Source organism: Aulostomus chinensis, chromosome 12 (genome assembly GCF_037954235.1).
Source record: "Aulostomus chinensis isolate RoL2024-O1b breed Wild chromosome 12, RoL_Achi_v1.0, whole genome shotgun sequence".
NCBI classification, from domain to species: Eukaryota; Metazoa; Chordata; class Actinopteri; order Syngnathiformes; family Aulostomidae; genus Aulostomus; species Aulostomus chinensis.
Window position 1 is genome coordinate 11,511,046 of NC_141331.1, and position 144,179 is coordinate 11,655,224.

At 42.5% G+C, this 144,179-nt stretch overlaps 2 protein-coding genes across 6 annotated transcripts in view; one reads left to right on the forward strand and one right to left on the reverse strand.

Annotated features, from left to right (window-relative positions):
* Positions 1–3,373: 3,373 nt before the first annotated feature.
* plcl1 (phospholipase C like 1) lies at positions 3,374–78,432 on the forward strand. Of its 3 annotated transcripts, none has more exons than XM_086220134.1 (12): positions 3,374–4,244; positions 55,267–55,341; positions 55,416–55,703; positions 55,862–56,146; positions 57,686–58,077; positions 59,394–60,513; positions 60,610–60,786; positions 70,923–71,285; positions 72,206–72,409; positions 74,874–74,949; positions 75,576–75,685; positions 76,621–78,432. In XM_086220134.1, exons 1-12 carry the CDS (start codon positions 4,059–4,061, stop codon positions 76,816–76,818), a joined length of 3,474 nt encoding a protein of 1,157 aa, XP_086076260.1. In that variant the 5' UTR covers positions 3,374–4,058; the 3' UTR covers positions 76,819–78,432. The 3 variants fall into 3 exon arrangements, with proteins under 3 accessions (XP_086076260.1, XP_086076261.1, XP_086076262.1); XM_086220135.1 differs by lacking the exon at positions 3,374–4,244 and adding an exon at positions 49,510–49,645; XM_086220136.1 differs by lacking the exon at positions 3,374–4,244 and adding an exon at positions 49,579–49,709.
* Positions 78,433–133,578: 55,146 nt separating this feature from the next.
* Positions 133,579–144,179, reverse strand: part of satb2 (SATB homeobox 2) — a 46,081-nt gene continuing 35,480 nt past the window's right edge. For 2 of the 3 annotated variants that reach the window (XM_086220139.1, XM_086220137.1), the window contains exons 13-14: positions 134,549–134,755; positions 133,579–134,466 (exon numbers count right to left, since the gene is read on the reverse strand). In XM_086220139.1, coding sequence (XP_086076265.1) covers positions 133,981–134,466; positions 134,549–134,755 — 693 coding nt within the window. In that variant the 3' untranslated portion in view covers positions 133,579–133,980. The remainder of the gene's footprint in view (positions 134,467–134,548; positions 134,756–144,179) is intronic. The other variant, XM_086220138.1, reaches the window with a different exon arrangement.

Consider the following 144,179-nt stretch of genomic DNA (forward strand, 5'->3'; position numbering starts at 1 on the left):
CTGAATTATTGAAAAAAGTATCTTTTTTTATCATTCAGCAGTATAGATTTATGGCAGACTGAAATCTCTATATCATGAAGAAACTTGCAGCTATGTATATATTTGATAAACTCTTTTTGCTCATAATATTCAAACATTTTTTAAGGATTGCATATCATATAGTTAGTATATCACTAGAAATTCATGCGGGTATGTGTATATTCATATTTGTGATCATGTATGTGCTATTATGCACGCATGTTTTTTTAACATTTTGATGTAGACTTTATGGAGGCTATACCCATTTGTTTTTATAGCCTTTTACTGTTTTATTGCCACTTGGTCATCGATAGTCCTTTAGTTATCTTTATTATTCAATCTTCATTTAATTGTCATTTTATTGTGAACAGTTATTAACTTCTGTTTTGAAAAGTCCCATGTAAAAGAATAATCATAGAGAAATAAGAATAATACATTTCTCCAGAGGATTCATTTTAAACGACCACCTGACGTTCCAGGTTTTTACTTCTCTGAATGAATAATGGCTGAGGCTGAATCCCTCTGCTGACCCTCTCACCAGGTCTCCATCCATTAGCATGTACCTGCTAAACGTCAGTGTGTCAGTGTTTTCCACTGGAAGCATCTTAGCATGTCGATGTTTGCATCTGCGGGGCCAAATTTAGGCTTCACAAAGTCTTTGGCATCAGTTTAGTTATGGCATAGTGGTCTGGGGTTTGACTTTAGTTCACAAATTGTTTATTGCGCACATTAAAAAGCCAAATAAATGAATTGTTGGATAAGAATGTTGAATTGAAGAAGAGGCCAGAAAAACCCTGAAGGGGCTTGACAGGAAGAAGTCTGAGTATAAACATGACAGGAGATTTGGTTCTGATTGGTTCCACAAAAATGCACAAAAAGTTCACAAACACCGTCATACAGTCGAAGTCAAAGTCAAATGTAATCGTCCCACAAGGGGAAACTAAGTCGCAGCGAGGTATTTAAGAAACACACAACCGACATAGCACACCAGATGATAAACAGCATAGAGACAACAATCGCAACACAGACAGACAAGGACCAGAATATAAAATAAAATAAAACACAGAGCAAGATCGCTACAGGAGGTCCAAAAGACCAGCGTGCCAAGAAGCAGAAAGTACAAAGGTGACATCATTTGAACAAATTCAGTACGTTGTTGGCAGCACATACAAAGGAGTGTTGGTACCGTTTGGTGGGTGGGAGCTCTGTACCTTCTACCTGAGGGCAGAAGCTCAAACTCTCTATAGAGGGGACAGAAGCTGTATTGGACAATCAATACGAGAGGCCTCTTAAAAAAGACATTTTCCCTCATTGTCACCATTGTTGTATCAATTTATTCATCCGAGCAGCCCAAAAACCCTGAAAGTGTCCCTGAGCGTGATTCACCACGAGTCTGCTGACAATCAAACCAACTCGTGCTGGTTTGTGTAAGAATCCTCCCTGTGGCGTCCCTGAGCAGGACACTAAATCCTGGCCAGCTTCAGGGGTGCTGCTGTCTCCCTGACCCTGACCTCTGACCTCCCCGGAAACAGAGAGAAATACAATTTTGTTATAGCAATGAATAATATACACTGGTCTTTCAATGCGTACTGGTCAGAAGGTCACTGTGAACCAGCTTCAACTGGAGGATAATAACAGGTCAGAGGTCAGGGGATAAATCAAATCATATCACAGCAATTAAACATTTGTTTTTTTACTTCAACACTTTCTGGTCTGTGTGGTGGCGCTGAATGTTTGTGATTTTAATGCAAGAAATACTACATGGAATGAGGCTGAAACTAGCAAAAGATTTCTACCCTCCTGAGTGTTTTCCTCCTTTTTTCTTTTTTTTTGGACAGTATCATGATTTAGCAGGTGTGACACGCAGCAACAGGTCGACTCGACCCTGAAACCACCTGAGCCTGGCTGTTGATAAGAGAAGTGAGCTCAAATTTCAGTCTTTAAAAGTCTTGATACTTCATCCAAGAGTTTTTCGCCTTTCAAGTAATCAAGAATACTTGAGCTCATGAGGACATTTATTTCCGCTGCTGCGTCACTTCTTTGTTGCTCCAGAATAAAGAGAGAGCCAGCCACGTAAAATTCTCCCAAAAAAAGAAAAAGTCTTTTTTACTGTCACATGAACAGCAATTATATTTGTCCTCTGCATTTATCATATCTTCTACAGAGCAGAGAGAAGCTGTGTGCAGCACTCAGGGGTCCAATCTAGATCTTCTGCCAGTACCTTAGTCAGGAGCAATGAACCTGAGGTGCGTGTTTGTCATGGTTCGGGGAAATCGGAGCAAACCCACGCAGAAGAAGAAGAGTCAAACCCAGGACCTAAAATTCATCAGCCAAAACAATTCACGTCTTCTTTAACCAACTGTACGCTCAGTAATCCACCAACTCTTTGATTTGACTTTCAAAAACTAAAAAGAAAACTACAAGCCTTCCACTTTGTAGTTACCTTGAGTAGGTGCGGGAGGAGAGCCAGTGAGTTGGCTCAGCTGGATGCTCCAGCTGGTCACGCCACTACTGTGAAGGAGCAATGAACTGGGGGGGCTACAGTTTGTTTTTAGCTCCCTTTGTGAGCTCATGACAACTATTTGTAGCAACTATAAAGCCAAAGAAACCCCACTTTTTTTTAAAACAACAGGGAAAGCAGAGGGACTAAACCATCATGCGTGCCAAAAATATGAAAGGATTGAACTTAACACATTAATAAGATATGGCCATTTATGTGGTCAGGGTTTTGGGGATAGTAACCCCCCCAAAAAGAAAACTCGGTGATTATTTAGTCCAGGTAATTCAGACGGAGGTTTGTGTGCAGTTTTTTAATGCGTAAAACACAAATGGACAGCAATCTCCTAAACAACTAAGGTGAATGGAGACAAGTTTTCACAGGTTATTTAACCCTAATACTGCCATAAAAGGCCTATCTACTACAATCCGGAGACATTTTACAGTAAAACTCTTTAGGGAAGTACGTAATGAGACAATTATGATTGAAGACTAAATAAAAGGCAGAAACAATAAAGACTTATCCCTGATTATGTCTAATATATCTTATTATGCTATCAATATGTTTGCTGCTGTTGTGCCACATCATCTCAGCGTTGATGAACCAGAGCACAGCGCCGCTCCGGAGTCGTTCATCTGTCTACCAGTGCTCCTTCTGTCTGGCTTTTCGCTCGTTAAGAGTAATGAGGAGCCAGTTTTTGGACATTGGGACCGGACCATTGAACCAATCACAATCTCTAAAAACTCCCAAATCTTCAAACGGACACGCTCATTGGTCGTCTCGACACGTCACTCAAGATTGGGACATCGTTAAGGCGGAGCCTGGTGGAGGAACGAAGGGAGGAGTGGCGGGTTAGAGGCGGCGCGACTGTCAATTGTGTTGTGTGTTCTCGTCAAAAGTCGTCTGTTGTAGCTGAGAGTAGAAGCCCGACCACCACAGTCGCGGGGCTCAGTCCCGGCTATGCGCCCCACAGCCTCAGACGCGCGCCTCTTCCGTCTAGTTGACGCCAACTGCAGCCCAAGTTGTTCCTCGGCACTTTGACATCGATGTGTGTTTGGGAAGAGAGGAACAGCTTCAGTTTCTGTCAGCTTTGTATCCAACGCTGGATTCTTCTCTCACCTTTTATTCAGCTCGTTTTCACGATTCCTCGTCATGCAGCGGGGCTTTTGGCTGCAGGTGCTGTGTATGGAGACCCTCGAGGACACGCAGGACTGTGAGCCTTGAAGACTTGTTGCGCGTCCCCGGGGAGCGCACCAGTCCGGTTTTTCCTCCAGTGGACGCTTTACCTGCGTGTGAGACTTTGATTCAGACGTTTCAGGGGGTAGGGGGAGGGGGGTGGGGGAGTGTGGACAGGACACGGATAAGCTCGGTGCTCTCTAACACCCAGGACTCGCTCATGTTTTAGGACATTTGGAGATTTCAGTAAACGTGAGAACATCCGCCCCCCCCCCCCCCAAAAAAAAAGAAGTCAAACTTTCGGACACGACGAGTTATTTCATTTCTGTCCACTCGTGTTTGCACTCGACCCCTCCCTCACATCGACATGTCTGAGCGCGATGGTTATGGAGACGGACTGTGCAGTGATGGAGCGCCGGACTTCATCCCACCGAGAGTGTCCCGCGGCCGACGGAGTGGTGTCATCCTTCCCGGTGGCGGTGGCGGCCAGGACTCCGAAACCATCCTCCTGGAGTCCGTGAAGGCAGCACCTCGCCGGAGCAGCATCATCAAGGTAAACAAACTACCTTCACTTCGTTTAGAACGGTGCATCATGGGATCTATTTTGTTGACTAGTGACAGAATGGAGCCGTGACACCATGCCAGTGAATATCGTGACGTGGTCAACTGTTTCAACAAGTGAGTGTGTTGAGGTGGAAGGACTTTCGCCTCTTTACTGTGAGGATTCCTGACGGAGTTTGACGCGCACAAGGCACCAAAGCAGCAGCTCGCAAGCCTCCAATTTGCGTCCTTGACGCGCGTCACACGTGCGCAAATTGACGTGTCTACAATCCTTCACCTTTTGACTGGCTTTCAAAGTTGCCACGCCACATTCTCAGATGATGGCTAGTGAGATGAGAAAGGTTGATGTGACAGGAAATGGTGCTGGGTGATGCACTTCACTATCACCTCCCTACACTCACACTCACACACACACACAGTCACACACACTATCTCTCTCTTTCTCACAGACACGCACTGCAGGGAAACTTCTTTGACTAGTTAGAGCCGTCACCTACTGACCGCCTGGCGTCACGGTGACATCATGCTTTTCCACCCTGGCCTTGTGCTCAGGTTGCAAGTCATGAAGGAGCTGAGTGAGGAGGAGGGATCATGGTTACCCCTCATGTCCCCTCAGTTGAGTCTCAGGTTAGGTGTCACCCTGTCTGCTGAGGTCATGTAGCCCAACAGGATACCTGGGACGAATGAGTGAGTTCACCTGCTACAGATGTTTGTGTGTGTGTGTGTGTGTGTGTGTGTGTGTGTGTGTGTGCGCGCGCGCGCGTGTGTGTGTGTGTGTGACCTTCTCAGCTCGTTTCACATGTGAAGCTGATATCTGGCTCCATATTTCATCTCAGTATATTTGGGCCCGGCGAGCCTCCATCTGGAGGTGCCTTCTGAACAGAGAGTCCTTTGACTGCTGCTGGGGGAGGAAGTGGTGAAAGGATGGACAGATCATGAGAGGAGTGATGTCAGTGACGGGTACGGTCAGCTGTGACAGCCAGCGCTCGGCGTGAAGCCTTTCACTTTTGATTGACATGTGTCAGAATGTCACCAGGTGTCAAGGGAAGTGTTAAGGTTTTCATCTTTGTCATCCTTAGGTCGTGAAATATGGTGATGGTTTAGAGCTTGAAGAGGAAAACACACACACACACATTTAATATAAAGGAGGAAATCTTCTTTTTTGTATTCTTCTCTCCTTCCAAATGTTGTTGCCTTTCACATTTTCATTTTGCTGAAGAGTACTGATGATTGAAGTACATCTTATCATCAGGAAATGTCAAGTCTTTGTGGTTGACTATGAATACAGAACAGAATATTGAAATATACCATATAGATGATTGAATATCAGTGGATGTCACACATTTTAAGAAAGAAAACTCCTAAAGGGTTATAAAAAGATGAATATGCACCAGCCAGCCATAACATTAAGACCACCTGCTGATTGGTGTGTGTATCTTTATATACACACACTCGACTGATCGTACATTTTTGCCTTGACTGAGCTGTAGTCCTCAAGCAGCCGTTTTCCTGATGCAGTGGAGTTCCCTCTGAAGGCAAATCTATGGGAGGGAAGGGAAAGAGCCCAGCCAGCCTCACATTACTATAACAACACACACTCTCATGTGTCTCAGACACCTACACATGCCATGTTACCTATAGGCACACACACACACACACACGCACACACACACACCCTGTTTATTCAGCTCTTCCCCCATCAAAACACACACACATGCAGGCAATTAAGGCAGACCTTGTTTGGTCGGGGACTCTCAACTGTGGTATGGACGCACGTTTAGCTGGAGGTAACCGTATGGCTGCTCTGGTCATTGAATTATCCAAATTACAAAAGGTGAAATTATTTTGACGTTATGATTTTGGGTACTTTGTCCCATTCTTATTTATACCATATCTCAGGAGGGTCTTAAAATTGTTGTTGTTGTTGCTGTTGTCTTCTTGGAGTCGAGGATGAAAATAAAAAGATTTTGAGGGTGAAAGGTCACACTGACTTCACATGAAAGCGGGATGTCAGGAAAGCCTTGAGAAAATGTCTTAGGATTGACACAATTCAGATAAAATTTCACCGAAATATCAAAGAGCGTGAAATGATGTGATGTGGTGATATTTCATATCTCTAAAGGTCAAAGGTCAACCTCAGTAATGGCTCATAATCCGAAAAAAAAAGTTTTTGGGGTGTACTCACATCATCTCGGTAACAACTGTTTTTTTGGTTTGTTTTCTTGGTACTTAAGTTCTTAAAGACTGGACAAACACAAATGCAGGCTGGTTGGTGGCAGTGAACTAATGTGAGGCCTTAATTGTGGTTGATTAAGAAAAATGTGTGGCAGAATGCAAGTATAGATGAGTTGATGCAAAGTCTACAGGTGGAAGGGGCATAGATACCAAGTTTTTGTACTATTGTCAGTGAAAATGAAAGAAAACCTGAAAGTAAGACAACGAGTTTAGACGATCATTCATCGCCGGGTAACAGTTAAATTACTCCTCCTGCTGCGGTTTATTTCCCCGCTCTCCAACGCTCCTTTATTTTATTTTGTTTACCATGATGTCACCACAAGGCTGTAAAAATGATCTTCTTCCATGATGTTCTCACTCATGGTCATCATTCTCACAGCATGTTCCAGTTCCACACTAATATTCTTTTATCGCTGCCTTGTTGAAGTGGAAATCTTCAGGATATCTTTAGCATCAAACTCCCCCTTGTTCGCATCTTTGGAAAAGATCTTCGTTATAATTTATGACCTATTTCTGTGGGTTAGAACAACATTCGTGGTGTGTGTCCGAGTGACTGAGTCGAGGATGATTTCATTATTTGATTTGCAAAATAAATATTCCAACATCTACGATGATGCAAATCCACGCACGCGAGAGCCAGTGTCAACACTACATGCATGCACACGTGTATGTTGTGGTCTGCGTGTTCCAATTCATGTTCATAGCAGATGTGAAGTTAGTGGAGATGTAAAGTGGTGAAGAGGAGCTGCTGTTGGCGTCACTGTGAGCGAGAGTTTGAAAGTTTAACAGTACATCATTGTTCAGTGACAACAAAGACTGGCGATTAATTGTGTATGAGATTCTTTTATGGGTTCTGTTTCTACTTAGGTACAGAAACCAATAAAGAACCCTTTAGATAGGTTCTTTGCTCAATGGAAGCTAATATTTTGGAGATTTATAGGGCTTCTCAAAACTAGTCCGGTGTATTTTAATGCACATTTTTATGTGTCGCATTCAAAACTGTTGATGGAAAAGGCAAAATTGAAATATACATTGTTTCCCTAATATTTTTTTAGACCCACTTGAGTTGAGTTTGCTTTTTTTCAAAAAGGATTGAAAGTCCAACAAAGGAGATGGAAACCTTTACTTTAAATAAGCTCTAACATGGTGGATAGTAAATGCACGTGATTGACCTGCTGGTTCCAACACTGTCTTCACGGATACTCCAAAATTTGTCTTCATCTCTGGAAAGCAGCTACATGTCCAGTAGTTGCTGGTAAGTTACAAAAACTTCAAGGGAACGTAATTCCTCAAGACCCCTCAACCTCTTTACTGATTGACAGCTCTTCTTCTTCTTCTTCTTCTTCTACTACTCTTTTACAGATAGATATGTCATTGGCTATACTTCCATCTTCTGGCGGCATTACTTAACCTATTCACGTTTCCTTTTATGCAACATATCAACATTTCACTTAAAATTTTGCATGACAATTTAATAGAAACACAGTTCCTGACACAGTCGCTTCACTGTTTTAACAATATTCTATAGTTTCCTAATGTTGCAGCATTAAAAACGACTTAGGTTATTTTCTCCTGGTTTGACTCTGCCGTCTGGCAGTAGAAACGACACATAGCTGTGGAGGAGAAGCCTGTCAGATGCATGTCAACTGTAGCCATGGGTAACAAAGCGCTGCTCCATAGACGAGCCCAAAGTCACGACACTTGAGTGTGTTAGCTGCCGGTTATGACAAGTTTGATAGGCACCAAGAAAGACATTGCAAAATTGTCACATGACAAAATGAGAGGCTTGTCTGGACTTTGAAGATACATTGAGACATTAAATAACGTCTTAAATCAGTATTTATGCATCACTGTTCTTGTTAAGGATGCAAAGAACGAGATGTTTTCCAATGCAGTTGCTAATTTGTTTCTGATTCTTCCGTTGTTGAGTTTCATGTCTGTCCGAGCTGTAAAAGTGCTTCGGCAGCAAGCCGCCTCTTGAGTCTTGATGCCAGAAATAACTTTTTTCCACTTAAAACTAATAATGAAATAAAAATAAGAATATTTCCTTGGCTTCTTTCCTCCTTGTGGGGCTATGGAGGGGAGTCAAGTAAAGATGAGTGTGTTACAGAGAGAATGCTTCACATTGACATGCCACGACCATCCTATCATGTAAAAACCCTCGTGGCCTCTGCCAGGGAGGTTATAGTTCCAACCTCATTTGTTGGTTTGCTTGTCTGCCTGTCAGCAGAATTACACACGAAAAAACTACTCAGCTGATTTTAATTAAACTTGGATGGTCCAAGGAGGGACCCATTAAAATTTAGGGCAGATCTGAATATTTTTATTTATTCCTCAGGAAATATTAAATAGACCTCGGTGGAGGTTTATTCTTCGCTCTAGCTCACTCTTATTGAGCTTAGGGTACCTTTTGAAATACATGGTGGTCTCTTCTTGGGGTTTGGGTGACATGTCGACTGTATAAAAGAGGTGGATGTAGTTTCCATGTCTGCTTTCTTTCCAATGACCAGCAGGGGGCCGAAAGAAGTCTGCAAGTCAAAGAGCAAATTGAACTCCTGGTGTTTTACTTCCTAAATAGTTTCCAAATGGTCCAATTTATGGTCTGAACATTCAGGTCTTCTTCAATACAGCATGATGTTCTATTTTCAAATTATGCCTCCACTTACATGATAAGTCAGCATATTCTTAAGGCACAGCTACCTTGTCACATTTTTGGTCCAAACCTGACAGAACTCTGAGATTAGTAACCAAAGCAGACATGAACCTGAACTTCATGGAAGCAAATCAATTTTTTTACTGCCCTGTCAAACAACTGTTGCGTAGCCACACGACAGTTCACTCAGAAATGAGGACAAAACTCAATCCAGTTACCGTTCAATACAAATAATCGCACTTTAACAGCAGAATAAAACTTCAACAAAATTGACAGATGCACAAACAATAAATCTCCACAGTGGCAGCAGATACAAACACACTGGAGCGGAGAGCTGCACAGGTTTTACACACCATTGTGCACAAGGCCTATAGTCATGCATTGTTGCTTAAATGTCAAACCCCACGACAGGATGTAGTAGATTGTTTATTTTTATGAACTAATTAAATGTTTTAACAGTAGTTTGAGAGCACATTGTCAAGTAAGTGCCCCCCCCCCCCCCAACCCACCCACCAGGGATGTCATGGTACCAGAAATCTGATTGTCAGCACACTGAATTTACATGATTCCCGATTACTGTTTGGAACAAATGGAATCTGCAACCGTTTAACATTTCCTCCCGGATCATTCTTCCTCATCTCTGCTCATTTCTGTATTGTTATTCAGACCCTAGTCATCCCCGTACGGACGAGCTGGAACGGCTGCCAGAGCGCCGCTTCATCACGTATTAAGACTAAGTTAAAGGGACATTAATCTCAATCAAGTTAAACACATTAAGCTCAGGCTGTTATATCAGTTTTCCCCAGCAAACATTCAGCAATTAGCTTACAGAATTACTGCCTAACCCGCCAGAAGGCAAACATGCCATAGACATGCCAGTCAGCCCTGGGAGAGTGGCGTGGGATTAACAGTCCAGCGTGCACACGTGATTGAAAGCATACACACACACACACACACACACACACACACAAACACGTAGGTCTTTCCATACATATGAGGACCCCAATAATACACTGCATATTAAGCCCCTTACTCAAAACTATAACAGCTAATGGCTGAACCTCAACTATTAGAACTGAACCGAAATCCAGGTTGAACTGCAACCTTAAGTCCAAACCCTCAGTCCACAGAACCTTTCATTGACTACATGCCTGCCCCTAACCCTCATTTTACCTCAACCCTAAAGCAAGGCTTTAACTTAAAAGTTCCCACAACACAAGCAATACCTTGTACACACACGCAAACTCAGGGGAGGGCATGGTTGAATGTCTTCCTGACAGGCCTGTGTGCTGCCTGACTGCTTGCCGTTAAAGTGCTGAAGGACGCCGTCTCCCTTGTTCTTGTGTTTGGAGCACAGAGCCTTGATGTCCCTGAACTCGACGGCCAGACTGAACTTGGCATCACAGCAGTGTCTCCAGCGCTAATTCAAGTTCTTGAAATTGTATTGATTTTTGAGAAGTGACATGAGAATCAATGTAGGCAGTCTAAGTCCTTCCAATGTTTCATTTGATGAGTAGATATTGATGATTCTAAGGCTGCGCTGGGACTGATTAGTGTTGGGTGGAAGAGAAGCACCTCAGTGGTTTGAGAAGCCCGTTTGTCTCTAATGACACTTTGGAAGGCTGTGATGAAAAAAATGATTTTGTGGCAAGGCGCTGGTTGGGCCGGTCACATTAATGTTGTCATGCTACTCTTGTAAATTCCCATTCTATCAGTAGCCTGTGATCTGATGACATTTTAACTTCATCTGGACTCCCTGAATAGTTTTTAATTGTCTCACGTGAACAACATGCTATCACCCTCTCTGTTTTCATGCACTTGGTCTGAATCCCTACCATCATGATGGCCTACAGCCCTGCTCGTGGTAAGAGACGCAACTTGAGGCCTTCAGTTCTCTGAGACAACATCAATCACTAACGTGCTAGCATGCTTACACGCTCATGTAGGCTGAATTCAGACCGAATCAGTGACCACGTTCAAGGCTTCTCTCATTCATGAGTGGGTTTTAGCTGTGAGAATTGGCGCCACAGCTCGAAACATTTGAATCAAGTTGAGTCACCTTGTGTGGAAACTGCCTGGCTGTTAACATTTGCCCGTGGGCTGCAGTTGCATTTTAGCTATGTAGCTGAAACTCACACATTTACAGAATCGTTGGTGAAAGCACATTTTCCCTGTACAAAAAAGCTAAATAATCTGAAATAAACATAACCTGATGTCACAGTGCAGCGGCCAACCATTTGTGCTGGAAACCAGACTGGAAGACATCGATAGGAAGAATCGCTGTGGTAAAATTGCATGTAGCACCGACCCACATCATTGCAAAACCTCCGCAGCACCTGATTTGGTGTAAAACCAGCCTTGGGACTGTTCCGCCATGCCAGACAGTTTGCTCCTGCCATATTCCTGTTCCTCGTGGGGGAACGTATTCATGCGTCTACTCATTTTTTTACCCATAGATCTGATTATCAAAAGATGGTACTTTACCTCTCAACCAGATGAAAATTCTGGTGGTTACATGAGTCATTTTCATTCTACTTGGGCAGTTGTTGTGATTATAGAACATCTCTTATAGAACATATATGGAACATCTGGGTAAACGGACCTTCTGTTAACCACAATTTCCAGCTTCTGTATGAACACGAAGTACAACAGACAAGTTTTTAGTCATAAACCAAATTATTGCTGAGGAAGATGCTCAGTTTAAGTGATTACAGTTCTCCATGTGCATGGGGGATTTTATTCTTGACCCAGAAATGTGAGTTTGGAAGAGATCTTCACAAAAGGGAAAGGTCCAAAGATGCTGATGGATGATGTTACTGACTGACCATCATCATGGCTGAAATGTTATCTTTCTTTCCAGTGTTGTGGGGCCTGTTTTTCTTTATAAGTCGCCTGAGCTGAGAACCAACAGTAACAAACCATAAAACACATTTACAGCTGGCAAGAGCACAGATGTGCTGCCATTTCATAATGGAAAGTCATGGAATTTCATATCGAGGCCACAGAGGGAGCTCTGTTTATGTTTGATATTGAGAAGCTGAGTTTATTTTTGTCCCTTCTCAGACCGTGTGGGCTTCTTATGCACTCTGCCTCCCTCTCCTTTCTCATCTGCACCCCCCCCTCTCCATCTGAAACTCTCCTCTTGTCTTTTCCCTCCTCTGGTTCTCCTTGCATTTTAAACCAACTTGCTTTGATTTTTTCTTTTGTCTTTCTGTTTCCTTGACATAATTGTTCTCACTTTGTTCTATTCCCTCTAATTCTCAGATCTCCTCATGTGGTGCCAGAAAGTGAACAATGATTTGTTTACTCCTGGAAAACAATCAAGAGTAATGACAATTTATCTCCCTGTGGTGTGTGTGTGTGTGTGTGTGTGTGTGTGTGTGTTTGTGTGTGTGAGCATGCATGCAAAGTAATTGCGGCCACTGAGGGCTCACTGTCTCCCAGTATCATTCTGCCACTGGTGCCACATCTCTCTGAGAGCGCACATCACCTCATCCCAGCTGCTGGTCAGGAGTTCGTTTGAGACAATTGGTCATCTATCCTTGTGGGGACATTAATCTACATAATGAACCTCACCCCTGTACCCATCAGAGGGAAAACACACCAAACTGATGTCAAAGAACGAGCACAAGTGAACAGACTGTAATGTCGCCTTGTGTTACCTGCGTCTGTGCCAAAGTGTTGCACTCACTGGTAAGACTTCAGCCTCAGCATGTGTACCTTTATGTGCCACTGTGAGAGGACGTAAAGGATTTTTTGATATATATAGCTACATCAAATACACATTTGTTTCACGGTTTGTTTCTGAAATCCAAAATGTTAAAATTCCATTGGCTTTTGGTCAAGGGAACCATGGTGATGCTAATGGGTAGCTTAGAAAAGTACGCCATCCCTGCAGCACTCTGTAAACAGAATTTGTGGTGACTTTTTTGAGTATTAAACAAACCCAACATATCTCTGTCGTGCAGCAAAAGAGCAGCTTGTGTGTGAGGTTTGACCACTGGTAGATCAATAGGATCTAAAAGTGATTTATCCATGCAAAAAAAAAAAAGAAGAAAAATATCTCTTATGCGAATCAATTTTAGTGAGAAAATGTAACCGTAACTACGGGACTCCTTTTTAAAATCAAACTAAAATCCTGCAAATATGTTCTTTTATTGCATTTAGTTGTGTAAGTATTTCTTGGAGAGTGTCAGTAAGAAACTGAGGATGACATTGCGTCATACATGTGAGACACTGCTCATGTGTGCTGTTAAGGATAATGCGAATTATGTTGGGATTTAAAAAGTGACCTTGACTCCACATTGCAAAGGATTTCATCGGTGGAATTAAAACACCAAAGCATAAAGAGGATTTTAGATGTGAATAAAACTGAAAACATCAACTAGTTTAAAGTTGAGTGACTGCCAGTTTGAATGTGGCAAGGCTTGAGGAGAGAAGCCCTTTATATCTACAAATCGCTTCCTGTTCAAACCCCCCTGCTCTCTGCACACCCGCACATAAACACATCTCTCCACACAGCTGTCTTTCCTTTCTGTCACTATCAGCCTCTCTGAGTTTTCCCCTCCAACAAGCAAGAAACAAGGAAGTAGGAATTTGGGAGCAGAGAGGGAACATCTCCAGAGCAGGAAGGACATAGTTAGATGAAAACACAAGTGAAGTTGGGAGAAGTGTTGAAAACAGAACAGAGAGACATAAAAGAGTGTTATCCAGGCAGATGCAATTTGGTGGTTATGTGAATGTGTGTGTGTGTGTGTGTGTGTGTGTGTGTGAGAGAGAGAGAGAGAGAGAGAGAGAGAGAGAGAGAAAGCTCAGTAGTGCGTAGTGTTAACCTCAGGGTGGATAGATCGGGGAAACCTCTTGAGACTACATGTTGGCTTGTTTTGCTGTTTTGAGCTTCAGCCTACAGGGCAAAACACACACACACACACACACACACACACACACACACACACACACACACACACACACTCTGTTTTTGCTAGTTTGATTCCTCCACTTTATAACCCTGATGATTTTGTTTCAGGTGTTGCCGGGAAATCACATTGGCATTGTCTGGCCTGATCACACCAGGAAGTAGAAACATTGAGTTTACAAAAATGGCAAAATGCAAATGGAAAATTCCATATCTGGTCTCACATGCCTCCTCTTGAGGCCACTGGAGTGCATGTAGAATGAATTTATACATATTAAATAAACATGCTAACAAATGGGGACACATGCTAGTGGATTCTACATAGTAAACAAAGAGCACTGTCAGCTCTTCACTGAACTTTCCACCAAAGATGACCTCATCATTAAAAAGCCAAATGAACCTGACTTTTATCAGTGAATGCTCATTTGGAGCTAAATTCAACCATTTGCACTGGAGTTACTGGGCTTTTATTTGGTTTAGCATCAAGGGAGGACAAGTGAAAGGATTGTCACATCTATATGAGCTGTGTAGCATCAATGAGTCATTTTATCTTCCATGTCTTCTTTTCCCAGAAGTCACTTGTGATATTATGAATGAATTTTTTTTCCTACCAGCCTCAGTACAGCTGGAACCGATCGCTCATTCAAGTGGACTCGTATAAGGTTTCTCGGAAAAAGTGAGTTCAAATGACCAAACTTTTGGGTGAGGCGTCATTGCATTCGGACCAAACTGCCAGTGTGAAATCAACTTCAGTTTTTCCTAAAGCTTCTGCCTGCTGCAGCGTTTCATCATCACCCTGTCAAATGTTTGTGGACTTAAGCTGATTTTTTGTTTTTGAAGAACTGTGTATGAAACAAAAACAAAAAGTTGAGCTTAGCAACATGTGTGGTTTTCTCTGCAAATGTTTGTTGTTTTTGTCCATTGAAGTTAAAGTGGAGTTAGAAGCTTGCCTCAGTTTGGGTGGGTTTCTTCTCAGTCAGTGTGAGTCATTAAACATACAAGTGTATGCATGTAAGTGTGTGATGGGTATGTTTCAGCTCTTTCAGGGCTGAGGAATGTGGTGTGGCTGCCAGAGTCCGCTGCTGTGACTTCATTGGGACCAGTGGAGATCTCTGGCACCGCACTCACCCGCTGCCATGGCAACCACATACAGGACCCATGACAAAACCCCATAATCCCAACTCCCTCCCCTCCACCTCTCACTACAGCTCTGCCTGAAATCATTCACTTATTGGCTCTCTCCCTGCTCTCTTTAGAGTTGGCTCATCTGCAAAATGAGAAGACTTCTGAAGCTATTTCTCTCCCCCGTAAATTACGCACAATTAAAACGTTCCTTATCAACGCCAGCTGCAGAACGAATGTGTGTTTTCATCCCAAAGCTGCCCAGTGGTATTGCTACGGTCCGGTGCATGAACACACGATAGCAGTAGTGCACTTAAGGTTAGAGAAGCAAGTTTGGGACTCAGTTGCAGGATTTGGCATATAAAACGTGTATCTGTAGGAATTATAATAAAATACTTACTGATTTTAAACTTTTCTCGCCGTATAAGGTGTTTTTTTTTTATATAAACATTTGTTTGTGTTGGATGCTCATCCTAAACATGTTACATCTCTTCTTCCCATTTCACTTATGCAATAAATTGTTGGGCATATTGGGGATGCGAGGATATATCACGAATATGAAAAGCTTATTTTAAATATTGTTTTAAAACTGTGAAGTATAAAATTTGCCTTCAAGGTTGGTGTTAAAGAGCCCCCCCCCCCCAAAAAAAATCAAAACTGTTACTTTTGAGTTACTTACGTGTGTTTTTAGTTTCCCAGGTGCATATTCCCTACTTCATATATTCCTGTAATTTCCACAAAAACCTTCCTTCTCTGGAGTCATTGCTACAGGAAATGTACTTATACTTGGCTGCACGCAGCAAGTCCATTTGCATCAATGTACTACAGATGATAACTATACATAAAAAATCGTTTTGTTTAAAATATTAAAAACCCAGTTTCAGAAACCAGTTCATCCCTCAACCGAAGGAAGATGCCCTGCAACAACAGAAGCACCTAAAAAAAGAATACATGTGAACCATTCGACATGTGTAGAGGACATGAAGACACCTGCATGTATCCTAGCGACACAAATATTGACGTTAAATGGAAATTCACATTGTTGATATGTAAGTCATGCAACACGCTAATGTCAAACGTTTTACTATCGATCTTAAGAATAAAAACAAAAAACAAAAAACCTGAACTGAACACCAGGGCAGTCTCCCTCATTTTGCCCTTTTGGTTGGTTTCTCCATCGCCAGCTTTATTCAGTCTAGCAGAACAAATTGTTGAAGAGCAGGAGAAGAGAGAAAAATGATAATGACATGGAGGGTGGTGGATTCACACAAGTGGAGAAGGACTCTTTGGAATGCACAAATCGGTGTGAATCATCATGTGGAGGTAGAAATAAAAAAAAAAACAGGGCAACAGTGGAGGGAACAGAATATAAAGGTAGACTGGAAATAGTCGGATAAGAGAAGCTCTTGAGGAGCTGTGCATCCTCCCACAGCAATCTACTGATCTCACATTGCTGTTTTGCAGTATAAAAATTACATTCTGCTAATTTTGAAGGGCTGTTTTTTACCCCAAAATAAGATTTCCTCTTTGCAATCTCTTTTTTCCCTGTGTCACTATTTCCCACGCTTGCTTCTCTACCCTGGGGTGTACGTTATGTAACCTCCTCATCCCTCTGTTTTATTCTACTTTCACTCTGTTACTGAAGTCATTCATGGTTTGCTACCTGGTGCACGATATTTCCTCCCATTCATCTTTCTTATTCACCGTGTGATGTCTGTGCCTTATATACTAGCCTCATAAGATGGAAAATAATATTTGGACATCACTTTTTCTGAAAGTCCAATTCTCTACCTCTGATAGACACTGACTCTTATCTTTGTTGGCATCATGCATTTTCCAGCCTTAAGACTAAAAGCTTTAGACCATCAACATTAAGACTGTAACGCACCATCGCCATTTGGTGTATGTCAAAACAGCCTCCCCTAGCTGCTACTGTCCTGCCAACTGAGTTGCACCTGAAACAACACAAGAAGGTCCGTGGGTGTGTGGATGCTGTTGGAAGACAGCTGATGAAGGACTCTTGGCTGTAGGATCGAATACATTAGCAGTCACCTGTGAATGGGTGGCCAATTGGTAAATTTGAACATACTGGAAATATCCATCCATCGTCTTCCGCTTATTCCTATTAAGGGTGGGGGGGGGGGGGCTGGAGCCTATTCCAGTAGCTTCGGGCGAGAGGTGGGGTTCACCCTGGACAGGTCACCAGTCCATCACAGGGCCAACACATAGAGACACTCAAATACGCTACGTTTTCTTGGCCCTGGCATGGTTGGTAGATGGGGTTTCAGCATACTGCACAGTCATCCATCCATTGTCATCTTCCGCTTATTCCTTACTAGTAAGGGTCGTGGGGGGGCTGGAGCCTATTCCAGTAGCTTCGGGCGAGAGGTGGGGTTCACCCTGGACAGGTCACCAGTCCATCACAGGGCCAACACATAGAGACAGACAACCATTCACACTCACATTCACACCTACGGTCAATTTAGAGTATCAATCAGCCTCGTCCTCTCTTGATGTCTTTGGACTGTGGGAGGAAGCTGGAGTACCAGAGAGAACCCACACAGGAACAGGGAGAACATGGAAACTCACACGATGGTGCACTGTGGCCTCACAGCAAGAAGGTTCCGGGTTGGAGTCCCGGCTTGGGCACGGGATCTTTCTGTGTGGAGTTTGCATGTTCTCCCCGTGCTTGCGTGGGTTCTCTCCGGGTACTCCGGCTTCCTCTCACCGTCCAAAGACATGCAATTTGGGGACTAGGCTAATTGGATACTCTAAATTGACCGTAGGTATGAATGTGAGTGTGAATGGCTGTTCGTCTCTGTGCGTTGGCCCTGCGATGGACTGGCGACCTGTCCAGAGTGTGCCCCGCCTCTCGCCCGTAGATGCTGGGATAGGCTCCAGCCCCCCCACGACCCTTACTAGTAAGGAATAAGCGGAAGATGACGATGGATGGATGACTGTGCAGTATGCTGAAACCCCATCTACCAACCATGCCAGGGCCAAGAAAACGTAGCATATTTGAGTGTGATAAAGAGCGATCATGTAAGTAAACCAATGCGCCATTGTTCGGATCAGCCAGCATGATTGTGTCTTAACTTCAACCCTAAACTGACACTGAACCTAATTTGTGGCAAATGCACTGATTACTCCTCTTTGATGGGAGGTGCAAGTTTAGTAGTAATGAAACATGTATTTCTGCAGTTTGTAGTGGATTTGACAAATAACCTGTGGTTAAAGGTTGGCTCCGGTTCACCAACAGGCCAGGCAGTGGCACGTTCTGCTGCCACATCAACCATACTGTATGTAACACCTTGTACAAGAATTCCCCATTTCTGCCCAAGCTTATGCTGCATGATTTATCATTTCTATAAAAAACCGTCTCTGCTGAATGCATTACGAAACCCGTCCACATGGTCCTTGCTGGGTGACAGCATGCACAGTTTGTAGAATGCTTTGAGTGCAGAGAAAGGTGACATCATGGATGTGAAAAGCCCAGCTGCTGCATGCACCTCACAAACAAACTCTTTCTGACTTGTGCTTATTTACCCAGAATGCTTTGGGAAATTGGGCGGGGAGGGGGGGTCATGTGAACAGCAGCAATATTGTACTTGATGTTCGAAGTGGATCTGAGGTTTGTTCCCTCATGACGTAATGAGATTCCTGAGAGTCCTGTGTGAGAGTATAAACAATCAGTAAAAGTAGCTACAGACACACACACACACACACACACACAGATTCATCTAACAGCTGATTCATGGCAAGCAAGGAGTTTTAGTCAGAGACGGAATGAGCTTTCAGTTTCTGATTACATGAGACTGAATGGACTCTGAGACACGGGGGTGAGTAAGTAGCAGCCCACTGGATGATGAGAGAACTGATCATGTTTAAACTAAAAATACCCACCATCTCCTACTTCTTAAGCAACTACTGTTGCTTCTGGATTGCACGGACCACCGCCACCATGCAGCTCACTCTTCTCTGAGAATGATCACTGGCATTTGAAGTAATAAAATGTTGGTTTGGTTCTGTACTGCACTGCCAGCTATGTGTTAATACACACTTGAACTTAAGCGACTTCTCAGAGATGTTTTGGGTGGATCATTTCAGTCTGAATCATCATCCTGAGGGGAATTCAAACTGTGGGAACAATGGAAATGATTGTCAACAGCTTTCTTTTGGTTCAGTACTTTTAAATTTTCCTTGTACTTTTACTGGCTGTATGAACTACTATTGACCAAACAGAGGAGGCGCTAGTGCAGCAGGACACGTACCCTCACTGGTCTTCCCACCCCCCAACGATTATATCCGTACCGACACCCAACCACTTCGAAGGCAACACTGGGAACCGTATCGGCTGACCCCAGGCTGGCAGCACAACTCCTCAACACACTCTTGCCATCATGTCAAGAATATTCTGGCTCAACCTTCAACAGGTTGCCTGGTGTTTGTTGCCAGGGTTTGACATAAATCTGGACTTTATTATTTGCCGGATTGATTATACCTGAAAAATCTGAACACAGATTATGTCTCTGCTCACCAGCCAATTCTCTGGTTAAAGTTTCAAGAGTTCGAATCACACCTTGTCTTGAGGATTAGATGATGAATATACAGCTTAACCGTCTAGTGTCCCATGAGGAGGCTGATGAGAGCCATAAGCTAAAGTCAGAGTCTTGGATTCTGAATTCATTAATGTACAGAAAATAATAGAGGCAATAAAATAGTATCTCGTAACCCAACTGTGTTCTCTGACATGGTATAATTCTTGGGGGAGGCATGGATCAGAGGTGGAGTGACTGTCTAGCAACTGAAGGGTCGCTGGCTCGATCCTGACTTCCCCCGGTGACCGTGTCCAAGTATCCTTGAGCAAGATACTGAACCCCTAATTGCTCTTGATGGCCCTGCGACAGACTGGCGACCTTTAACCTGGTGACCTTTAACGGATAAACAATATAGAAAATGGAAGGATGGGTAAAATTTCTTTGTGGATGGTGAGACAAAAAAAATCCCTCTGATCCATAAAATTTGACCAACATTCCTTGCCTCCTGTATATCCAGAGGCCCTTGCAGACAGATGTGTGTTTGTATTTAATTAGAATCTGGATTAAAATCAATAACTACATGTCAGCTTCAGTGTGTAGTCAGCTGGAGATGTTTGGTCATTTTACTCTGTCGTATTAGTGTTTTGTTGTGTTGAGCTCCGAAAATCACATATTTGAAATGAAAAATGGTAAAATCAGAATTGGAGTGGAACTGAAAAAAAAAAAAAATCAAACAGAACTCTTTCTGATAAAAAATACTGGACCCAGACAGGAACTAAGAAAAAAATGTTAGCAGAATTGGCTCGGAACTGAAAAAATGTTATTAAAATCAGAAAACAAATCTATCGGAATCCCGTCTGTATCTCTGATTTGAGTGTGCAGCTTTACTACGACCTTTTTTATACGTAGACTTTATACGATTTTTTTTTCTTGATATATTTTAGAGTCCAGTATATGAAGTAAGGATGTCCACTCCAGTTTTGTGTCTTCTGTCTTGTTGACACCAGATAATCGTGATTAATACATCGGATGTGCATTGATGACTTTCTATGACTGATTTTTTTTCTCGGCTATCAGTTCTGGACTAGTTGTTGCGCTGGCAGCAGAACGTTAGATTGTGGTGTTATTTTTGCTTTGGGTGAACTTTGACCTTCTCCTGCTAAGTTGAGTCTGATTTTGAACCCAAAAGGGGTTCATACAGACATATTCGGGTGCTTTTTGCCTGGGTGTTATGACTTGCTCAGTGCCTCTCCTCACTGTCATACGCACGTGTCATCCTGTGAGGTCACTGTGCTCCCAGACATGCTGAGTAGAGTGGACACATCTCACATTAAAGCTATAAAAACCACCTCATTAACAGTGCTCAGCCACTCCTCTGTCTCTTCGTTACACTCCCTTGCGCTTAAATGGTAAAGTCAAATCTGTCTCTATCAGCTTTGCTCTCCTTGAGCAGCTATTTCCTGTACGTCACATGTGACCTGTAACCTTGAATGAGGACATCATTGGTTGGTTTCCTTGACTACTGAGAGGGAAGGGATGGTTGGGGGGTGGGGGTGGGGGGTTACGGGCTTGTCTGGCTCGCTTGTTCACATACATTTTTTTCCCCTTAGCAATTTTTTGAGGGCCTTAGCCAGAGCTGGCTATGGATGTGGGAGGCTGGGAGTTGTGATGGTGACAGAACAGACCATGCAAAAACCACCGCTCCTGTTAGTCCCCCAATAGTGGAAGACATAGGTGACATTTTTACGGTGATGGACAGAGAAGCTGATAAGCTGACATGGGTGTTAATGAGTAGGCAGGGAGACCAAAACCTGGCTGGTGCACTGACAGCAAGGCGTAAACACAATTCTGCTAAGCAGTGATTTCACTAGAGGATTGTAAGACACATGGGATACATCCATCATTGACACAAACACACACACACACACACACACACACACATGTTTGACGAGCCTACGCCTGTGTTGCCAACCCAAGCTTTGGGCCTCTATTCAGATTTAAACAAGGACTAATTAAAATAATTACCTCTTTTCTAGCATGAAGAGATGTTCTCTTCTCCATTTTTTTCTTTTTTTTTTTTGCTGCGGCAGGCATCATTAGGATCTATTCACTCCGGAAATAGTCCCCCCCCCCCCCCCCCCCCGGCAACTGTATGAATATCTCTCTTTTTCCCTCTCTCACTACTTTTCCAGTTTTTCATTTCTCCCATTAAGTCATTAACGGGGCCTTTGTGGTTATTTCTTTTGTCTTCTGTTCTTCTTTTGTTTTGTTATGTAACAAGACATATTTCATCTGCCCTGGGACAGATTCATTTTAATTGAGGATGTCTGTGCACATGACTCCCTTGGAAACATTTTGCTTCGTAATGTTACACCATTTAAAATGACTTGATTGACAGAAACGTGATCAACAAAGCCTTTTGATCATGCATTTAATTGAGGACAAGTTAAGTTTGTTTTTTTCAGACACAAGAAAATGCTTAGTAACATATTTGTGAGGATATGCTGCCTATTTTCTTTCATTTCTTCATGAACTGTATATCTCTGTTGGTGGGCATAAGATAAGCGGCCCGTTTCAACCTGACGCTTCACCCATTTTGTGACGTTTTCTTGAAAAAACTGATGAATTGAAAGCATAACAGCTATATTAGCCATGAATCTGCGACTGTGCAATTATGCACAAATGTAATAACGGATGGTCGCAATCTCAGTTTAGCATATTAGGATGCTAATGCTTGCTCATTATTTCAGACATAATTTTGTAGACCAAACTTAAGGCTACAGAATTTCTACAGTAGATTTTTGACCTTTTTAGAGAATGGGCAAAGACGTTCATGTGTCTTGCTTGTTGTTTTGTACAACGCTAACATTAGGCTATGAACTAACCATACCACAGGAGTATGACTTCAACATCACCACAGTTAGCTTAGCAGTTTTCTGCATGATTAACTTCAACATCTGCTAAAACTTCTGTATTCTTGTTTCTCTTGTAGAGAGAGACAGAGAAAACAACATTTTCAAGGTTGACACATGGCAGATCTCGTGTAGTCCACAGCGACTTAAATTGACAGGACGCCTGCTGCCCAGCGCTGTGCAGGAATGGTCTTCATACATGCAAACATATACAACCTTCAGGTTTTATACCCATGTGTTTGACAGTTATTGATGAATGTGAAGTATGTCACCTGAAGCACCGGTGCTAAAACAGATGGAGCGACTCTTTTATAGTGAAGTGTGTGTACGCACGCCTATGCCAGTGTGTGCTGTGTGATTAACTGGCATTAGCAGTCACCCATCAAACCAAACAAAGCTGGAGATATTGCGATATTTGAGTATCTGGTAACATGAGAACATGAGACTCACTGCTCCATTGTAATAGGCTTTATCGTGAGTGCTTCTATATTTGTTAGCCGTCATGCTATGTTGGTCTTGACAGAAGCTAAATAAGGCAGCAGAAGCAGCGCGTTTCAATCCTATTAGTCTTCTTTGGCCTTGGACCCTTTGACCTGAGGAGTAGTAAGCAGTTTATTGATGAAGAGTCACAGTTTTGCAGCGATTATCTCCTGCTGCTATCTGTGATAGGATTATTGGAGTCAGTTAAATTGATCTAAATCTGTTCTGTTTACACGTGGTGTCTTTTCAGGCAACTAGCAATGGAATGCCTGTCATTTTTAGATTTAGCAATTAACCCGCAGATACTTCCTCTTGTTGTTTTTTGTTATCTAACCTGTATTATGTGACCTGTTCACACAGTTAAAAAAACTTTTACATATTTGCATCACACGTGTTTTAATTATACATCTTTACAAAGAAAACAGTGCTAATAGAAGAAGAGTTGGAGTCCTTTGGTGGTCATGAACACCACAGACAAAAAGACTTCACCCAAATATGATCATTTTTGTGTCACTGACTCACTGTTAGCCATCTTGATTTCTACTGTTTTTGAAATATTTTGGTGTGAGGGAATTTCTTCACATATACTACAAACATGCAGTGGAGCTCCAGTATGGCCTGTGGTTATTTTTTTTGATGTTCAGATGTCACTGTGATAGTCACACATTGCAGAGGCATACAGTCGCAACCTGGTATTTCCAGTTTCCCCCTGCATGAGGTGTTGGTGAATCCAGAATTCAGAAAATGCGAGCCTCATACTTGATTGGGACACTGGCCAAAGAATGAGCAGGGAGAATTTTAACTGAATGCACAAACTGGTGAACCACTATACTACGAATAGTGTAGAACTTTAATGATATTTGACCAAATCAGTGTTTTATTTTTTTGTTTTTTTAGTGTTGATCATTTGACAGGATAGAGAATATGTGGATCATGCCGGATGATGCATTAGGAGTTTGTAAACAGGTTTGTGTTGTTCGCTGATGTTAATCATCGGTCGCCATGAGCCTCCAATCTTGGCAGGGATGGAAAAACTCATTCATGAGTTCAAGACATCTGATGGTGAGTAACTGAGGAACAAATGATCCATCCATTTTCTACCACTTATCTTGGTAAGGGGGGGGGGGGGGCAGGTGAGAGGTGGGGTTCACCCTGGACGTGTCACCAGTCCATCACAGGGCCAACACATAGAGACAGACAACCATTCACACTCACAGTCACACCTACGGTCAATTTAGAGTATCAATCAGCCTCGTCCCCTCTTGATGTCTTTGGACTGTGGGAGGAAGCTGGAGTACCAGAGAGAACCCACACAGGAACAGGGAGAACATGCAGACTCACAGAGGATGATCCTGTGCTGGAGCCGGGGCTGGAACCCGGAACCTTCTTGCTGTGAGGCGATAGTGCTGACCACTGCCCAAATGGTCATTTGGGGGTAAATTATCATTTTAAAGTCAGATTAGGCTTAGCAACTAAAAAACAAATGGTTAAGGTTCAGGTGCCAGGACTGGACTGGACCTGAACACCTTTCTCCGGCTGTAGTCTGGTGTTTGTTGGTATCAGTCACCCCCACAACAGTGTGGTGTGTTTTAACTGTAACCACTGACCTTTGCAAAGTGTTGAACTAGGGAACTTGTGTGCAAACAACAAAACAGGATAATGGATTACCATTGACATGTCACCAAGAGGCGGAGGTTATTTCACATATTTCTGTTTTCATATTTCACCCCAGACTTTTACCCGATGTATCATAAAGTATTCCAAATTAAAAGGTTGATTAAAAAAGGTCACTTTGTCACAGCTCCTAAATTGCTTCTACTAATGGAAAATAAAACGTTAAAAAAGCAGCAAATAGCCTTTAATGAGTCCCTCGAAGTACAAGAGTAATTTATATCTTATAACAGAATTTGACTCATTTTTTTATTATTCAGCAACACCATCTAAATTCAAACAGCCCTGCCTACATACTGTAAACCACCAAGCAGTAAAGTACACACTCAAGCTGTGACACGAACCAACGTGTTGCTCCCGTTTGTCATTTCGTGTGAATTTTGCTAGCGTTTCTGCAGTTTATCACTTTAAATTCTAATGGAAGCATGTAAAAGAAGCAGGGAACAGATTTAAACGTGCTGCAGCTACCGATTACAAGCACTCACACCTGTGAGGTGGCTGCTAGTTGGGAACGTTTTGTGTTCAGCAGGAATGATTGGGAACATTACAGACTAATTGGGATGAATTCAAACCGTGGCAACACACAGAGTCAGGAAGGTCACCAGACTCTGCTTAAACACTGCTAGCACCATGCAGTCACCACTGAGGAGTAATTAGGCGGATCCTTTGTGACAAATCCACCTCATGCTGCATCATAATGTGTAACTGACATTTGTAATGTGGTTGCCGACGCATCGAACAGACAGAAGAATTGGTTGATGGGATTTGGAAATTCTTTGAGTGAACTTAAATGAGTTTCTCTGCTTTTTTAAAGTGTGCCAGTGCAGGGAAATAAAGACAAATTGTCTTTGTTGAGCTCTCCTCCCCTAAAGGTTAATTTACTCCAGAAATGTTGTTGTTGTTTTTTTTTTAAATCACCTGTCATTTGTTACAGACAAAATTCCACCGGATTTATAGCTGCAAGTTAGTGTGGAGGAAGTTTTTTTTTAAGCATGCTTCTATTTTTTTAAGCATATAAATGCCATGTTACAACAATTCATTTACCATACGAGCGCGCAAAAACATTGTCCACGAAGATATGAGGGCATTAAAATGGAAATAAAGCTGTGCTGCTCAGTTATGAAAACTTGACAACCCTGTGTCAGAATCAGCGGCGCTGTAATTTGACAAGTTTTGCTCAGTCGTATTGAGCAAGTAATCAGCTTCATCTTACAATTTTGGGTTGATTTCATTCATTCTATCTTGTTCAGAGCTTCCCCAAGTGAGGCACTGGAGCTCAATTTGACCTGCCAGATGTAAGAAATAATAATGAATAAAAGAATAGATGAATAAAAAGCCTGATTATTAAAAATATATATATAAAAAAAGTTGCCAGTCAGCTCCAGCATTTTTGACAAAATTCACTGATCTTTCAACACCTGCAGACTTAAAAAAAAAAGAATAGATATTAATAAGTAAACTGGAAAAGCATCAAAGGAAAGAATAGAGCTTCTGATATTAATTTTTTTTATGGAGATTCATCCATTTGATTTTACAACATTCTTCATTTTCATCAAATTGATGACTTTTCTGAAAAAAGGCCACTTTCTATTTTGACCTTATGTTGTTATTTGAATTGCTAACCAGGTAATGAGCTAACGTTTTGAACTGTGGCTCGCTCCACTGCTGCTAGCCTAACCCTGCGGCATACTGGTGCTCCTCGGCTTGTCCTGTCTTTTTATCAGATGATCCATGAAAGTACCTCCTGCACCACAGCTGTGAATACAGGGTTGGTAAAGATTCGTATCAGTTGCGGGGAGGGTCTTAAAATAAGAGACAGAAATCTGTATAAACCAAGCGTCCAGCGTACACAGGAGTACAGACACTTCCTTTATTAGCTTCATCAGAGCAAATGCAAACATGTCTTAATGAAAACATTTTGCTAATAAAAATAAGTGTCAGGTATCCTGGTTACTGATATTTGGTTCCTGGTGGTCCACACAGCACCAGCTGCCACCCAGTGGAGAAGCACTGCTGTGCACTCAGAAGGAAAGGCTGAACAGGTGCCTGGTAACTCTGGGCCTGATTTTTAGACCTCAGGCAGGAGGCAAAGCCTGGTGGATGTTTGTAACTCCTCCCTTTCGACATCAACTGTGCTCCTGCTGTAGCTGGCAACTGCTCAGGTTTGCAGAAACTTAAAATATCTTCCTTGGAAGTACTCTTAGAGTACTTTATAAAACACAGTTCTGGCCCTCATGCTGTTTTGCTCTTGGTTTTTCTTGGTTTTTTTTGGTGGGGGGGGCGGGGGGGGGGACTCTCTACTGGCCTGAGTATATTCTGATGAACTGACATGTCATCACATATTGACATCTCCAGAATGCCGGCGTGTTACTGGCTTGACTTGAAATATAATCAGCGTGGGTGGGTTTCGCTAACCTTTTTTTTTAAGACCCACAAAGCGCTTAACTCAGCCAGAATGTTGTTTTCCTCTGCTTCACCTATTAAAGATCCACCTACACCCATTCTTTTCCTTGCTTCTTGTCTCTCTGGGATGACAGGCGGGCGGGCAAACGGGCTTCCCCTTGCTCGCCTCCTCTATCTCTCTCTATCTGTCTCTCCGCCATTCCGACGTATCGTAAACATTTCAGTCACACTTATTTGCAGCGCTGGCTGATTTATTTGGCGCTGCTCCATGTCTGCCCGCACACATATATGTCCTCTCCATCTCTGTCTGGGCCTGTCATCCCGGCTCGCTTAAAAAGCCTTCTAGCGCGCGCGCGCACACACACACACACACACACACACTTCCTGCCCATCTTGACTTCATCTCTGCCTTTTACCATTGTGTCCCACCTCCTTATTTTAGCTCCATGCCTTCATCTTATCAGGGTGTGCGATTCCCCCTCTCTCTGTTCCTTCTCCTGAACAGCTCTGTCCATCATACTCTCAGTTGTATGGACCGACATGACGGATGTTTTGTACCTGATATCGAACCGGGGTTCATTTGTTCATCACTCACTTTTGGGATCTGGAATTGAAAAGGTTTCAATTTTGAATTTGTGTTCCGAAATTGTCGTTCTACTCTGCAGAAAAGTTGTATTTTTACAACATTTTTCGGTGAAGTGGAAAAACTAGTTTGTCAGTGCTTTTTCCTTTCTCGTAGAAATCAGGATTTCACTTGAACAATGTCCGGTCTCCTGTTTGCTGAGGAGCAGCATGCCAGTGAGGATTATAATGGAGTCGTCCCCCTTAGCAACGCCGGCTGTCACCTTGTCACCAGTCCTCCATCAGTGTCTTCACACCCACAGCACAGACGCACGCTCAGCTGCATTTAGGCCCCGCTGTCGCAGTATTTATGGATATCACTGCAACACAATAGACTTCAATACAAAAAACACGGTGCTTTATAAAAGTGTATGAAAAACTTCAGCAAAAGTTAGCGAAATATGTAAGTCAAACACAATTATCCACCAAAAAAAGACCCCAATAACATTTAACTTTACTAATACATCCTGTTTTGAGGGCTTTCCATACAGCAGAAATGTTGTAGGTGTCTGTGTCCATTCTGCCCACAAAGGTCTCATTGGTGGAGATACAAGACGGTAGACCGTTTGAAAACGCAGCATCATCGTCATTATTGCTCTGTGGTCCTGTCTCACATCCTCCTCGTCCTTCTCTTTGCCTGTACGTCTCTCCTGCCATACTGGCCCTCTCTGTCTCTCTGTCCGTCTAGCTGGAGGACGTCTTCGTCTAGACGTCTTATTAAAGCCAATAACATGGAGAGACTGCGTAACAGATATGGCTGGAGGCTATTATTCCCTCGATGACCTCTTTCCCTCAGTGAACCTTGTGCCAGTTTGCCAGGAAACGTGTGAATATGTGAGCTGCCGCCATGTATTCATGTGTTATTTATAAGAACGGGTGTAATTTATTTTGAGTAATTACATTTCCATTGAGAAGAAGTCAGGTCTTATCTGAGAGCTGCATTCGAGAGCTGCTTTGGTCTTGGGCATGCTCGTGAAGCATGAAACTGGGGTGAAGGTAAATACCTGCACACCTGAGATCCCCATGAGGTAGATAGACCTGTTTGTTTGCTCGGCTGCTTTCTCCCTGGATGTAATTGAAATTGGAACAGCGTGACTCCCAATATTGTTGAATTAAAACCAGTAGATGTGCAGTAGTGTGTGTCAGCCTTATATTCTCTCCTTGACTGCAATTTACCTCAGCCAGATAGAAACTCCAACTTTTATTACTCGCTTCAAAATGAGCCCTTAACTCTGACTGTGTATTCCAACCTTCTTACTGTCAAACAAGCACGCTCTTAATTTCAGGGTTTCCATTTGGAGAGCCATCTGTGCCCCCCCCACCCCCACCCCCAACATCTTAATTGCTAAATCATATGAAAAAACAACCTCAAATTGTGTATATTCCCTGCATTGTTTCCCCAGCATAAACAACAGTTGATGAGCAAAGAAGATATTTGAGAAAAATGCCAATTGACCAATTTGGTGATATGCCCAACAAAAACAAAACCAAAACAAAAGAACGACAACATAATAACAATTTATCTGCAGATATAGACAATATCATGATATTGTCACGCATCCCTGACTTGATCTCACGTTCTTTGGTCCACAGCTATGAGTTGCTTGGAAAGTGTTACAGCTATTATGTCCGTGGTGGCCTCCCTGTCAGGGTGGCCTCCCTGTGAGGCCAGGCTGTCCCAGTGGAGTGGAAGGGTGACAAACTGTTAAGACTAAAAATTAAATAATGCATTTGTTGTCTGAGGAGACAAAAGCACCACATCTGTGCTTGTGACAGGATAGTGGTGATTATTTCCATGGTTACGGTGGTCCGGGATGGCCTATGAATGTGCGCCTCCTGCAGATACAGTTGTGTTCACTCATTACTGCCCTGTGTGTGTCCTGTATCCAGCTGAGGAGGGGGACTGAGAGAGGGAGAAGATGATGCATGTATAGAAATATGGTGAAAAGTGGACAACAAGGGAATGAGGGAAGTAGGGGAGATGGGAGTCAGGTGAAATGACCAGCAGCAGACAAGATTGATGCTTAGTTGAAGAAGGAAGCGTAAATAGGCTCGCCAGACGGAGGCTTAGAGAGGATATGGAGAGTAGAGACGAGGAGAAACGATGGAAAACTGAAAACAAAGCTCAAGTTTTGATTAGAAATTTACATATTTAAAGCGCTGGGAACATGGAATATTGGGTGGGAAGCCAGGCTCTTCTCATTATCATGCAGGATTTTGGTTCTCTTAACCTGAAAATAAAACGATTGCCCTCTTCCACACACATTTCTCTGCTTAATCTCTCATTGTTTAGCCAGACAGTGACTTTCAGCTTAGCTGCTATTTGTTTCATATGGTAGTGGACTAAATCCTTTAGTAGTGCTCGGCGCTCTGTCGTAGCAGGCTGAGAATAATGCCACTAAAAGCTGCATATTTTATGAGTCATGTCGAGCTCCCTGGAGATGATTAAATCCTAAATGCACCCAACTCTCTCGTTAACTGAAAACCAGTCTGTTTGAATTAATCTTTCCCCTTTAATGTCAGCGAAATTAGCAGCCACACATGGTAGAGCTCGGCGCTAGTGGCCTGTTGTCACGCCATAGCCAGGGGGCATAAACACAGTATTATTATTAAATCTATATTTTTTTTTATACAACAGATATTTTATGGATTCAGGTGGGTTTTACTGCCCAACCGTCCACCACTTTGAAGGCAAAGAGAATGAATATCACTATATCACGAACAGTATTTTCAGAATGTGTCGGTTTCAGCAACAACAGGTGAAGATGAACTTATAAAAATGGATTGATTCCTCCATTTATTTATTAATTACTGACATGTTAGAGTATCTGCTAATGTTTTAGTAGAGGTTCACTACATTTACAGAGAAAAAAACCACAGCTAAGTAGAAAACCAGTACTCAAAAAAACTCTCAAATGCTGCTGCCTACAACAAATACGAGACCTTCGACCTGCGGTAAATAGAGGATCTTTTGTCTGTGAGTGCTGGTCGTTTGTTTGGATTCCTTTTGAACCGATTTATTCAAAACAGAGTTGTGGGGAGTGATGCGAACAAGTAAGTGTCCGAGCATGAGAGAATACTGGACTCTTTCTTGGATTTCCTTCCTCTTGACATCTGTGTATGACCCCACTTCTTGATCATACAATGTCTGTGTGCAAAATGAAAGAGTTGAAGTATCAAGCCTTTGGTTCAGGGATGCAGGAACAAGCAGCTGGTACGGTCTGGCTCTTGAGCTGACAAGGAATTTAGGGTCACTTGTCATCTAGGAAAGTATCCCAAGTCTTGATAATCAACCCCAAAACAGTTTGATATGATTATATAACTTGTCTTTAAGATGCAGTCGCCTCTGAACATTTTTATATCTTTGTGTTGTTGGATCCATCACAACCAATGTTTTTGTTTCTCCTCTATTTAAGAGTTTCTTCTCATAGAGAGTAAATTAATTTGCTGTTAATAAATCAGATCCATTCAGATATGTTGACTAAAGTGTAAACTGGAGTGAGTACGATGACGAAGCCGTCAGAGACGCTCATGTGGTCTCCATGGAGACGGTTATGTCCCCAGCAGACACACACACACACACACACACACACACACACACACACACACACACACACACACACACACACACAAACACACTCTTGGACTGACAGATGCATGCTGTGAGATAATGACACCTGGCAGCGATGATGGCTATGATCCTGATGATCCCTAAATCGGCTTATTATGAAGGAAGCCGTACAAATGAATTTTTCTGAGCGTGTACACGTGTAGTTCTACGGAAAATCTAAATTTGACACCTTCTTGGGGGCATCCTGTCAGAGTGGACTGTGTTAGAAGAGATGCAATTTATAGCGTTATTCATGAAGGTGTGCCCGTGTGTGTATTTGAGACTAAAAAGAGGCTGAAGGCATTAAAAAAAATGCAAAGCATGTGTTGCGTGCAGTTCTGCGGTTTGTGAGGAAAAATGCAATATGTGGAGCTAATGAGTTTGAGTCCGATGAAAGGTCATTGTGACAAATATCATAGATGTGAGAATGGCTCGTATGTAGGACGCCACGAAAAGGAGCGTGCTTTGTATACACGTGTAATGGACGAGCTACTGGGAAAGAATAATGAGCTACTAGTAACTCTAAACTGAAGCCTCACTGCACCCAGATGTGCAACGACAGGCCGCAATAATTCACTGCATGGAGGCATTTTAATTTTACAGTGAACCAACTTTATTCCAAGTCAGTTGTATCGCAGTATTCAATCGTTCGTGCAGTTAAACAGACTATCAGGTAAAAATAATTATTTTTGTGGTTTCCTTGGCAAAGGATTTTGGTTGTCAAATCTGATTGCTTAAGCCCACACTCGTTTTTCCTCACCAGACAAAAGAACTAACTGGGAGTAAGTGCATGGGTGCCGCTGTCTTTGTTTACATCCCGAGCTTCATCACAAGTAGACTGCTAGCTTGGGCAGCTAACTTCACTTTAGCCCCCCTCAGCTGATCTTTGGGCTCTTGATTAAAACCCTCAAGAACTCCTCCTAGCACCTGACTCCAGCCATCCGTCTCCACCGCCCGCCTTCTCCTCCTCTTCCTTCTCCTTTGCTCTTTGTGCCCCCATCCTTGTGCCTTCTTTCGAACCTCTCGCTGATGCTAAAGCTAAGCGAGCCCCTGGCTGATGTGCAGGTCATCTATCATAGAAATAACTTCACTTTTTTTCTCTTTTGTGTCTCTTAAATTATGTAGCTCTCAAGGTATGGCCACAGGGACTCCTCCAGACAGTCCTCATTTCATCTCCCTCCTCACTCTTCATCATTTTTCCATTGAGGAAACTGAAGCTTATTTCTACTCCCCTGCAGCAGACAGGTTTTTGGATCAGCCCAATGATTAGTCAGTGACTGAGGCTATTCAGAAAGACAAATTACTGGTTTAGTTTGATTACAACGTTGTCTTCCAAAGTCAGACTAACACACCCTAATAATGTGGTTGGAAATTGAATGACTCAGGTGTGTGTGTGTGTGTGGATCAGTCGGCCCAGAACCGACCTTGTGGTTATGTGGTTACTCGTATGTAACGTAGGTTCTGGCAAAAGTACGGCAGCAGCACATGACTGAGGCTAACTGAGGTTATCCACTCTGAAATGAGAAAAGAACATGAGCACAAATTATTCATTGACCTCATAGTCACAAAAGTAAATACCGGACCTACATTTCACAAGCTGCATACCCTCCAAAAATGCTGAAGTGGCATTTTTTATGTGAGGCTAGAGACAGTTGACATCTTGTCATCACGGTGCTGAACTGCTGGTTCGCTGCGGTGCTCGTCGTCAATTTGCAGCAGGATACATTTCTATATGAATACACAACAGCTGATTAAAACATAACCTTTGTGACATAGTGTCTTTGACCTCCGTGAGATCCATGCCTCACTGGATTGTTTCATTGTTTTTGTTTGTGCTTCAGCTTGAGTGTGAGTGTGTGTGTGTGTGTGTGTGTGTGTGTGTGTGTGTGTGTGTGTGTTTGCCTACCTCCTTAAGATTATCAATGGGGTCATTCGTCATCCTTGTAGTAACCGTCTCAAAATGGGGTTAGTGGAGCATGCTAGTTAGAGGAATAGGTGCTATTTTTATTCTCAAAGATGTAAATGCCTCACTTTTCATGTTCCCTCCTGAAATATTTAGGAAATGTTTTCAAGTGACCTCTCTGTACAAAAAATCCACCGACATTGTTAGAATAATCATCTCAATGTTGCACATTTATTTAATTAATTAAGCACATAATTAGTTGCCTCATTAGTTTCATGTAGTTTTACGCTCACGAATGATTTTGTCTTTAATTATCTCCTTGTGTTTGTGTGTGTGGGGTTTCAGTAACTGTGCTTATGTGGACATGTTGTTGGCCAAAACACACAGCCAGTGGGCTGATGCTAATATGATGGGGTCACAAGTGTGTGTGGGTGTTTGTGTGGGTGTTTGTGTGTAAGCTTGTTGCTTCTTGCGTAAATTACATGAATGAATAAACCCAGTTCATGTTTAGGAATGTTTAGAATTGTTTGTGTTCGTGTGTTTTGGCGACTTGGTTTGCGTGTTGGTGTGTTTTCTGTGTTTATCTACGCAGATCTGACCTTGCATCCTGCATTTGTCTCTCCCAGCAATTGTGTGTCTGCGTTTCTGTGCTATGACTTCAATTTGTTACATAAGGAGATTATATTATGTAACGTTTTGTTTTGTTGGTTGTTTTTTTGTATGTGTGTGTGTGTGTGTATGTTTGTGCAGCACTGACTCCTGTAACATCCACCCACAACCCCTGGGTGTTTTGTCCACTGTCTCTGTTTCCCCAAATACACAGTCATACCTACCTGCCCACACACGCACTCACACTCTTGCACTCACTCACACACACACACACACACACACACACACACACACACACACACACACACACACACTTATCCTGCAGTCAGCACATGTGGTGATGTGCACAGCTGGATGCTACTTCTGTCTTTCTCTGCTCTTTTCATTATTACTTTCCCTTTTCTGTTTTCATCGTGCGCGCTCACGCACACACACACACATACACACACACACACACACACACACACTTAGTCTTCAATTCCCCTTGTCAGTCAGCAGGCATACTTATCCTTGTCAATCATAATTTAGCACTTATTGCTTTTTTTAAATGAAAAAATCCCTGCATTTCTTATTTTTATTCCTTTTTCAAAGAAGAATGTGTTCTTTTGTTGAAAATCAAGATGAAATATAAAAAAAATGTATGTAAATTGTGTCTTTAAAAAAACACACTCAAGTAATAAGCAAATTTATATTTGCATGCTGATATACTTGAGTTAATATAACTTTCATGGCTTTCCCAGTGTGAAGACATTATGCACTTAAAGCCTTGTTAAAATGTAGTCTGACAGTGAGTTGTTTGTCTCCATCCACCCGTCACAAAGCTCCCAGCAGCGTTTGACTCAGAAAGTGGTGGGAACATTCGTTTGTCAGTTATTGTCAGTTATACACCTCACAACTCAACCTTTTAAGTCGAAGAACTGGGTGAAAACAGGATGTTTTTATGGAGAAAAAACAGAAGTAACCAGAAGTTCCTTCTGGCTCAGGCCCTAAAAATAAATCTGTAGGTCTCACAGAAACACTTTTACGTTTGAGTTGGAAGGTAGATGTCATACTTCCGTCACGTGATGTTCCGAACTCGTCCTGGTCATCAGAGCTGTGACCACAACTCCTCCTAGAGCTCATCGCCATGATATTAGCTGTTCAAAGCCCAATTCTTTTGTCCCAAAATAAGCTTTATATCTGTCTTGTAGTTTGGTTCCCCTTCATCTGTAGCCGTGTCTGTTTGAGGTTTGACTGGCACTCTTTTCATAACGTTACCTTGCTTCTTCTTCTTCTTCCTCTTCTTCTTCTGCGGTACAACATTAGCAGGCCACCTACTGCTTGCCTTGAGGAACAAGTAATATTGAATAAACAGTGACCAAAACTATCATAATTGGTAAAAAAACAAAACTGACAACACATGGATGGACACCTGACTAACGTTCTACACCGAAGCGGGTCCTCTTTGGGGGGATATTTCGTCTTTGCGTGCAAAGTCGTACACGTTCTTCCCTCTGTTCCACCTGGAAATTGAACAGAACTTCTACTTTGCTCTAATCGGCCCCAAAACCGGCCCGGTTCTGTTCTCCAGGTTGCATTGAGATGCTGACCACTATGATCACATTTCGCCGTGCGTGAACACAAATGTGTCCCAGGCAGCAGTTTGAAAGACCGTCTGATCAGCTAATGTCCTCTGTTACAGTGGAAAGAACAGAGAGGAAACAGAAATTTAAAAACACAATATAACTCTGAGTGAAGTTTACCATCAAAATGAGATTTTCCCAATCTTCCCCTACTTTAAACTTCATCTCCTTGTAGAAATGTCCTTCCTTTTTGTCTCGGTCCAATCCTAATTGGAGAGGCTCTGACTGCACTGATCTTGATTCGTTGGAAATAATTGGCTCTTGAAAGTAACGGTAAGATCCTGAAGGGAAAGTGGATTAACTTCTAAATAAACCCACACACAACATCAGCAGTGTTTCCCTGCGATCGAATTCTCGTCTCAGCTGTGTGTTTGTCCTGCTTCCCTGCGTCCCTGCAGGTGTTCTCAAGCTGGTACAGCATCGTTTGCCTTAGATTGATTTATTCGGTTGCTCTTTATTTCTCTCAGACAAGAGTTTTTAAGATCAGAATCACAATCTCCAAATGATGATTTATTACTGATGAGACAAAGAACTCTCCTCTTGGGAGTGCAAAGATTTCCGATGCTGTCAGAGACTTTGCTCTCAGTATGGTGACGTAGGGTGGTAGTTATGACTGACCCCCGCCGAGGCATCGCAACATGCTGCTGACCAGGCTGTCTGGATCACTCTGACCACAGCGTCTTTGGTCTGACCTGAGTTAGTGTGTCTCTGTGTGTATGTCATGTGTGTCTTGGTATTTTCAGACACACACACACACACACACACACACACAATCACACACTCACTTGTTCTCTCTCTCTCTCTCCCTCTCTCTCTAGCCGACCATCTCCCTCCTCTCTGTCTCGCTCCTTCTTCCACTGTCCCAAATTCTGTTCAGGCAATAATAGAATGACATTTATCATAATATGTCTCTTGCTGGGTGTTTCGCTCTCGCCTGCTCTCTTGTCTGGCTTCCACCACCCATCTATTCTCCACCGTCAGTTTATATCTGGTGTGCCCCTTCACTTCCCCGCTCCATCCATCCATCACTCCATCACAGGATCCGTCCTTACACGCCTCGCCGTGACTCTTCCTTCGAGGTGCCGGTCCCCTCAGCTCTCGCCTGGGGAGATTAAATGAAAAGATGATTAACTCAAATCTGCTTGATTAGCATCGCTTCTCTTTAATCAAATGTGGTTGAGTACAAACGGCAGCGCGTCATCGTGCTTCAAATACTGAGAGGAAAGATTTCATGACCTGGAAGGGACCGATCCCGGAATACGTCTGGTGGTTTGGCCCCGGGGGAGGGTGTTTACTGATATACCAATCATTTTTCCAACTGATTTGGTTGATAGCTGATTTCTGCTGATATTACCATTAATATGGGAATTTTTCAACACAGCGTTGTGTGCCAGGAGTTATTGAAAGACTTAATTCAGAACTGGACTCAACCCATTGAACATTTGCTTTTCAAATTTCCTCACATGTTGCCGAGAAAGTATTTCAGAGAAAAATGAAGGTGCCACGTAATGACTGATGAGGTATTTTACAGGATTTGAACACGTTTTAAAGGCTACATTTCACTGAAACAAATCCTGCTCCTGCCTGTGTAAGATGAGGGTACGGAAGGAGGTGAACACACACTCAGTTGTTGATCTCATTTGTGAAACTCAGGGACTTTTAAACAAAGAATTCTTCATTTAAAAGAATGACAAAAATTAGTTCCTTTTAGTCCACCCCCCCCCCCCACACACACACACACACACACAGGGTTTCTGTGGGATCTATATATTTCTTCCAATCAGGTGTTAAAAGTGTAGGTGTGTGAACGGCAGTGGGCAGTGTGATTTTAAGAGCCACGGTGGAGGTTTGAGCATGTGCTCATATTAATACATTTTATTTAATTTATTAATATTAATGTAGTTTTAAATGTTGAAAGCTTGGGGGCTTCAACTGCATACATGAATATACTCCAGCTCCTGTCCTGATGATTTTATTTTTTTTATCATATTTGAAATATTGGGATCAATGGTTTTGTTTGTCATTTGATTAAAGCAGCATTAAAGACACAATGCAGGTGTGTCTGCTCCTGTACTGGCACGGTTTGTGGCCGGAGCTCAGATCATCTTGATCACTCCAGAAGATGAATTTAAATGTAAGATATTACATTTCAAGCATTTACCCTCCAGCTGGTAGGTCGCCCTCCCACTTGTGGGTGTCGGCTGTGAATATCCTCGGCACAGGGAACCTGCGAGGTTATCTCAAAGCTCCGTCTCCAGTGACCCAAAGTGCAGATTGTGTGTTTGACGAATTTATTTCGATTCAGACAATTTATGGCCAGCTTACTGATGGTACAAAACAAAACATCCCCCCGCCAAAAAACCCCCCGCAAAACAAAACATAAAAGCACACACACAAAAATCCCCCCCAAAAAGATGAAACACATCATCACACAAGTAACTACAAACTGCATTTGGAAAAGAAAAATTCATTGCAGTAAAAATGCACTCAATCTCTAAATCACTTATTAAAACATATTAATGAAATCTAGGCTACAAAAAAAGTTAATCAAAAGATAAAAAAATAAAAACAATCTAAAAACAACAACAAAAAAACCCAAACAAACATATAAAGCTATGCTAGCTTTGCTAACAATGTGGAATAAATGTGTTGGTCTGTCGGCTAAACAATCAAACCTGCACCTACGAGGGTCTCTGCATATCAGCTGATTGTTTGTACTTTTTTGATATTCACCCCGCCCCCTCCGGTCCTGTTCAACCATCCACTTGCTCCCCAGCTCTCCTTCCTCTTCTTCTCATGATTAGCTACAGTAAGGGTCATCCTCCCTCCATCCCTGTTGTCCCTCCTCCCTTTTTTCCTCTAATCTCTCTCCACCCTCCTGTGCCCCCCCCCCCACATTTGTTTTTCTGTTTTAATGCATAGTTGGTGCGTTTGTAGGTTTTTCCCACTCCTCACAGTTTATTTGATATTTGCCGTCCATCACAGAGTATTTATACAGTGCAGCTGGCCTTTATTTCTAATGTTATGAAATCCTGTCGTTTAATGTTAGCCGCTCTGACTTCATGCATCATTTCTCCATCTGTCTCACTTGGATCTCATTCTTTCACTCTTCATTTAAACCCCGCAGGCCCCTGTTTCATTTGGCCTCTTATATAAAGAATAAAAACAGAACAGCAACTATTTTATTTCTTCATAAACAGGACACCCTGGTGTATGATGCCTCGCTTGGTGCTTGCTTATCTCCTCAGTGCACTGGATGAAATAATGAAGAGAAATGTCTTTGTTCAGTCGGTTCCCACTGCCGGATGAAGCAGCATGGTAGTCTGTCGAGAGGGCAGCTGGCGTGGTGTTTGACCTTGTGTTTATTTTTCACTGGTTTCACGTGACCATAAATCCCTGAGCTGTTTGTGTCAGTACCCTGCTGAACTGCACACCTGGCGCCCTGATTATTAGACCTCTGCAATTTGAATGTTTTCTGTCCGCGTCCCAGAGTATGTTTTTTTTTTTTTTTTTTAAATCTCGCTCGCACACAATGAGATGTTATGGAGAGATGAGACTATTTGACATATTTCATACTCACGTCACAGCAGCCTTTTAGCAGCTGTGTGATTGGAGCGGGTGAGGAGTCCGAGTAGAGGGGCTGGGGCTCCATCTCTGCATTGCCCTGCGTGTGTACCTGAGTCAAGCGGAAGTCCAGTCATACAGTAAATACGACCCCTGAAATTCCATCTTTCATTTTTTTGTTTTGTACTTGCTTTGATCATGTTGAAAAAAAAAATAGAACTTTTGCTACAGATAGATTGTGGACACTGCTACATAAATCTAACAGGCTACAAGTGAGCTAAATAGCTATCTTTGAGGAGTCCCATGAGGATATTCCACATGGGTCAAAAAACTAATGCGATTTCCTCTCTCCCAGCCTAACCAACAGTTTTTATCGTGTCCGGGGGACATACTCTATTTATATATGTAAACTAGAGACACCAGACATCTGTGTGTGCTGAGCCACTGCCCACTGTTGAACCACGCGTGTTGAGCAGCAGCAGCGTTGATATTACAAGACTAGCGTGCGAGGAGAAATGATGGAGCACTTTATTGGGATTTTGTTACATTAGTGTTGATAGTATATTAAGAATTTGTTGTTTATTTGTTGGCGATACTATCGCTTTTTTTGTAATTGTCGTGATTATTGATGGATGGGTCACGTGAATATGGGCAGACACTCAGAAGTTTATACAGGCGCTTGTTCACCTGTGTTGTTTTGATAACTTCTAGATTCTTCATGGCTTTGATAATTCATTTCATGCACATTATTTTGAGTTGATTCTTTTCATCAATAAATAATTATCACTTTTTTTTAATCTCAGCACATCTTTTTACTTGGTATATCACTAAGGAACCTGACTTAATCCTCTCAGCAACATTTAGCTTATTCCCTAAAGCTGTTACTAAAGGAGAGTAAGATTATGGAAAAACAAGTACTAGAGTATATGCAGACGATGGTATTCTGTGAGAATGGGAATGAAATATTCGGAACAAAACAACGCAGAAAAATTGCTGGGCAGAATTTCTCTGAATGAGGCTCTCCAATAGAATAAAGGCTAAGATAAATTTCATGTAACTGTCGTAGGAGGTAAATCTGTAAATGTTCCCAACTGTTAGATTTTACCCGTAGAGGGCCTGAGCTCCAGTGAAAGTCAGGGGACTATATATCCAGATCATGTATAGTTTAAACAAGAGAGGAAATCATGACCAAATCTAAGTGAAGATAACATGAAAACAAGAAGAGAAGAAGAGAGTAGCTTGATAGAGGGATTGTAACTATCACTGCAGGATCAAAGACCAGCCACTTCTGCGCTAATTAGCTCAAGCTCAACATACACATACATGTTTGTTTGCGGAAATCCTCCAACTCTCAGGCGTTCACACAGGAAATGGTTGTGTATGGCTTACACACACACACACTAAAACATCCTCCTCTCTCCTCTCTCCTCTCCTCTCCTCTCTTTGTCTCTGTTTGGTCTGGATTTTAAAAAAAGATTCAGACTATTACATTTTCATTATCCCATCTTGTGTCCTTCACCTTTGGTTGCTACTGTAGGTAGCAGCTGAAATCATACTGAAATAAAAGTAATACCAGCAATGTGCAGAGAGGGGGAGAGAGAGAGAGGTGTGTGTGTGTGTGTGTGTGTGTGTGTATACGCAGGCCAGACCAGGCACTGCTGACTTGTCTCCGTGCCTCTGTTGGTTTTTGGAGATGGTTGCATAATTGCTGTCTCAGCAAGTGTTGGTCTTGTCTGACAGGTCCACTGTTTGACTGGCTGCTCTAAAAGACCTCTAGAGACATTTCAGCTGCATTACAGGGATGATTTGCACGTTGTGAACATGCTAACGCCTGTCTGTCTTGTCTTGTAATATAATTTTGTTCCTCAAGAGGCGTTAGTGAGTTACTGTCGTGCAAATAGCAGCATCAGAGGCCAGGAGTAAGGATTTATTTACACAGGGAAACTTTCATGCAAGTAGTTGCAGTCTGCAAACTTTCATGCAACTGTCATGAATGCAGTTAAATGAAGAATTAAAGCACAATCAGTCTCCTTCAAACGATGTAGCTAGCAATTTTCCACATTATTTTCTAAACATTTGTATTGTTTATTTGGTAGGTTGTTGTTTTACTATGAAGTGGAAAGTGTCATTGGATGAAATATTCCAACTTTGGAAGTCGCTTGAAGCTGTGTTGTGAAAGCCAAAAAGTGACGCCCTGTTGAGTCAGACAGTGGAAGACGAGCTCATCGTCACTTGTTCCACCAAGTCTTGTGCCCCCTGCTGTGGACAGCGAGCAGTAGATTTAGGTATGATTTGCCAAGCTTTGCAGCCCTGCCTGCGGCCTTGTCAACTGCTGCTAGTCCACTTGTGTCCACTTGTCCACTAACCCTAACTTGTGACTGTAGTCCAGTGTGAGAATGGAAATCAACCGGTAAATTCAATTTAACTCTCAGCTAATGTGCTAAGGAAGTTAGCATCTCCATGTGTTGATAGGAATGGACCATAGACTGTATATCCAGTTCCTCCTGTAGGAAAATCAAACCAAAGTAACCCGTATACTGGTGATGTCATGAGTCTGTCAAGAGCATCGAATGCCTCTTCATAGAAAAGTGAACTGTTGCACTTCCATCAGCATGATAATAGCGACAGAAACCATCTTTAGGGGAAATTCATGTAACATAATTTCACCGTGAGTGGGTTTTCATTGTTAGCGGGCCAACCACCAGGGGGCAATTGAGGTCATTGGCGCTAACTTGTTCCTCTCCTCCAAATTGTACCTTTAACAGGAAGAACACACAAACATTTATGTTTCCATAGTACCCTACATTATCCAACCCAACACAAGTGAACAGCATAACTAACCTTCTCACCTCAAAACCAAGTCTTAATCCTCAAGCACTCTAAAATTGTGACCATCAGCCAAAATGTCCTCAAACTGCACAACTATCCTCTAGCATGTCCTCACCAGGAGACACATAACTGCACATTTCCATACTTCAGATGTGGCCCACATGTATTGTTCATATCATGATAAACCACTAGAGATGTAGCATCTCCATCTAATTGCCTTACAGTCAATAATTCAGAATGATTTCTTTCCTTCATTTGGTTCCTAGTCATGCTGCTTTCGCTCTCCTCTCCCTTCCTTCCACTCCTCTTAAAGATTCATCAGGCCATTTACTAAACATCTCCTTTTCAGAAATGTTCAAGGCTGCCATCCAACTGTCTCTCCTCCCTCCCTCACTCCCTCTCTTCATCTTTGTTTTCATGAGAGCAGGAATAGAGCATTCCGTTTTTGTTTTTTTTAATCCGAGCTGATTTTTTGGGGATATCTTCCTGACCGCTTCTGCTCCTCTTCCTGTTTCTTTCTTCCTGTTCTCCCGCCATTAATTAATGTTCAAGGCTCTCTTTTCTCTCCTCTCCCACCATCTCCTGCCCCGCCTCATATCGCTTTGCCTTCCTCTCTTTTCTTAATCTATCACTTTGTCCTCCTCCTCCTCTATGCCCCCTCCCCTCTTTTCCCCGTCTGTCACTTCTCCCACTTACTCTGTTCTCTTGATCCCAGTTGCAGCTTAATCTTTTCTCCCCCCCTCTCTCACTCTTTCTCTCTCTCTCTCTCGCTCCAAGTGTGTTTATCTGTGTGTGTGTGTGTGTGTGCACACACACACACATTTGTAGATATCAGCCAAGTCAGAGGCCCACCAGAGAAGTTGGGAAGCTTAAAGCTGTTACATAACAAATGTCCTCTTGACTTGGAAGTGTGTCATCCCTTTGGATAAGGGTCCCTAGTGGCCGCTGCCTAAAGACCCCCTCCAGGCCTCCCTTGACAGCACTAATGCCCACATGGAGGGATGGAGGAGGAGGAGAAAAGAAGGTAAAGGGCAAAGAAAAGACAAAGGGTATAGGGCAAGGAAGTAGAGAAAGAGGAAATGTGAGCAACAGGGAGAGGGAGATAAAAGTCAGAGGAGGGGAGCGACAATTGCTGATTGGATTCTGGAGAGAAAAATGGAAGGGAGGGACACAAGGAGAGAAAAGAAGATGGAGAGCGAGGTACATTAGGAGAAATTGTCTAGACATGAAGGAGAGCTTGCACTCCTCTCTGGCTGGCTGGGTTTGGTATGTCCTCTGGTGTCACAATAGGTTTAATTTATGTGTGGTGTGTTACAGACGGGAGTGGGCTTTATTGGCCGCTGAGACCACCAAATGTGTCTGCACAGGCTGCCGCAGCAGTTATGCATGTTCCAAATTTCCAGGATTTAAGCCTCACATGTTGTTTTGACCATTGATTTTTAGTTGGGTGTGGTATGGTAAGAGTTTCTTTGTGTGTGAGTGTGTGTGTGTGTGTGTGTGGGGGGGGGGGGGTGGTGGTCAAGGTGAAGCCTTGTTGAAATCCATCACAGTTTCTCTTCATTATATGAGGTCAGACGGGCAGACAGCCAGAGAGTCGGCCGAGCTTGTTAATGGTGTGTGTGTGTGTGTGTGTGTGTGTGTGTGTGTGTGTGTGTGTGTGTGTGTGTGTGTGTGTGTGTGTGTGAGCCTGTGGTGCAGAAGGCCATGATTAAAAAGTCCCCAACAACTCTGCTGTCACTCACAATCTTCTCCACAGCAGAAGTTTCAGTGATACTCAAGACCAATATGCTATTAGGGGTTGGCGTATAAATAGAACGCCACTTCTGAGGAGCCCCTCAGCTTTTCAGGTGTCATTTAAAGGCATAGTTCCTACAGCCTTTCCACATGAACAAACCTGGGCTCAGTGATGCAATCAACATTAATAATACTTTTAGCCTCTGTCACCATCCTTCATTCATTATTTTTAAAGGACACACGTTCTTATGTGAAAACGCCCATCCATGTCCAAGCCTTCAGCTACTCTCAATTTAATTTTGTAACTTCAGTGATTATTTCTATCAGGCAAATTGTGTCTTTCGCAAGAACGCCTAGACCCTCCAAGACCACTGATCTCTCTAGACGCTCACTCATTGTGCATGCAAGCTTCAAATACACTGAAAAACGCAGATGAAAGTTGTTGATACTGAATCGATCATTTTGTCTCAGAGAGAGTGATACGTGAACTTGACATTTAGATGATCTCCACTGGTTTGACTCTTTCTATTTATCTGTTTGATATTTTTCATCCACTAAAAACTAAGATATCAATACAAATCAACTCAAACTCCTACGGAATTTCCAACAAACAGTCAACTTTTACATCCGGCTGTATCATGACATTAGTTGATATGGGAATAAGTTTTGGAATCATTGATTTTTACAGAGGTCACAGTACACATGGCTTGATAAAACAGTATCACAACCTCTGAGATATCAGAGAAAATGATCCAAAAGTGTTATGTAACCAGCTTAGATACAGATCTGTCCAACCAGCTGTAGATTATGAAGCAGATCGTGAGACGACATCTGTCAAATTATCTGGAACATCAAAGTCTTACATGAGCCTGATCAAACCTAGTTTGACCGGAAACCCAAACCCAAAGGTTGGTGACGGTTTAACAAAGTAAATGATTCATAAACAGCTTTTTATATCATGAATTTGAAAATGGAACATACAGTGTTTTGGAAGGTTTTTCTGATCTCATTTGTGAAAAACACAGAAATACCATTGTGAAATCTATCAAGCTGATCATTTTCAGGGTAGTTCTCATACGGAGCAGGACAGTTTGCCTGTGAGGAAGGACTCTGACACACTGATGAGGAGAAACTTATGCGGAACCAGAGACACCTGAGATTCGACCAGTGGCCGGAGGGAGCAAGACCTCCATGGGTGTTGTACGTTTCATCACACCCATACTATATTCATGAGTGTTCCACAAGAGAGTAGGAACTTCTAAAGCTGGAGCTGTTTGTTTTGCGTCAGAAATCACAAAATTCTGGAGAGGATTAGTTTTACCAAATGAACTTTTCTCTGAGTATTTGACCTTGAGCAAGCCCATTGTATTTCAAACTCTTGGTCTGAACAGAATGAAAATGCTTGTGACAAGTCTTAACTGGTTAATTATAGGAACAAACAAGGGCATGCAATTGTGAAATTACTGAGGGGAAAATCAATGTCCCATGGAGACCAGTGGGACCAGGTGAATCTATAAAAACCTTCCACATGATCACAAAATAGGCTTAATCCTTCAGTTACAAAGGCTAAAGGGGAATCCACACACTCCCCCTTGGTCTTGTACACTTGTTCTGCTTCAGACGTTTCTGTGCGTTCCATTTGTATTAACCTTTGAGGAAACGTGCACTCTTGCTGTCTTAATCTTTCCCTCGAACCTCTTTGCTGTGTGTTTACAAGGATTTAACTGAGGATTTATTAAAGCTCTAAAGATCCAGACTTTTTACTCCACTTTGACAAAAATCAAGCCAGAGCAGACACATTTATTGTATAAGGTTTTGGCATAGCCTTTCAGAATTGAAGGACAACACTGAAAATCTCCCCCATTAGCTGTGAAAGCAGAGTTTCTTCAAAATGGACCCCAGTGGTTGAAGGTTGAAACGAGTTACTGAAGGGATGAGCTCCAGGAACTTAATTGCAATGTTTGATGTTGCAGTCTTGTGATTAAAAATTATGTTATGTGTGGAAAAACTGCCTGTTTCATGAGACACGGGACAAATTACAAAATAAAGTGACGTTATATCAAAACTATTTTTCAGTTTGACACATTTCCTAAGTGGCTCATGGCAGTTAAAAGACATAGTCTTCTTCTTCTTCAAAATGTTATCTTTCCACTGATTTATTTGATTCCATTTTTGTCTTTCTTAGTACAGTTGGTCAAGAGAAACATTAAGCGTCGTCCACTTCACCTCAGCAACAGTGATGCTCTTGAAGGGTACCCCAGGGCGAAGCATGTCCTTCCCACTTTAGTCTCACACTGTCTGCTTCCTAGCAAACTCTTCTCTAATTAATCACAACAACCGTGTTCCTACTGTAGACAATGGTTTCCCTGGAACCAGACCTTTTGGCTCACAACAAACAACCCAACAGAGTTTACAAATCACACAATCCTAAATTGGAAAGAAAAGGCAAAAAAAAAAAAAAAAAAGAGGAAGAAGAAGCAGGTGTCTGCTTTTCAGAACAGATCAGATTTAAACTCAATGCACCACTGAACAATAACAAAGGAAACATTTACCTCCTCACACTTCCTGTGAGAAAAAAAGTCAGACCCCGTGGCAGGAGAACCCCTGATGTCGTCCTCCAGTGGGGAAGTGAACAGGCCCAATTGTTTCTCTGGGCTAAATGTCTTCAGCCAGAAAAAAACCATCATCAGTAAACATATTGTATGATATGGAATACCGGAACCAATCATCTCACAGATTACTGTATTACCTTAGGAGGATCCAGAACAATAAAACTGCTTTCATCCAATAAAAACATTTTTCAAAATAGTCATGTTATTTATGTTTCACATGGTAGAACAGGGAACTTCTAAGAAACCTTCAAACAAGCAACCAACACATAATGTAACGTAATCACACAAAGCTCTCGCTGTTGGACCTTCGCTGTGAGACTCATCCAACACAATTTGACATTGTTAGAAACAGCTCATGCTACAGTCATGAGGCCAGAGATTTACTTCTGCATCATACAAAGTTCAATTCCTTTCTTCAACTTTCTACTTGAAGCACTTACTTCTGGTTAAACCGTAACTGAAGAGTTACAATGCTTATTATTATTATTATTAGTAGTAGTAGTAGTAGTAGTAGTAGGGCTGCACGGTGGTGCAGTGGTTAGCACTGTGGCCTTACAGGTTCGAGTCCCGGCTCGGGCGCGGGATCTTTCTGTGTGAGTCTGCATGTTCTCCCTGTTCCTGTGTGGGTTCTCTCCAGGTACTCCAGCTTCCTCCCACCGTCCAAAGACATCAAGAGGGGACGAGGCTGATTAATACTCTAAATTGACCGTAGGTATGAATGTGAGTGAATGGTTGTTCGTCTCTGTATGTTGGCCCTGCGATGGACTGGCGACCTGTCCAGGGTGAACCCCGCCTCTTGCCCGTAGATGCTGGGATAGGCTCCAGCCCCCCTGCGACCCTTACTAGTAAGGAATAAGCGGAAGATGACAATGGATTATTAGTAGTAGTAGTAGTAGTAGTAGTAGTAGTAGCAGTAGAGATTAAAGGAACATGCAGACTTCTTGGGAAATATGATCATTGTCATTTTGTCTCCCCTCTCTACTGTATTATGCAGCAACGGACCACCACCAGACAGCTTACTGCTAGTTAGCTTAGCTACAATTTATGCTCGCAGTAGAGGAAGCTGTTTTAAATACACTTTTTCCAAAACCTTTTGCACCTTTATCAATAGACAAAAAACACACCAGGTACAACTTTCCTTGTGTAGTGATAGGACACAACAGCCCAAAGCCCCATTGCCCTTGAGTTTGCATCTTTTATAACACATGAAACTCAGTGCCTACCGAGCAGATGTGAAATAACACCTGGTGTTTAATTTTGGAATCAGTGGAGTTCCACTCGAGGAATTGCTTCAGCGCCGAGTCAGCTAGCTTAACTACTTGTATCCACTAGCAAGGGAATGCAAGCTCAAAGAGGTTTTTGTTTCTTGAAAACATGTTTTACCGTGGTAGCGACACCTGAATATGCACTGTGTTGCTTACACCTGATTAGGTTCCACTTAGGGATCCTCTTAAAAGGTAACAAAAATCCATAGATACTACAGGGATCAAAGTTTTGACACCTTTTTAATAGGTAACTCACCCATATCCAATCAGTGGTATGTAATATCTGCACACACACACTCCCCCACACAGGCTCATACAGCAACACTTGTGTTCACAGATAATAATTAGGCATATCGCTTCCATACAATTCCCTCAAAGTGGGATTTCATCCTCTCACTGCTCCTTCACACTGACTTAATTTCAAGCTCATTACATTCTGTCCATCTCATCTCTCAACAAGCCGTGTCAGTGTGTCTTTGCAGTTTAGCATGAGAATCAGGCTTGAAGAGCCTCACACACTTAATAGGGTCGGGGCAGGTGTGCTGCAGCCTTCTCCACCTGTTATAATACGCTCACTTTTACCACTGTTATTGTGGTTAGAGTTCATATTTCACAACACAACATCAAACCTGTTACATTTACACCTCTAAAACTAGCCGAGGCCGGTGTGAGGGTGTGCTGGTCTGCTGAGGCGGTGTGAGGAAGTTGAGAACCACTGGTCGAGGAATTCATCCAGCAAAAAGTCCTTTTCCTCTGGGGACCATGAATGCTCGTAAAAACAAACAACAACGAGATAGTATGGCAATCCATCCAGTGATAGTAAAATATTCCACTGGCTTATAGAGATGGCTATTGTTGATGTTTTTATCACCACGTTCCTTTTTACCAAGTGTTTAACTCTTTTCATATCGTGCCTGCCTCTCTATGTTAGCGTGTACCGACAGCATGTGTGTGTTCACAGCTGCACAGTTGCGGGCTGTTTTACTGACGGTCGTACACAGAAACCCATCCCTTGCTGCAGATTAGCAGCTGTTAAGACTGTGGATGCCTGCAGCAGGGGCGGTAATCTATTGTGGTAATCTACTGCCAATGTGCTGAGGGATCATTAGCCAGATCATGGCATCAGATCCTGGGATCAGATTTGAGCTAGATTTATGCAACTGCCAGGTGTTTGGTGGGTGTGTCAGCAGTGTGCAGTGAGCTGAATGGAAAGATTGAAGCAGGGGTCAGGGGCAGTATATGGGCTTGTGTGTGTGTGTGTGTGTGTGTGTGTGTGTGTGTGTGTGAGGTTAGTCACTGTAGTAAATGGATTTTCTCATTAATGTTCCATTGCCGCTTTCAGTTCATTTAAGTTTATTGAGTGTGTGTATTGCAGCTGTTGAATGACACTGTGCTGAACTGGGTAACAGCACACAAGCTTCTGTTAGCCTTTACAGTAGAAGTACATTTGAATACTCTGTTTCAATGGCACAAATACATAATAATTGGAGCTCGACTCATGTCAAAGGCACTCCTGTGGAAAACCATGACCACTTTGGTTGCAACACTTTTACATGTTTTGGATGAGACTCCTGCGTCAATAGCCCAGTTTGGTTTAGAGCTAAACTGGTATGCAGAGAGCCTTGACCTCAACACCTCTACTGCTAACTGTCACATTAACTGCATCAAACCTTATTGCTAACGTCAACGCTCAACCTCATAATCTTCTATCCATTTTATATTTTCACCAATTTTAGCAAAAATGCTCTTTTCACTAGGAGTGCTGCACATACATGTATTTAACTATCGTCAGGTGTTCATATCAGCATGGCTCTGTGTAGAGCTAAGCAATTCTGCGATGTATATCGATATTTTGTTTCAGAGAGTATCGATACATTAAGCCGCATTCAATTCCCCCGTGTCCCGCGCTTTGCAGGAAGAGCAATTAGGTCTGCCAGCCACTAGTGTTGCTGTAGAGCATTTCTAGTTATCCAGACGCTGATGCCTTTCTGAGACAGTTAGAGCTGAGAGATTCAGGAGAGTGGCAGCGAGCATTGTTTCCTCTAATTTCTCATGTGGCATACACACAAGCTCCCTGAGCACACTGAGGATCAATGTGAGTAACGTCAGTTGTACACGCTGTGGCCACACACCTGTTCAACACCTGGGAGCATAGCAAGGTACATGGCTTATTAAAAGAATCAAATTACAGCCGCAACTTCTATTAGTTTACTTTTAATATTTTCGGGGTTTACAACTCAACCGCTGAGCTCCCGTCACTGTCTCTTATCTCTGCCGCACTGTTGTTAGCAAGCTAACCTGCACGGTGCCATGGCGCGTATGGCCAGGGCACCTACACAAGCATGTCAATGCTATGATTGGCTGCGTAGCCTAAGTGAACCTTATCGTATCATTGGCTGGACACCTATCACTCATCGAGTTGATACGCAGCATAGATTTTCTTGTGCACTAAGAATGTGTGAGCGGTGTGCGATTGCACAAGCGCGCAGCTTAGAGGGAACCTTGTTGGCGAGTATAAATCCAGCGCCTGCATGCTTAAACGCAGATGTGTGGGAGCATTTTGGTTTCAAAAACAAAAAAGAAAGTGAGGATTTAGACAAAAGTATGGCGGTTTGCAAACTGTGTCACACAAACGTTAAGTACTCTGGAAATACCACCAACCTGCGAGCCCACCTAAAACGTCATCACCTGGACAAGGAAATGCTAACTGAGACCGAGCCAAAGAAGCTGCGGCACGACCCGAAACAAACCACGCTGGACAGTGACGGCGGTGGTTGCCAAAAGTTCCCATCGTCTTCACCGAGGTCGCAGTAAATTACGGAGTCCATTGCCTACTTTATTTGTCAGGATTTGAGACCTTATTCGGCGGTGGAATACACCGGCTTTAGGCGCATGGTGACTACAATGGAGCCCTGCTATGCTATCGTCACCCACGAATTGAATTATTGGTTGCCAGATCACTTTTTCCCTTTAATATCTTTCATAAAATGATATAAGTGTATCGAATTGTATCGTGAGTAGAATATCGTGATATACATCGTACCGTGAGCTGAATATCGTGATATATATCGTATCGTGAGCAGAATATATTGTATCGTATCGTATCGCGAGATTAGTTTATCTCTACAGCCCTAGTTGTGTGTGTAAATGTTGCTAGAAGGCTTCCTCCTCTCGCGCAGAGCCATAACAACAAATAACAGCATACAAATTGTTCCAATCATTACTTTTCATTTTGTTGTGACTGCAATCTTCTAACAGAATAGGTTCTCCATTTTTCTGTGACAAATAAAAACTTGGATATTTACTGTCAGTGGTTGCATTGTTCAAAATATGTAGGCCACACCAAAATGGCTATATTTTCCCTTTATCTGACAAAATGCAAATAAGTAGCTCAAATGAAGGTACAAAACATAATACAACATCGAAAAAAAAATCAAAATCCAGTTAATTAATAGAACAAAAGCCCCCTCCCCCTTTTCCCCCCTTTTCTTCGAACTATAAATGCATGTATTTGTAAGATGGATGGTCTCCTGAATCCACTGACATGTAAATGTCAATACTGACTGATAGAATCAGCTCAGCACTGGCTAAAGTATAAAACTGTGTATTGTTTCACTATGTTCTACCACCTTGTCTTTGGCAGTAAAGCTCGTCTGGCTCTCTTCAGGTCTGTGGAATAATTTATACTGTGTGAAGAGCAGCCAGCTGTTGTAAGCACTTCATCTGCTGTCCAGGCCTGTTCAGCACAATGACCTATTGTCTTCTGTTTATTCTACCTCTGCTCTTTTCTCCTGATCCGTGTGCCCACTCTTTGCATCTCCACGCTCTTTTCATCTCCCTCTTTTATTCAGTTAACTACCCTTTTTCTGTTTTGCGAACAATGATGAGCCATCTTTTTGTTCTCTCTCTGTTCTCCAACTCGTTCTATCTCATTTCATTTTGAACCAAATCTCTTAATTTTTCTTTTTTCCTTCCAGTTTTCCTCCCATTTTTCTTTACCATCTCTCTCCATCTGTACTGCGATTTTTTCCCTGGCAGCAACTCAGCGGCAGAGAGAATGATCAAATTGGAGCTAAAGCGAGCGTCAAAGTACAACAAACTGGAGAGGGAGGGAGACGCAGCTTCATGTAGACGCTGGATTATAACTCATAGATGCCCTTTTAGGCCAAATAGAGCGCAGCATTAAAGGCTTTACTGGGACGGGGCCGTAGTTTCCTGGATGGCATAGTGTGTCATGCACAGAGATATCAAAATGACAGTGGAAACATGTTCATATGGAACACACGCACACACACACACGCTCTGGATTAGTACCATCAGCCACAACATCAATGTTCGCCAATGTCCATGCCCCTCAGCATCACTGACACATGAGTCCATGGCCGCCCCCATCCTGCTCTGTCCACATAAATACCCGCTGACCTGCTTTTACTAAGCCCGTCTGTCCAGCCTCCTCTCACCAACTTAATAAAAAGACATTTTGTGGGACAGTTACGTGAACAAAGACAAACAAGCAAAATAGCCTTTATTGAGAACCCTGACCTTGCTGCCTCTCGCTGAATCTCCCAGCGGCTGGGGTGTGTGGGAGTATTGGAAACGGAAATCAATATATGTTAGTGCAGTGAATGGGACTGGACTCTCGTTCTCTCTTAGGTAATCACTATTGTGTTTAGCTGTTCTCATGCTATCAATTCTAAAATACACCTATTTTCACCCAAAAGTGTTTCGAACACGACACCCATCCAGTGGTTCATGTGGAGGTCTTTCTGAGCGGGTGCATGGGTCGTATGGTCAAGAAGGAACTTTCCAGCCCAAAAACAGTGGCATGACATGACAGTTTGTAATTAAATGCTATAAATTCACAACACTACATATTATTTGCACTCCGTATGGGGCACTTACTGCTCCCCTGTCAGGAGGCAGAGTGCAGGCCATTGAGCAGCACTAGTCGCTCCCCCCTTGATCAGCTGGACTTCATATCCTCATGGTGGTGTCGTCCAGCTAGAGCGATAGGCACATGAATGCGAATACTACCCTGCTACTGTTGTGAGTTACCCACGACGCACGTGTAGAAATCAGCCGACCCATACTAGTCTATTTGGGTTGGCGCATCGTTTTCCTTCGACACAATGAATCTGCTTGTCACATACAAATCGGATCAACAGTAGATTAAATATGAATGAAAACTGAAATCTGCTGAATGAGGCGCTAAGACAGAGCCACAGAGACCGACCGGAGCTCAGGTTGCTGCTGGTGTTTTCATTATTGATGATGATGATGATGGGTTACTGATATGTAGGTCTGGTTGTGACACACTTCTTCACACACACTCAAAAGATCCAATCTTGCCGAAACAATATTTAGTTTCACACGTCCTCTTGACTAATTAGGTGGCTATTTACCTACGTGATACCAGATGAGAGCGCAGGGGAGTGCTGTGTATTTAGGCTTCACTCTCTCTGCTGCACAATAAAAAGTGTTCTAGGTCTTAGGATGCAAAGCAGATGTTGGAAAATCTGCCCACATTTTCATCACATATGTGCTCAATCTGTCTGTCTGTGATTGGTAATGGAGATTTAGCAGGGGCAGATCCTCTCTGTACCTCAGAGGGTATGGATGTTCTCTGCAACCTGTTAGCACAAAAGGAGAACAAGTCATAGAAATTCTGAATGATTCTTCAAATTGTAAAATTTACAAAAGCGACAACGGCTAAAATAAATTGAAAAAAAAAAACAGGCATGGGCAGAAAAAAACAGTTCCAGGATAAAATTGTAAATGCTGAATAATAACATTTTATATTCTTACTCCAGCGTTCATGAGACATTTTTGTAGAAGGGAGAAGGTATGCTGTGATATGTAGGTGATCTTTGTATCATAAATGTATATGTATATGTGTGTGTGCGTGTGTGTGTATATATCTATATCTATCTAGCTCTCTCTCTCTGTCTCTGTATATATATATAAATATAAATGTTGCCATTCATTGTCCCTGTTCAAGGGCCATTTAGCTCTAAAAACATTTCAGCAGTTGGAAAAAAAAGAGCCTTTAGTGCAGCTTTGACTATCGGTCCATTATATGACTTGAAACCGTACAAAGGACTGCTGACTGAAGTGGGTTGATGGAAAAAGGTCTTTAGAGCACAAGTAATTATTTCGGCTGTCTGCTCATTACATATCGGTGAGCAGCTGCTGTCAGGGCAGTTGGTGAAACTACCTCACTATATAGCTAATGAAAGTTATCTTGATTTGACATTTGCTCAGCGAGCAGAGATGAAGCCGCCAATCAATTTGTCACTTGATGGAGATTAACAGAGAAAGGAAACAAGGCTCCTTGCTGGGCAGCTCAATAGGACACGGACCTTTACATTTGAACAGCATTTTGCTTTTCTGTGGATGTTTATTTTATTTTTATTTTTTAAGCTAACTGGAAAACGGAGTGCTGCAGTGCACACATTTTTGTAGGCCAAGCCGCCATGGGTTTCCTCGGCTGCGATCCAATAGGGTTTTTACGTAGGATTTTGGATTATTGCTGAAAATAAACTCTATGAAAAAAAGCAAAGTAATCTTCACAAATTAACAGCACTGTTATGATTTTTCAAACGCAAATACAGACATTAGCAATACAAAACTATTGTAATATGTAGCGTATGACCTTTTTTTGGACTGAGTTCTGACTTGTACCAATCTACCATTCCACTTTAGTGACTCTAGGAACCACAAGTAAGTAGTGGAGGGTTGTAGCTGGATAGTAGGGTAGGGTTCTATGAGTTTTTCAGATATGAAGGCACCACATTATACAGGCTTCAAGCCTGAACCGTCCCTGGTGATTTCTGTGTGGAGTTGGCATGTTTTCCCTATGTCATACGTGTATGTGGACGTATCAGCACTCCTGACCGAGACTCAATGGCTTAAACGCTGCGGATGAATTTTAGTTATAATGTGTCTACTAACGTTGAAGGCTTCTTCTTCATCAAGTTGTACTCTTTTTCCATTATGTGACTGATCTAAAAGATTATTTAATACTAAATTAGCAGTTTAGCATACCTGTTCTAGCTCCATATGTCATCAAAACAACCCCCCCCCCCAAAAAAAAACCTGACCTGTGTTCCTAACACTCTTCTAAAAGCTGCAGATAAAAAAAGACACTTACAGTACGTTCAGTTCTTCCATCCCTGTTTGGAAAAATCCTCTTGTAAGCCAGTTCTCCAGCCTAAATAAGGATTCACTGACAAAGAAGACGGAGAAAAAACAAAAGAGATTCTGTCTAAATTTAGGAAAGAGGATTACTGAGTGGCAGTGAAAGAGGGAAAGGATGAAAGCTGTGAAATACACCTGCAAGCGATGCGTAAACCGCATCCTTCAGGTGCTTCTCTAGCAAGTGCAGTGCTGGTCTAAACAACAGGGCCAAACTCATAAACCTCCCCTTCCTAACTTGTAAGCTTTACGAAGGAGGCCAAGGGCATAGATTAATTGTTACATTTTTTTTTATGTACAGCTCTATTTTTCTAGAAAATGATGCATACTTGCATTTGTGCATTTTTAAACTCTTCTGCCTACTCTGAGCTTTCCACTAGCTCACCTAAAGTATAGTGAGCATGGACTGTGACATTTTTAGATTGAATTTTATTGTGTTTTTTTTTTTCCACATTCAGAAACAATTCTTCTCATTTGACCTTCTGGCTATCTTTTTTTTTTTTTTTTTAATTCTTTTTCAAGGATCCCTCTGTGCAGAAGGTGGGTGGAGGGAGAAAGAAGACTGTCTCTTTCAGCAGCATGCCCTCAGAGAAGAAGGTAAAAAAAAAAAATTGTTCTTAAGAAATAACTTTTGCAATGAAACACAGTGATAAAGCGATACTCTTATTCAGGTAAGCAGTGCAGCAGATTGCTTGGCATTCATGCAAGGCGGATGTGAGCTGAAGAAGATCCGGCCCAACTCCAGGGTCTACTGTCGTTTCTACACCCTGGAGCCTGACCTGAGTTGCTTACGTTGGGAACCGTCTAAGAAGGATGGGGACCGGGCTCGGTTAGACGTCTCCAGCATCCGAGAGGTCCGTACTGGAAAGAGCACCGAGACCTTCCTCCATAACGGCCCCCTCTCCGAACACCTGGCTGAAGAGGCGGCCTTCTCCATCATACACGGGGATGACTACCAGGTAAGAAGAAATTAAACCCTTGGGTTGGAATTTTATCATGAACCAGAAAATCTACATTTATGTGGAAACTTCATTTTTATAATGAAAAAATGATAAGACATCATAAACTCAAACTTCACATTTCTTTCGGATTCACGGTGCTGCGTCTCTTCCTTCAGTCCCTGGACTTGGTTGCATTGTCAGCAGATGTGGCCAACATTTGGGTGACAGGCCTTCGTTACCTGCTGGCCCATCCCTCAATCATTGGAGGGGCAGGTGGAGGTGGAGGAGGACTAGGTGAAGGAGGAGGTGTGTCAGTAGAGGGCAGCCTGGGGAGCAAGATGAGGAGCGAGTGGCTGGCAGCGGAATTCGCCAAGGTGGATGAAGATGGCTACGGCATTGTGTCGGAGGACATTGCGGTCACAACTGTCTGTAAACTGTGTCCTGGCATCAAGGAAGCCAAGGTGAGAGGGTTCTGGATCATCTGAAAAAGTACAGTCATTCCAGGTTAATGCACATAAAAGTTGTAAAATTATGCAGTTGTTAGGTTGATGGTTACATTTGAGTAGACTGTCGTGCATAAGGTCAAGTACAGTTACATTGTCTCATTAGTTCGTCTTTAAAAATGATGAAATTGAAAGACAACATCAACTAAATGTGTGATAATAAATAATAACAATTTAAAGGACTGGTTGGCAGTCTAAACACACTCACTAATTTAAAATACAGTGACATTTCAGAAAAATCTGCCACCACATTGAGTGCAGCTGATCGAGCTAGCACCACAATCCCTCTGCGACCTTTTGAGTTGTACTGTGAACAGACAGACGCTGCTTTCATGGGAGATGTAATGATCGTCACCACCATTCCCTTTTAAAGCGAGGTACAGTTGAACCGTGTCGTATTGTTATTGAAATGGCAAAGTTGGAGGGTTTTTAGGGTTATATTTTCACCAGTGTTTTCACTCTGGTTGTCTTCTGTCTTGACGAGTTTCTTGTTTCTTTGTTTATTTTTGCTTTATTTTTATTTCAATACCCTGAGAATTTGGTTCATTCGTTGAAACATTTACAAGCAACTGAAAGCAGTCTCTTTAATATTTAAAAGGGTTTTGACAGAAAAATAATATGTCGCAAACATTGACACGAAACAATAAAAAAATTGTCTTGTTAACACATTGGAGTATTTTAGTTGTGATCTTTGTGTGTTTTTGCTGTTGTGCAGGTCTTGGTGTAACACACAGACTGTACCTACCTGCCTCTACAGGTCCATCCATACTGTCTGAATAATGTGCTCTAATGCTCGGTGATCTGGTATCCTGTGCCGGTTATAGATCCGATTTTAAACCTCCTGGTCTGGCTCGCCTCGATCATTTCAATCATGTTATGAATGGAACCACAATAACCGAGCGAGAAATAAGTCCCAGAGTGGCTGACAGGGTTGCCTGGCAACAGCCACAGAAAACAAACTCAACATGGTAAAATAACCCTAATCATGACGGCATGCCAAAACAGTAGCTCTCCATTCACCTTATCTACAGTCACTGCAGGAGTTTGATCCCACGGTTTGATACTGTGTTTTCAGCAGCAGAACAAGTAATCAGAGATTTTTGGCTTTTTCTTCCCATGTTGATGTTTTTAGTGCAGCCGTACATGCTATAGGTTGATTAGATGGGAGTAGCAGACAGCCAGCTGTTATTATACTAAACACATGGAGAAGATTGAAAGTTCTATTGGTCTAGACAGAAAGAAGAAGAAACAGACCAAAATGAAGAGATGAGAGAGAGAGAAGGCGGAGAGTGAGTAAGAACATTATTACTACGTTGTATGTGGGTCACTTCAATATCCTCACTGAAACAAGATAACCGAAATTTAATCAAATTTACCAACTCCATTTAATGAACAAGGCATAATGTTTGCCTGCAAATTATCTTCCATCTCACATTCGCACATTTGCCTTCATCGTACCTCTCTTCAATTTAATCGAAATCTTGTCCCTTTCCACAGGTGCGTCTGCGTTTCAAAGAGATTCAGCGTAGCAAGGAGAAGCTGACCTCCCATGTGACACGGGAGGAGTTCCAGGAGGCCTACTGCGAGCTTTGCACACGGCCTGATGTCTACTTCTTATTGGTGCAACTGTCGAAGGACAGAGAGTGTCTGGACCCGCAGGACCTCCGCCTCTTCTTGGAGACGGAGCAGGGTTTGTCTCTGGCCTCAACTGAGGGTTGCTGGGAGCTCTTGAAGCGCTACGAGCCTTCCGCCCAGGGCAGAGAGAGGGGGCTGCTGGGTATAGATGGATTTGCACGATACTTGCAGTCCCCTGAGTGCCAGCTACTCGACCCGGAGCACCTGGGAGTTTGCCAGGACATGAACATGACTCTGTCCCACTACTACATCAGGTGGGTTTGGTGTTCCTGTCTAATAGTGTGTTCATGAGCAACTGGGAATTGAGAAACCTCACTGATAGAAGAACTTACTGAATACCTGCTCAACTCACCAGGAAAATGCAAGGTTTTGAACAAAGGTTTGGCATCACTCAACATGTAATGAAAGGATGGTGAAATGTGCTTGCCCTGCGCACAGACTTGTCACTCTGTTGTTTAAGTCGTACACATGAAGACTAATTCATTTGACATTTGTTGATGGTTTTTTTTTTTAGATTTCCAGGGGTGAACCATGTTTCCTGTATGTATAATACGTGAGCATGCTTAATACTGAATGGGAACACCCCCAATTCCCACCCCCCTGAATGCCACATGACTGACCCTGAAGCACCCTCCCCACAAGTGTTGGCCTACAGCGCTAGGTCTACTTAATGTTCCCATGAGCTTTTTAAATAACATCAACCTTCATATCTGAATCGTCCAACTCAGTGTCTAAACCCATCAGTTACAGCCCCTCTGCAAAGACTTTTCTATGTTACCTTTAAATATACTGGAATATAAGTATATTCTCAGTATTCAGGGTTATCTTTCCAGTAAAGAAAATGTAGGACTCTTTTACAAGGTTGTTAATTTGATAATAGTTGGATAGAAACTGCTGCCTGCTTGTGTTTACTCCTGTGTGAAATGAAGAGCTGTTGGATAATGGTGTTACAATGGGAACCCCACTGGAACAATGCCATATAAATACAGTTTTTCTTTGTTTCCTTTTTTTAATGATCATGTTTACTCATCTGCATGTTGTTTTTGCCTCCCAGAATGCTGGCACATCACCCAAACAAACAGTTGAGGAAAAATACATATTCAATTAGAAATATGGTTCCTGTGTTACATTATACACTCGACAAATACATGCATACAATGCTTTTCTCTCTTATTTTCCACAAGTTCAAGTAAAAGATGAAAGGGTTCTTACGTGCATGAAAAAGATTAAATTCTCACAAGTTGTGTTTACAAATCTGCTTCAACATGACGTGATGGCAGTGGATGAATGGCTCGATGGAGAGCCCCATGATCTTGTCGCGTTACTCTGCGTTCAGAGAAGAAGTCTCGATCTTTTACTGGAGTGAAAACAAGTATTACAGTTATAATTTTTTGTTTGTGTGGTGTTTTCTTATTCTGAACACTCCTTGTTCACTTCCATTGCAGAAATCCGATTGTTTGAATACACGGGGTTAGGCAGTGTTTTCAGACAGACAGTGGTTCATTGTTACATTTTTAGAAGCAGTCATTTTTCTGTATTGCACTGAAAAGTCCTGCTCTTCTTTCCTCAGCACCTCATACCGCTCTTACCTTCTGGATGACCAGGTCCATGGCAGAGCAGACCTAGGGGGGCTGATCAAGGCCCTGCAGTCTGGTTGCCGGTGCCTGGAGCTGGGAGTGACTGATGGCCCAGAGGGGGAGCCTCTCCTTGGAGTCGACTATGGTCCAGATATCCCTTGCCACCATCACCACCACCATCACCACCATCACGCACCTGTCACTATTCGCTCGGCTTTGGAGGTGATCAATAAGTATGCCTTCCTGACGTCTCCGTACCCACTCTTGGTGTACTTGTGCCAGCGTTGCTCCCCCTCCCAGCAGCGTACTATGGCACAACACCTAAAGAGGGTGCTTGGCTCTCGTCTTTACATTCCGGAGGCCCTACCTGTCAGCATGGGTGGACGAGCCACGACCTTACCCTCTCCTGAGCAACTAAAGGGACGCATTCTTCTAGTGGGCAAGAAGCTTCCTCCAGAGCATGAGGCCTCTGATGGGGAGATATCAGAGGAGGAAGAGGAGATAGGAGGAGGAGGGCCTTTGGCAGGGCGGAGAATGACCATCCCTGGTGAAGAGGAGCTGGGTGTGGTTTTGGTGGTACCTCCACCCTCACAACCAAGGAAACTTCGCCTCCACAAAGAACTGTCAGACTTGGTGGCCATTGCTCGGACTGGTAGCCGTAGCTTCTATGCTCAAAGAGCCAGTCAAAAACAGGCTCAGCAGCAGTCACCACCTAGCAGTCCCTCCTCTCCTGGCACGCCCATACCTCCTGAGCAACCATATTGGACACTGTGTTCCCTGGGTGAGGGAGAAGCTGGGCGGCTGACCAGTGAGAGCCCAGAGGACCTTGTTATGTTCACCAAGCGCAACCTAACCAGGGTGCGGCCCAGCTCAGTGCGTCTGGACTCGAGTAACCCCAACCCACAAGGATACTGGAAAGGAGGGGTCCAGCTTGTGGCCTTAAACCAGCAGACACCTGGTGCCATGCTGGACCTTCACAGAGGCCGCTTCTCACAGAATGGGGGGTGTGGTTATGTTCTCCGACCTGCTGTAATGAGGGATGAGGTGTCGTATTTCAGTGCCCACACACAGGGTTGTGTGCCAGGAGTACCGCCTCAGACTCTTCGGATTAAGGTTCTCTACTGAGGCAAAACTATGTGTTCTTATTAATTGTCTCGTGATAGGAATATTGTTATTTTAACACCATCTGCTTTGTGTTTTACTTTGCAGGTTATCAGTGCCCATAACCTGCCTAAGCCTCAGGGATCGGGGGCCAAAGGGGAGGTTATTGACCCGTATGTGGTTCTTGAGCTGCATGGGGTACCGGCTGACTGTGCTGAGCAGCGGACACGCACTGCTGCACAGAACCAGGACGATCCACTATTTGATGAGACCTTTGAGTTTCAAGTAAGAAATTTTGAGACCTTTGACACTTGAGTTTATTTAATAAAGTATGGTGGACTGTCTCCATGCTCTTTTTTTTGTAAGAAGTTTTGTAAGCTGTAGCGCAACTTTTTTTTTCATTTTTACATACATTGTTAAACTGGGCACATCCACCCAGGACTGGAGTTTGGTGGCTCAGACCCAGGTACAGTAGGTGGTGTCTCAACATGCATTGTCTGGCTGTCCCTCGTCACAGATTTGTTGTGTTTTAGATCTTCTTGGACAGAGCCGTGTGATAGATTAGTGATCTCTCCAGGTTGCACCTTTCTCAAAGTCAGCCAGAGCCAACTCAGCATAGACAATGGTTGGATGAATTTTCTTGGATAGGTTTTTAACGCCACAGCCAGAAGTTTCTGCTTTGGGACAGTCAGGATGAGAGTCACAACCTGGAATATGGAGGCTGTGTTTCCCTGATGGAAAGTGGTGGATTGGTATTCCTAGCTCACTCTGGGAGCGAGTTACTGCAGTTACAATGTACCCAAGGATCCTGGTGTCTTGAGAAATAGAGCGAAAGGTTAGGTAAGCGGATTTGTGCGGCGTCAGCAAAAATGCAAGGGCTCATTAAATCTGTTGTGATGAAGAAAGGTGGAGGACAAAATCTCCATTTACCATCTAACTGGTAGTTTTGTTCCAACCCTTACTCATAGTCAGTAATAGAAAAAGGGAGCTCACTGATACAAACAGTTGGTATCAGTCTCTCCACAAGGCTGCTGTGCTTAGCCTCATAGAGCAGGTGGGGGGGCTCTGAGGTGTTTTGGGCAGATCCAACTGTTCAGATCCACAACCTGTGGTCCTGAAGAGGAGCTGGGATGACGTGAACAGACTCAGCATCCTGGTAGAAAATGTATATACGAATGGATGGAGATTATTACAAGACAACATTACAGCAGTAAGCGCACCTCAAAGGGAAATTTCAAAATGTTACACAGGACTGTGCGTATAAAACACTCCAAAGGAAAGTAATTATTGTAACACAGTACAACATTGTTCATAGCGAAAAATTCAGAGAAACCACATATTCCATTTATAACTGCTTGATGGCTCCGCAATCTTATCCCATTTGTATGACAGAAAATAATAATTGGAGCCTTTGTGGAGCTCAGATGACCTTCTTAGTTCCTGATAGACCCTCCATGACCTCCTTCACTGAAAAACAAGTGAGACAAGACAAAATTCCTTGCAGTCTGGTGTCAAATCTGAAGCGTTCTGTTGATGACCTTATCGTTAAGAATGATCAAATAATGTAAGCCAGATGTGTGATTGATTAGATTTAACATTTATATGAGAATCAAAGAGAAAAAATGTCATCTACATAAAAGAAGCTTATGTGGAAAGGTCTGATCTTCTCTCGGAGTATGTAATTGGAGTGTGTGTGAGTGTGTGTGTGTGCGAGCGCGCGCGTGTAATTCAATGACTGTGTGCAGTGAATTCATTATATGACACAGGATATGATGACTTTGGTGTTGTTCATTTGGCTTTAGTTCTCCCTCAGTGACAGAGTCCTGTATCACTACAGCTGAGCTATAATGACAAGCTGTCACAACTGATAAGCCATGTTGTCTGCAGCCACGTCATAAGTGTGTATTCAGCGTCTTGCCTTCCAGCAGACGTACTGTAACTTCACCAACACTGCAAACAACCCCTGTAATACTTCTTATTCAAAGGAAGTGCCGCAAAAGAACTTTCCATTTTGAACTTCCTGCTGTGATCGTATGTTAATTTTACTACCAAAAGAGAGAGTTGAGCCCGTTTTCGTAAATCACCCTGGTAGCCTGCGATGAGGTCACCATGGTCTGGATCTCAATAAATCTTCTTTCCTCTGTGGCTGACATTTTGCATTCGGGTGTGAATGAACAGGAATTTATTATGAGCCCGAAAGTGTTTTGATTTAGTTATACATCCATTAGGCTGATGTTGGAACACTGCCGACACAGAAAATTCAACAAACCTGAGCAAATACTCTGCAGGGTTTATGGATTGGGCCAAATTTTCAGCCTATTAGAGCATCGATAACAAGTGTACCAAGAGTGAGTCTATTAACTAGAGTCTTTGTGAAACCCAAATATAGTCAGTCACCCTTAGTAAATATTAACACAATAAATTTTGTGTGCTTCTATCTGTAGAACTGGTCCGTTCACTTAATGTGAGACAGAAGCGAGTAATGAAAAATAGAGATAACGATGCAGATGAGGAAAAGAATTTGAGACTTGGAGAAATATGTTTTAATCAGTCAGATTATGTCTCTGTTGCATGTAATCCTCTCTTCGGAACAGACTCGGTTTTTTGTGTATACTTTTTAATGTCCTGATACTGATGATAATGGGATACTGATGTGCCAAAAGATGAAAGCACTTCCTTATTTGTGAAAACAAAAGTGAAGAAGAATTTCACAAAACTCTCCACAAGCCTCATTTTAAATTCAATTGTATCAAGTCTTTGATGTGAATTAGGGCCTCCTTTGTTTGGAGTAAACCCTCCTGAAGCACAGAACACTGCAGCTGTTAATGAGCAATGCACATGTGCAGATACTGTTAATTACTATTTCAGTGGTCAGCACTGTCGCCTCACAGCAAGAAGGTTCCGGGTTTGAGTCCTGGCTCCAGCACAGGATCTTTCTGTGTGGAGTCTCCATGTTCTCCCTGTTCCTGTGTGGGTTCTCTCTGGTACTGCAGCTTCCTCCCACAGTCCAAAGACATCAAGAGGGGACGAGGCTGATTGATACTCTAAATTGACTGTAGGTGTGACTGTGAGTGTGAATGGTTGTCTGTCTCTATGTGTTGGCCCTGTGATGGACTGGTGACCTGTCCAGGGTGAACCCCACCTCTTGCTCGAAAGCCGCCGGGATAGGCTCCAGCCCCCCCCCCCCCCCCCCCAAACCCTTAACAGGATAAGCGGTAGAAAATGGATGGATAAATGGATTATTCTGGTCATTTCACACCATACAAATGTGAAGTAGGTTGTTTCTAAAAATACAACATTTTAGTTCTTATCAAAACTTAAAACACTAACTGTATAAGGTGAAATGTTATCAAGTCATTCCTAGATTTCAATAAGAAACAGAGAAGAACATAACACGTTGTTACCAACCTTCTTTACTTCTTGTGCAACAGGGAAAATTACCAGCAACCAAGTGGTGACATAATTGTGTGTTACCATGGTTACCAATTGATTTATAGACACAACCACAGAGTGCTGCCCTGAGAGTTTCCATGAGCACAAGTGTCACGTCTGAAGTCACAAAATTCTGAGGTTGGTCTGCTCTGCGTCACACAACTCAGATTTTCAGCACACTCGAAAAAACTGCCTGGTGTGAAAGTCCTGAGCAGTTGAGATAAGCTTCTTGAATAATAACTTACAACATGCATTTTTATGGGAAGAAACAAAGAAAAAGGAAAGCGAAGTATTAAAAAGGGTCAGTTTTGTCTTCGTTTTGTCTCAGTAGCTTTCTCAGTATTTACCCAAGGCTGAGGGAGACATTAACACACACACATTTGACGTCATGCCGGTTAGTTAAGAGTGTATCTGTATTTTGAGGCGTGTTCTCATATATGTCTTCATCATGTGTCCGCAAGGCTGTGACACAGCAGCCCATCTCTCACACTGGGCACAGCAAAGCAACGCAGGCACACAGATGCACACACACACACGCACACACACACCCACACACACACGCACACACACACACGCACACACACACACACACACACACGCACACCCAAGTTCAAAGAGACACTAGTTATTTTACTGCAGGTACGAAAATGTTAGAAAAAGGATGGAACGAATGCTCAATAATGTTTTCCATCCAACACAGTGTAGAACTATTTTAATCAATAAAGTAGCATTTCTACTTCACACTTAATAATTCAAGTGCATGATGGCACCAGCCTTGGAATAAAAGCAAGACTATCCCAGCACTTTGGCCAGGACAATTTTTGTATCATGCTACAGCAATTTTTGTGATAATAAATATGTTGTGAGACAGTTAGTCTACCATTAATCAGGATATCTGAATGCTGAGGAAAAGATAAACAACTTTTATAGGGAAAAAAATTATTATTCGTTCACTTTAATGGGCTGTCAGTTTCGCAGAAATTAACTATTGAAATGAAAAAATGTGCAGCAGAGTTTTAGCTTAAACCCACGCCTACAACAGGGTGGTGCAAGAGTCCTTAAGGCTGTTTTAAGGAGTGGTTTTAAAAATAGCTTTTGCTAACAAGTGGCTGAACGAGACAGAGGCTGTTGAGGACGTGAAGTCACGCATCCGCTTCTAGCATAACATTAACATTGCTCCGCTACCGATTGCTTTTACATCTCAAACAAATCATTCAAGTGGTGATCATTTGTGAAAATTTAGAATTTATTTTTAGCAGCAGTGCAAAATCCAATGTAAAATTCCACTGGGTTTTGGTCGAAGCAACCCACGGTGATGCTAATTTCCAGGTTGGTTTGAAATTGAATAAAAGCCAATAACAACCGCAAAGCACAGCATCGTGTAAAAACACCAGCTTTCATGTGGGTTTTAAAGTTTTCTCTTCATCATAGGGTGGAGATTTGTTATGCGAGTGAGTATTCACTTCTGTTATTCACATTTGCATAAAACTATTTGAAAAACTTTTTGGTTGAGATTGAGAACAGATTTTTACCTCCACCGAGGAGGTCACAGTTTGTGATTGGTTCTTAGTTTTTGTTTTTTGTCTGTGTGCCAGCAAGATTATGCAAAGAGCGTAGGGCTGATTTGCGTGGAAGGAGCAGATCTGGAGGATTTTTTTTTTTCACACAATATTATATGAAAAAACTTAAGACTATTACTACTGACAATTAATGTGTGGATTTCTATCTGGATTCTCTTGTTCAACATTTAATGCACAAGACAATCAGAATGATTAAAAAGTCCACAGCTGTAACTTGTTTTTATGATGTTGTCAGACAAAAATTTTTTGTAACACCGCAGCGCCAGATGTGAGGATGTTAAATGGGAGAAAAGTGATACAGCCTTGTGTCTCATCATCCTTTAAGAGAATCATTTGTTTTGAATTTTACAGAATTAACAGTCACTGAACTCTTTGGCTTAGCCACAGGCTCGTCTGGGAACATTTGAGAATGAGAGACAAGACAACAGGATTGGAGTGACACACACACACACACACACACACACACACACACACACACACACACTTGCACAGTCTGCTGGAGCTGTCTGTCTGTTCTCCATATCACCTAGAGCTCTCTCTCTCTCTTGCACACACACGCACACACACACACACACAGACACACACACACACGTATTCTTTGGAATAGTTCAGTGTGAGCCAAAGGGGCTTTCCCGTCTCCATTTAGAAAGTATGACAGGTTTGCTTTTCACTCCTCCATCCATCATCAACCTCTCCCTCATCCTAGAATGCACACACAAATCTATCAAACATGAGGGGTTACATGGTCCTGCATCTCAGCGTGTGTTAAAGTATCATTTTTGTATTTGTCTAGATTTTGCTAGTTGTTCTCTACTCATCACGGGTGAAGACGTTGCATTACTGTAGTCGGTCCTAATTATTTCCCTACCCCGTTCATGGCTCTGAGCAACAAGCCTGTTTGTTCACACACGTGGTGTCATTCCCTCAAAGCAGATGAAGAGTGTGTCAGATTTTCAGCTGGGCATCAATACACCCTTAAAGTGCATTTGGCTACCTTTGTCTTGACCCAGGATTTCTGTATCCGTACCCCACCCTGGAGCACTCAACCCCTTTTTTACTATTAGGCTTTTTTTTTTTTGCAACAAGTAGCACAACACACAAGTGATAAGCTGGCTAGCTGGCTACTATTAGCATTCTTGTGTCAAACAGATAAATTAGCTTTGGAATTCTTTGATTTGACTGGAGATTCGATAATCATACTTGGATACTGTGTCTTATTTCCCTGTTTTGTTTAGTCCGCATGTCCATGTTTGTGTTAGTTCCATTTTTCCGCCGTATTTTGCCAAAACCAGCATGCAACTTCCCCTGCGGCTGTATGGGTGTGACAGGTCAACTTGCTGCACGTCGGGGACCGAGGCTGAATCAAAGGGCTGTCAATCAAACTGCGGCACACACAAAGGGTAGGTTGCCTGATTTGATTGACAGCCCTAATCACGGCACTAAAAGCCAGATGTTGGATATGCACCTGCAGGCCTCTAAAAACTACAGCCAATCACAATGCAGGTCATGGTCTCAATTTGCAGGATGTAAATTTGGTTGCTACATAAAGTGGGACATCTGGTCACCCTAGCTTACAGTGATTAGCTCATATTGTGTTGATATACCTGGGGAGCCTAAGTCAGGTCTATTTGTGGGAAACCCTGTTGGTAGAGTTGTGTATTACTGCCACAGGTGCTGCTTATCTAGTATTTTGATATAACTATTAAAATCTTTTGTAATTGTACTTATAGAACTCTGCTATTTCACTTGTACTGGAACTGCGATTTGAGGAAACCTCTCTTAGGCTGAATTCTATTTTTTTTTTTTTATTGCAAGTGAATTACAGTAAGATGTGGTGAGAAAAGCAAGTGCAGAGAATCAGGATTCTGCTGGAGGAAATGATCCATCATCACAACAAACATGTGACCTCCTGCCAGCAGAAGACGAAGGCAAATGTTAACACGCTAAAATGTGACGACAAAAAAGTTTTCACATGACGACAGGAGCGTCAAAATAAAGCTGCCGACCGCAAATTAGTCGATGAGTTCCTCAGGCTCGAATGAAAGGATTTTAGGAAATCAGCAGATTGAAGTTTTCCATGCTTTGCTTGACCTAATATCATACCGCAGGGTCTCAGTGCTCCAGAAAGTAGCTTCATAAGTGCCCTTCAAAGTCAGGATAGAAATCTCGGCTTTTTTGTTCCCCTTACTGACCGTATAACAAGCTCATACCCAGCAAACACAACCGATGTACCACCGATCACGTCTGCTGTCTCCTGAAATTACTGGTATGCAGTTTGTGCCTCGCGTTTCAGAGGAGTTTCTGCATCAGACTGTGTGTAGCAGATGCACAAAGAGGCTTTACTTAACTAATGATAGCGTTAAACAGGGAGTTAAAATAGCTACTATCTCAAATAAGGAAATGTTTTAATATAGTGTGGCAGACAATTCAAATTTGAAGAGAATAAATTGGAAATTTAGGGGTAATTTATATAGCTTCTCATATACTGTACAGGCATTAATGCAAATATTTTGTTTTCTGACCAGCAGAAATACATTCCAACATTTTAAAATTAACGTTCCGATTGCATATGTTTGTGCCTACATCTTCAATATGGATTGTTTTACTGAAGAACAACAGATAAAAATAACAACGCATCTTATGTATAGATCGCTTTTGACAGAAATAAAATACGGTGTGGCATTAATAGTGATGCATTCATGTTAGAGAAAATGAATACCCCCCCCCCTCCAAAAGAGTCCAATTCAGAAGGTAAAATGAAATGAAATATTGTGCTGTGGCCTCATAGAGCCTTCAGTAGCATGTGACGTGGGAATAATCTGTGAATGTGATGGAAGAACGTAAAATACATGGTTAAATGTTGTTTATATAAATTAACCCAATATATCAAGTTCAGGTTTTGTTGATTCCCATTAATTTTCAGACTGTATGGTCATGTTAATTCTTGTACATTACCATTAATACCAATAGAAAGTTTCAAACTCTTTTGCAGAAAAGGAAAAAAGAGGAGATTCCCAAAATTCCCCACTTTTACCTCCCACAGCAAAATTTCCACCATTGGAACCTTGTTTATGTGCCATGCAGGGAAGCAGGGAAGCAGTAATCTGCTCACCTCGGCTGAAAACTCCTCAAATTGCTGCTGGTGGTTGGCGTGAGTGATGTGAGGCAGGTGATCAAATGCAGGTGTAACGTAAATGCGGCACCCTTTGATGCTCGGCAGAGGGGCGTTCGCTTCAGGAATCAGCTTAAGTGCTGCTGCTGCTGACGGTGACGACGACGAGACTTTTACCGATCTGACAGAACAAATTCAGACTCGTGCAAACTCATCACAATATTCATGAGAGAATCAGTGTCTTATCTGTGCTGCTGCTGAGGACTCCATATGGTTTTATTGTTCAGGATCGCGCTCACACACACACACACACACACACACACACACACACACACACACAAAACTGAACTGCAGCAGTTGTATCCTCTGTCTCTGCAGGGAATGATAGAACGATACTCTGTTTTACTCTGTGTGTGTGTGTGTGTGTGTGTCTGTATTTGGATTTATGAAGCGCAAACACAATAAGTTATCATTTTTGTCATTAGGAAATGTGTTCGCTCTTTGTTCCTCTGCTCAATTGGTTATGCAGAGAAACACCGACACAATTTGTGTGTGTGTGTGTGTGTTATAAAGAGAAGGTAGTACATTTAGTACATTTCTGAGTGTCACTCCTAATTAAAGCTGACCTGATGATCCTGAATCAGACGCGTAACGTCTTTGTCGTCCCAGATGATAGACATCAAACTGATAAAAGCCTGAAAAGACTTTCACCAAGACTTTTATAATCAGGAACAAACTCAAGTTGTTTTAAGTAGCACTGAATTCTTAAAATTATAGAGCTACACGCAAACAGTTCTTTTCAGAGGTTAACCATGAATGTGGAATGGAATTTGAATCTGCACGAATCAATAATTATGTATTTTAATAACACACATGCCAAAAAGTAATATCTCTGCTTTTGGGGACTGAAAAAGCTTTTATTTACTTGCATGAGTGGAACAATTAAAGGGAAATTACTCAGAAATCTATTGGTGGAGACCAAAGTAAGGCTTAAAAAAGACAGAAAACTAAAATTCTTTTAAAGTCTTTATCCAATATCCAGAATTCTCTTCAAGTAAACACATATTTGATTCTATTATGCCTGAAATATTGATCTTATAACTGTATTCATATTGCAAAATATACGTGCATTACAGTATGACAGGCAGCTTCATCATATGCATTTTTAGGGTTGATTTACCATCCGTAGATTTTTTTACTACACATTCGTAACATTTTGAATCTGATTTCTCACCTTAGAACCAACTGAAATCAGGTGAAAGGTGATCGCAGACACCAGAGCTTTCTTTTTTTGCTTTTGAATGATAGTGACAATATGATTAACGAGTGCTGCTGCGCTTAAGTGCTGCTAATCATAGTGGTGACAGAATATCGCTGGGCAGAAATAATGTCATGACAAGGGGGGACGTTTTCTTTTCAGAGTGGTTCAAAAATACTACATGTTTGATGTTCCCAGTCGTATTTCATAACGCCCCATAATCTGCTTATATTAGCACATCCGGCTCAATGGAAAAATAAATATATACACACATGGATGTTCCTTCTGTGGAAGCAGCAGTTGATAAAATATTTTCATCGAAGTGTGCTTCACAAAAACTGAACTCACAAAGATGTTTTCTCCTCCTGCAAGACATGATGGTGACTCTAGAAGTCAGAAAATGTTAGCCTCATATTAGCCTGAGGCTGATCGACATGGACTATATAACAACAGCAAAACCGTTCAAAAAGTCTACTTACAAACTCATCGCCCAGTTTAAGCTTCTTCATCCGACAGCAGGCCCAATACTTAGCTATCATTTTGATCTGAGCTAAAAATAAAGAAATAAATAAAAGAAAAATACAGGACTTCTGGTCCAGTGCGACTCTGAAAGATTGCAGTCCTGTTGAACTGGATGCTCCAGCTGGTCACACTAGTTCATAGCACGTATTCGAACGGTAAATTACACCTCTCGGTTTTAAGGTCATGTGACTTTCGTCGACACGTCTAACATTCCGTTAGAAATGTGAAGCTCACAGGTGAAACGGGACTCAATCTCTGGTCTTCAGCTAAGTTCTCTAAATGTGGACTCCTCTCTGGTCGTCATTAATACCGCCCCTTGTGGGCAAAAATGGAGGACTAGGGCACTACTACAAACATTTAATGAGCTGATAGTATCCAACCCTACTGAAACTTTAATGAAACACATTAGCTCAGTTGTAGCTCAAGTAACAGTTGCTGTGAATGCTGTGAAAAAGGTTTGACATGGTTTTATTTTCACGCTGACCTTCACTGAGCCTTCATGGCTGGTGTCCTCCAGGTGAACATGCCGGAGCTGGCCTTGCTGCGGTTCGTGGTACTGGATGATGACTACATTGGAGATGACTTCATCGGTCAGTACAGTGTGGCCTTTGAGTGCCTTCAGTCTGGCTACCGCAATGTGCCCCTGCTGGGCCTCGCAGGAGACCCCTTACCCCATACCAGCCTGTTCGTCCACGTGGCGATCACCAACCGGCGAGGTGGCGGGAAAGCCCAGCGTCGAGGTCTGTCAGTGAGGAGGGTGGGGCGGCGAGGGAGGGAGTACGTCACACTGAGACACACAGGCATCAAAGCGGTGGATGAGACGTTCAAACTGGCTTGTGCCCCCCTCAAGGAGGTGATGGACCTGCGGGAAGATGCTCAGGTGAGACCAAGGACTTTACATTTAAACTGGTCGAGAAAAATATGCTTCTAAATTCTAAATGTGTGTTAAATTGAGCGCCAGGGCTTGACAAATGTGACAGATTCGCTCATCAGTTCATCCACGTCCTAAACAACATGTTTACCCTTGTGATGTTTTGCAACACAGACAGCTTGGTTTCCTGTTCTGAGGGTTTAAAAAGCTTGTGCTCAATTTTTTTTTCACTGAATTAAACAATTTCATGTGAATTACTCAGCAGAAAGTGTGAAATGACATTCTGTCTGCTCTCACTGGATAATCCACAAAGTCTCACTGTCCCTCCGACGCACACCCCCCCCGTCTCTCTGTCTCAGTGCCACAAGTCCAGCTGTGGGCTCATCTGCTTCAGTCCATTATTATCCATCGGGCCTATGATGCTCCATGTCTGTCACACACATGCAGACACACTCACACTCAGGTGGGCGTGATAATCGCTCTGCCAGGTGGCAAATAATGTTGAGGCAGACAGCAGTGTTTCCTATTTTAGTGCCATTTTACCCTCATTCTGAAATGACCCAAAATGGCATGTCAACACGTGAACACATGACTTTTGTTTTTTGTTCCTGTCAGATTTGAATACCAGCCAGTTTTGCATCCTGATGCACCTGCATCTGTTGAAAAATTCCAAGTGTGATTCGCTTCCAGATTCATTTCACAGTCTCGCCAAACTCGATCAAGCGAAGGCTGATTTCAGCTGATTAAAAGTGGCCATATTGATTTAATACACGAGAGAGACAACAGATGAGAAGGAAAGTGTGTGTCACTCTTTCTGACCTTTCCCCCTCTTTCCTGCTCAGTTTTACTGCTGACATGGTCATCTGATTCTGTTTTCCCTCTTGTCCTCTTCCTCCTCTTCTTTGTTTCTTTTTTTGGTCATGTTTCAGGGCTCCACAGCCAGTTTCAAAGAACAGTGTGGGCTCCCCACAGTGGCCAAACTGAAGCAGTGCATCCAGAGCCTGGCCACCAGGCTACAGAGCCCTGAGGGCACTATGGGGGCCGCCATGGTGCTGAAGGAGGGCTACCCGTGTCTGGAGTCGCAGGTCAACCTGTCAGAGCCGACCCGCAAACTGCTCACTGCCTACAACTCGGTGAGTCAGATGGAGGAGGAGGATGAGTGTAGTGGAGAGTAACCCTACTACAGCTCCTGCTTTCACACCTTTTATCAGAACCACCTGTTCATCTATTTTAGCTGGTAATTCAAGTAGATCCACTGAACTGAAGCGCCGTATTGAATGCTTTAAGAACATGAAGCTTGAGATTTGTAACCCATTTTTGCCTCCATATGCTATGTGTTTTTTCTTTGATTATGCAATCACGTGGCCCATTTCCAGGGATACGCGTTGCACCAGGGAAGAGCACATGCAGACTGCCCAGGATCTAGATAAAGATCCAGGAATCTTGGAAGGGATTCTTGAATCTTGTGACATTTTGAGTTCGATATTCACAAACATGTTATGTTGATTACTCCAAAAGTATGTCTCAAGCTGATCAGGGTATCTTTAATGGAACTTATTTATGCAAATGTGGAGCATTTATATACACTTCCAACCACCACAGTTGTGATGATGCATATTAATTTGAGTTGTGACTGATCTGACCAATAGTTATTAATAATAATAGAGCCATATGAAAATGGACCTAAAGGATTCTAACGAAAGATGCGCATAGTATGACATTTTTTCTTGCATGTGAGCTGTCAGACACTCATCATGACTCTTAATAAAGCACAAAAGAAGTGGTTGTCAGTCTGATCCGTGTCAGTTCTGTCGTTGCCTCATTAAAGGTTTTTGGTGAAGGTTTTTCAGTTTGTAGATTCCTGTCGTGAGGAGAAACAAGTAAACATTGTTTGTGTTGGTCTTTTATGAGATTTAAGACCCAGAGTAACAGCTAGAAGAAGAATTATGCCAATGTTACCAGGATTTTTTTTTTTTTTAACAGTGGTTCCCAAACTTTTTTTTTTTAATAAAATGCTGTTCTCTCACAAGGATTCAATTTCCTGCTGTGTACCCCTGCTACCTCAGTCAGTGCTAGCTAGCACCACCAGTGGCTAGGCTAGTTCCGCGAACATTGATGCTAGCTCTGTGAGACACGATACTGGGGGCCCTGCATCAGATGGGTTCAACTGGATCTTTTTGGTCTACCCTCTGATATAACTCCTACCATTGGGGGTATGCATAATCCAACGTGGGAATCAGGGCCTTAGAGATCTTGGGCTTTATTTTTCATGACATAAGTGAAAAAATTGTTCGTATCATTGTTCCTGCTACTACTGCTAACACTACTGGTATAACTGTTTTCGGACTGGGGACTGAGGTGCTTGCTGCTGATTATATTTTGTCAATCGTGTCTTGAGTCGTGGTGTGAAGATGACATACATCTGTCTGATTTTCAGGTCTGAAGACGAACTTTTGGCTTAAAAATGTCACTTAAAATAATGAAACAGCACCTTTTAGGTGTGAAGATCAATTCTTGATTAATGAGACAACTTTTTTGGCCCAGCCCCCTCCAAGAGGTTTACAGATAAAGGATCTGCATGTCTTCTCCTGATTTAAATTCCGTCCAGTTGAGATATTTTAGTTTATATTCGCTGTGGAATTCATAATAAAAACAAGGTTAGTTTAACAACATGCAAATTCATTAGCTACAATGTGAGCAGTTTTTATAATTAAGTTTTAAATTGGGTCAAAGTGAGTTGAGACTGCTTTAACACACGCACACACACAGACACACACACTGCCAGCTGCGTCTCCTCCCACTCGTTGTGCATCAGATCAGGACGTATCTCTCCCACCTGTGTCAGCGCTCTGTTATTACACCTACACACATCTCAGCACAGAGGGTTTTCTTCCAACCAACACTTCATGTTTATGCATATCAGCTGGTTGATGATGTTCAAGTGTGAGCCCGGCAGGTCAGTTTCATGAAGTCATGATTGGCGTGCATGCGCGCGCACACACACACACACACGAAACTCAGTCATCAAACACTCAGACACACTCGCCCTTGTCTCTGTCTCTGCTAGCCTGGAGTCAGTCTTCTGCCCTTTGATTCTTACTCTTCATCTCTTAACACAGACTCGTTACATAAAATACAAAGTTGCGCAGAGTTGCGTCGTCTCTGACTCAGGGAGTTCAGATCATTGCCGCATGTCCTCTTGCACTGCACCACTCATGGTTATTCTGGTTTATTTCAATTCATGTTTCAAAAACCATCACAAGTGGTGGTCATCTGTCAAGATTATCTCACAGAACAAAACATGAACTTTAGTTTTGCAAAATAAAAACATATGGGCTTTTTGGTAAAGGGAACCCTTGGTGGTGCTAACTTCTGGGCCGGCCTACAAAAATACATCATCCCTGGGATGTGCTGTTGTCTGTTTAGTGTGTCCGCTTTGCTCACCCGCACGTTGTGACATGTTCTGTATCGTGGATCAAAACATAGAAGAGAGGGATGAAGCTGAACAAGCCTCTAATATAAAGCATATCCAAATTGGTTGAAACAAAGGCTTTAAAGCGACATTTTATTTTACACTTCTCCCTCCTGTTTGCTCAGATGATCGCCGCCCAGAAGCAGCTGATCGAGAACGCAGATGGCGTTCAGGAGAGGATCGCGCAGGTGCAGAGAGAAGGTAAAAAGCATCGAGCAGTGGCACGGGGATGAGTGGCTGCTCAGGCTGACGTGAGCCGATAATGAACTGAGTGCAAATTGTTTTGAGGATTGCTCATGAATAAAACAATGGCAGTGTGCTGATATTCCCTCAAAAGTATTAAGCTTGATGTGAACATCAAAGAGGCGAACTTCACCAGGCTTACCGAGGCAGTAAACAACATTACTAGTAGAAAGTGGCAGTTTTAATGCTCTCAAATAAATTCATCACCTGTGTTTTTTTTTCCTTTTTTTTCAAGTGGCTCTGCTTGAAATGTTGTTTGAAATAAATCTGCACTTGAAAGTAGTTCTGTGCAACAGTCTGACAGCAGTGGAGCAAACATTTACAGTGATAAGGCCCAACTGCTTTATTATTAGACCCTCTCAAAGCCTCAGACCACATCTGACCTTTAACTGCTGATGTAAATGTAATGAAGGATGACACCTTACTTCTGCGTAAAATATGGAAATCCAGTATGTGTCAAGCCGCGTTCATGACGTTCTCCTCTAAGCGTTTTGTCAGCATCCTGACACGACATGTGACCTGGATTTTGAGTTGTTGAAACCAAAATGTTGTTGAGCTTCTGTCTCGGGTGTCTTGTGTTGAAGGCATGGACTACCATGAAGATCTTTCTCGGCTCGGGGAAAAGGAGGGACTGAAAGGACGCAAGCTAAGTAAAGCGGTGGAGAGTTTCACTTGGAACATCACTGTGCTCAAGGTACTGGAAACCGCACATCCAAACTCTATCCAGACTCATATCCGTTCAGCGAGGGTCCGAGGTAGAAGCGCATTCTCTAGGGTGCACGGTACAAGAAATGCCTTTAAATAGTCCGGTGGAATGTGGTTGTCATTAGGTTCTAAATCAATCAAAAGTGTGTTTTGGATGCAACACAAATGTAACTAATCACGCACCCTGTTTACTCTTGGTTTTAAGATATGTTTTTAGGATTAGATCACAAGTGGTTAGAAAGGCGCATGGCGGTCCACAGCTGTTTCTATCATGCATCTCCAAATATATGCAGTTGATCTGATTTTGTGACTGCCTGCGTCACGGTATGCTAGCTACAAATGTTTGATTTTGCACTGGTGTTGCATTACTGGCCGGTTTTCGTCATCTTCCTGGAAATTCCCTCATCGGCACTCATGCAGTCATCTCATTGAAAGGTCACTGGCAGCTGAGGTCATCCGAGGTCAGCTGACACTCGCAGTGTGCACTGAACTGCCATGTTTGGCTGGTTGTCTTGATAATTTGGTTTAAGATTTCTGGGCTGCACACACACACCAGGTTTACCGTGCTGGTTCACTGGTGACAAGGTTGTTGAACGGTTTAGAAGCAACTTAGCTGTTAATGTCACTCTCTCTTGTTTTTGCAGCCTTTGATGACATCACCCCGATCCTATGTACTACTGCTACGCAAATCTTCAATTTTCATGTTCAGGCGATTTTAGTCTTACTTAAATGTCCTTAATAAAAGGCATAAAATAATATGATCAATGTTAATGTTTTTAAGTTATCCTGGGTAAATAATTGTACTTTGCATTGGTGGCGTTATCACAATATTGCTTATTTTCTGAAGCGTAAACTGTCCAAGTATTCTTACCATCCCATGTATTTTCATGTGTATGTGAGTTTGGCATCTCCTCCGTGCTGCAGGGTCAGATTGATCTGTTGCGGGGAGCCAAGATGGATTCCCTGGATGCTCTGAGGCAGCTGGGTCTGGCCTGCGAAGCCTGCGGACTCACCTCTTCCTCCAACTCGTCCTCCTCCACCTTCTCCGCGGCTGAGCTGCACTATACCTCCCAACCCTTGGCTGTGCGCCGAAGCAGCACACACGGCAACGGACGCATCTGACAACCCCTCGGGTCCAGCACGCTGCCAAAGATTAAAAAGGAGTAATTACAGGGAATAATGGGGAGGAGGAGATATGACAGCGAGGAAGACAGAACAAAGGAGGAATGTGGATGTAGAAAAGCCCCAGATGAGAGAGGATTTTCTCTCTGGCAGGGTGTCTCCCTTAATCCAGTGCAGTGAGTGTCTAGACTAGACTAGACCACAGCAGTATATCTGTTAAAGCCTTATGGTGAGTCCATCAGTTTATCATGGCTCCAGCCTGCAGGGAGGCCTTTCATGAATGTCGTAACTCCAAAACAAAGAAGCAGTTCCGACGGTTCCTACTTTATTTACTGAGGGAACGTGCGGGGAACTCAGCAGGTTTTCCTCATTAGACAGGAAATTATCGACGGCTGAATAATTTGTGACAAGTGTCTGCTGGAGATTCAGTAGAAGGATGAATAAGGAGAATTGAGTTTGTCTGCCGCAAAGGCAAAAAAGTGTGACGTTACCCACAAGTGCAGAAGTGCAGAGTTACTAATACCAGTAGCCTAGAAACTTTTTTTTAACTCACAGAAGTTTTAAGGTACTTATTATTTTGTTTGTAACCGCAGTTAACACCGTCACCCTGAAGTACACACTTATTTTCATCAACTTCTGTTGTGTTTTGGATATTCAGGCAAAAGACAGATGTAGTAGCTTCTTTGGACGACAGTTCTGTCCTTCACGCCACACTGGGCTGTTTGTTTTTACACTGAAGACGAAAGTCTTTATCCGTTTCTTAAAGGATCCCTTATCTTCAACAACAATTATTATTTGTGAGTTTTTGAATAAAAGTCGCATTTATCGTATATCTTCTTTTCTTTTTAATCTAATTGACTGAGCCGGTCCTCATTTAGGATATTTCATGATCCAAATCTCCGAGCAGCTTTTTTTTTTTTCTCTTGCAGTATGAGAAACGATTCCACACACTACATGTTGAAAACTCACAAACCTCTCAGACAGGCGTTCTTATCTGGCTGTTTCTGACTTTAAGCTGAGGTGTACTGTCACGACTTTAGTGCAATTATACACAATCCCACACAGTCCCTCACCCAACGCCGCGCATTATTTCAAATAACCAGCAGGCACAGGCTCTCGTTATCTCCACCCGGAGGGTTGTGGGGTTTACCCGGTGAGGGTGGGGGTGAGGGCGCTGAAACATGAGGTGGAGGTGAAGAGAGCCGCAGTAATTAGAGAAGTGGAGGATGTTTGTGATAGCTTAGATGTACTGTAGTACACGTGTGGATCATGTAACCTCCTGATGCTACCAACATGTGGGCTAACAGATTTATGTGTCGGAAAAGCCGTGTGAAGTGGTTACACTGCATTTTAATGTCCAAGTAATACCAGTAGTGGTGTGATAAATGATATAACTCAACATGTAATGACTGAAGGATTTAAAACCATGTACAGCAGGTGCTACTGATCTTAGTTGTGCTTTCAGTGACTTGGCCTTTTGAGTGTTTATGTGTGTTTCTTCTTAAATACAGGAGAAAAACCTTCTTTTAACTTTTTTTTTTTTTACTGGTATTCTTATATGCCCTTTTTCTGCGTTTCAACCAAACTTGACAGGAGTGAAGCTACAACAGCTAACTAAGCTCATTTGATTCCAAATACCTCCTTGAATTCCCTTTACACAATGCCAAAAATGCATCATCCAACAAAACAGGGTTGTTTCCTTATTTAAAAAAAAAAAAGAACTAAGTAACGCAAGTGTGTTTGACTTTTATTTGAACACATCTATGTAAAACTGCTGCAGCCAACAGTGAAACAGGCATTTGAAGATAGCAGGGATGAAGAGGACTTTTTGAATGTTTCTGCCCTTTGAGAGAGGCAGGAAGGTGAGCCGATGAGAGATTACAGCTGTTACCCACTCACAGCTGACAGGGGTTTTTGAGCTGAAAACGCTGAAACATGAGGATGAGGAGGAGCTTTTCTAACCCGTTAAGCCCCATGAAGTGCTTGTGCAGGACTACTGAATATTGTGAATGATATATCCCTTCTTGCTGTACACTGTTTTGTTGCCTTTCATGACTTCCCCTTCAGCAGTAACATCTTTCACACCTCCTCTTTCCTTCGTCGTCTGGCTCCTGCTGCTCCTCTCAGGGGGGCTGCAGGTTGGGAGTGACAGCACTGGTGCACCATGTGACACACGCACGCACAGACACACACAAACACAAACACAGGAGGAGGTTTGGCCTAATAACATTTTTGTGTGTGTGTGTGTGTGTGTGTGTGTGAGAGAGAGAGAGAGAGAGAGAGAGAAGGAGCTAAAAGTAGAAGCCATGGAGTGGAGACAGATCGTGTGTGTGTGTGAGTTTAGGGGTGTAGAAGGAAAAGATTTGGATTAAGGTTTGCTCTTGTGTGTGTGTGTGAGAGAGGATCATAATTGGCTGTGAGCAATAGACAGAGTGACAGCACCTGCTGTTCTGGTTTAATAATAACACACTAAGGCCTTGAGTTGTGTGTGTTTGTGTGCTTCTGTCTGGCATGATGCCTTTCCTGGCCTCTCCACCACTGTCAATCGTTTTGTTATATTTCCTCTCGACAGTCGCTTCAGGATCTCTGTTGAGGCTCTCTACTGCCCCTAGAGGCATGCTCAGACACCTAAACTACCAGTTGCTTTCTGGAGATCATCTTACTTGCGAGGAGATCCCGTGGCATTAATGATGCATCACCTCCAGTAAAATAAACCGTAGTATTGGCTTCCTGAGTTCAGTTGTACATGCTTGTTTACATGGGGGATACATTTGGGTCAAACAGGCAGTGGGATTTATTTTACCTGTGGAGACACGGGAGTAATATTGAGGTCTTGGGGGTCAGGATTGAGTTTCAGTAATTAGTTACGTTTGACCTCCTTTTCAGAAGAATCCATCGGGTACACACTGTATTTACAAAGAGGATCTTTGCTAGCTTGCACAGAAAGATGGCAGCTTGTTATTTCAGTGACCTTTTTAGAGGGTTGGGACCAAGCACCACCTGAGCTGTAAGATTCAAGACCATACCAGCGTTTTTATACAGTTAGTTATAGCTCCACTTACTTTGAAGCAGCTATATAATGTCTGACTTGTGACAGCCAGCCTGCAGAGACTTATGATCCAGCGAACATCCTGCCAGGGTTTATTTTCATTGGTGTTTTTGTTAAAATGCACGGATCTGCAATACTGCAAAACAGTTCCCTTTCATAAAAGACTTAAATTCAATAACTTGTGATAGTGTGCATTTTTGTTCTGGCTGGTCTTTATTTCTGTCAATAAAGCTCAGCAGTGTGGAGCTAACAAGCATCAGACTATGAAATCAAGGCACACTTTATGGGAAATCCAATTATTGTCCATCCTTCCCAGAGCCAGACAAGAGGATAGGAAGTGTGTGTGTGTGTGTGTGTGTGTGTGTGTGTGTGTGTGTGTGTGTTGCATTAAGAACAGAGAGCTGAGACCATCTATTTGAATGCTAGTTAGCTTAGCGCAATAAATGGCAGTGAGTTGGAGATATTAGTATACATCCTACAAAGTTTATCAAATACTCTGCTTCAAAACATTTTGATTTTTACAGTAAGATACACAGCCAGGACTACTTTCCTGAAAGGGTGGAGTGTTTTGATGCAGCACCTCAAAACTTTTGCCAACAAAAACCTGCTGCCAACTGAAGTTACATAGCACTGAAGGAACTGCAGAGTTTTGAAGCTTAGCTTGCAGGGCCACACAGCCCATTCACTACCATTCACTACTGCTAAGCTAATTAGCACTCAGCAAGTCTCTGTGGGTCTCAGCTCTCTATTGCTCACACAGAAGAGAGAAAGGTATCCATCTTCTTGTTTTGCTCTGGGCAGGAAGACAAACACATACACTTCCAAACAGCTGACGTACCTTTTTAAGAGTTGAGCGTCTCTGTGGTAGACTCCTCAGATTAATCCCATGCTTTCTGTTACATCAGCCCATCATGATTATGTGAGTTCCATTAAAAAAAACAAAAAAACAGCAACAAGTTGATTAGGACAGTGGTGCAGTGGTTAGCACTGTCGCCTCACATCAAGAAGGTTCCGGATTCGAGTCCCAGCTCGGGCGTGGGATCTTTCTGTGTGAGTCTGCATGTTCTCCCTGTGTCTGTGTGGGTTCTCTCTGGTACTCCAGCTTTCTCCCACAGTCCAAAGACATCAAAAGGGGACGAGGCTGACTGATACTCTAAATTGACCGTAGGTGTGACTGTGAGTGTGAATGGTTGTCTGTCTCTATGTGTTGGCCCTGCGATGGACTTGCGACCTGTACAAGGAGAACCCCACCTCTCGCCTGAAAGCTGCTTGGATAGGCTCCAGCCCCCCCGCGACCCTTAACAGGAATAAGTGGAAGAAAATGGATGGATGGATGGATGGAAGTTGATTGGGATATGTCGCTTTATCTCTCATGAAGTCTCTGCAGGCTAGTACGGTTTCGAAAATGGTCATTACACTGCAGAAACACCAGTACGATCCTCTCAACACTTCATCTGTCATGCTCCTTTTGCAATATTGAAAAATGAGCATTTCCCTCTTCAGTCACTGCAATGTTTTCATTAAATGTTTTTTTTCCTTCTCATTCTAAACCCAGTTCCTGCGCACCATTAACAGACAACCAAGTCTATGTAAATCTCTCACTGGTACTTTAGATTGTTGTTTGATTGAGTCTCCTGGCTGAGAATGGTAGACAGAAGCAGGGCGCTGCATCAACATTACCCATGTGTCTTAACCTCGAGCTCTCTGTGCTCTTCAATGTGTGACGCTATCTATTTTTGCAGATGTGTGCTCTAATATTGCTTAAAATTCATTAGAAAAAATAGATGTTTAAAAAAAGGAGAGTTGTTAATACCTGCCATAGTGACGTGGAAAAAGTTGTGTGAAACACTTGGAAAATATGTGATGGTGTTTAGTGGCATCTGCAGTGTCTGTGTTGGCCTGTCGTCTCCACTGCGAACCTTTAATCCAGTATTGTTCCCTAAACTCTTCTTACACTCTCTGTATGTTTTTGTAAAATAGAAAAGAAAGACCAAAAGACGAAAAAATATTTATTGACGTGTATTTAAAAAAAACAAAACTATAAATAAATATGATTAATTAAATGGACATTGCTTTTATTTTGAAAAGCTGTTGTGTTTTCTATCTGACAAGTAATCAACTATAACAGGAGTATGTACCCCGGACTAAATAAAGCTCTCTTTTTCTGACCAATGCTCTTGTTGCCTCCGCTTGCTGGAATGATGACGATTGTTGTACTGCTACACTCACATAATGGAGGCAGTCAGTAGAAATACTTGGTTTTTACTTTAAGAGTATCTGTACTTAATTATTATTGACATACTTACTGAAATGTTACAGTAATCCTATATAGGGATATTTTTGTCTCTATCGTTCAGTCAAATACAACAGGTGCAATCTAAATATAGATTTTAGATGAAATTCACAAGACCCTGCAATAAAAACAGTCTTCTAATCTAAACTTGTGAGATTAAACTTTTCTTTGCCAATCCTAACTGTTCTTTTCAAACTTTTGAGACACCAAAGACGGAAAGGACAGGTATTCTTTATTGCATTAACAATTTTCAGAGCTGAAGGTAAGGTGCCTGAAAGCTGCAATCTTTTTCTCGGCCAGCAGGGGCATACTCCACTGGTAGCAATAGCAACTCTTGTAGTAGAGAAGTGTATGAGCAAATGCTACCTTTCTCAAACCAACCCGTTCTCCCTCTCCACCTTTTACATATCACTTCTATTCCCAAACCAGTGAGTGGGAGTAGGCAAGAGTTACAAAATCCCCCAGAAGTCCACACTATTCATGTAAGATGCGCTAAACTGATGCACATTTCATGCAACTACACCCGAGTATTTCCCACAAGTTGCTCAACCTGAGAATATTTGCATATTGACAGTTATTCTTATTGTCATAACTGCTCATTTCAGTGCCCTACTGGCCCCCCACTACACACACACACACACACACACACACACACACACACACACACACACACACACACACACACACACTCAAATCTGGCCCGTTACCAACTCTAGTAAAATCTGCTGCCTCAATATCCCCACCCGAACTCTGAGGTTTTAGTGACCTGACTTTCTGACCTGACATATTTATTGTTTTATTGGAGAATAAGTTATTTTCAGAATTCTACAACTACTTCCATGCATTATTTTTTGGTATACCACTTATTACTAGTGCTGTCAGGGAATTTAAACAATCTAATCGTTACAAGGGCTGAATTCAATGCTAGTATACAATCCAAGCACATGTTGTTTTTTTAATATATCTGAAACATCTGAAAGTAGATTCTGTATCTCTTTGTATTTTTTTTCTGCTTAAATCAAGATCAAAAGATCAGAAGCCGTTATTGTCATTTAACATAAAATGATCCAAATGACTGGAAATATGAGGCTCCAACAACATTCAGAAAACTGAATTTAGATATGAATCTTATAAATGATAAAATGATTCATCACTCACTTGTCTCAATATACTAGCAACTTTCAGTTTTGCGAGAACACAATGAACGCTCAGTTACTAAGAGGACCATCCACTCATAGAAAGACTCAACTACAAACTGATGTACCTGAGAGGTCCAGCAGATGGAGCCAAACATCAAACTATCTTCTTGGGTCAAGTCTCATAAGTGTCTGATAGATACTGAAGCTGAGTGGCTCAAAACGACCATAGTGACCAGACTGACACGTGCCATCACGGGCTACAAAACACACTATAAACTAGAACAGGAAATCGAATCATCATCATTATTATTTACTTGATCTTTTACTTAAACGGAGAGCCGCTCAGAAGGTCGAGCGTCTCGCAACGAATCAGAATTTCTAGTGACCCGGAGTGGACATGTTTGGGACCGTCTTTCTGTCAACAGAGACATTCATAATGTATGTGAAGACACACGTGACATCATCAAGTAAGAGCTTCCTTAGCCTTGTCAGCTATGACATGCAGTATCTGTTAATCTGCTGATGGATAGCCTACCATTGAGGATGATGGTATCCCCCCCCCCCCTTCTCCCCCAGGAGGTGTCGAGCAGCAGATGGGAGGTGATGGAACTGTGTGGTAGTGTAGGTGGCGACATGACAGGCTGTCAGACTCTAATGCAGGCTAACATCTGGAGGTTGCTGGCCGCGTCAGTTTGTGCCTGTCGGCAGAGTCCTCTAGCCTGGGGCCAGAAGCCACCCTGAGGGACATACACCCAGGGCCAAACCTGGGTCCCTCAGATTGGAAGCAGCATGTGTATGTATGTATGTGTACGGCAGGAGTCACTTTACTTTCTACGTTGTGTTGAGAGGGCCATTGATGTGGGTCTTTAGCAGGAAAATGAAACTACTTTGAAAATAACTGTGGCTCTGCATTTTTGGAGGCCATCATCCATGTCCTTCACAGTACTTATCAAGACACACAGCTGTGACCAACTACAAATAGACAGGTCTGAGACATCCTCGATGAGTGGGAGTGTAGATGCGACTACATGCACAGCAGGGCCAGTTAAAACTGTTAGTGCCATTGATGCACTCTGCTATTAGCGCTTCCTGTGTGCCCTGAGCATCCAAGAAGCAAGTGCCTCTTCTATTTTAATGACAGCCCTCTCCCAGAGGTAATTTCACTGTGATTACAGCGCCACGAAAAAAAACCCCATCTCTTAAAAGTCTCTAAATTGCATCTTCTTTATCTACCTTTTAACTAACTACAAAAGACAGACAGACAATGGCACTGCATGTTTCTACCTCTTCTGCTCAAGGCATTATCTGGTCCTTTGTTACATGAGTATTAAATGTGGCATCCAGGAGATGACAAATGGAAAACATTAAATGAATATAAAAAATTGTTTTCTTTTAAATTCTTTTGGCACAGGCCACATTTAACGCAAATAGGCCTTTTGCCTGTCTGTCTTTAGTGTTTAATGCGTGGAGAGTGAGCTGAGTTTTGACTGCTATGCATACTTTCTAGATGACTCTTTAAAGAGGTCATCCACCAATATCTGTGTCCTTTAGCAAGACACTGAGCCCCAAGTGAGTCTCTAGGGGCAGCTCAGCACCTTGCATAGCAGCTGTGAGCGAGAGACAACATTGTCAATCATTTTGGTTGAGGAGGAAAATCTAATACATACAAAAAAATATGGACTTCTTTTTGAGAAACGCTGACTGTTACACAGTTACTATTGTCTTATTCCAGTTTTGTGCTGATGGTCACGGCGCCTTGAGGACACAGTCGTAGCTAACAAGATGTATGCTGCTATTTTCACACTGCACAGATGTGAGAGGATGATAATCAGAGGTCAGATTATCTAATAAACTGAATTCCTAACTCCAGTTGATGCACTTTTTCTTTCCATGATGTCAAATAGAAACTGATTTTCCTTGTTTCTTTTGGGAATACGAAAGCTATAAATTACTGTACTTTACATGCTAGCAACGCCCCTTGCTACTCACAGCATTTAAGTATCTAAGTATTTCTGCATCATTCCTTTATCTGTCCTCTTGTACTGGTTGCATTTCATTGTGCAACATTTTTAGGAAGATATTGGAAGTCATATCCAGGTGCGTCATATGTGGCTGTGGAAAGGATGACGCTATGTGACTCCGATCAAACAAAACTGGACTCAGTTCATCAGAAGGAGAATTTGACAGGAACAGGCCTGAAGTCGCTCCAGCGATTGGTCCTAATTGGGCGAATCCCCCTCCAAAAGATCTCAGGAAGGAGGTCCTGTCAAGGCAGTATGTCGCTATCAAATCACACTCTATTGTGTGAAGTGGCGGATAGCAGTGTTTGCTGGTAATTACCAGAACTGAGCTCATGCATTCCTGCAGACCTGAGAGCTCCCACCCCCTACCTGAGCAATTGAACGCCATCTTTACAGACATTATATTATAATCACGGCCATTCACAACTCCCTGAAGTTCAAACCCAAGTCTCATGAATCATACTTACTATCTTCATTTTATTTTCTCATTTGATTGCACTTTGGTGCATCAATCAACAGTTATTCAGAGGAAGTCACAAAGTCACACACACGCACACACACACACACACACACACACACACACACACACACACACAGAATAAATGTGACTATCTTTGTCTATGTTTTGACAGCTTCTGGTACCACAAAGCATGTCAAACTCCGCAAGGCTACAGGCTCCTGGTTTTTGGACCACACAAATATAGTAAAATGCCCCCCCCCACACACACACACACACATACACATGTGCTCACACTAACTTACAGTACACACACCTCCTCTCCCTAATGTTGCTAATGTTAATAGCTTCTGCTGCCTTAATTGGTTCTTAGACGCTGTAAGCAAGGTTCCCACTGTGTGTTTAATGAACAGGTAGCACTCCATGATTACAGCAATCTCGACCCACCACCCCGCTGCTACAGCCTGCCTTCACACACACACACACACACACACGCACACGCACACACACACACGCACACGCACACACACACGCGCACACACACACACACACACACACACACACACACACAGGCATGTATATGCATGCACACACACACACACACACACACACACACACACACACACACACACACACACACACAAACACAGTCCCAGCCTTGTGTGTGAAAGGATAAAAGCAATTTGAAAGGCTCCTGTGCACTGCAGGATGCTGGGTAAATTAGAGATGAGGACAAGAGGAAGGGAAGGACCAGGCAACAAAAGAAAATGAGGGGAGATGATCGTCAAAAAAATAATTACTGGTTTATGGAAGGAAGACGAGGAGGAATCATTTCATGGTACGCGGCTGAATTGGGCAGTATAGATGATTTGTTCCAGTGTGATGCTTGAATGTGTCTTTGACTTGTTTTATTGCAATTATATTTGAGCGTCCTTGTTCCTTTTCAATCAAATTATTCAAACACTTCTCAAGAGTCATTTGGGGGAGAAACTTTCTTTCCTTTCCTCTCCTCTTTTCTCCTCCATCTGTTAGTCCTTGTCTTTCCCGAGGCACAGAGTCCGAAGCTGCTCTGATGATTATGCGAGCTGACAGCCACCTCTCTCTCTTTTTTTGACAGAAGTGCTCTTGCTGAATGAGTAGAAACAGAGGTTGGAGGCCTGTATATATGTACGGCTGGGTGGCAAACCTCATGTTGTATACATATTTGTTCAAACATGTGCAAGTTGCTTAGTAATCCTCCCTCCTCTGTTTCCCCCTCCCACACATGTATACAAACAGGCCCAGCTACCATGGGAGGGATGCTGTGGGTGAGCTTAGTAAGAAGGGCCACGCTGAGGGAAGGGTGCAGGCTCACCCTCTGCCAGATGCCCTTTGTAAATAAGCAGCGAGCCCTTAGAGGGGCGCCGCCGGGCCTCTTGACTCACTTGTCCCGACGGATGCAATCAGGATGTTTCCCCCCTACCTTGAGTCAAGGGTAAGGCTGGGTGAGGAAAGGAGAGGGTCTGGTCTGTATGTGCCTGGTGCTGACACAGAGGAGCTGTAGGTCTAATTCATTAAACCAGCCTTCTAATATAAACAGCCATTCATTTCGCTGCCTGACACTGGGCCGTCTGGACAATGTGAAGAGCCCCAATAGAACTGCCATACACTACTGTTTGTGTGCGTGCGTGCGTGCGTGCGTGTGTGTGTGTGTGTGTGTGTGTGTAATAGAGTCATGGAGCCTGCTTGGGTGTATGAAATCTCAGAGAGCCTGTTGTTCCCAGGTAGGTACAGTGAGACAAACCAGAAGTTCTCTTGAGCCTCGACACGCTTCAGAGACACACACTGAAAAAAGATCCAGATAAATGTGAAGTCCAGTTAAATAATGAGGTCTGAAAATGTAATGAAAAAAAAAGGCAGGACATAAAAAGGTGATTAGTTGGATTTTGATGAATATTTTGGTCGGAACATAATAACCAATAACTCCGATTTCATTTATTTATAATCACTATTGCGTGTTTGGTTAGCTTAGAAGGAGCAGGTTCTCTTCAGCTTAGGTCGCCAAGTTGCAATTTCAGTATAGAAGAACCAAAAATATTGCATTTTGGGGATAATTGTTTATTGTATAAATTCATGTAACTTATTGCTGCTGCACCATCTCTAAACAAGCTAGTAGTGGTCTGATAGGGTGCTCTGCCATTTTTTTTCCTTTTTTGCATGTTTGCATTATTTACACCAGGAACCAACTGATCTTGCTGAACTCCCACAGAACGTCGCATGTGTCAACAGTGCAACCCTGCTCCCATTTCCTCACACTGACTGGACACCAGCAGGGTTGTTGTTGTTGCTGTTGTTTACATCGTCCTTTCATTAAACGTCCAGCACTTTCTTCATCGTCTTGATGGAGCTCAGACCAAACAATAATTTCCTTTCTACGATCTGCGCTTAGTGCAAAAATACAGTCTGAAAAGTAGTCTCCCAACAGTTTTGCTTTATTCGGATATTTGATGGTTACTTTTGAGAAGCAATGTAAAAAAATGTATGGTATGAGAGTGTTCCTGCAGGCTACCGTAGGTTCTGCTAAATCAGGGGAGAAATGTACGAACTGGTGCTTCAACGTGGCAGACTTTTCAGTCTGACAGTGATTCATGACAAGATTTGTTTCTGACCGCAAATATGTACATTTGAAGAAAAAAACAACAACAAAAAATCTAAAATGTGGAGCTCAGACCGCCTCACAAGAAGTTATCATATGGAGGAGTGCATATTTAGAGTATGTGTTACTTGTTAAAAAAAAAATGGAGCTTGATAAGAAGAAACCAGAAATAAAGAAAAATTCAACGAAGAAACAGTGGATCTTAAAATAAATGAAAAAAAAAATTGTCTCAAGTTGTTCTCTTGAAGGTCTAGGACTGCAAATATGTGTGTCATTGATAGCTAAACAGTGCTTGAGTTTGCCAAGATTGAAAAAGCTTCAGAGTGAAGGGATCTAAACCTCAGTGTGCATCTTTACGCTTGAAAGAAAAATCATTATCAACGCGAGCAGATACGCTCTTCGAATTCACATCGGAACAGATATTTCCATCGGAACCGATCATTACCTGAAAATGATCAAATGGCTGTAAAACAGGATCCTGATTAAAGTTCTCAACAAGCAGTAAAGCATTGTAAGCTATTGACTGACTGACTCAAAACTTTTGAAAAACCCTTTGAAAACATAAAGAGGACAAACACAAGGAGGGAAAAAGGGAAAAAAAAGCTTTATTTTGTCTGTAATTTTTTTAACTTTTAAAGAAAGAATAGATTAACACAGAACTCCAAGCGCGCGCGCGCACACACACACACACACACACACACACACACACACACACACACACACACACACAGTCACTTTCTAGTTTCCTTTTAGGCCAAATTGGCCAGATAAGACCCCCCGTTGCACACACTTAGCTCAATGTCCTCTCATGTGCTTTGCCTGTAAAGTGGAGCGTTCTCCTTTGTTCATCTGACAGAAAGGAACAACACATCCTGGCTGTTTGTCTGAAAGTAGGACAGTAAACAGTGTAGTTTGAGGTAATAACGGTAAAAGTGTGATGCGTTGTGTGCGTTTGATATGATTTTTCTGAATAATCAGACAGCTGCATCTCTCGGCTGCACAAAATAAGACAAATGTCAAAGGAAAGAATTTCACCAAAAGGGTGAAAGACCGCAAAGCAGTATGTTAAATTAAGTCCAACCTATTACAACAGATAGATTTTCACTGACCGCAAGTCTGAGCGGCAGTTATTTAAAGATACGGTGACAGTAGATACGGTGGTGGACAACAGACGGACACACCCACTGATACTGAATGTGGAATGTGGGTTTTATGGCCTTACAAATGTACACACATATAGTATGCACACACATACACAAATACACACGCCCATCCGTCCAAGCATGCAAGCATCCATCCTCCCACACATGCAAATGCACACAAGCACACACGCACCTCGGAATCTGCGACCACTAATTGTGTCTGGCCAGTGCCGTCCCTCGCCGCCAGGGTCATGAGGGTGCTGCGGTGCAGGACAGGGTAGCCATTGTGGTAGCCTCTTAAACATAGCTTATCCTGAGGCCTGTTATTACCCAGAGAAATTATCATCTTTTTTTTTCCCCCCTCAAAACTGTCCTGCTCAGTCAATTTAATGAAGCGGGCAGAAATGGCGGGAATTGTGCAACAACTCCCACAGTTCCACGCAACACCAGCAATTAATGGTTCTGGTGTAACATCATCCAGGGAGCAGACGATGTTTTTCTTACTGCAAACGGTTTGAGTCAGACAATCACGTTATCAGTTTACTCTGGTGCTGCGGCCCGCGTTGTCCTTCAGCGTCTACGTTAAAGATAGAACAGTGTCACTTTTGGGTATAAAAAGATCGCTAATATTGATTGGATGTGACATTTAATTCTTAAACCACCCATTTTTATGGTTGGTATCAATATGATAGAAGAACTGACATTTTTGATGACATTCTGACAAATCTGATTATTAAATGTTTGGAAGCAACACATGAACGGGAGACAAGGGTTTGGAGCAGGGCTGGAAAGAGGATTCTGCCAAAAGGTTTTGCCCATTAGTTTTAAGAAAATAAAATAGAATCAGTATACATATACAGTAAAAAAGACGCTTTACGTTGTTGTTTTTTTTCTCTTAAGTTTGTCACACATCTGTATCTACTTCAGCAGATATTGAGTTGTTGAAGGATAAACTTTCAAAGTAACCGTAACAGTAAATCTTTAGGAATAAGTAAAATACATCAATTAAGCAAAATACTTCCCAATTCAAATGAACTTCAAATATTTTCAAGCAGCCATAACCAACATTTCCTCTCTTGAAAAGTCTTAAATTAATCAGTGGATACGTAGGCCTCAGTAAAAACTTAAAACCTGTAAATAATTTGATTGAATTATGAAGCTAACATTCAATTTTTCAAAGTTTAATACGTAGTAGCTCAAAAGCAGCAGCAGGACACCAGAACTTTGTGAAAAAGTCAGTTATCAGGCAAATCATTTGCCATTAAAAAGCAAATTAAGGAATGAATTGGCAGACTTAACTGATTATCACAAACTTAAAGAATCCTTAATAGGATTAGAAAACCAACAATCGTTTAAAGCTTTGATACGATGACGGGATGTTCTTCCAAGTCAGTTGCAGGCCTGCACAACATGTCTGGATACATTTGATGTATTTGAAGTGTCAAATATATGATTTATATTCATGGATTTTAAAAGAAAACATAAAAATATAAAAAGCGCTTTCTATTGTCGTAGCACCCTCCTCCACTGTAAGGGTCATTTCACTTTCTAAATCCTGCAGAAACCCTGATGTCAGACTGGAGAGGATCCAACAGAGAAGGACCCTCTGGCTCTGCTCTGACTGTATGTATGATGAACCGCAATCAGCTGATAAAACCTGCTCACTAAACACCAAGCAAAACACTGTCACGTGTTTCTGAAAGAACTTTTTTTTTTCAGCAAGCGAAACTTGCATAACAGTCCGTGAGTTTTATATGAAATAATATCGAAAGTAAAACATCTAGAGAGATTAACCTTGATAAGTGACAGATATCAGCGGCGATCACACTCCCACAGTGTATGATGACATCCTCGGTCCAGTTTTCCTGTTCCAGTTGATTTCCTGTTTCACGTTCAGGATAACATCAGTTGGTACAGAGCTGCAGGTTGAATGACAGGATGGGTTTTTTTTCAGCTTCCAAGGACTCCCCTTCAACTGTTGACTTGAATTAGTCTCCTGCTGCCTTTATTAGCAGCAGCGGTGGAATCAGAGAAGGCTGTCTGCGTGAATCGTGGAGGAAGGAAGGGGGGGGGCGACCACTAAGTGCTTCACTTCTGATCTCTGATGGGGGTCATGGGGTCGCCGCTCAGCCTCACCCTGATGACTTCTGACACCACATGAGCAACCAAAACCACACGTGAGTGCGCGTGCGCGTGTGCGCGCACACACACACACACACACACACACACACACACACACACACACACACACACACACACACATTTACGGAATTCGGACTGAAGAACACACAAAGCCACATCCTCAGGGATTCTTGGAGCACTGATACAATTAACACAACTAGTTGTGCACATGTATACACTTTATAACATTTGTACATACTTGAGTCAAAGGCTGACATCTAAACAAAACTCTGGCACACTCACTTCATGATGTCACATTAAGAACCAAATCCTGATGCTCTTAAAAAATATAACGTTTGAATTGATAACTATTTTTGAGTTGTATACAATTAATGGCTCAGCATCAGACTTGTGTTTACAGGAAGGTTGCTCTCTAATCATATCACCAAATTAGCCCTAATTTGGGGTTCTGAATGAGACGGGTCTCATTTTACTCACTAGTTTAGTCTGAACGTACCAGCCAAGACAAGATGTAATTAAAAATGAAATGTAATCATGGTATAATACATGCTTTACTCATTACGCCAGACTTTTTGAAAAGTGTGATACATATAGTGGCGAAACATGTAGCAAACAAAACCATTCAGTCCAGTTTACTGACGGATTGCCCATGGTACATAAATTATCTACTGGTTTCAGAGGATTGAAGATGGACTTCTGAACACATGTAGGAGTTTCAACTTTATTGTCTTCATTTTAGACACAGAGGCACCTATCAGTATAATAGAATGCTTTAATTGACGGCAGTCACACAGAGAAGATCGAAATCATTGCAGTTGCAAGTCCAAAATTTAAAAAACACATAAAAACATTTGTTCCAGTTTCCTGCTGTCATTTTGAACTGGGTCATAGTAATAACAACAATACTACTACTACTACTAATAATGATAATAATGACAAAGTAATAATTCCTCTTTGTTCATGTAAGAGACAAAGGGAATTGTATAAAACTGGCAATAGTGGTATTTCTGTTACTATTCTAAGATTTTGAATTCCGATTAATGTTTATTCTCCATAAATTATGTTAGCATAAACACTGGAATGTAAAGTTGAACCATGTTGTTGATCAGCGCCTTGTTTAACTGCTAATATAATTGAAAAGAAAATCCTTTTAGAATAACAACTAGCTGAGCCCTGATAACAAGTTACTGTAGCCTAGCTCACAGTGCTAACATGCTAATGCTAGGCTTATCACCGAGCAGTCAGTCATGCTCTGCTGCACTTGCATCTCCTTGTTGAAACAGTAGCTTTGCTAGGAACAGTGAGAGGTGCTGGGGAGCTGACTGGTGCTGCAGAGCCACTTTGTTTGGGGTCCTCAACACCGACACGCTGGAAAGAAAAATCTTATCTTCCACACCTTTTCTCTTTCCTCTCTTCACATATTTGTTGCTGGAACAAAGTGGTGGATAAAAGTACAAATCCCTTCTCTTTTTCCCACCGCCCTCCCTCCCTTCCTCTCCTCTCTCCCTCCCTCCCGCTCTTTGCCCAGACTGTCTCCTCTGTGTTTATCTTCTCATCAGGGCTCTTTATTGGTAAATAAGGGTGGCCCGCCCAGCCTGGCCCCTTCTTTCTCTCCTTCTTCTCTCACTCCTTACGCTCTTACATCTCTGCTTTACTCCATTTATCCATCCCATCTCCTTCTCTGCTCCGTGTGTGGAGTCTAAGTGCTGCTGATATCTGTGTGTGTGTGTGTGTGTGTGTGTGTGTGTGTGTGTGTGTTTGTGTGTGTGTGTGTGTAACTATAGCGGGCAGTGTTTAGGCTATTAGAGCCGTCTATTTACAATCTGGAGTTTCCTATTGATTATGTCTGCCTTCTCTCTATGTTTACATGGGGGAAATAAATAACACATGTCGCCGACTTGCTCTGACTCGACATCTTCTTTTGCTTCCAGCTCTCTCTCTCTCTCTCTCTCTCTCTCTCTCTGTCTCACTTGCTTTTCAACTGCCTCTTCCTCTCGCTTTCATGGTTTCCTCAAAATGCCACACTGTTAATGTGGCTTTGAGTTCAAATGTAAATTTTGTTGCACGGTCTGAGAAATTTGTGACTGGAGATGCAAAAAAGAAAAAAGAAAAAGAAAAAGGAAAAAAGCAAGTGACACTCACAATCAGACAGTTTTCGACACCCAGAGGTGAAATCATAACTGTCCAAAGAAGCAGAATCAGCAGCATGTGATGCTTGTAAAATACGGCAATGAAAGAGTAGCGGCTCTTTTCTCTGCATTTTTTTGCTCCCATCAATCTGTAATATACAAATGTATTGAATCTTTCAAGTTTTGATACTTTTTCTTAAATATGGTGCCAGTTTCTCTGATACTGATAAAATATTAATTGGCATTCTCTGATTCAGCTTCCTACCTTCACATGAGTACCGCTGGCCCTAGATCTTAGGAGGAGCTCATTCATCACCTGATCTTGTTCAGCGCCTCGGTTCCATTCAAAAATCGGATTCAGCTGGTACTCGCTCATTCAACGCTTGTCCCACTTGCCTTGACAGGCTGATGTATCAGTCACCAAAAAGATTTGTTCAAAATGATTTATTGGTTTATTTTCACCCAACACTAACAAAGAGAACTGAGACGAACGATGGACTGAGAAACTGCAGAGAGGGGCCTTCCAAGTGGATGTAACCTGCAGCAAGCACACACACACACACACACACACACACACACACACACACACACACACACACACACACACACACATACAGTACGCACACACAGACTGGGGAGCATACACACACCTTCAGCATGCATTCTCCTGCCTGCCAGCACCATTGTGCTTTCTCTTCATGCCTCTCTCATTGGTAACAGGAGCTGGGTGTCTGGGCTTCAGACCAGGCAGTGTGTCATACCTTCCACAGGGCCCCTCCCTGCCTCTTCTCCTGGGCATGTAGCAGTCAGATAGGCCCTCTGATAAGACTGGAGCTCCTTATGAACAACAGGCTGGAGAGGTATCACATGCTGGTGGCAGATATGCACAAATACTTAAACGAGACTGCTGACTTCAACTTAGATAAATGTAGCAATCCTGCTAACGATAAACTGCCGCACAGGTCAAAACTTTCATCCCTTCGATTTTATATATCTTTTCACATGAAGAGTTCCAAGTGAGACCCAACTGGACAGAGCTACTTTTAAAATGAGATCTTGTTTGATAGTGTAATTCATAGAATGCACCATTTGATCGGGATTCGTGATTTTCAACTGGAAAATGATCGATTATTAGGTGACAGCACATTACGATGTGGGTCTTGATCCCACCTCTTCCTGTGAACGCGTAGCAATGTCTTCTGCACACAAGTAACCCCAACGGTCAATCAAGGACCCATCAGGGACTGAAGAGAAAAGGCAGGTTGTAAAGAGCTATAAATAATTATGTACATAGTTATATAGACATTTATTGAGGTACAAATCTGGAGGACTAAAAATTACAAAGCATGAATCTACAAAAATATTGAAAAAGTTGGACAGTGGTGAAAGAAGTATAAATCCTAGTACATGACACAAAAATGGCCCACTGCAAGTTCTTCTTTTATTTTTGGCCAAATTTTTTTGATGTATCAAATGGCCTATGATGTGTTCTTCATTATCAAAAGTTATATATTCACTTTGTTATATATTGCATATGATATATTTGATCTGTATCATAGCTGATGAGTAGGAGTATTGTAACGTTGTGTTTGATCACCCAGAAGATCATTTTATCAGCTGCCTTAATCTATTACAGTTCATCATATTTTATAGAACACGCCATTTGTTCCATGTGAGCTCATACATGGCATGTAACTTCTGAGGATGTTTCCTGAATTAAACATTTCCTTTCTCTTCGGGCATGCTTATAAAGGTGATCTAATCCAACGAGAATTATCCTCGTGATCCGACCGTAAACAATCTGCTTATAATATCTAGACTCCTTTCCACATTGAATTATCTTCGTTTCGTTCGTGCAGAAGAAGCAACGTAATTGACCCCATCCTGCCTGTTTTTACAAAAAAAAAAAAAAGATATTAATTTAAGACTGTAAGAGAAACTAGTGTGTTAAAAAGGTTTGGTGAGCGCATTAGAAATTAGAAGAGAAAAACTTCATCTGGTCTGCATCTTTGCTGCATGTTTGTGACTTCTGCTTATATTTGTGCTGGACAAGAGTTCATGCTTGTATTGTATATATATATGTGTGTGTGTGTGTGTGTGTGTGTGTGTGTGTGTGTGTGTGTGTGTGGGGATGGGTATTCTCTCAAGAGCACCTCTCCACAACAATCAGAAGGAGGACGAGATGAAAGAGAGCAAAGCCAGAGAGACGCGGTGTGTTTACAGGAGGGGAGCTTGAATAACGGGTTGTGGTGGGTCAGCGGCGGTAACTCTAGCTGGTTGTGTGGATGAATGCAGAGTGTTCTGCTAGATGGTTACAGACTTTTTTTTCAATCCCATAGTAACACCACATATTTTTGACCTGCAGTCAAATAAACTCATGGTTTTTTTTTGGGGGGGGGGGGGTCTGAAATAAAAACACCCCAGGTTTCTGACTCAGAACAGGACTCATAAATACTTCACAACCTCTGAGATGAGCGGACGAGGTGAAGTGGTGAGGTTTCCTCTGCGACCAACAGAGAGCAGTAGAGGCCTGATAAACCTCCAGCTGTTCTCCTAAAAAAAAAAAAAAAAAGCTCCTTTCTCACCTCCACTTCTGAGTACTCTGAGTGTCACCCTGCCTCCCCAGCAACCACCAATCAGAGTGAGGTGTGTGTGTGTGTGTGTGTGTGTGTGTGTGTGTGTGTGTGTGTGTGTGAATGGGGGGGGGGGGTGCTGTGAACGATACGTTTCACGAATACAACTGAGACAGAGAAAGTGAGTGACAGTTAACGTACTGAGCTCTGCATGTTGTTTTGCTGTTGTTGTTGTTTTCCATGTGAACTGTATCTGGTGGCCTTGTGGCAGCGGCAGACATCCCTCCAAATGACAGTCTAATCAAAATACATATCCATGTAAAACGGCACCAGTCATTACTCCGCTAAGTATAGGACAGCCGCTCTCCGCCGCTAAATGTTTTATGATAACCACTCTGGGTTAAAATATGTGTCCTGTGAGAATCTATCTGCTGAAGAGTCACGGTGGATCCACATGCTGATGTTTTGATCATTTTGTTCTTTTTGAAGAAAATGTGGACACTGATGATCGCTCTGTTGAAAACGGCTTCATTTTGATTGTAAAACTACGTACTTGAGCCCAAAATCTTTGACAACTCTGTGTGCCAGACGTCAATCATGATTCTTTAAAGAGTTCAGATAATCAACCATTGAAGGGATTTGACATGCAAACATTTTCAACAATTCTTCATGAAAACATGAAATGTATTGATCCTTATAACGTGGGATATTTCACTGTAGATGAAGAAATTACCCAATTTATTTATTCATAATTTATGACGATTAAAGCATAATCATCATCTACAAAATAATCCAAATGACCTGAATTAATGCTTCCATGTCAGCTGTAGTTATGGGATGGATGACATAAGAGCAAGCATACCGCACAACTTCATCGTCATTTTCCACCGACATGAGTTTAGCATCCCTGGCAGCTCCATTCAAGCCCTGCATGGACCGATCGTACATCTACACGTGACATTTTTATAGCGTACAACATCTCATACACTCATCCCATTTACACATGTACCGTCCTCGTAAACGTACAGCATATCACACAAACGTTATGTTCTCAGATGAAGATGTCACTGGTTTAGTATATGGTAGGGTTAAGTCGAGATTTGTATCTAGACATTAATTACAAGCACGGTGAAGAGTGTGTGGGGGAATCGAAACACCGTCTGTGTGACTTCACAATGGCTGTCAGGGAGTTCTGCTGTAGTGCTGTCATCTTCCTCTTATCTGCCTTTGCATGTTAAATCAAAACTCTCCCTTCGCCATCCTCTCCTGCCTCATCATGGTTTCGTTCCCACGCTTTAGTCTGACACGCTCTGGTCACTGTGCCCTGCGGCTGAGGCCGGGCTGGCTTGGGCAGGGCTTTGGGCTGTGGTCGAGATGATGAAGGGGAGGCAGGAACCAGAGCTGACCCACATAGGCGCCTTCGCTCCGGGCCAAGCGAGGACCTTTTCTGGCCCTAGACTGCAGCCTACGGACAGTAAACACACTGGACAACAACAGAGAGGGACAGGAGGCTCACCGCAGCGCTAACCAGACACAAACAAGCTGTTATGCGTCACCACTACACAAGAACACAAGTACCGCCAATGTGCCATGAAAACCTCACATCTTCATCCTTGAGCTTTTTCATATTTTAATCAGCTTTATGATCATCTTGTCCTTTCTGGGCTCTGAAGAAAAATTCCCAAACAATTTGGGCTTAAAGTGAAAACCTAAGAAAACTGACACTTGCAGTCTATGCCTTTTAGTGGAGGCAAAGATACGTTCAAACGCGTCATTGCATCCCCGTCATGCTGAAACTGATTGAGGATATCATAAATTCATAAGAAATATTAACACACAAAATGAACTTGAAAACTAGAAAACCATATTGCAGTTGTAAACTATGAGCCTGTCAGAGGGACAAACTTTAAGAAATCCCCTCCAGGCACCTCTGAGGTATCCAAACCATGAGATTTGACGGTGAGCTTGACCTTTAACAGCTTTTAAATTAATTCTGGAGTCCCGGTGTACAACCTGAATACCGTCTAGCCAGTGCAGACGCATAGACATATTCCGATTATCACTGTCCTGTTGTTGAAAAGACGAGATAAACATTGCGGTACCAAGGAGAAAATATCTCAGAATCTCCATAAATTAGAATTATAAACTGTGTCAGACTGGAAACTTCGTTTGAGATGGTTAAGGACTAAAGCACATCTTTGATCTGTGTTATATTCTCGGATTGTCTGACGCTTTGTTCAGTGTTGAAATATTGTGAAGCAGCTGCAATTTTTTGTTACACCCAGCCATTTGGGTAAAAACCTGTACTTTTATCCTCCTATTTTAACCAAAGAAACAGTGGTTCAGTGTCTATTGTCTGTTTTTTCTACTTCATTCTATTTGTTTTCTTTCTCTGTGTTTTTTCAGTGTGTTTCGGTGTGAACTGTCATGCAGGAGGGTATTGCATTTGAAAGCTTGTACATTTGATCTGGCCTTCTGTGGATGTGTTTAATTACCTCCTCCAAGAAGGTTGTGTTGTCGTCCTTCGTCTGTTTGTCTGTCTGTCTGTCAGTAGGAATATACAAAAACTACCAGGCTGATTTTCATGAACCTTGATGAAGGACTGAAGCACGGGCCAGGGGGAAGATCGGTTCCACATTTAAAAAAAAAAAAACAAAAAACTGCAGGAATAGACCCAATCCAGCCTCGTGAATTCGGTGGCCAAGGTACTTTTCTGTTTTTTTGTGACCCAAATTTTTATTGAAACAATTCAGAGAAGACAATTTGATGCAACAGTCTCCCTTCATAGTGACACTTTTATAAGAACAAAACAGTTACTCTGCCGGTCAGGGTGCAAGAAAGACAGAACAAAAAGGAGAAGGATCTCTCGCCCTCCATCTCCACTCCAGTGCACCTGCAGCGCTGTCATCACCAGCATGTGTACACAAACCAGAGAAGCCAGTTTGCTGTGACTTTTACTTCTATGCCCCTCTGAATGGGAAGCTTCCTGTTTGTGGGTTTTTTTTTGTTCATCCGTAATCCATCTGCCTGTCTTATTCTCGTTAATTCCATGTGTCTGGAACGCCTGGATGGAATTTCCTATTGGTTCAAATGTTCACTGGGACTCAAGAATGAAGATTTTGGAGTTCAAAGGTCAAAGGCCTCACTTTACATCGTCATTTCAGGAAAACCTTGAAGGAGTTTCTTCAAATACGACATAAACTTTCACTAGGATTCAAGGGTGAATTAAAAAGTCACCGTCACCTCACGTGAGCGTGATATTTCTGGAATGTCCTGATGTAATTACTTCAAATACAGTACAAATATCCACTGGGTTTCAAGGATGAGCTGAAAAGAATTTGATGGTCAAAGGTAAAGGTTACTATGATGGAACACATGATGGAGACATACTAACCCGATGAGTTACTTCCAGCTTATTTTTTTATTGAACTTTTATTTTACTGGAGAGGGCAGAAGTATTAAACGTACAGGTGAACAGTCGAATATTTGAGCAGATCCCCACTCTTTCATGGTCAGGATCAGCAGTCCCTCTAATGTGAAAAAAAAATACAAACCACAAAATGGATTGTTTTTTTCTCGGCCCATACTGCACCATTCCACCCTGTTCGATCCCCCAACACACACACACACACACACACACACACACACACACACGCACACACAAAATTTAGTCATAAAAGATCTTTCGTCTAAAATTATGTTTGGAGATTTGCTCCTTTTTAATGAAGCTGGACTTACTTATATTGATTCATCCTTCATTTCTAATGAATACTGTTACTGTCAATCAGGGGTAAGAAAAAACAAACCCGCAGCTAATGACGTTCTTAACCATCTATTGGTTTTTTACATTTTAAATGATTATGAATTAAATAATAGTGATTAATGCATTCCCTTTGAATTTGACTTTTGATGCTTAATGCATGCAGATTGAGAGCTACTTATTTATACGCTTATTTAAACACTATGTTCTTTGTAAAATATACATACAAGGCTTTAGGGGCTCCTTCTCTCCTCTGACATCCCTCTGCCCATCGCTGGAGTTATTGACATGTTTATTATTCATCAATACACAAGGACACAATAGCAAACCTGAAAGGGGAACAATTTAAATCTTTCAAGTGTAACCTGTAAAATGGACAATAAAACACCAACACAGCTGGAAAAGTTTGTCTAAAAACTTTAGAAAAGTTTGTCTAAAATCAGATCAAAGTCCTCTGTGTTCTAAACCCCAGTTTATAAATATTAATAGTCACCAAGAATATGCTAGGGCTGTTTTATCAAACTCCTCATAATCTTACCTGACTATATTTTATTCAGTCAAAGCTGAAATAGTAAAGAATCAGTGGGGGATTAATTAAGATGCTGATTAGGTTCCTGGGTACCAAGTAAAAACTTTTAATTGTCAATTTCAATTAAGCTTAGATAAACTTGTGGTTGCATGTGGCCAGGTCATATCAGGTAAGGCGATAGCGTGTGAATCAGTCCCTTTATTACATAAAATGTCCATAAAGTACAACCTCATCTTCCTGAAAACAATAATGCTGTAAAACACTTTTATTTTTTACTGGAGTTATAAAAAAGTACTTGCTGAACATGTATTTCATTTTAATGGAGATGCTGCTTTATAGAGGGGTGGTCATATGAGAGCCATCAATAGGATGAGGCAAGAGTTCACAGTTAATGGATGTGCAAATACACACACACACACACACACACACACACACACACACATACACACTGACGATGGATGGCAGCCAGTACACACATACAGAACAGACCTCTGTGTGTGACTCGATACATTCATACTGCCTTGCTTGCTACTTAACCTGCTGCAATTAGCAGACAGGAAAAGGTCTGGTCACTGAAAATATAATCACGAAATTAGCAGCGTGATACATCAACCTGAACATATGTCTATTAAGTCCAAGTTATGGATGCAGCATTTGTTCACATCAGCGTTGAGGATGGCAGATAATTGGATGCACTAATCTGGTAATGCTTACAAATGGTCAAATTACATCGACCAACATTGATTAAGGTGCAGTGGTGAACATTACTGGCACACATGCACCGTGATACACGCAGTCAGTTGATCATGCGTGTGTACACAAACAAACACACATTTACTTCAGTCACTCATGGGGTACTTACATAGACATACATCCATTTCCTAACCCTGACGTTTTACCAATGGGAGACATGTCTCAGTTGCACATTCTGTTCCCAATTAACTAATCCTCCACAAGTTGCTTGAAGGTGGAGTCCGTAGAATGGTTCGTTGTGGCTTTTAAACACAACATCCATTCAAGTAGGGGCCCTTCTCCCGGACTTAAAGGCACCGGAAGTGCACACGCCCCGCCAAAACAAAATGAACACCCTCACGCAGCCCTTCAATCCCCTATCAACAATCAACTAGCACACGCTAAATCCCATTGAGGACATGCTAACCTGCCAGTCAGAACAAGCCAGCTAGGACAAGTTAAACACCAGCCAAGACAAGCTATAGGACAAGTGAAATGCCAGCTAAGACAAGCTACCCACCTGCTAGAATAAGCTAAACACCACCTAGGACAAGCTAAACACCTGCTAGGAAAAGCTAAATGCCAGCTAGGACAAGCTAAAGGCTGCAAAGACAAGCTAAACGCTAGCAAGGACAAGCTAAACACTAGCTTGGACAAGCTAAATGCAGCCATTTAGCCCAAAACATTCCAACAAAACAAAAAATTTACAAACACAGGCAGAGGGCAGAGGCTCTGTGGACGCAATCACCACAACGCATATCTAGAGGCCCATAATTGATAATTGTGCCATATTAAATGGTTATATTTTGTCTTGAAGGAAAGTGGTGCAGACTCTACCTTTAAGTCAAACTTAGTGTCACCGTTGTTTGTTTCAAACCATCAGGGGTCAACATGTGGTTACACACCACACTGACAAGTGACACCACTCATAAAACAACGTTGTCATTAACTACATCGTTTGTCAGCACATCACGCTCAACTGTCATAAAACCATGGAGAACACATTGCCACAGTGGTTATTACACACTTTAAACCTTGACCAGCCTATAAAAATAGATGAAATTACAAGAAGAGAAGGAGTCGGGTAATTGTTTATGACATTTTTTGAAGGCCAACCTCCACAAATAAAATTCACAATCAAAAGGATCTTGCATCGACAGGATATTTGGCACACTGTAAAATAGAGATATATATACAGCAGAAATTGTTTTTAAAACGCGTAATGAAAAACTTCACTGCAACACACCAATCAAATAAAACATAGCGGATCAATTTATGACTGCTTATGAAATGTCTCAGGCATATGACCTTATGGCTGCCTACTTAACCTAATATAACTAATACAAGCCCCATATATCACTTATTACTGATATGGAATCAATACTGGACTCAATTAGCTAATGATGCTGAAAGGAACTTCCTGGATCCATTCAGATTACAGAGCTCGGTTAGAGGACGCACCTTTGATTGGATGAGGTTTTGAATTTGAATCCTGTTTATTATTTCTTAGAATAATTCACTTTTCCCTTGATGTCACGTAGCTCAAGCAACGGGTTATTAGATCCCTTACAAAACCTGCATGTGAGTGATAAAGAGAAGCACAGTTTCAACAGAAGATAAAGGAGAGGTTTCCTTCCTGTGCGTCACACTGGAGGGTGGTTTAACAATTACAGTTCATAACTACGTTTAACATGTTTCAATAAATAGAGGATACGGTTATAAAAGTTCCTTCTTGTTACCAGGGAATTCTGTTAAAAGACCAATCCCGATGATGTGTTCCTTTCCTTGTGCGTGGATATAAGACCACATGACCATAAGCAAGACATAAATCGCACCAAATACAACAATTATTAGTTTCTAAACATGGTTAAATAATAATATAAAACATTTGACCACTGTAAGTTTGGCAAACAATGCTCAGTTTTAGAAAGACGTTGTTAATTTGTGGATGACCACAGATTTGGTTTGCAGGACACTAATATGGAACTAACAAGGACAACTTATAATTGAAAGAATTTTTGGGACATCTTAAGGTCCATGTTACATACAAATCAGATTTTGGCTGCACAGACGTGACTGGAAAATTCTTTGGTGTGGTCAATTCCTGACAATGGTTGGCAATAAATACATAGGCTCTATAGAAGTATCTGCCAAATGCAGCATTCTCAGCCTCACATCATCATCTAGGCCCCCTCCCCAATCCCCAGTAAAAGAACAGAATATCATTACAGACAATATCCATCAAGGCACAAAGCAGAAGGAAGGATATTGTAGAAATAAATAATCCAATATGGCTGCCACAGGAAGTTAGCAACAGCAAACAAAAACAATAGGGGTCCAGCTTCGACCATGGATGCAAAATAAGACCTGGATACAGGAAGTCAAAGAGACACTTTTAAATTGGTGCTATGCCATGTATGTACAAGTGGTGTCGTGTAAGTGATGCACTGCGCCCCCCAAAAGGTTTTACATTAGAGTTACATTGGGAAGTGGCTGCAGATTTTTTGAGATTCAAAACCCTGACTTGACTCCTTAAACCACCATAATTTGATGTGATTGGTCCACTTATATCTGTAAATTGAGAGAAGCACCAAGCCAGAATCATTTCATCCCAGGGAAGGTAATTGAAAGTTAAACCTGAAGTTAGAGGGCCAGCTGACGTCTCTAGTGCCTCTAATGTCACATTATGCTTTCTTCTTATTATTATTATGTATTTATTTATAGAAGCTGAAGTTTTTTGCTCCACATGCCTCTGAGAATATTCCATATTAATGTCTTTGGATAGCCTCTGACACTAAATCTCTTTATACCACATTGAAAAAATGTAAAGACTCAAAGGATTGAGAGAAATGGTTCTTAAACAAGCACCAAACTATGATCCATTTGAATCTACATCCTCTTCTTAGACATTAAGAGGTGAATGAATAGTAGACCAGTAACAATTGTAATACAGTTTGGTGCCCTGCAACAGCTCGTTCACATGGCGTTTGCAGAGCTCAGGCTTTTGAACCTTGCAGACAAGAGCATTAGAAGCAGTTGGTGGAAGGTTTTTATTCGATTGTGGCCAAAAGTCTGGATATCATCAGGCTCTCTACATGCTCTGTAAACAGAGTGGGCATTGAATACATTAGTCCCTCCATCGATTTGAACCTTTTCTTCCACACACTACCTCTCCACGCTGCTCTCCCTTCCTTCCTTAAATCTGTTGCTAATCTCCCCCTCCTCCTTTTTTCCTTTTCATCTTTTTGTCTCGATGCCAGTCATTTTTGCTCCTTCTCCTCTTTCAGTATCTGAAATATGCATGTGATGGAGCAATGGTGCTTATTGCATTACTTTACATACAGTTGATGGGACACACACAGCCCCACACACACACACACACACACACACACACACACAAACACACACAGTAGAAAAGCCCTGTGATGAAGGCAGTTACAGGAGCCAGCTATGAGGTTGTTGAGGTCTGGACCTCTGTAGTTTTTTCCCTCTCAGACTGACGTTTTGCATTAAATGTGTGTGCGAATGAACATCTGTCTGTCAAGTGTTTTGACATTGTTATAAATTTTCCTGCTGATGCCTCTATCAGGCTAATGTTAGAGCAAAGCCCAGGCAGAACGGTTAACCACTCTGAGCAAACTCACTATAGATCCCTAAGGTCCACCAAATAAGGCTGATTTCGGCCAACTGGAACTTATTCCACAATGAAATCACCATGTTTCTGTTGCATCAGTTGTGAATTATTTTGGCTGAGTCTAAGAGAGCTTAATGTGGATGTGAAAAGTATGACACTTGCATATTTATAGTGCAAAATTCCAGGAAATATATTTTGATGGATGCAAACATGCAGGAAGGACCACGACAGACCATGAAATGCCACAAGTAGTGGTAACAGGTGAAATAAGTGCTGCCGCCGTGAAGTGGGTGAGTAGAGGGTTAAACCACAGATTGTTTAGCACTGCAGAGTCTTTTCCTGTAACTGTGTCACAAGCCACGCCCCTTTAGGAGACAAGCAGGAAATCCTGAATAAGTGATCTGGGGCACAGATTACAACTCTCTTACCCCTTGGTCATCAAAAGTAATGATTTTGGTGGTCCCATTTTGACCCAGGCCATACATCTTCAGAACCTTAGGCGCTTTTGGACTGGAGGGGCTTTACATGGTTCAAATAACTGTTAGAGGAAGTAGTCTCTTTTTGGTGTGATCGGACCACAGGAACTGGTGACCATTTAACCATTTAAGTTCTAATCATGCAGGAAGACATTATTGGGGGAACTCCCTGGTGGCTACGACTAAGTTCTTCCACCTTCTGGGTTGGAAAACAAATATTCTGACACTTTTTCAGACAACAAATCAGGAGAAAATGAACTTTGACCAACCTGCCTCTGTCCAAGCAAGACCCTCTGACAAGACCTAGCAGTACTTCTCTGATTCATGCTCCTGAATCTTCAGTCTAGAACAACAAATGTAGTTGAAATCAGAATTCTTTTCATTTATCAACACATACCACAACAACATGACAATCAAACAGTAAAACAGAATACTCATCCTCATTTATGTACTATTTTTGTGTTGCATGGCTTGCTACAGTATCTTTTTCTTTCTCCTGCTTCCAAACCTCTGGCGGCACTGCCAGCGTAGTGTGACAGCGTTGGTCCTGGTGCTCTAAGGGGGAGACTTCAGCGTCTCCTGATCATCTTTCAATACCCTGATGGTTGTCTTCAGCTCTGTAATCGCCAGCAGGCTGTCATTGAGGTGATGGCGTTCCTCTTGTAGTTGACCAGTAGAACATTCTACCGCATTGTGGCCGACATGCCCTACAGAAAGGTCTCCTGTCTCTCTCCTCCTTCGAGTCATCCACCCTCCTTCTGAGAAGGACTTGCCCCTTTTGGGTGCAGGTGTGGTGAAGGTAGAAGGGTCGGTATGTTTCAACAACTGTGTCGAAGCAAAGCCCAAACTATAAAAAAAAAACAAATATATATATATATATATATATATATATATATATATATATATATATATATATATATATATATGCACCACCAAGCTTCTGCATCATAAACATGCAGAAAAACATGGATTGAGGCACAGTTGCAGTAAGATTTTAGTCGGCTGCAGAAAGCCCAGGGCTAGTGTTTGGTTCCAACAATCTCCCTCTTCTTTTAGAGTGGCCAAAAACTGTACTTAAAGAAGGAGTTAATGTTAAAGCAAAATGACTTAGAGGCTAACCTCAAGCAGTACTTCACCCAAAAAAGTGCATTTGGCCTTTCAAGTACTCACGAATAGGTGTCTTGAGCTCACAAAGATTTTTCTTCTTCCTGAATTATTTCTTCTTCTACTATTTTTCAACTTGTTGATGCTTATTCATGATCGCGCTGAACTGGAAGTGATATGGTTTGCTTGTTTTTAGATCAAATCAAAGTATTTGAAGAATACTGAACATATGGTTGGATAAAGAGAACATGAATTATACTGGATGACGCACCTGAGAGTTTATAAACTGATAGTTCCTGGGTGGTTTAGCTGATGTCAGCTGTCAGTCTCCATTAGTTTCAAGCTAGATACAGTATACAGTACGTCTTAATGCATTCTGGTGTCACGTGATATCAAGTCTAGTGTTGCAGAAGGGAAGAAAGTCTTGTTTGTATTTGAGTGGCAAAAATATTGCTTAAGAAATAATATTGATGTATTTTAATTTGATGGGAATATGACTAAAGAGCACACACTTCACCTCCTGTCATGTCGTTGATCTCCTGGTAAAAAATAACCAGCAGCCGTTTAAATATTAAGCTTCAGCAGTCAGATTAGATGAGTGGACAAGTCATTCGCATAACAGATGAAGCATTTAGGAAAAATGTTGTGAAATTTCATTATTAATGAGCCTATTAAATACAGGCTTGTTAATTTATTTTGACTTTGTCCTGCCCTGTGACCGACTGGCAACCCGTCTAGTTTGAAACCCGCCTCTCACCCAATGTCAGCTGGGATAGGCTCCAGCCCGCCCCCTGACCCGTAACGGATAAGCAGAATAGAAAATGGATGGATGGATGGACATTGTACTGATGCAACAATAAAATCTCAACAAACCCCCGCCTTCTAGGATGTTCTGAAGAGTAAATTTCCTCCTTAATGAGAGCGATGCAAAATATTCCCCAGTCACACAATCTCATCTTGTTTATGGGCTAACGTGAGATGCCGTGTTATTAAGCTTCTTTGAAACGAAACGAGTGAGTCTTTGTTCTTGGTTTATTGAAAATATTCTCCGGTCTCCACCCAACCATTATCTCCAGACACGGAGGCAGCAGTTTGAGAAGAGTCGTGTAACTTGAAACATAAACCAAGACAGACTGGAGGTCCGCTCATTTATTTATGATCTGTAAAGCTGTGTTGATTTGTTACTTCAGCTCTCCTTGTGTGTGTTTCATATATATCCATATGTAAGGCTCTGTCAGTTTATGTGACGATGTAAGTGCCTGTGTGTGTGTGTGTGTGTGTGTGTGTGTGTGTGTGTGTGTGTGTGTGTGTGTGTGTGTGTGTGTGTGTGTGTGTGTGTGTGTGTATATGCCAGGCCAGGCCAGCGTGTGGTTGTTGTTTGGCAGGCTGTCCTGTCACCCCAGCTCTGATCTGATCAGTACCACTAGACCCGGTTTTCGCTGAGCTGAGAGTGCAAAAGCATGTCAAGCAGCACACAGCTGTTTACACACCAGGCCACAAACACTCCGCACCAACATGCCTCACTCCTAATGAATAATACACGCACCGACAGACGGCCATTGCTGCCTGCATTAATGTGTGTGTTCATCACATCATTCGCAGGAAATATAAGACACTGGACATTTTGAGTTATTTTTCAGGCGTATTTCACATGTAGATTTGCGTTATTGGTACTATAATTTGAATTAAATATGACCTGTTAAGCAGTAGAATAATCAAAGATCCAAAGTAAGAGCATAGAAGGACCATGGCACATGTAGTGATCAGCAGCAACTGGAATTATCTACTTTTGGTATTTATTTATTTATTGCATCTTTTCTTACAGCCTACGAAGTTGGATTGTTGCATTTCTGTGTTTTGTTTTTTATACTTTTCTTGTTTTTTGTATGCACCCAATGTTGCACAACTATTTGCCCCAGTGGAGAAAAATAAAATTATTGATTGATATGATAATCATTCTGCAGTCACCTCTAATTTCAGCTCAAACCCTGAAGCTACTACACATACATGCACTGGTCTATGTATGACACCCAGACTCCTTCACTTTGACACTTGGCCTGTGACAGAAGCGACCAAGCAAACTCCGGTGGACAAGTGCAGTGCTGCAGCGTGTAAGGGGTTAAAACACACTGAGGGGGGAGAAGAAGGTCTGCTCAGGAAAGGGGAAAAAAAATGCTGTGATCTCCTTTATTGTTGAGTTTAATTAAATTTTCAGCTCTAATTGCAATTAAGCCACTTAGTATGTATAATAATGTTTGCATCAGAGAGCAGCACAGATGCAGTCCATCAAAGCAATTAAATATTAAAATGGTTGGTGGTTGTATTAATAGCAATGTGGTGTGCTACTCACTTTGTGCACAAGTGTGTGTATGTACACACACAAGCCAAGCCGCTGAAGAGGGGACTCCCTTGGTACTGGTGCTGTCGCCTGGAGACCCGCAGCACCATCCTCAGCGCCACCAGCAAAACCATTGCTTATATGACCTATATTTGCCACGCCAGAGAAGCAGCACTAAATTGAGAAAAAAGAAAAAAAACACACCATGGTGGATAGAAAAAGCCCCCCGAGTGTATGAATATTACTGAGCTGCTGAATCAGTGTACTGTAAGTCTAATGCAAAATTAGTGTTTTGGTGCAAAATTATTCATGACTGCACATAATGAGTGCGTTTTTAAGTCAAAATGATGATTTGCTTGATTCACCTCCACCCCTCCCTTCTAGATCCTTTTTTTTCTTTTCTAAGTTTATATCTTCACTTCGAGAATGTAGACAAAAACACACCTACCCATAACCGCAGCTGTTCTGAACTTTAAATTACCCTCATCTTAAAGTGTTCACCCTTAAACTTAAACCACGTACTTTAATAAGAGACTCCCCACAATGACTATGTAAATGAATTTATTTTACCACAGCATGAGGAGCACCTGACACACACACACACACACACACACACACACACACAGACACACACACACACACACACACACACACACACACACACACACACACACACACACAAAGTCATTCCGCTGCTTCCCTCTTATCCTGCATTATTCAGGGAATCAGCGCCTGCAAACATGGTGAACAAGAGTGTGTTGGGTTGTGTGAGGCGATAATGGGACACTGAAGCCATGCAGTAACACAGGTGCTCTTTAGCAACCAAAACTGCTCCAAAAAACCCCTCAACCATCAGGAAATCCCACAACATCACCTGGATGACTTACCAAAGTTTTCAGTTACACACGTCTACAGTACTGGACTGCAAACTGATTTGTTGTGTTTATCCTCTGCTAACGAACAAGGCAAGGTCTAGTGTGAGGCTGGAGCTTCTGTGGTCTGTGTTGGAAATGTGGTCAGCTAGTCGAAGGGGTGGTCGGTGAATCTATAATGGGAATTCCTGGATGTTAAATGCTCTTTAATTTTCCATAGCTGTTCCACAGATATTTGAGGTTAAAGCATTTAATAAAATTATGAAAATCGTAGCTTTACTCCACTGTTTCTGCTCCCCTTCGTGCCTATGGCTTGGTTGGGTGTCAGCACAAACACAATTGTCCGTGTCAGTAACTGGGAGAAGATGCGGTTATGTGTCCTAGTTACTGCAGTGGTGCCTCCTCTGGTCGGTGTGGGCACCTGTTTGGGAGCAGGAGGAAGCTGGGGAATAGCGTGATCCCTCCACATGTCCATGACTCCCTGGAAGAGCAGTCTTTTGACCTGTACTTGTCAAAGCAGCAGCTTGGACCTGTTGTCCAACCAGGAGGATGGACATATTACCTCTGTTGCTGGTGAGGAGTCTGTGCCTTGACCTCCCCACACACCTCCTGGAATCCATCCTGCTGGATCTGCTCGACATGAGCTTCAGAGCCAAGTCTGAGTGGACAGCCTGACGGACACTGATGCAGTAAAATCCTCTCACGAGTGTCTGAACTTGACAACTGTTTCCAAACTTGTTCAAGTCTTGTATCCCATGAAACATCCAACATCCTGCTGTGGACCCACTCGATACCTCCACAGGTGGCACCAGCACCATCAGTGACTAGACAAACATTACTAACATTATCTTACCTCTGTCAGACACTTTGCGGTTTTGACAGTTGGGTCTTCAATGGGACGAGGTAGCCATGCTACGCATTTGGTGCTCAAGGGCCTATTTACTCTGACCCATGATGAAATGGACACAGGCCCACTGGGTAAACTTCCCCAGAAGCTCCACCTGAAGTTCTTCTCTTCCTCTGATTAGTAGGTGCTGGATGCCTGACACCACTGCACCCTTGAGGGTAGAAGAACTGTGAGAACTGTGCTAATCTGTTCACTCTGAGATTCTCTGATCTATCATGTTTATACAAACTTCAGTTGAAGATTTACACCTACCTAATGTTTGGACACACACTGTAATAATAGCTTTCTTAAATGAGGCAAGTAAAAATATATCAACCCTCTTTAACTCTCCTCCAAGCTTCTTTTCTTCCGCTCTTCTAATCAGTAAAATCCATCACAGTATCGGAGTTTATGGGGTGCTTTGATTCTTAAATCGCAGAAGGTCTAAAATATAGCTTAGTAAAAAAGTACAATTGTCACTATAAAATGTTGAAAAGTGGAAGTAAAGTTGCATAAAGCAGAACTGGAATGAAGGAGGTTCATAGTTTCATTAAAGTGATCAAAGAAAGTAAATGCTCGAGCATCACTGAGAACATTTTGTCACTCGTGGTACTCAGTTTTTGTTGCTTCCCACACATGTAATGAAACACACTGATCTGAGGATTTGGTGTTCATCTTCAGGCCGGCTGTTGGAATGTGTGGGGAAAGAGTAAAGTTGAGCGACTGGGCCTCTGTCTGGCCCCGGCTAGGCATGTTCTGATAAATATAGTTGCCGCTGAGGCTGTCTAAATACAAGGCTCTTCTTTACTGTAATAGATGGGTGTTGCTAACCTGTGGTGCAATCACGCTAGATTCCACAGAAATATTTCTGCACAGTGGCAAACAAACAAAGCAAAAAACAAAAGCGTAAGGCAGGCAATGCTAATCATGAGGCATGGCGGGGCGTCTGTGGCCAGGGCGGTTGAGATGGTGTGTTCGTGTGCACTAACAATTGTGACACCCGCCGCTGACCCTTATGCACCAAAGGACCTTTCCACATTAAAAACCGATGACTGAGTGTATGTGTGTGTGTAGCCAGCACATGGATGTGTGTGCACGCAGAATGAACAGGGTGATATTTATGACAGAGGATAATCCTGAGGACACTATGCTGAGTCCAAAGGTTGAACTGCTGTCTGTTTCTCTGTGTTTCTGGGCGCATCATTAACCAGCATTTAACTGCTGAGCTTATGAGTACAATTTAACAACCCCTTGTGTAGAAGTCACACCCATCCAATACTGACACCTCCCACCAATAGCCGCACTGTTAAACCTCTATTTATTAACCAATAAGACTACTGCGATAAAAGTGTACTTGGTCACCTTTGTCAAATAAAGTCTCACGTGAATGCATACACATTTGTAAAAGAACGTGCTTATGTTTTTTTGTTCCTCTGTCTTTATCTGATTCTCTCACCCACCCACACACACGCACGTTCACACACACACACACACAGTGATCAGCTGCCACAGGCTGCGGTGATTTGCAGGGCAGCTGTTGTAACAGAGCGGGTTGATGTGAAACAGTTTACACACACAATTACTATTAATACTGAAGACACATGTGTCTTTGCTATTTATCCAGCTCACACTGTGCCATCATTTGGACGTGAAGCGCGACTGATTAGCTTCCTCAGAGTTTGTGTGTGTGTGTGTGTGTGTGTGTGTGTGTGTGTGTGTGTGTGTGTGTGTGTGTGTGTGTGTGTGTGTGTGTGAGCGAGAGAGAGAGAGGGAGAAAGACGGAGCAAAGAGGGATGAGGCAGTGTAGCGTGAGGGGCACACCTGTTAGGGACACACACAAGTACGGGTATAGACACGAACACAAGGCAACTCTCAGGCAAGGTTGTCACACAACATGAGTATTTAGTGACCCTGCAAGTGGAGTGGGAGTGGGTGGCAATGATGAGGATGATTGAAGGGTCGATCTCGGTTTGGTTTTACAAGTCTGTGATTAGAATCTCCAAGTCTGCTATGGATTTGTTGAATTTATTGTTCTGTATGAACGAGTTGATATTTTAAGGGAGGTGATGAGTGGAGTTAATGAGCAGAGAGGGCTAAGATGGGAAAGTGAGAAAACCTCAGTAGTAAAACTTCATGGGAGTAGGCGCTTTTCAACAGAGGACATTCCTGACACAGCAGCGAAACCACAGGTGTAAATGATACAAAAGCTGCATTTAGTTTGAAGGGACGTGCTAAATTTTTGGGCAATACACTTATGTCCACAATCTTTAGCATCTCTCTCTCCTCTGTGTGCATTACTGAGCTCCAGAGGTGACTGCCGCTAGCTTGGATAGAGTGAATGTTAGTGATGGGGCTAGTGAATCCTGTGTCTAAATAAAAATGTCCAGTACAGATGCACGGTCTGCCACCATTATACTCTATGGCTATTAAACGCAGCCCACTAAAACTCCTCCACAACATGTACTGACTATATAAGCAAGGTATTTTTCATCCAAGGCCCTATTTTGCTTTGTGCTTTGGTCAAAATGATCGATTGGGACCAAAATGGTTTGAATTGTTCCGATATTGGGAGAGAACACTTAAATCTGCATATTCCAATTGTCCTTCTCAAAGTCAGCCAAAGATGTTTTGTCACTGACAGGCTCAGATTATTAATAGCGTCTTCCAGCATCACATCATCAAAATTCCAACCCAACTTACAACACTGTAACACTGAAAGAAAGCATGCTTAATTTTGTGACAGACCCAGCTGTCATAGATGTTGCTGTAGAGAACAGAGAGGGTGTAGAACAGATGAAGGCTCTTGTGCCAGAAGGTGGACGTTGCTCATGCAAAACAAACAATGATTATCAAAGACAATAAATATGAACCTTTTGTCACTTTCAAGGGATATAATCAGTTTTCTGACTTAAATCTCACCAAATACTCTTCCGCACAAACGAGTTCCATGTATTTGTTGTTGGCAGGTTGAACATTTCTATTTTGCAGCAAAGTAATATACCTGGTACTGTCTCTGAGTACTTGCCTTTCTACTGCCTCTCTTTGGTTACAATCCCATGTATCATCCTGAGAAAACCTACACATAAGATTCCCGCCTCTGCTCGAGTGATAGGTTGCACTGCTCTCTGTAGATTGTGTTGATCATTGATCGTATCACTAAAGTTTCACCCTGCAAGTAGGTCACCCATAAAAATGGCCACCAAATAACAGTTTTTAAACATATAAGACAGTTGCAATTCCTTCCCACATGCTGAAACACTCAAAATGAAAACAAACAGAAGAAAAACAGACAATAGACGCACAAACCAGCTAAGATGTGAAAACATAACCTCTTGGAACTATGAAGTTCCTCTGGTTTGACTTTCTGAAAAAATAAAACTCTATATTGGGAGTAATGATACTGTACACATTATTTCTCTAAATAGATGCTCATGTCTCTAAGTGCAGAACATCCAGAATGCTTTGCTCTGCAGTCTTCTGCACTGTCAATCATCGGGGAACAGTGACGACATTTAAAAACATTATAGTTTTCCTTATGATAAACTTCTCTCCTGTTGATCTTCAGTCCATGTGCAGCAGTAAGATCTCATTCAAACTGATAATCTTGAGTCACATCACAGCGATTTATTCACTTTTGTGTACTTTTCCAAATGTTTTCCCCTTGCAAAGTCATTTCCTTCCACTTTCGCCCTTCGTCTCTCTCTCTCTCTCTCTCTCTCTCTCTCTCTCTCTCTCTCCCTCTACTTCTCCGTCTGTCTCTCCCCTTCTTCCTCTCAATTCCCTTGTTCCTTGGATGCAAGAAGAGCGGACCAGATGCCAGTTCAAGGGACCCTCAAATCCCTCAATGGCACACACACACACACACACACACACACACACACACACACACACACACACACACACACACTGTAACATATTGGTTCATAATTAATGAAATTAGCAGCTTTATCTGCTACGAAGAGCCCTGCGTCTGTCTCTGGCTGACTGGAGAGAGACAGATAGGTTGGGGAGACACAACAGAGGGGGCAGAGATTGATGGGTAAGACACAACTGATTAAGCCAAGTGGCAGTAATAGGCAGAGAGAGCTTAGAGGAAATGTTCAAGTATGATTATTTGTGAAGGTAAAAGATGCAAAGAATTTTTACCCAAAAACGCTCCAATCAACAAGCCGGCTGTTTTGACAGTTAATTGACTTTATGGTCATGTTAGCACTTAGTTCATTCCAAGTATTGAAAAGCAGCGATCGATGACTTGCAGCACAAAAGCAATAATGTGGTTTCAGTGGCTAATAGTGAGAGAAGGGTTGCCAGATATTTGATCAACCCCCATTAATATGACCACTGTCTAGCCACAATAGCAGCCTTGAGTCCGTCCATCACTCAGTGAGAGATCTGCAATAATCTCTATTAACTTCAGTCTTCAACTCACCGAGATGTATTTCCTTCAACTACTGTGCTACCAGTCCTCTGGGCCTCTTTAGTTGGCCTGCGTGGTTCCTGTCCCACCCTGCCTCCCTCGCTGTTAACACACACATCAGAGCACTCACACGTATCCAGAGTGGTTTATACTAGGTGAGTAAATTGTTGTTGTTTTTTTTTTTTTATTCCTGAGGTATTTATCAGCCATAGAACTGCCTAACTGGACCAGTAGCCTCTGTAATGGATCTGATTAATGGCTGCTTGCTAACAAACGCTCTGTCGTTGAGGCCCTGAGGGTTCTGTGTAACTCTAGAGCTCAGAGCTGATATAATGGCCTATTTTAGGAGCTCCGTGATTAAGCGCCATTAAGCGGCAAGCAAAGCCGGGCTTTGGACAACTTCAATGGCAGCAAACATAAACGCGGCTATGTCCCCAGAGCCCCTCCATCCCTCTACGTCCGTCTTGTTCAGCCTCTCTCTTTGTCTGTCCGCCTTGGCAGTTGACACAGAGAGCTGTATTTATATTGAGTTTGCTGGAGGATTCTCGAGGGATGAAATTTATCAGAATTTTGTTAAAACAGTGAAGGCGTGTCATGTCACCAGCCATTGACAAAATTGGAGATTCATGCAGTAGAGGCTGCCACGCTGTGAAAGTATGAGGCGTAATTGATCTATTTGAGCATCTGCGGGTTGTTTGTCATTATGTACAGTACACGTGAGTGTGAGGAGGATGTGATGCCGCAAAAACTGAGGTCCCTGCTGTCAGTCAGCATACAAATACCTAATCTGGTGGTATTTTCTCACAAACCTGCATGCTAATCTTCTTAGTTCAGACCAGCACGGTCAGCCTCCAGCGTAGAAACCTCCAACAGAGTGAATCAAACTTCCCCAGACTGTAGCCAAGAAATGATGAGGCCACATACCTTCAAACCCAAACCCACCCAACTGAAATTATGGTCTAGTTTATGGTCAAACTCTTTAAAATGTTGAAATATTTAAGAGAAATTCCACACAATGTCATTATCTATTATTGTCTATACTTGCCACCTTGATTGAATGACGATTCAACTCCTGTGTCCTTTTATTGACTAAAAGTACAATTTTAACAACCAGGGTTGTTAATCTTGCTAAACGTACACATAACCAACCTCAGTGGTATTTTTGACACTATTTACTTTCACTATTTGATTTTTTTCAATTTAAAAAATCCAGTAAGATAATAACGGTGTAATTTTTGTGGGGATCTGTATTAAACAAAGATGTTTTCTTAAGTCTGTTGCATCTGACGAGGAGGCAGGTCATCAATCAACACTGCAATATTTCATTTAAAATGGTATTTTGATGCACAGCGAGCCCTTAACAAGTACTGCACCTTCCTGTGATTTGAAAATTGCAGGGGCCATATTGCGTTTTCAATTTAATTTGGATTAATCGTGCAGCTCTATTGTTTACCTTTTCTTTCTCTACAGGAAGACTCTTTATCCTTCCTGGTGTTTTCTCTGTTCATCCCCTCCCTCTCTCCCCTCCCTCCTCTCCTCTATCCCACCCTTCATCTCTTCTCAGACCCTGATGTTCTCCTCTGGCTCCTCTGGGGAGGCCGGTAATAATTATTATGTAAATAAATACGCCTGCTGTAATCACATTCGTGCCACTGATCCAATTAGAGAGCTGATAGCAGGCGGCTGATTGCGTGGACTGGCGGCTGGTGGTCAGGGCCTGTGTGTCTGTCTGACTGGCCGAGTCGAGGTAGCTGGGGGAACGCACATTAGCGGGCTCGCCGACTGGTGAAATGAAAGCCGTTTGGTGCCACGCTGCATGCAGTCATGTACTCTAAATACCATTCTTTGTCCAGGACTCTGCATGTCTGCCAGCCTTGTGGTCTGCTGGCTGGGTCATCTATCACTGACGTGTGTGTGTGTGTGTTTGCGTGTGTGTGTGTTTCTACTATCATGATCCCTGGCTCTGGATCACTTTCACCATGCATCAGCTTATCACCAATTACTGCCTTGTTGTGATTCTCATCAGCTTAATGATGCTCCGCCGAGACCATCAGCGTCAAGGCTCTATCAGCCTCAACCTCCATCCATACTGACCTCATTCAGCTGCTCTGCGTAGGGTTTCCTAAAAGAGAGCCAGGCATGCTTTTAATGACCTCTTCCTTTTGTTTGTGATGAGTGTAATGAGCGCCTTGTTTGGGTCGTATTTTTAATTCCTGTTAGAAATATGAAGCCTTGCGGTGGCGAGTGGCACGTGAGATTAAACCGATCTGACAGGCCTTCAGATCTCTAATGTTGGGCTCACTTCAAGAGTATTTACAAATCTTTATTTTTTTAGGAGGGGAGTGGGGTGAGGGGCTGAGTTATTTTGGGAGTCTGAATATGATCAACAGATACCACAGTCCAGGAACATCCATAAGAAATATGTCATTTTTATGGCAGTATCATCACATTAACCCATACTTTCCACAAGTGTGGGCACAGGCCATTGGTTAAACAAGGAGGGGGGCATTAGTTCTAACCTCCCCGTTTGCCTGGGGGCCATACTCCCACCACCATGTGTCGGCTGAGTAGACTACTGTTAATGTTGAGAAGTAATGTATGGGTCCCAGCGCTAACTCCCTGCCTTTTACATCTCAATCAGGTCACTCTAGTTTATTTATATATTGTCAGGGGGCACAGATGGGGGGGTGGGGGGTGCCGGCACAGGGGCTAAGAGATGAATGTGGCAGTTTTTTCTCTCCCTCTCTCTATTTAGTTAGCAAAAAGCTTTTATAATGAATTTGAAAGGCGGCACAGATCCAAGCTTTTGAAATTCCCAGAGCACTGCTAAGTGAAATGTTGGTGGGAGGGGCGGGGTGCATTAAGTCACAAAATGTGGAATGGATTAAAAACAAAACTAACTAAATTGATACATCTTCATTTTTTCCTTATGTTGTGTTCCTTCCTCGTTTCTTCATTAGTATTTTCCCTCTCTGATTCTCCTCCCTTCTTCTGCTGCTGCGCTATATTTCGCTCATTCCCACTTGGTCGCACGCTATTAAACAAACAGTCCTAATATTTTGAGCTGGCTGGCAGTTTGAATTTCATCTCGCCGACGCATCTTGTTTCTCTCAAGCCCTGACTGTTTTGACATGCGCCCCGATTAAATTATAAACAAGCAGGCCTCCTGATGGTGATGCTGGAGCCACTAATTTCCCTAATTGTTTGCAGTTGTCTGGGAGGCGAAGCTAGGAGGCCCGTGCCTGATCCCTCTGACTGGCACGGCCTAGTTAAGAGAAGGAGACGGAGGGAGGGAGAGAGGGAGGGGGAGGAGAAAGGAGAGAGGAGAAAGAGAAGGTAAAGTGGCGATGTCCGCCCAGGAAAACTGACAGAATCTGTCATTTCCACCCAGCAACAGCAGAGAGTTAGTGACTAAGAGAGGAGAGGAGGGTGATTAAGGAGCTGTCAGCCCGTGCCATTATGTCATTGAAAACAAAACAACTCGACAATTATTATTTTTGAACACTACAGCAAAAATGTTGCACCAATGGCTGCAAAGATATTAAGAGAATATGCCTTGTTAGTCTTCGATTTAGTAAAACATAGTTATTTCAAGCAAGAGTACTGTACAAATGTTTTCTTCCCAGCTAAAATGTTGATGTTTGAGTTCATAGTTGGTTGTAGTGTGTATGCACTTTTCTTGATAACCAAGCAAGCAGATCCTCAAGTAGCTCAAGATACAATTTGTTTATTATACAGTATGGCAGTATTGTACACAATACTTCCAGTATGATTTTGTCACCAAATCATGCAGCACCATTGAGATGACAGTTTGCGTCTTGCTTCCAACCTGAAAAAATACTTATATTTTAATCATGACTATCAATAAAACATGTTTCCTAACTGCCTAAACCTGAACAAACATTCTTCAATGGACCGCCTGAGAGTTAGGAATTGTTCCTATTTTGAAGTTGTGTGTGTCCTGGAGGATGATTGTAAACTATATATTTTGTCCTCAGGAGATGTGGAAAACCAGAAGTGTGACAGAAAAGAAAAAAAGGAGCATCATTTGGAAATAAAATTTTATCGATTGTTATTGATGGATTTATGGTTAGGAGGCACGGTGGTGCAGTGATTAGCACTGTCGGCTCACAGCAAGAAGGTTCCAGGTTTGAGTCCCGGCTCAGGTATAGGATCTTTCTGCGTGAGTCTCCATGTTCTCCCTGTTCCTGTGTGGGTTCTCTCTGGTACTCCAGCTTCCTCCCACAGTCCAAAGACATCAAGAGGGGACGAGGCTGATTGATACTCTAAATTGACCGTAGGTGTGACTGTGAGTGTGAATGGTTGTCTGTCTCTATGTGTTGGTCCTGTGATGGACTGGTGACCTGTCCAGGTTGAACCCCGCCTCTCGCCTGACAGCTGGGATAGACTCCACCTCCCCACGACCCTTAACAGGATAAGCGGTGGAAAATGGATGGATTTATGGTAACAGTTTCTTCCCACTGTATATTTATATACATCTATCTATATGTATGTATGTATACATACCTATATGTATGTATGTATACATACATACATATATATATGTGTGTGTGTGTGTGTAAATATATATATATATACTGTATATATATAGAAGCACCACTGAATGTATCAGTGAGATGCTCGTTAACGCTCCACTGAAATAAAGGCCTGCTTCTGGTTGCCAATTTTTTTTTTTTTTTATTGACGAAAGTTAGGATGGAGCTTTTGAGGTGCTGCGTGAAATCATCACGTCTGATCAGGAAAGTAGTTCCAGGTATGTATGTATATATGCATGACTCTAAAATCACAACATCTTTCCATTGTCAGGTTTTTCACAGTGTATGTTGAAAACAATCCTCCTAACTAGCAGTCAGCTGTGAGGGTCTGGAGAGAAGAGCATCTATCTGTTTGTCTGGCTCTTTAAATGTTGGACAAAAGCCCCCCCCAAAAAAATCTGCATGTTCCTTTAAGGCCTGGTTAGGCACCAAAAAAACAACACTTTGTTAAGGCTAGGAAATCATTGCAATTTGAGTTAAAGTTATAAAAAGGACTTAAAAAGTATCATTGTTCAACGGCCACCGCCCAAACCTGCCCCATGATGCAGACTTTCTCATGTTTTAATGGCAGTAACCATCACATGACGTTGTTTAACCAGGGAATTTGTGTGTCCACCACCACAACTTCCTATATAAGGTTAAGGTCGTGGTCCCTTGACATATTTTCTGTGAGATCATCCTGGATAATGAGGCAGAAAATCCGAATCGGCCTTCATTTCAGTCTCTCTTTCACCTTCAGCTAATATCCAGCATCAAATGTAGTTGCCGATCACCACACGTCAGCCAGTGATATCATCTGGCCTTCAAGGTTCTTTCAAGCCTCTCAAACGAGCCTGGTATTTGACACAGTGACTCACTCACATAAATGCTGCACAGAGCATTCATATTGGCTTTCTCAGTTCTCCACTGGTATGCCCTTTCTTTCTTTCTTTTTTTTTTCCAATTTCACTTCTGGGCCTGTATCATCCTAGAAAAATGAGATAAACGCTCCAACATTTCTTTCGAAAGCAAACACAGAGGGTGAAATATGTGGATTTTGTTATGAGTGTGTGTTTGTTTGTGTCCTGTTCCAGATCGCAGTGGATGAAAGACTTCTGAGCAGAGCTGTGAATGTTATCCATGCTGGCATCAACAGACAGGCGTCGTTACCTAGCAGACGGGAGCGCAGTCATATCGCTGCTGTCATCACCCAATCACCGCCGTCATCCGTGTGCGTGTGTGTGTGTGTGTGTGTGTGTGTGTGTGTGTGTGTGTGCGTGTGTACGTGCCCAATGGAGGCTAATTTAGCGTGACACGGGAGATGGGTGGTATTGTTATTGAGCAGGTGAGCTAATACGCCTTTCTGACGTGGATCACGTACACAGCACTTCTCCACAGTTACACAAAAACATGAAATGACAGAGAAAGTTTTGATATAAAGACAGAAAATCTGAATTAATGGACGTATTTTTAATCACGACACGCTTGATTCTTGCTTACATCTCATTTTGTCATTTTTGCAGAGGAATTGCTTGTGTGTGTGTGTGTGTGTGTGTGTGTGAGTGTGAGTGTGTGTGTGTGTGCGTGCGTGCACGCTGCTCTGTCAGCTGTTTAACTATTTCAACAGAGGGAGCCCATTATGTGACAGCTTGTGGTGATGAATATTGAATACACTTTGTGCCCATGTTAATGTCTGAAAATGTGTGTGTGTGTGTGTGTGTGTGTGTGTGTGGCTTCTGTAAGATGAGTGATAAGATCTGAATGCTATGATAGAGAGAAAATGAATAATGTGATGTACAGCTGAAGTTTTAGATTTCAGATCATTACTGATCACACGCACACACACGCACACACACACGGAGTACTGCAGTCATCAACTCTCATCACTTATTGTCACAGGAGTAAATATTTGAATGCTTCTTGTTTGTCTTTGTTCTGAATGAATAGCTGGTGGGAGGACACTGACGCGCTGCTGATGTACGGAAGGATCGTTTGGGCATATTAAGATAAACAGACAGAGAATAAGTGACAGACGCCCATTCAACCAGGACACGATGCTCAATAGGCTACTGATGCAGTTAATAACTAATGAGAATTCATCATGGCAATTGCCAGTGCTGGCTTAGTTGTTACTGATTGACTCTGTGTTGCTACCCCTCATGTATTTGGTGCCCACTGTAAAGACAGGGAAGCTAAATGATGTTATTTGCCACATCTGTGTTTCAGTCAAAAAATCGAATCATCACGGTTCATGATGGTCACGTGTGTGTGCAGCAGTGTTGGGCACTAGTGGCGTTACTTCATATAACGTTACTTTTGCCATTTTAGTGAAAAAGTGATGTTTTGCTCTTTGTACAGCAGCTGTCCGTGAGCCCTCTGCTGGCTAGACCACATCACAACATCGTCCTTTGACTAATACAAACACTATTATGCTATCTAATTTAATGTTCATCAGCCAACGGTTAATACGAAATTATATCAGAGAACAGAAGAACATTGCCGTTTTTTGTGTAAACATGGCTAAAGGTGATTAAAATATGTTGATTTTCATTTATTAAAATGCTTTTCATGATACTGTATTCACAGGCTCTGACCACTGGCAGATGTACACTCTCAAGCATGTGTGCATGCACAAGCTCACAGGTCACAGCTTGCGTCATTTCCGAAGTCAAGAGAGAAGTATTAGCCATCGCTTCTGCTACCCTTCTTGTCTCCTTACGCTGTATTTCAGTGAGGGCAGTTTCAGTTACCACAAGGCTCTGATTGCTACTCTGCTACGCAAATTGCTGAGTAGATGTTCTGATGTTACTTTGACTAAGGGTTATTCTTTGGACAACTCTGAGAAAGTGAGTCTGCTTTGCTTCCCTCATCACTGCTTCATTCCAGCAGACGTTCCTGCCTCTCTGTCAGGAAGCATCAGTGCTGGGCCGGGTGGACACTGGTGGCCTGGGGACGGCCAGAGGCTGTGGGTGCAACAAACACCTGCCTCTGCTCTGCCACCATCTCTGCCCGAGGGCAACTGACCGGAGGGGCACCTGCTTCAGATGTTATCAGTCCAAAACATGTTACTGCTTGTTATCACTACCATTGTAATGCTTCAGACTGCACCTACCAGCAGGCCTGAATCATGTATTAGTATCACTGATAAACCAACTCTGAATCCACGACCTTTTCCAGACGAATGTTATGTAAGTCTTTGTGATGTGACATTTTAGGCACACCAAAAAATGGTTAGGAAAACTTTGTGACTTTAACAAACTACTTCCTGAAGTTTTGGAGATCTTCATTGTTACGGTTACAATAATAACCACGTGTTTAAGGCTAGGAGATAATTATGGTTTAAAACCAAGTCTTGACTCACAGTTGCGCATGGGAAATTCTGTGTGTTGTTATTTTGACAACCACCACAACCTCCTTTCCTCATGTTCTCATACCAGCATCAATTTACTTCCTCTGATGCTCATTACTATTGTGGCCACTAGAGGGCATCTGCTGACAGACTGGGCTCAAAGTCGGGCCGTACTAGCTCACAACCCGCTGACAACTGATTACAGCCAATTAATGTGCTGATAATGTGGAATTGAGGGGTAAAATTTAAAAATGCAACAACCACTGAAGGCTTGAAGCTTTTTGGCCAGTCGTGTTGAAAATGTGTTCATTTTTGAGGCTTTGAATGTTAGCTAGAGACACCTAGTTGTCAGTGTAAATAAAAGTGCAGGAGAAAAAATCAGGTGCAACTCACAAGGTGGAGGGAGTGTCATGGGATGTATCCTATATTTACTGGCTGGCCACAATCTGAACCATATTATATCAACTCTATCAAATCTAGGATCCCCCTAACAAGTGAAAAGTGGTACATTGCCGGTTCACCCGACCAAGCTGTCCTGGTGATTGTTCTCCCTCCTCTGTCGCATGTGGAGGTGTCGGCTATGTCTTTGCCATCCCTGGTTACCCTGAGCAGGCACCCAAGGGAGGTTTAGGGACCAGGACTCTGGCTGTGACACTGACACGGCCTGATGTGTCTGATGGGCAAAACAACAGACCTCTGTGCTACGCAGGAGCTCCTGGTCGTTGTCATTTCATGTATTTTTATGAGTGCAGGTTGTCGCTTCTATAGCTTCCCTTCATCTCCTCTGACAGACCATGACACAATTACACCACCAATAAGATGAACAATTCTTTCAGTTTTCACTGGAACAATAGAACAATAACTGTCTCGACCTATCCAAAGTGATTTTAATTTATCTCATTAAGGCAGAACATGCTTCCTAGTGACTTCATTCCTTCACTCGCTATTAAACTAACAGATCAAACCAAATCATGCAGCCAAATGTAAGATCTGATCAGGCTTCATTCATGGCTGTGGAGAGAGAATCCTCTCTTCAACTAATATCATCTCATAACAGTGAAACAATCCTCTTCCTCTGTGTTTGTCCAAGACTTTGGCTCAAAGTGTTTAAGTAAATCTTTTGATGGATGAAATCATTACATTTGCCCTCATGCATCTTTCATGTCCCAGTCCAGATTAGTTATTCCAGGGTTTAGAGAAATGCTGAGTGCGATTTATTTTTAATCACAGCAGCTGTTTGCCTTCTCGTATTGAAGATCTCGCCTGACAAAGACGCAGATTGGATGAGACAAATCTGACCCTGCGCAACCCACGCCATTTTTAATTCACACAGCGTTCAACTTTTTGAAGATGAAGTGGCCATGTTCTTGTTTTCAGCAGACTTCCTACCAAATGAATTCACTCCCTCAAACACACATGTCCAATCAAACAAACACAACTGCGGTTTCCACTTGTACTCGATCCATCTCCCTGAGCAACATCTGAAAGTATTCTGATCAGGCTGAAATGTCACAAAGCATATTCGCAGACGATCCCATGAAAGGCTCGACCCTGTCAAGCAGTTGTTAATCTCGCCGTAACATTTGGCTAATTGAATGTCTGCTGTTGTTTACTGTTTGTTTCCATGTCGCTCCTCGAGTGACTGCCACCGCTCCCTTCTGTTTCTTTGGTACATTAATGTTGGCGTACATTGTTGCCATGCCACAAGCCCACCAGCTGCCCTGCAGCTCTGCGGTCCCGTGCCATGTCTCTCATGGGAAGTCGCATCTCTGTCCTCAGCACATCCCTGCCTCTGTCACCAGTTCCGGTTGATATTGGGTTGTGTAAGACAAGGATCAAAACCTCTGATGACAAAGCCCAGCAAAAAATGGGGAGCTGTTCATGTTCTTGATCCACGCAGACTCTCCTGACGTGTAGCCATACATCTCTCCTGACCACAGCAGGGGGGCCACAGGTGTGCCACATCTCCATAGAGAGCCTCCCTCTGATGCTGTATTGTGGGTAATAATAGCAACAGCAGATGTGCCCCCTCCCCCCACCCACTTCACCTCTAATGTTCTCTAATCATCCCTTTACCAGGCCTAATACCCGACAGTGGTGCCCTCACAGCTGTCTGAGGAGCCATGGGTATCAGACACCTGTCAATCTGTCTGTCTCTCTCGCTCTCTTTTTTTCTCTCTCTCTTTCTCTATCTCTCTCTCTCTCTCACACACACAAAACAAAAATCATTATCTCCGCATCAAGGAGACACCAACCACGAGCATAACCACTTCCTCACCCTCATGTGTGTCCTCACAACATGACAAATCTTGTGCACACAAACAGGACCACTGGCCTGAAATCATTGAATGAATGAATTCAAAAGTCTGTTTTATTCTATGACAAAACAATTACTTTTCCGAAACATCTCATGTTTAGATGCCTCTGATATGACGCCAACTGATTTGGCAAGTTGCTAAGCCCCGCCCCTTGAGCTTCCCTTCTTTGACAGCAGTGTGCAAGCATCAGTGTACAATATGGATGTGTGGAGACCTTAAAGTGTGAGTGGTGCACTGGAGGTCCAATCATTTAGCACATTGAATACATTTGTTGCACTTTTAGCTAAACATTGGGCCTTCGTGCAGATGTCTATGAAGCTTTCCTAGCAGATATTCCAAACATCTCAGTGTCAGAAAAGAGACAGGATTAGCATTATAGTATCATGGGTGGCTGATTATTCTATGGCAGACTTTATTGGACAAAATGACAACAATCCCTCACGGTATTGATCAGATCTTACTCACTATAAGTTAAAGTTTAATCCAGATAGCCTTTGAAGTTTGCGCTTTTCATGAAGTCAAACCGTTAAGTCATGGAGGTCTGACACAAAGAAGATGTTTTTTACTCAAGTGTTAATGTTAAAGTACTTCTGTGTCCAGTTTGCCGCCACCACTCAATATGCTGTTGCTGAACACTGTTGTCGCCTCATGTATTTTCTGTGAGTTGTTCCTGTTGCATTTGGTGTTGTAACATCATGGTTGGCATTTTTTTTTCATCATTGATTGATTAAAACAAAAACGGCATCTGAATTCGCCCCAAGAAATGTAACGCTCTATTTCGCCAGTCCAAATATGTCGGTTTACTCGCCGCCACCTCTAACAACCACTATTTTTTGTGATTTACATGTAAACTAGCACATTCAGAGCATCTAAATGACTGTTATCACTTAAGCCTATAAGCTTAATTTGCCATCTAAAAAAAATACTTTCAAAGAGAGGTCAAATTAGTGGCCCCATTTTCCCCAGAGACTTCCCAGAAGCCATCACCCAGGCAGATGCTCAGCTCACATCACAGAGCATCTCTGACAACCGCAGACCTCTGGGTGGTCTCGCCGCGTGCATTACTGTCTGTCGGCATGTCTGTCCCGACCAAGCAGACCTGACTCCCATCCAACCTCTGACGGACCTGCTGGTTGGCTGATATGTGTTTAACTGCAGCGACACTCCACCAGCTTGACAGGCACTTTATGACACGACGTGCGTGTGTGTGTCTGTGTCTGTGTGTGTGTGTGTGTCTGAGAGAGAGAGAGAGAGAGAGAGAGAGAGAGAGAGAGAGAGAGAGACTGCTACCCCTACTCAGCTCCATCAACTCCATCTGCTAATGACTACCAGCTCTATAAGACCTGAGGCAGGAGGGGTTCAATCCCACCAATTGAGCAAATAATGAGTTGAATTAGGAGATTTAGGGATGAGGTGGAAGGAGAAGGGGACGGCTGGAATGAAAACCAGAGGCGCTTACCGCAGAGAGGCTGTGTGTCGGAGTGTAATGTGGGATACAGCAAGTGAGGCAGCGGTGAGAAAGCAGGGAGCGCCATGAGAGGAAACATTCCCGGAATGTCTGTCACAAACACATTTATAGATGCATTTTAGTTACCGTCATGAGAAGTAACCCAGAGAACCAAGCAGCAACAGATATTATTACTGGAACAAATTTCATCACCAAGAGGAAATAACTTCCTAATCACAATATTCAGCTCAGTTTGTTGGCAAAAGATGATGCGGGGGAGAACAGCATTTCCATTCAGATTAAGTTGTCCTCTTAAAAAGCCATATTTTGCATAATAATTGTTGGTTATGTTTTGGACTGATGAATTCGTACCATTAAATGGAAAATGTGCAACTCAGTGTTAATCACTTTTGAGGAGACCAGGCGACGGTTTGATGAAGTTTGTGTTTTAATTTCCTGGAACTTCCGTAGAGACGGCCTTAGTAATATAATTTTCGGTCCAGTTTTCTTTCACAAAAATTGGCAGGTGTAAACAAGGTTTCCAGTCAAATTGAGTTTTTGGCCACTTATTAGCTTTATCTTGCATAATATCCTCCTTTATTTTGTTTCATCTGGATTAGTTTTGGCACTTCAAATGAAAAACTTCTCTGCTGATGGACTGTTGTGACTTGGCCAGGCGATAGCTTTTTTTAAAGTCTTGGAACATGCAATGCCCTTCTTTAGTAATGGTGCTTTTATAATTTTACTGTATAAACACAGGAAGCTGCATTGTCATCCACAATTGCCAGTAAATTCAACCCAAAACAGCCTCGTGGGTATTTTTTTGTCTGGTTTTCTTTGATTGCATACATGTACAATGGAAGCAACATTTGGTTCCTGTGGCCACGTCGTTGTCTGGGTCCGGCCCGTCCCCCGTGCTCTCTCAAGCCAAGCCATGTTCAAGTGTAATCAAAATACATCGTTTTTTTAATGTTTTTTTTTTTAGAAACACGTTATTATTCTATCTACCACACTATCAAACATCCTGAAACAATGACTTGGACTGCTAAACATAAACTTTCAGAGAAGAATGGTTCATGCTGAAAAGAAGAAATAGATGACAAAGTTTCTGCCAATTCCTGTACTTAATGAAGAACTTACTACATCACATTATGTTTCAACAACTGCTATTTTCCATTGCTGTAGAATCATACGTAGTCAAATCAGTTGTAGACTTATTTTAGAGTGAACTGAGGCATAAACAAAATAAAATGACTACTTTTTGAGAAATATTCCTCTTGATAATAATTTTTAGAGACACACAAGTGGATAAATACTCTTCTCTCTGCTCTGTGTGCATTACAGATCTCTGGACCCCCACCAGGCTACTGACTGCTAACTAGATTAGCAGCAATTAAAGCTAGACGTTGGACAGTAAAATCCCACTACTGCCCTTTGTGGCTGCTAGCAGAGACTGCTAACATTAGCCTGCGTCGCTGCAAGCGAGCGAGCGGCCCTGGCCCTGTTTTATCTGAGTTTGTATAGTGAGATATTTCAGGTGCCTTTTGTCTACTTTGTTCATTAACTGTTGAACTGAAAAGTCACACCGTATGTGAAGCGGCACTGTAGGGACTCCAGCTCAACTTTCTGCTTTCCCCGTAACTAGCAGGTACTTCACATTTTTCACCTCTTGTGAGTTTGCAGACTATTGTGCAGTGGTTTCTTGTACTCAGAGAAGAATGTGTAAAGTTATCACTGTGGCAACTTGCTCATGTTTTAGTAGACATTTATTGTATAAATAGAAGTCCAGGCATGTATATACGTGGCCTGCACCGCAGCTTACTGGATGCGTTACAACAAAAGATGAGCTCGTTTAAATTCTTAGGCTGAATGACCCGACAATTGTTTTTGGCCCCCCTGCTGCGTCGATGGAGGGCAACCATTTAAATAAAGCCTCAGCCTCCAGGGACTGATAGTGGGAGGCAGCCAGACTGGCTATTTTTGGGGTAAGATGCAGAAACGTCAGTGTATCTCCACAGGTATAATTATCCCACAATGGAGGAGTCCCAGCATGAGCTGATTGTCTTCAGTCATGGAGGACAAGCTGTGTAGAGAGAGCGTCTGCAGGGAGACCTCAGCCCTCCAGCTCGTCACCAACACTTACACTCATGAGGGAGTCCAACTAACATGCACGTGCACACATACGCACACACACAGGCTAAGTTTGACCCAGCCCCTAGTGTCAGGTTAAACACAGAGATTGTTCTTCCCTGCCCCATCTCCTCAGAGCTTCAGCTCATCTTAGAGTGCGTCTCCTTTATGTACCCGCTTGATTATCCCGAAGTAGCCTGTGAGATGAACCACTTCATTTGACCGGTTTACAAAAAAGTTGATTTGATACCTGCAAAATGGTTCTTCATTGACGTATAAATCTGAAATCAGCTGTCTTTGTCATGTCTCAGTGTTATGCTAAAGTAATTTCTCAAATTTAGAACAAATCTCTTTTAGCCAACAGCTGCGACCACAAAGCCACAGACTATCTTGAGGCAGTTCATAGGTTTTGTAAAATATGCAGTTAGACAAGGTCAGATACCGTTTTATTCATGAGCTGATACAGATCCCCAAACTGTCTCTAAATCCATCCATTTTCCACCGCTTATCCTGTTAAGGGTCGCAGGGGGGGTGGAGCCTATCCCAGCAGCCTTCAGGCGAGAGGTGGGGTTCACCCTGGACAGGTCACCAGTCCATCGCAGGGCCAACACATAGAGACAAACAACCATTCACACTCACATTCACACCTACGGTCAATTTAGAGTATCAATCAGCCTCGTCCCCTCTTGATGTCTTTGGACTGAGGGAGGAAGCCGGAGTACCAGAGAGAACCCACACAGGAACAGGGAGAACATGGAGACTCACACAGAAAGAACCCGGAACCTTGCCGTGAGGTGACAGTGTTAACCACTGCACCATAATGCCGCTCCTGTCTCTAAATGCAAATGAATAAAATGTTGGGAAGTGGGCGAGCAGTTCACAACCTTGTGTTTGAAATATCATAGCAATACATTTATGGGACACTTAAATTATGCAAAAGCCATATATGTAACTTTCTGAGGGTCATTGTGGATTAGCTAGCTAGCTAGCAGAATGCTTCTCCTTACTCTTTCTGCAGAGCATAACGGTGAAGGCTTCGAACAAAGAAAAGAAAAAAATGCAAGAAAAGAGACCCCCCCCCCCCAAAAAAAAAGACACAAATTACAACTGACTCCAAATAACTATTTGGAAATCATTACTTTTCTCTTATGGTGTGCAACCTGGGGGGCTCGGACTGTCTTAGTACGTGGGGGGGGGGGGGGGGGGGGGCTACTGCAGTAAGTGGTACCCCTACAGAGGCTCGACTCATGGCAGATCTGTCTGTCCGTGTTTTTTGAGTCTTGCTCACTTGTCAGCTACTTCCAGCTCTGTATGCTGGGACTTTGTGCGTGACAAAACTGTGAGTTAAATAGAACTATTTATGATGGCTCATAAACAACAAAGGCTAACTGGGAATATAAACTGTAAGATATTTATACCACGTGTGAACAAAATGCTCTCTCGTGTTTCTTGTGGAGACCAGTCCAGATAATATATAACACTGAAAAACCAGAAAAAGATTCTAGTCGCTGGACTAATGCAAGATGGATGGACATGGATTGACTATTGATTAAATATTGAGTGTGAAATGCTGGTTTGCAGGGCAACATCGATGAACGTTTCCCTCTAAATAACCCTCCAGCTTACAGTCAAGTCCAAGTATAAAGTGAATATGTATAAAATTAAACCTGTATACGTTTTGCTTTACTACTTTGAGACATAAAGCTGCAGTGTTCATGTATATATATTTATACATGTATATATTTGGTGGAGTGGGTGACTGTGGTCATGTGTAGATTTAACTGTCTGTGCCTGTTCGTGTGCCTGTGCGTGTGTGTGTATCCTTGTTTAACTACATTCATGGGATCCGAAACCAGAAGCCGTCTATTCTACTTGCGCTGCTTTGTGGGAGCAACTGTTGTCGGACTTGTTTCTCTGGGCTCAGTTCCGAACTTCTGTTTGTACTCTTGAGTTCTGGTTTTTGTTTTGTTTACTCTTGGGCCTTGTTTACCTTAGTTTCCCTGTTGTATGTAGTTCCTGTTTGTTTTGAAATCTCTTCCTGCTCGTGTTTGTGTTCCCTCTTTTTTTTTATAGTTCTGCCATGATCACCTGTATCTTGTAAGTTCGTCTTCATCAGCCTAGTGCTTCTTATCCAACCAGCTTCCTCCCTTCTCTCCCACCTGTTTCTTGTCCTGTAGCTCTTCCTGCCTTTTTTGTTGTTGTTGCTAAACCTGCTTTCTGTTCCCTGCATCTCAATGGGGATGAGTAGCATAAGCATGGGCAAAGACTACATCCCCGATTGGTGAAAATGGATTTGTTTTGGTTTGGGTTTGGCTAGCAGCGGTCTGAGGGCAAAGCCTGAAACACATGGTGATGTCAGCACAGTGATGGACGATCAGCTGAGGCAGCTAGGCGAGACACGAATGTCACTGCATGATGCATCTTTATTTTTTTCAGATCTATTTTTCTTTTCTCATTGCACAACGACACGGTTTTAAATGACAGACTCCATAGAACTGCTCAGGTCGTGCTGTGGGTAGACCAGAAGACAAACACACACACACACACACACACAATCAGCAGGCGTGTCACTTCAAATTGAATGCTTATCAGTATGTACAGTGAGGTAATGTGTGTGTGTGTGTCTGTGTGTTGGCCACGATGAGGGAAGGTTCTTGCAACCATTTATCCTGTTCTGTTCCACAAGTATGTTGAGTGAAATTATGAGTATTTCACTTGTAAATAAATTCTGTCTCTCGGCTGGCCTGGGAACGCCTCGGGATTCCGCGGAAGTGCAAGTGGCTGGGGTGAGGACAGTCTGGGCTTCCTTGCTGAGGCTGGTGCCCCCGCAACCTGGACCCAGATAAGCAGAGGACGACGAAGACGCAGACGAAGATGAAGATATCAATCACTTTTGACGTTTAGGATCAATATCACGTGTTAAAACCTCTCTCTCTCTCCGGCCAGATACGTGCGTTTACATGCGTTTGTAAGAACGCCTGAAATGTAAATCTATCGTCTGAAATTAAAAACACTCCTTTTTTTTTTTTTTAAATTCACAAATTTTAATTCACTTCAACACTGAATGAACTCAGATTTCATTGGAACTGCATTTAACCCTGATTCCTGTCATACAGAAAAGCACAATAACAACATACAGAGTGATGGGAGTCGACGTCATCATTGAAAGGCAGGTCATCTGTTTGAGTGTAGCAGCTGATCAGGACGGTCAAACAAAGAGAGACAATCCATTCTCAGATATTGTTTTGAACATATATTTGGACACAACGGCACCAGACGTCAAACATAAAACAGTTCTCAATTCTTTTTAAATAACTCTCGTGATTGGATTTGCTTGGCACAATACAATGAACTGATTTCACTGAGTTGTCCAAAAAGACATTTAAAAAAAACAAAACAAAACCAAAACAACAAAACAGAAGAAAAAAAAGAAAAAAGAAAACAGCGCTCTTCTGGCACTCTTTCGGCAAACTGGCTCAAACACTTAAAGTCACTCAACAAAATAAAAAACAGACACACATCAATAACAATGTATCCAATTTGGGGTATTTACAGACATTAGAAGAGAAGAATAGAGTCAAACCTGCCATATTTCTGTCATGGCTCAAAAAAAAAGGAGATTGTCATCAACCGCAGCAAAAAAAAAGAGAAAAGAAAAGCTGAATTTTACTTTCTTATTCTATTTCTCTTTTCATTAAGTCTTATTTACTACTTTTGGGAACTATAAAAATAAAACAACATGACAGGATTTTTTTTTTTTTACCCAATAGCACTCAGTAACTGCTTCTTTTCATTTTCCTTTTCTTCTTCCACTGTTTTCTTTTTTAGGGCAGAGCACTTTTAATGACTCTTGTTATCCAAATAACTGCCCTTTTATAAAACCAATATTTAAAACCATGGAAATAAAAACTAAAAATAGTCATTTTAACCATAATAACAACAATAATAACAATAATGATAATAATAATCATGGATAAAGATAGCAATAAATAGGGATGGTGAAGTCTAAGTGCGGGTAGGTGTGGTGAATCACAAGACTGTGGGCACCAATTAGAGAGAGGAAAAGAGTGAGATGGAGAGGAAGCGTGGAAGGGATGGACCTCCGCACATAAAGTGACTGATTGCTTGGTTACTGGATCTCCGCTCTGTCCTTCCTTTCTTGACATTTCTCTCGCCACGGTGCCAGGAAGGGCTCAGAGTCTTGGCTTACACAGGCCTGAGTTCCTGTAGGCCACATCCTCTTGATGCTGGTCCACTTGCTCCTCGTGTGAGTCATTTTTTTTTTTTTTTTAAACCTCACAGTTTCTGTGAGAGGAGCAAGTAGGAAGGCTAGAGTACATCATGTCCACAAAAGGTCTCTGAACAGTAAGTGCTAGTCAGACTGATAGTGATTCTGGAGTGTTATCGATGAAACGAGGTCCACCAAATCTTCAGGCAGGCAACAGCAATAGCAACTTCAGTGAGTGTCCTGAGGATTTTTTTGGATTGCGGAAGGGTGAGTTTGTCCCAGCATGTAGGGAGTCTGTCCTGTGTGACTGTGCTCAGACTGACTAGAGAGAGAAGGGGAGCAGTCTTTGGCCAAAGCTGATGAACCGCCCCCCCCCCTTCCCCCCATCACCACCACCACCACCACCACCACCACCACCACCACACACACACACACACACACACACACACACACACACACACACACAAACACACCTTACCCTGGGTCAGCTGATTTGGAGGAGGTTGATTTTATGGGTGGAAGGCATGAGCAGCAATAGTCCTACCTTTAAATTAGAGTTTGTGAGTTATCGAAATGTTTCACATCTACACAGTCGCAGCGGGGGATGCTGCCTTTTGCTGAGGGTCACTTTATAAATCAGGTTTTCACAGATGGTTGTCTGAGATTGTCACAACAAAAAGTCTTTGACTTCTGCGATGCCAGTGGTTTCTTGATAGATTTTTCTCCCACACACAGTCATTCATTATCAGTTCCTCCAGCGCCTTCCTTCACCTTGACTCCTCCCCCTCTCTTGTCTTCTCTGTCCTCTCCTCTCTGTATGACTGTCTCTACCTCTGGTAGTCAGCCTGCTCTCTAGGACTAGATGAGGAGCTTCCAGGGGCCAAAGGCCCACCAGGTCGGCCGTGCCCCTTGTCCTTGCCCTCCTCCTGAGCCACGTTGTTACCTGAGGACAACTGGCTGGAGTTGGAGGAGGCTGAAGGTTGGTTCAGCCCTCCTGTGCTCCCACCACTGCCCTCTGACTGGTAGATCTCCTCTGCTCCGTCCTCACTGGACTCCGGGTCCTCTGAGCCCGAAAGCAACTCTTCTTCCCGATATTCACTGACATCCACACCTCCACTGGCGGCAGCCCCCTCGCTCAGCTCCTTGAGGCGCCCGTGGTGCTTGACGTGGTAGCGCTGGTTCTGGAAGAACTTGATGATAGTGTGCTTGGGCAGGTCAAGCTGTGCTGACAAGGTGTGGATGGCCTCCTGGTCCGGATACAGGCCAACGTCCTGGATGAAGCTCTGCAGGATGCCCAAAGCCTCCAGTGAAATCTGAAAGGCAAAGATGGATGGAGAACATTTGATAAATGCAGAAGGATCACCTTCTAGATCTGGATCAGATCCTCAACTATACCTTAGTGCGCAGTCGTGGCTTCTTGTTGCACCCAGCACTACCAACAGTGTTAGGTGGACATCCCCCTGTAGCCCCAGTTCCCGTAGTCTGTGACCCCTCCTCATTGACTGGGGCAGATAATGACTCCTCTCGCATGGGAGACAGCCGGTGTTCCTTCATCTGGGTTGGGGGTGGTCTGTGGAGTCCCTGGCGAGAAAGACAAAAGAGCTGATTAATGGGGCACAGTGACCCCTGATCAAGACTTAAGCCAGGAACTGTTAAACAGATCAAATAAAAGAACATGTTACCACATTTATTTCACAACACACCACCACAATACCACCCAACGCTACGATTTATATTTATTTCTACCTAAAACCCTTGTAAGCAACACTGTGCCTCGTTCCTGACCACATCATCACTGTTGCAACAGTAATGATGGTAAAGCACAACCTCTCATGTAATAATGTGGTTCACAACAAAAGAAAAGCTACAAACAAAATGCATTCACATTGTGGAGAAAAAAACCCAAAACAAAACAGAAAAGAACAGAGCAGTTATTTCTACTTCCATGGAAATGCATGTGGTGGGACAAGAACTCGGAAAACAATCGCGTCAGCACTGAACTCCTCTGTAGCGAAACCTAGTTTAGTCCAGCAAGTAGACTGACCCTTAGGAGCCACCTAGCAACAGGGACCTTATCTAGTCCCTGTTGAGTGTCAATCCCACCAGCGAGCTGAGCTGAGCTATAAATGTTACATAAACTGGTAAAATGTTCACTCCTCCAGCACACAGTAGCAGGGGCCTCAGGGTGAACAGGGGTGAGACTAAGTGTTTCACAGCTCAACAGGTGTCACACTCTATTAACCAGCTGCCATTCAATCTGCGATGTATCCGCTATGCCTTTGACCTGATGTGTGTAAGATTAGCTCAGGTAAAACGGCAACTACTGCTCTGCCAGGAAGCGTCTCATTTAAAAACACCCCTTCACTGTTTAACTGACTCATTCATTACCCCCGAGGGACAGAGTCTGTCCCCCGTTAGTAATCACACAACCGGGCTATAGTGGAAATGCGTGGAATGGTTTGACCTATGTCCGTAAAATTTTAAAAAAGGATTTAAAAAAAAAGAAAAAGAAAATATCTAATACATTGTGATAAAAATGATCAATAATACAATAAACATCAAACAAACAAAAAAGAATAAATGTTGTGAATATTAAAACTTGTTCTTTACCAGTTTTCCATTTTTTTAAGAATAGCTTTTATCCTTTTTCTGCAAAATACATTGAAAAAAAACCAACAAGAAATCCGACATTGATGCTGATATTTGAGCACAGCTCAAAGTCACCACATCCATTATTCTATATTTACCTCAATATACTATGAGTACATCCAATGAGTGTCAATCAAAATGCATTTGTTGAACAAATCAACCTTTCTTTTTAATTATACAGTGATGGGAATGAAATGTGAATGTGTTTTAATATGATGGTAGTAAGAAACAATTCCAATAGGAAGACCAATAGGACCCTGGTTAAAAAAAACATAACACTGTGGTTTATTGTTGTTTTGAGGTTTAGACAAAAGAATATCATTGTTCGCTAACTGAGTGTTAATGTTTTATGGTGTGTCGATCTGTCTGTTTAGGTTTAGTCACCAAAAACACTAAGTTAAGGGTGGGTCGGCCCCCCCAGCCTGGCCCCCGACGAGGACGCCTCTCTCTTGTGCTCTAACAGCAGCAACCGCCACCCGTCCCCTGACATTGCTGAACTGGGAATGTGTCAGCTCACCACGAGCACAAAGGGTCCCAACTGGTTTGACATTCAATGTTTCCTTGATGCTTCTGTATGATTTTAACACATGAAAAAAACCCGCCACAAAACACACTGGGAATCAGACTTGATCAATATTAATCAATAACCGCTCTACAGCTCTGAACTTCTCTGAGGGGAACTGATTTTCCTTCTCTGTTGTTCAAGATGGACAATGAAAGAAAAGTGAGATTAAAAGGCGTTGAAAAAAAAGGAGGGTATAAATAGAGACAATGGGGGTGGGATTGGGTGGGGCTGTAGCTGACGGAGCAGGACCCTCTGGCAGGCAGAAGCAGCGTGAGGAGGACAGGATGAAGTGTTGCGAGGGACTTGTTTGTCAGAAGGTAGTGGCTGTTGTGAGAGCGTTGCGGTCGCGTCCCGCCCGCTCGCTTTAAGAGCAGGGAGGGGCCTCCCCACTGGAATGCCCAGCTATAAATCTGTGGCGCATTAAAATTAAAGGACCCACATAAAGATAATAGTCATTCTCTCCATCTCTTCAATAATAACAGGGTATTACTTAAATAATACAGGGCAGGCCAGACCATGGAATTGCTCCGATGTCATTCGCAGGGGCTTTATTTTCTGGGGGGGGGGGGGGGGGGGGGGGTCAGTTTACAGGAATTTAGTACTTTTTTAAACTTTTTAGAAAGTTTTCTCTCTCTCCCTCCCCCATCTTCTCTTTCTTTCACACCAAGTGACAGTTTTAGAGATTGAGAAATTCCTGTTAAGAATGCTGGAAAGTCAGAGTGAGGAAAAAAAAATATCTACCCGTCCCTAATGAGGACCACCCAGCCACAAACACCCCTGTTCCACACTTACTGCGACACTTAATAAGTAAAATGAGGAGAAACCACAAAGGTTATTGTGAAACTTGCCCCCCCCCCACTCACATACACACACCCCCTCCCACTCGCAGACCGCCATCAGTTCTAGGTTTATTTGGGCTGACAGCGAGGACTCTTGGATTCTGTGGATGGTTTAGAGAGCAGAGCTTCCTCTTCCTTCCACTGGTCACCCTCTTTCTTCTCCCATTTTCCTCCCTTTAATGTCTTTTCCCACCGTTCTCTACAACCTTCACCCCCCCCACCCGCCCCCTCCTCAGGTCTAATGCATCAGGACACTAATGAAGTGGGCCTCTGTCAAGCCGAGCCAACATGGCTCCGTGTCCAAATCAGCCCCAAACTGGTGGATGCCAGGAGCCCAGCCCCCCCCCATCCCCCATCCTTAACCTCCTCCTCCTCCTGCTCCTCCTCCATCATGAACTCAATATCATCGCAACTTTTTACACCTCTGGGTTTTCCAAAATAATGATAATAATAAAAAAATCCCCCTCAAATTGCAACATTGATGCATTTATTTCACTAAGAGCAATCATTTCTCTTTTTTTCCTTGCTACTTTTTTACTGGAATTGCTCACTGAACAACAGGATATAATCAGCAACGACTCACCGGACACAACAACAACAACAACAACAACAACAACTTATGGTTTGTGTGTGTGTGCGTGTGTTTGTGTGTGGGCACATGAAACCCCAGGGGGAATTCATTAAACCACCAATCTGCCTCTTTTTATGCAAAAATAGGTAAAACACAGAGAGCCTTTGTATGAGGCTTATTAGTCATGGAGAATACACTGATCATGATGACATCACCGGGACAGACATGACTGGAAATTGCACATATCATTGTGTAACGAGTTCTCCAAAACTTAATGACACAATCGATTGTTTTTCATTATCCTGCAGAATGAAACACGGCACTACTTTTCTCATCCTGCAGAGTTACATCATTTGACTCCAAAAATACATAAGGCCGTTCTGAAAAAACAAAACAAAAAATGAGTCATATGACATATGATTTTGGTTACATTTAGTCTTTTTTTGGTTTAAAGCTAGTCGGTTAAGTTTAGATACAATTGAGGATTTAACAAGCACTTCGTAAAAATCTTGGTCTGACCTTGACCAGAAAATGACGAGCTTAAGAGAGGTTAAGAGATTGTGGTCTTTGTCGGGAACAGAATAAGAACAATGTTGCTGTGTTGCCCCTGTTTACCTTTTCTTTGACTTTGACAAATTTCATAATCGTGGGGCCACAAGACGTTCTTGTCAAGCAAACATAAACCCATCTGGTGGGGAGGGCCTCCATCTACGACCTGTCTGAGCTGCCTGCAACAACGCTGGGTTCTATAGAGTGAACAGAGGGTCTATAGTGTCTCTTTCCTGTCAGCAGGATCAGGCAAAAAAAAAAAACCAAAAAAAACGACTGAAGTGATTTCCATGAAACTTGGTGGAGCCGTGGAGCAAGAACCCATGACATTTTGGGGCAGCGCCAGGATTCTTTTTTTTTTTCTTAAAGATTATAGAAAAGAGCATTTTCTTGGGAAAGACTCCGAACCATTAACTGATTAAAGTTAAAAAGACAGGAGAATACAGTAAGAGCAAGAAATGCAGGAAAACACAGGAAAGACAAGGAAAGATGAAAATTAAGAGAAAGCATTAATAACAGCGACTTTTTACAAGCGATTTAAAGGAGAAACAGCCTCCCTGAGCTACTCTGGCGGGTTGTTCCAGAGCGGTTTGACCTGGATTCTGAAAGCTGCTCTGGTTTTTAGCCTTGACCTCTTCTGTCCAAGGATCTCAGGGTCATCCGGGTTCATAGGGGGTCAATTCCTATTTTACATTATTATCCAACCCCCTAAAAAAGTCAGCAATCATAAAAGCACTGTCCATGCAGAGAAATGCAGAGAAGGATTCAATGGGTTGGTGATAATAATAATAATAATAATAACTTGGATTTTTGACTAAAACAGGAGTGACCTATAATTGGCAGTTTCACTCTTTGGAAGAAAAAAATAGTGAAATGCAACTTGGTCTCACATCCCTCTACTGATGTCAATTAAAGCCTACAGTTTCTCCCTTCCTCCCTCGCCCCTCCCTCGCTGCCCTCACTCCTCCCATTTCTGACCGTTACACTTTTGGAATAGAGTGCATGTCACTTCAGAGCAATACAATACAGGCCTGCTCTCCCCAAACCACAAGCTCTGGAACCCCACGGCCCGAGCAGCTCTTCTCATGGCGTGATTCCTGAAAAACGTCTTTTTCCCCCTCTTTCTGCCTCACTCTTTCCCTTCTCTCTCCCTCTCTCTCTCTCTCTCTCTGTCTCTCTCTCTATTCCGACAACATTTTGAGTGCACTGCAGTGAAATGAAAGTTTTCTTTTGAACGTAAATCAAGGCAAATTACAGCGCAGAACTATGAAAGAATTATAGAACATGAAAAATTCATCTTTGCCTAAATGAGCTTTGGTCCTCCAGGGCCCCCAACACTACCTCTCTCCCTCTCTTTCCCTGTGTGTGTTGGAGTGTGTGTTCTAGTGTGTGTGTGTGTGTGTGTGTATGTGTGTGTGTGTGTGTGTGTGAAGGGGGGGGCAGAGTGTGACCACCAGAGACACCATTAACACTGAGATAAATATGTAATGAAGGGAAAAAAAATCACTTTTCTGTTAGTTTCGTGCATGACTTAACCTTTCCTGTTAATCAGTGTGTTTTCTGCTGCTCTCTCTCTTGCTCCTCTCTGTCTGTCACACTTATATTTAAATAAATGTGTATGTATGTTTGTGTGCGTGTGTGTGTGTGTGTGTGTGTGTGTGTGTGTGTGTGTGTGTGTGTGTGTGTGGTTGTGTTTCATGAAGACTGGATCCAGGCTAAATGATTAGATGACTCACCCCAGTTTCCTCTTTTTTTGTGGAATAATGTTTCTTACGCGTAGTGTTATTGAGGCAAGCTGGGAGTAGATTGTGTGTGTGTGTGTGTGTGTGTGTGTGTGTGTGTGTGTGTGTGTGTGTGTTTTATGTATGTGGTCATATATGTGCATGCACACGCTTGCTGGTGCATCTTTTTTTCATTCAAACTGCGTGTGGTATTCATTCCATTTATCTGCGATTAAACAATTAACTTAATTGTGGTTTGCCAAACATCCTAAACTCCACCCAATAAGAGGCCACCGGGATGAACTGAAGCCTGGAGAGAGAGGGGTGGGAGAGAGAGAGAGGGAGCGAGAGAGAGAGAGAGAGAGAGAGAGAGAGAGAGAGAGAGAGAGGGACAGACAGACAGCACTTCCTCAAATGAAGAAATGAGGAATGGGTATGAGAAATGATTATTATGGTGGAACCACTTACATTCTTACATTTCTTTTATTTCTGGTAAATAGGCTGGGATAGATTTTTGCTTACACTCAACAAGCAACAAACAAATCCCACAAAAAGTACAAAAATGCACTGGGATTTTTGTCTTAGTTTGTAGATGTAAATTTAATTCCATTTCTTTTTATAAAGAAAGGTGAAAGAATTTACCTAGGCAGCTATGCACTATTCGGTTGGATTGCTTTGAATGTTGCTGGGGAGTTAAAGAGCTGCAGATGTCGCTCTCGTGTACGTGGGATGGAAGATGGGAGTGAACGGCCGTGCCCGTGTCCATTGTAATGAGGAAACATGTCAGCCAGTGTATCGCTGCGGTTCACTGACCCTTGAGGTTTTACACAAATAGTGGAGGTCCATCACATGGAGGAGTATGAGGAAATATCCGACTTTGGCTACACACTCTCAAACTAATATGAATGAGCCATAACTTATTGACATTCTATACTCTAGATTTTTTTATTCTGCATTATTTGCCTGCTACATACAGTAGTTCTAGCTAAACCAGATTTTAGGAATATTCTGGTAAATATTTTGATTTGTACCTTTTATATTTTTAACCCATCAAGCTTTTTTTGTATGCAAGTTAAAGGATTTCACACTCATAAGTAACAGAGGCAGCATATTAGTATGAAGCTGTTGTAAGAAAGAAGCAAATACGAACATCCTTAGCATTCGCCAGAAAACCTAACTCTCAACCAATTTATGTTCTGTGGTCTTTGACCACTGCACCACAGTAACAAGGGCAGAGGCCTGTGCTTGATGGACAGATAAAAAATACAGGAAATATCAAAAGAGGGTTACCGTGGGAACCAGAGTCTCGAATGTCCAGGTGTGGCAAAGCAACGGCCAACCAGCTTTCCATATGTGTAAGACCGAGGCAGCGAGGAACGAAGAAAAGTTGGACGTAGCTGAGCGGCAACATTCCTGATGCTGCTCTAGAAACTTGAAGGCCGCCTGGATGTTACTCATCACTGGGAGTATCAAGTCTGAGAAAATCATTCCTGATGTCATCAAGTTTATTTCTGGTTTTGTTATTCTCCTGCATCCTGTTTTCAGGGTGTAAATCCATCCAGTTCTTTTTAACATGATAGCGCAAAAACAACTTCAAGGAAGGATTTTGGTGATCAAAGATCAGGGTCCCAGTGCCACACGGATCATATAATCGCAACACAGTATTTCTTGTTTGTTTGTTTACTGTTTACTTTACTGTTATTGGAACTGTAGGACCCAGCAGCTTGTCAGATCATTAAAATCATCATATCCCAAATTCTGTTGCAGCACATTTGAACTTCAATAAGCTTCATGTCCCCCAAGTTTATCTCAGGACCCCTCTATTAAATGACTCTTCCTAAACCATTGTATTTATCCATCCATCTGTCCATTTTCTACCGCTTATCGTGTTAAGGATCGCGGGGGGGGCTGGAGCCTATCCCAGCAGCTGTGAGGTAGGGTTCACCCTGGATGGGTCACCAGTCCATCACATATAGACCATTCACACTCACAGCCACACCTACGGTCAATTTAGAGTATCAATCAGCCTCGTCCCCTCTTGATGTCTTTGGACTGTGGGAGGAAGCTGGAGTACCACAGAGAACCCACGCAGGAACAGGGAGAACATGCAGACTCACACAGAAAGACCCCCTACCCGAGCCGGGGCTCAAACCCAGAACCTTCTTGCTGTGAGGCGACAGTGCTAACCACTGCACCACCGTGCCGCCTGAGCTAATTTTATTTACCTTTGTTAAAGTGGGAATTTTCCCACCTAATATGAGTGGAGTTCAATGTCTGAACAATAATTGTTAAAAGTGAGTGAGTAAATTGGGGTTTACAGGATGCTCTCTTCTCATGATTTAAGGAAATTCCACTGGATCCGAATTTTAACAGGATCCACTTTGAGAAATAAATGAAAAATGTCTTTAAAAAAAAAAGACAATAAAAACTAAATTCTTTTGGAAAACATTCTCAGTTCCTTTCTCCCTTGACCCGGATCTGCCTCAGGGTGGAATGGTTACTCTCTGAGACCACCGAGCCTCCCAGCTCCATGAATATCATCTTGGTATTTTTTGCACATTGAAATTTGTTTGCAATAGTCTGACTGGATAAGAACAGCAATAAAAACCTCCTTGGCAGAAGTAACTAAAACCAACACGTAATAACAACCTGAGCTTGTTACAACTAGAGGAATGTCTAAGCACCAGCGGACGCCATGCCAGTTAAACATCTGTGGACTCAATTGAGACACGCGCAGGAGGAGGGGCGCGGTGATTGTTACTTTTTGTTCTAGTCCACCACTCCTGGGGTCTCCACTACTGTGGCCATACCACATATACACACACATAAACACCCCTAGACGTGCAGGAGAAATCAATTTAGCAAAAACAATAAAGAAATTATTTATAAGGGCAGACTCTGCCAAATTAGCTGTGGGACGCACTTAACTGCAGAAGCCATATGAATAAGAGCTGTGGAGCGAGAGCACTGTGGGCTGTGTCACTCATGAAGAAATGTGACGCTGCTGGGGTTACTGACACACGCGTGCACACACACATGCACACACACCTGCAAGCTTTATAAATTGAAATACAGTCAGATCTTCCAAAGCCCTCCAACATGCTAGGAAATGGCTCACGCTACTGTACATACTGTCAGGTCCAAACACACAGACACATGCACACACACACGGCTGGATGGATTTACTGTACATCCTTAGAGGGCAGTGCCACATTCATTTTTCATATGTCTTCTGTGGTTGTTTAGAGTCTCTTCTATTGTCCAAACACAAAAGAGCGCTCACATTACCAACTATCAGTGTGAGATTTGGTGAATGTATGGCAGATGGGACACATGTGTGGTCTGCGGTGGCAGGCTAGCTGGAGCCTGAGGTTGAAGGGAGTTCATCTGGGATGGGATTGGGGGGGCGGCTCAGAAGACAGACACATGTAAAGTATACGCGCGCGCACACACACACACACACACACGTAGCTCGTCTACCATTAATAAATCACCAATGTTTCAGCGCAACGCGTCGCTCTGTGTCTCTGGGTATGGGTGGAGGGGCTAACATGGCTGTTTTGAGGGTAAATTTTATTTTTAGTCTTTGCTGGGAGTGTGAGAGGAGCAGAGGAATGTTTTAATGGTGCCACAACGGCTTCCTTCCTGTATTCCCATCAGTCTTTAATATCCAGCTCTGAATAGGAAGTTTCAGCATTTGCCTGTTTTTGATTTATGGCATACTATATATGGTAAAAAAAAAAAAAATTTAAAACTTAGCATGGGGGCCTAGTGGGTCTTTCAAGAAAGGGGACATGAAATAATATCTACCCTGCTCATGTGAGCTGGATTCAGCTTGAATAGCTGACCTTGACTTTTGACCTTTTAACCATGCAGTCTGTAATGAAAGGCTGAGACTTTGGTTGCTTTCAAACTGGACAGAACCAGAACTCCACCATGCCAATGTAAACACTTCGGAAATTAATGACTAACCACAGAGTACCAGAGCTGTTATATTTGTTATAATATTAAATGAACGTGGCCTTCCTTGCCCAAACAACGTGATTTAACTTTCTAAAAATGTCAGCTGTAAGTTCAACCTTAGCTGGTAAATGAAGCATCCAGAAATAATGCTCCAAAATTAGATATATTT

Coding starts and splice junctions, on each gene's coding strand:
- plcl1 (XM_086220134.1), top strand. CDS start 4,059: ATGTCTGAGCGCGATGGTTATGGAGACGGACTGTGCAGTGATGGAGCG. Junction 60,514..60,609: donor CTCAGACTCTTCGGATTAAG/GTTCTCTACTGA, acceptor TTTACTTTGCAG/GTTATCAGTGCCCATAACCT. Junction 75,686..76,620: donor GGAACATCACTGTGCTCAAG/GTACTGGAAACC, acceptor TCCGTGCTGCAG/GGTCAGATTGATCTGTTGCG.